At 43.3% G+C, this 144179-nt stretch overlaps 2 protein-coding genes and 1 long non-coding RNA gene across 4 annotated transcripts; 2 read left to right on the top strand and 1 right to left on the bottom strand.

Moving 5' to 3' along the window:
* Window positions 1-36410: 36410 nt before the first annotated feature.
* On the top strand, window positions 36411-68999 carry COPB2 (coat protein complex I subunit beta 2). The gene is made up of 22 exons (XM_045791873.2): window positions 36411-36527; window positions 43538-43675; window positions 47896-47982; window positions 48364-48490; window positions 49582-49730; window positions 51287-51433; window positions 52472-52571; window positions 53207-53349; window positions 53581-53780; window positions 55614-55724; window positions 57420-57508; window positions 57591-57697; window positions 58788-58931; window positions 59776-59906; window positions 60109-60316; window positions 64397-64507; window positions 65488-65702; window positions 67116-67208; window positions 67301-67481; window positions 67644-67712; window positions 67864-67935; window positions 68181-68999. Exons 1-22 carry the CDS (start codon window positions 36525-36527, stop codon window positions 68274-68276), a joined length of 2721 nt encoding a protein of 906 aa, XP_045647829.1. The 5' UTR covers window positions 36411-36524; the 3' UTR covers window positions 68277-68999.
* Window positions 68966-92864, bottom strand: MRPS22 (mitochondrial ribosomal protein S22). Of its 2 annotated transcripts, none has more exons than XM_045791874.2 (8): window positions 92655-92864; window positions 78119-78282; window positions 76882-77046; window positions 74859-75002; window positions 74462-74545; window positions 73083-73228; window positions 70090-70198; window positions 68966-69101 (listed from the first exon to the last, which is right to left on the bottom strand). In XM_045791874.2, exons 1-8 carry the CDS (start codon window positions 92830-92832, stop codon window positions 69006-69008), a joined length of 1086 nt encoding a protein of 361 aa, XP_045647830.1. In that variant the 5' UTR covers window positions 92833-92864; the 3' UTR covers window positions 68966-69005. The 2 variants fall into 2 exon arrangements, with proteins under 2 accessions (XP_045647830.1, XP_045647831.1); XM_045791875.2 differs by lacking the exon at window positions 92655-92864 and adding an exon at window positions 78381-78638.
* A 56-nt stretch (window positions 92865-92920) lies between these two features.
* LOC123788493 (uncharacterized) lies at window positions 92921-104315 on the top strand. Its single transcript, XR_006778514.2, has 3 exons — window positions 92921-93019; window positions 95030-95310; window positions 103797-104315. It is a non-coding gene; the product is annotated as an uncharacterized LOC123788493 (long non-coding RNA).
* Window positions 104316-144179: the final 39864 nt, after the last annotated feature.

Here is a 144179-nt window from a genome sequence, read left to right as displayed (position 1 = left end):
GCTTCACATGACATTTTCCCTGTGTGCAGGTCAGTGTCCCTTTTTGTAAAGACACTAGTCATATTGGACTGGGGGCCGCCCTACTCCAGTATGACCTCATCTTAACTAATTACATCTGTGGTGACCCTATTTCCAAATAAAGTCACATTCTGAAGTCCTGGAAGTTAGGACTTCAACAAGTAAATTTGGTGGAGGGGAGGGGGGACAAAATTCAACCCATAACAACACCCATAGATTGGTATAAACCAATTGTCTTCTTCCCATCTTGTGAACATGCATTTAGAAGTGGGCGTACAGTATAGGAACAGCCAATGAGATGAGGGGAAGCCTTTCAGGATCTTGCAGGAAAGGCTTCCTGGTTCCTAAAGAAAGATCACAAAAATAGGCTTCTTCCTTGCAGTGTTGCCAAGTCTGAGTGTGACATCTAGGACTGCTGCGTTCATAATACCCCCATCCTGAAGGGAAGCCAACACGCAGAAGCATGCAGGACACAATCACAGAGCAGCCAAGCGCCCCTGATGAACTGTTCCCAGAGGCACCCACCTGTGGAATTCTTGTCATGTGAACTAATACATTTTCTTATGTCTTAAATCCATTTTAGTCAGGATTTTCTGATATCTGCTGCTGAGAGCATCCCAACTGATAGCAACTACGATGGCACTACCAAGTGTTTCTAGCGTAGGTGCTGTTCGAAGTGCATTCACCTGCCAGCTTCGAAACGATGCAAATTGTGATGACATATTTATTTGGGGAGATTTGTATTATTTCAAGTTTGATGCATAAAGTGAAACCAATTAATATATTTTATGACAACATTTTAAATTATGCTCGAATTTGCAAAAAAAAAAAAAAAGTACAACGTTTCTCAAACTTGAGCAGGCATCAGAATCACCTAGAGGGCTTATTAAAACAGCTCACTGGGCCTTACTCCAGAGTCCTTGATTCAGAAGATCTGATGTGAAGTTGGGGAATTGGCATTTCTAACCAGTTCTCGGATACTGCTGGTCAGGGTGCCACACTCTGAGAGCTACTGGTCTAGTAAAATAAACCCTGTTGGGGCACCTGGGTGGTTCAGTCAGTTAAGCATCTGTCTTCGGCTCAGGTCGTGATCCCGGGGTCCTGGGATCAAGTCCCACTTCGGGCTCTATGCTCAGTGGGGAGGCTGCTTCTCCCTCTGCCTGCTGCTCCCCCCGTTTGTGCTCTCTTTCATGCGTGCTCTCTCTGTCAAATAAATAAAAATCTTTAATAAAAAAAATAAAATAAACTTCATTGCATGCCAAAGAGTCTGGGCTATGTGGTCCTTTCTCATGCATGAGGTCCTAAAGCCAGCTGTAAGAATAGTCACCATTTCTGGAGCACCCACCATGTACAGCGCACTGCCCTGGATGTTTCACATTCCTTTATCCTTTCTCCCCACGACTCCTCCAGGTACTTTTATTGATCTCATTCAGATGAGAGAGTAAGACACAGAAGCTAAGTCATTTGTCTGAAGGAGAAGGACTGGGGTTTGAACCCAGGCCTGTGTGACTACATGGTTTTTTAACAATGTATGTGCCCATCAGAGACAAAGTACTGGTCTACCTACAGCTCAGAGCTGAGGCAGCAGGCCAGTCTGGAAGTTACTGTGCAGCATGGCTTGAAGACACGGGACTTGTCCGGGTGGGATCAATCACCCTCAGCCCAGGGAAGTTAATGGCTCTTGTTTGGCTCGTTTCTCCAAGGCTGCTCAGCACCCTACTTGGAGGATCCTCTCGGAGGCCAAGGTCACAAGCTCGATGGTGCCATTCTGCCCTTTCCTCTCCACGCGGTAGGTGCTGCAGAGCCATGGGTGGCTGTGCTGAGCCTGTGCAACCAGGGACACGCCCAACTATTCTGAGCTTGCCTCACCCTTCACTGCCACAGGAGTAAGGGCTGGCACCTCATTTTTCACTGCAGTGAGCAGGCGCTGGAAGCTACTGATGAGTCTGCTGTGCTGGGGAAGAGAGGAGGCCAGCACCTCTGATTTAGAACACTCAGGGCCCCTGTTTGGAGAAATGATTTTCCTCCAAGAAAGGACAGTGCCTCCACCCACCTCACAACGCTTCGCTGGGTAGGGGGTTGAGCAGGAAGGGAAATAGGAACCACTCTGAATTTACCATCCTTCTCCTCTAGACTCTAGACTGACTCTTCCCAAAGACCTCCTTTCCACTCTCATCTGGACCAGAGGCCCAGGCCCAGCGCCCAGAAGATCTGTTTCCTTAGACTTTCATAAGCAACTGCTTCTTGAGTTCTGCCATTTCTTCATTCCTGGGCTAGAATCTTAGAGTGAAGCAGTTGAAATTGGAGCCCAGAGCAATCGTCTGGCCCAAGCCCTTCAATTTGAAGAAGATGCCCAGAGAAGGAAGGTGACTTGCCCAAGTCACATAGGATGTCAGTGGCCAAGGTGTGCTGAAGAAAGACCCAACTAAAGGCTGGTGCTGTGGCAAAGCTGGCCGGAAGACACATTTTGACCCAGCTTAGACACATTTTGTGCTTACATTTCTTATAGAAAAGAAGCAGAGAAAAGTGGCAAGACACATATCAATGAGGGGCAAAGGGGGAGAAACCAACAGGGAAGGAAATTAATCTTCAAAGAGCTATACTTCTATTCTGGGTGTAAGACAACTTACCTGTAACTCTAACTAACCTGTAACCTTCCTTAGGAGTAGACTTTAAATCCCTTTTTATGGGCGAGGAAACTGAGGCCAAGAGAGGTTAAATGACTTGCCCAGTGGCACACATCTTAGCAGAGCCAAGATGAGAAGCCAAGGCTCTGTATAATGCCCTTGATGTTCATGCTTTCTCTCTAATCCCCCCAGCCCAGGGTCCCACAAGGTCAGGTCAAGGTTGCAGCACCCACCTCCTAGAATGTACACCACCCTGGGGATCTCTGCAAGTCAAGTCACCTCTATAACACCACTAGATTATTTTTCTCAGAACACCTCTGTTTAAAGATGCCAGAACACTATGTAAGTGAAATTACATACTTATGTGTCTGCCTTCTTTCACTTACCACGTCTTTGGGGACTCATCCATGTTCTGCATGTTCATTCCTCTTTTTTATTGCTGCATATTATTGCACTATGTGGACATACCATAGTTTTTCATCCACTCACCAGCTGATAGGCATTTGGATTGCTGCTAGTTTGAAGCTATTATGACTAAAACTCAATGAACATTCACATGCAAACCTCTGTGGGAACATATGCTTTCATTTCTCTTAGGTAAATACTTAGGAGTAGAATTTCCAGGAATTCTATTAAATGTATATTTAACTGTATAAGAAATTGCCAAACTGTTTTCCGAAGTAACCTTCCTGTTTTGCGTTTACACCAGCAGTGTATGAAAGTTGTTGTTACTCCATATCCTCACCAACCAACTCTAGGTACTGTCTCTTTAATTTTAGTCATCTAGTGGGGGTGTGGTCGCATCTCATTGTGTTTTTGACTGACGATGTTGAGCATCATTTCATGCGCTTATTTGCCATCTGCACATGTTCTTTACTGAAGTGTCTGTTCAAGTCTTTTGCCCATTTTTTAAAAGATTACCTTTTCCCTATTTTTTAAAAGATCACCTTCCTTCTCTGGGCATTTGTTTATTTGAGAGATAGCTAGCTAGCTAGCTAGCTAGCATGGGTGGGGGGGAGGGGCAGAGGGAGAGAATCTCAAGCAGATTCCCCGCTGAGCGCAGAGCCTGAGAAGGTGCTGATCCCACGACCCTGATATCATGACCTGAGCAGAAACCAAGAACTGACTGAGCCACCCAGGTGCCCCTCTTTTGCCCATTTTTTAATTGGGTTGTTTATCTTCACATTATTGAGTCATAAGAAATCTGCCATGTGTTACTGTACATGATACAGTCCTTTGTTAGATATGTGTTTTACAAACATTTTCTAACAGTCAGGGGCTTGCTGTTTCACTTTCTTAATGGTGGCTTTTGAAGACACTGTCTTTTGATGAAGTCCAATTTAATACTTTTTCTTTCATGACTCATGCTTTTTGTGTCCTATTTAAGAAATTTTTGCCTGACTCAAGATCACTAACGTTTTATTCTATATTTTATTCTAGAAGTTTTTTAGCTGGCTCTTAAATTTAAGTCTATGATCTAATTTTTTTCATGTAGTGTCACATAACAGCCAAGGATCATGTTTTTGCATAAAGATACCCAATTGTCAGCCCTCCTATTATTGAGGCTTCTGTATTTAAAAAAGGAAGCAGCAGCAGCTAGGTCAAACCAGAATTTTAAAATATTGTCAGATATTTTAAATGTTCACATTGAATAAGCTAATGCTCCTAACCCAAAAGTTTTGAAGATAACAATGGTTGTATATAAAATCTCGTTTGCTCAAATGGTCTTGAGGTCCCTGAAGACAGACCCCATTCCCATCTCTCCCCCAGTCCTGCTTCCGTCACCCAACTTCTAGCTCCTGGGGCCTGAGCTATCATCTTCACATTCCCTGCACACCCCAGGAGAACTGGATGGCCCGCAGGGGCTCACAAGAGGGTCCTTAGTACGTAATACAACAACAACTGATGGTGGTGGGTCTACACTCTCCACTGCTGGTGGTGATACCCATATCCATATTATATGGCACGTACAAATGGAACCCTTGATTCTCGAAACAAATAACACGTTCCTATCCCCATTTTACAGTTGTGGAAACTGAAGCCCAGAAGTGTTGTGTTCCTTAGCCAAGGTCACTGATCAAACAGACTAGATATGCAGAGACCAGAGCTCTACTCCCCATTCCAACCATCTCTCCACAGATCCGGGTTTGATACTTGATCCTGCTAATGTGAGTTCCTGAACCCCTGGTCATGTGATCATTTTAGCGGGATGGAACTGATTTTTGTCATTTTAATGGGAATAAAAGGGGGGGGTTCTTTTAACTAGAGGATATAAAACGAGATTATAGGAGTAGTTTTTCTTCAGGGTTTATTTTGAAAAATTTCAAGCATACAGAATACTGAAAGAGGAACACTGTTCTATTATACACCTACATTTGACAACTGTTAACATTTTGCTACATTTGCTTTACTCTATGGACTTTTTTTCAGAATTATTTGAAGTAAGTTACAGATATCAAGACACTTCACTCCAAATTCTTCAGCATGTATATCCTAAGAACAAGAATGTTCTCCTACAAAATGATAATACCATTATCACACCTAAGAAAATTAATAATTTCCTGGTGTCTAATACCCAGTCCAAATTCAAATTTCAAGTGTCTCCAAATGACTTGCACAAAAATCAGGACCCATCAGAGACTGACACATTGTATTAGGTTGTTATGTCTCTTTAGCTTCTTTTAATCTACAAAACCTCACCTCTTTTGTGTTACGACACCGACTTTGTAGAGTTCAGGCCAGCTTGCTGGTAGGACACCCACGTTCTGGATATGTCTTGATGTTTAGCAACGATATCCTTCATTTATTCCTCTCTCTCTAGAGGAAACCGTGTTCTACTTAACTGTCCTGGCACCTTTTAACAAGCCTCATTTGCATTCATTACTGCGGGAAGGAGAAATAAGTTGTACGTACACTTTTTTAAAAAGCTGTGGGTGACCACACTGGCTGAAAAGTGAGATGCTTTACTTTTACAGCAGTAATAATAACCTACAGATTTACCTTCCCAAACTAAACCTGACTGCCTGCGTGGGTGTTGGTGGCAAAGAGGTGACAGAGAAGGCCACCCCTCCACGGCACGTGGCAGAAATGGGAAGACAGCCTGGCCTCCTGCCCCTCCCGCAGCCTCCCAGTGACTGGCTGAGCCCCAGGAGTCAGAGGGCGGGGGAGCATGTGGTTATGGGAATTTCACGGTAAACAAAGACTGAGAAGTGTGGACAGACAGCCTGGTGCCTTGGCAGAGAGCAGGACAGGCATCCAGGAGACCAGGCTTCTAAGCCCAACCACCCCTACCGGCGCTTTGCCTCCTTGGGCCTTATCCCCCAGGGTCCAATGGGGAATATGCCCGGGTGGTCTCTATAGTTACCACCTATGACCTCACGGAAAGGCCATTGGCCAAAACTAGAACAAATTGATAAACGAACAAACAAATATTGGATTATTGTCCATAAAATAAAATAAATATCCATAATTCCATACTGATAAGCATTTTAATTGCATAAATAAATAAATGGGGGAGAAGGGACAGCTCTTCCTTGCAAAAAAATTCAAATAAGTAAATGCAAAAGAAATGAGAAAGATAAAAAAAAAATCACCACGAGGCAAACACTACAGTGATAATTATTATGGGGAAATCTACCAATGGATGCTCAAGTTAGTGTGGGAAAGTTTGAGGAGAAAGAGAGTATTTGCATAGTCTCAAAATATCTCCCTCAAGACATTTATTACTTTTAAAGGGAGAAATGGCAATTTTACAGTGGAGAAACTCAGCAGACACCACTTCAACCAAGTGATCACGGTTAATTATCAGCAGTAAAAAGACATATTGACATCATGTGCCCTCTGATATATCTGCTGAGAAGGTCACATCCCTCTGGATTCCTGCAAAAATCCATAACCTCAATCTAGTCGTGAAAAACATCCAGCTGACCGGTTATACTGCATTGTGGCGAGTCACCGAAGACAAGGAAAGACTGAGGAACTGTCACAGATTGGAGGAGACTATGGTGACATAGCAAGTAAGCGCAACGTGAGAGCCTCATCCGTGGAAGGACTGGTGACACTCAAGTTAGCCCCAGGGTTTAGTTAATGCTAATTCGTAGCACAGAGATTAACATTAAGAGTACCGATGTTAACTTCATGGTTTCGTAGTTTCCGTCCCTGCCCTGTGGAAGGTGTTAACATTAAAATTCAGGATAAGCTGAGAGATGGGTGCTTTATTTTTCTTTTTTGCAACTTTTCTTTAAGTCAAAATTCATTTCAAAATAAAAAGTAAAAAAAATAAAAAATAGAGCTGTATATATAAATGAAGTAGAAGTTCCCCTAGCCGCAGTGATCTCGGGGACACACTTAGGAGTCCCTGACTTCAACATTTTCCTCTTTAGTTGTCAAGACGTCTGAAATCCCACCGTTCAAGATGCATTACTTTCAATGAAGATTTTATGTTCCCACAGGTCCAAAGAGTCATGCAATAGTATTTATGGAGCACTTCCCATGTTCAGGCACCTCCTAGGTACTAGGGATAAGCAGTGAATAAAACGGACCAGACTTCTGTCCCCCTGGAGCTTGTATTCAGCCATTAGCATCTTAATATGAATTAGTTGGGTTGCTCTATTTCCTACAGCGGCCACAAATCAGGGACTAAGGAGGAATGAATCTGAATGAGTAACAGAGGGGAGGCTTGGCTTAGAGCATGGAGCAGGAGACACTTGGGGAAGGTCGGGCCTACATAGGAGCTTCTAGAAGGTCCAAGGCCTGAACATGGCACCGAGACAAACAGGATAGGGCACCAGGAGGCGAAAGAGCCCCTACATTGCGTGTGAAGGCCGGCTCAGAACTAAACGCAGGTGGGGTCTGAATTGAACCTGAAATGATCACAGGAAGCAACACCTGCGGAGCCCTGTCTGCGCGACGGGTACTGCTCTCATCGATCCCTACGTGGTGACTCCTCCGTCCCTCACAGCAGCCCTATCAGGTAAGGCGCTATTATCATCTCCCTTACAGATAAAGAAACTGAGGCATTGAGAGGGTTTGGGTTTTGTTTTTTTTTTTTTAAGATTTATTTCTTTATTTAGAGAGAGAAAGCATAAGCGGGAGGGGCAGAGGGAGACAGAATCTCAAGCAGACTCCGGGCACGGAGTACAGAGCCGGACCCAGGGCTCAATCTCATGACCCTGAGATCAGGACCTGAGCTGAAACCAAGAGCCGGACACTTAATTGACTGAGCCACCCAGGCACCCCAAGGAGGCAGTGAGGGTGTAAGATGCTTGCCCAAGTTTGCGTAGCTGGTCTGTGCTAGAGCGGGGCCGTGGACCAGGGCAGCCAGCCTCCTGAGTCTGTGCACCTAATACCCACACTCTCGAGCTTCTCCCAGACCTGAGGGAGAGCAGCTTGGCACGGGGGAGGAAGGAGAGGGCCACAGAGCCGGGACCAAGGCCATCTCTGGGTCTAAAGAAGCAAAGGCAAACCCTGAATCTCGCTTTGTATGAGTGCCTACCATGAGTTAGGCATGACAGCCCGTGCTTTCCATGTCTTAGCCACATGAAATTTCTACTTCTGAGGCACTGTCATTCCCTTTTAAAGATGTGGAAGCTGAGACTTGGAGAGGATAAGTATTTTGCCCAAGGTCACATCATTCTAATAATTGAGAAGCCAGGATTGAGCTGATTTGTGGAAAGCTTTAGACTTGGCTACTGTCAGTCTCACCGATGGTTTAGCACTAAATAAGATCTCCCCCACCCTCCCACTCTTTCTTCCCCCTTCATTTCCCTTTCTCTCACACACTAAAGTTAATTATTTAATACCCATAATACATATCTTGAGTATGGCATTTTGCAGCACTGAGCTTTAAACAGTGCATGTTTAAATACTTTTAATCCAATGACTATTTCAAGGTAATTAATCTCCACAGGATGAGAGAATGCTCGGGTTTCCCAGCACATCATAATACATCTGAATCAGCTGAGGCAATGATTTGCACAGTCTGCAGTAGGTGGAGAAAGAAAGATTCACTTAGGCTTTTACAGCTGACTCCCTGGTGGGAACTAGCAAAAAACGCTGCCCTGAGAAGAATCGAGGCACCAAGGCACCGCCTAGTGGCTGAAAGTATTTATGCAAGGAGAGACTCCGGCAAGCCCCTGAAGGGTTTTTTGGAAGGGGTGCCCTGCAAATGTGTGTTGTGTGTGCACGACATACACACACACACACACACACACACACACACACACACACATATGCTTTTATGTATCGAATACACACCACTTTTTTTATGGATCAGAGTAGGGTAAGAATAAGAATGGATGACAGTTATGGGGACATACGCACACGCCCCTGCCTGGACCCTGTGACCCTTCTATGAGGTGTTGAAATGCCTGTGGAAGGATTAGTTTAAGGCCACAGAGCTCCATGGAGTTAATAGACCTTCAGTGATTTCCAACCCATGACATGACGTTAGTAGTAGTAATAGCTGCCATCAACCGAAGGTTTATGGCTGTGGCCACGGGTATATAAGGTATGTTATATGCCAGAGAGATTGATTTAATCCTCTTGTCAGTCCTAGGAGAACTATCATCATCCCATATTGCAGAAAAGAAAACCAAGGCTCAAAACTGAAGCAACTTAGAGAACAGAACAGGGGTGGGGGTCAGGGGTGGGGGAAATAGGTGACGGGGATTAAGGAGGGCACTAGTGATAAGCACCGTATTATACGCCTGAAACTCATATGACACTGCGTGTTAACTAACTGGAATGTAAACGAAAACTTAAAAAGCATCCCCCCCCAAAACCCTAAAGCAACTTGCCCAAGTTCACACACAGCTTGCCAAAGCTAGGCTACTGACTCTTGAACCCATATTATTAGCCTTCATATGACACTCCTTTGTGTCCCATAGCACGCTGTGGTGAGCTTGGGCTAGCAGCATCGAATCAGCCAGTGCTTATTACGTGTGCACTTGTGCATGGTACGGCGCTGGTACTGTTGCAGGACCACACACACACACACACACACACACACACACACACACAAAACCTGTGCTCCAGAATGAAACCATTTCATTGGATAAGGTAATGCATAAAGGCTTAAAAAGTGAAGTAAAAGCAAAAAAACCTATTTAAGCTGATAGAACAACTTTAGAAGATAAGACATTAAGATAATACTTGTTTCATTGCCAACTACTAGTATTGACAAGAATTGCCACGGGGGAGGTCAGTTCCTGAGATATATGAGGTGGGTTTTGAAAGCTGGATTGGATTTAGGTGGGCTGGAAGGGCAGGTAGTGTTTCCCCAGGAGGAGGCTACCCCAGAGGAGCATGAAACATGGAAAAGTAGCCACAAACACTGGGCTGGGAACCTAGAGCCCAAAGACTCAGTCACTGGCTGGCTGGACACGCTTGCACAAGCTACCCTTCCCTCTTTGCAACCCAGTCTCTTCATTTGTAAATTTAGGGTGCTGGACCCTCTAAGAACCTCACTGGTCTAAAATGCTGTCATTCCCTAAGTCTGGAAATGTGCACAGATTCAGTCCCTAAAGGACTGCGGAGTGCTGGGAGTTTTATCGGTGGCGGAACAGCTGAGCTGTCACTGCACCTGCTTATCACCCAGAAGAAGAGGCCAGTCTTCCCACCTACACTCGGAAACATGCCAAGGGCTCCCCTTCATGGTCAATGACAGCACACCCTCTGGGGTGGTCTGGAGAACCAAAAGCATACAGCACCATTACCCAGGGGGTGGTTATGGCATTTCATAAAAAGATGTTTTTATGGCATCACAACTTGGTACATTACACACATCACTGTGCAATAGAAGGAATACAGCACAATCTGGATAGAAGCCCCCCCGCCCTGACAAGTAGAGCCGATTGGTTACTTTCCCATGAATGGTCTGCAGTTCTCAAAGTACCCAGGCCACCTTCTACTTCCATGCCTTTGAACATGGTGCTGTTTGTGCTCAGAACAAACACACACTCCTACTCATCCACACACTTCTGTGCATATATACCATTATTCACTATATCCGCTGTCATTTATTCAATCCTTATCAATGGGTATAAATCCCAAGTCACAGCTCAGGGGTTAAGAAATGTAACCTTCATTTTTTTTATTTTAATGTTTTTTTATTATATTAAGTTAGTCACCATACAGTACATCCCTGGTTTCTGATGTAAAGTTCCATGATTCATTAGTTGCGTATAACACCCAGTGCACCATGCAATACGTGCCCTCCTTACTACCCATCACCAGTCTATCCCATTCCCCCGTAACCTTTTTTTTTTTTAATTCAAAATAGATTCTAGTCTGAGCCCCTATTCTGCTAAACGAATAGCCAGTTTGGAGGGTCTATCCAGCCTCTTGATTGCATCTGATGTGGTGGCAGAATGAGGGGGATGTATGTAATACTTTTGATATTGCCTGTCCATGCTGGCTGAAAGGTCCCTCCACCTGTCTGTCCAGGAAAGGGACATGGGTTCCTTTCACTCTTAAGTTGCACAAGTCTATTTGGCACTTCTGTGGTCTTTCTCCCAGGGATGCCTCTTCAAGTTCAGGAGAGGAAGGACCTTTTTCTATAGGACTCAGAAGTAGCTGTGAATTACCTCCCAACCCCTCCCTTTCCCTAGGAATCCTTCCCAATTTTAGAAGCTGGGAGCTTTTGGGTGTCTTCATAGCACAAGAGCTCAGTCCAATCACAAGAAGACACCAGACAGGCTGCTAATGAGAAACATTCAGCAAAACAACTGCTCTTTGGGAATGCCAAGGTTGGGAAAGACAAGGAAAGACTGAGTAACAATTGGGGCTGGTCACAGAACATGGAGAAATGACAACTAAATGCAATGTAGGGTCCTGAATAGGACCCTGTTACAACAAAAAAGGGAACATTAATGGAAAAATTTGTGGAAGTTTGCAGTCTTGAATTTGGTTAATGATATTGTACCAACATGAATTCCCTAGTTCTGATATTATACTATGTTTATATATGATGTTAACAATTGGGAGCGTATATGTGAAGGATACATGGAAGTTCTGTACTATTTTGCAATTTTTTCTGTAAGTCTAAAAGTAGTTCAAAATACAAAGTTCAGTAAAAAAAAACTACTTGTTTACACTTCTAGAACAGTAGTTCACAATAGAAGTTGTTTTATAAATAATAAAAGACATCATTTCAACAAAGTATTGATATTTTTAATTGAATTTTTAATTATGAGATAATTGTAAATTAACATGCAGTTGTAAGAAAAAATACAGAGATGTCACTTTAACAGTTTTCCTAATGGAAACATCTTGAAAAACTGTACTGTAATATCACAACTAGGATATTAGCATCGATACAGTCAAGATACAGGACTTTACCGTACCCAAGCATTCCTGATGCCGCCCTTTTAGCCACACTTACTTCCCTCTCACACTTGGCATCCTTAACCCCTGGCAACTACTGGTCTGTTCTCCATTTCCATGATCTTGTCATTTCATCCGTGAAGTCATATAATATATAATCTTTTGGAATTGGCTTTTTTCTCTCACCATCATTCTCTGGAGATTCATCCAGGTTGTGACATGTATTGATCGTTGATCCTTTTTCACTGTTGAATAGTATTCCACAGTGTGTATGTGCCACAGATTGTTTTGCCATTCACCTGATGAAGGACAGCTGGATTGTTTCCAGTTTGGGCTATTACAAATAATGCTGCTATAAACGTTTGTGTGCAGGTTTTTGTGTGAGCATAAGTTTCATTCTCTAGAATAGAAGCCTAGTACAATGGCTAAGTTGTATAGTAGATGCATGTTTCATTTTTTTAAGAAAGTGCTAAACCATCATCCTGAGTGATCTTTCCATTTTATGTTCCCACCAGCAATGTAAGAGTGGTCTATCTGCTCTGCATTCTCATCAGCATTTCGGCCATTCTGATTAGTGCATGGTGATCTCAAGTGGTTTTAAATTGCATTTCCCTAATGGCTAATGATGAACGTCTTTCTGTGTGTTTATTTGCCTTCTCTATATTTTCTTTGGTGAAATCTCCATGTTGTTTGCCCATTTAATAATTGAGTTATTTGTGGGGTGCCTGGGTGGCTCGGTCGGTGGAGCGTCTTCCCTCAGCTCGGGTCAGGATTCCGGGGTCCTGGGATGCAGCCCTGCGTCGGGCTCCCTGCTCGGTGGGCAGTCTGCTTCTCCCTCTGTTTCCCCCAGCTTGTGTTTTCTCTCTCTCTCTCTCAAATAAATAAATATATATTTTTAAGATTTTATTTATTTATTCGACAGAGATAGAGACAGCCAGCGAGAAAGGCAACACAAGCAGGGGGAGTGGGAGAGGAAGAAGCAGGCTCATAGCGGAGGAGCCTGATGTGGGGCTCAATCCCATAACGCCGGGATCACGCCCTGAGCCGAAGGCAGACGCTTAACGACTGTGCCACCCAGGCGCCCCTCTCAAATCAATAAATATTTTAAAAAATGAGCGGGTTTGTTTGTTTTACTGTTGAGTTTTGAGCATTCTTTGTATATTCTAGTTACTAGTCCTTTGTCAGATATGTGGTATGTGAATATTTCTCCCAGTCTGTAGCTTGTCTTTTTATCCTCTTCACCGGGTCTTTCACAGAGCACAAGTTTTCAGTTTCAATGAAGTCCAATTTGTCAATTGTTTCCCCTTTACGGATTGTGCTTTCGGTTTGAGTCTAAGAACTCTACCTACCTCTAGATCTGAAGGTTTTCTCCTGTTCTTTCTGTAAAAGCTCTACAACTTTATGTTTTACTTTTAAGTCCGTTATACGCTTTGACTTTATTTTTGTAGAAAGAATGAGACTTAGAGTGAGGTTCTCTTCTTTTCTCCCATAAAATACCCAACTGCTCCAGTATCATTTGTTGAAAAGGCTGCATTTCTTCCATTGAATTATTTTTTCACTTTTGTGAAAATCAGACATATTTGCGTGCATCCATTTCTGGGTTCCCTATTCTGTTCAGTGATCTATGTGGATATCCCTCTTCCAGTACCACATAGTCTTGATTACTATAGCTATATAGCAAGTGTCACTGTGTAATTATCTTACGTATGGGTGAATTATATGTGCCATAATATATAATTGTAATGAGGATTTTTGTGTCTCTAAGTTCGTGAGGGGTATTAGTCTGTAGGGTGGGATTTTTGGTATTGTTTTTGTCTAGTTTTGGTATTAGGGTAACACTAGCTTTATAAAGTGAAGTGGAAAGTCTTCTCTTCTTTTTCCTAGAAGAGATTGTGTAGAATTAATGTTAATTCCTCTTTAAACACTTGGTAGAATTCTCCAGTGAAACCATTTGGGCCTGGTGAGTTCTTTTCTCGGAGTTTTAAAATTGTGAACTCAATTTCCTTAATGGTCATAAAACTATTCAAACTATTTCATATTAGTTGTGAGTTGTGATAATTTGTGTTTCTTTTAGAAATTGATCCATTTCATATTTATGCAGAGTTGTTTGTATTATTCCTTTATGATCCTTTTGATTTTGAAAAGTCTGTAATAATAGCCTTTGTTCATTTCCAGTATTGGTAATTTGTGTCCCCTCTCTTTTCTGTCAGTCTTACTAGAGATTTGTCTAGTTTATTGATCTTTTCAAAGGATTAGCTCTTTATTTTATTAATTTTTCTTCGTTATTTTTCTGTTTTAAGTTCACCAATTTCTGTTCTTACGGAACAGATTTTTTTTAACCCTTCTGCTGGTTTTGGATTTATATTGCTCTTCATTTTCTAGGTTCTTGAGGTGAGAGCTTATATTATTGATTTTAGACCTTTCCCCTTTGCTAATGTAGATATTTGGTGCCATACATTTCCTTGTCAGCAATGCTTCCAAAATTTTGATTACATTTTACTTTTATTTTTCATTCCATTCAATGCATTTCTTTTCCCTTGAAACTTCCTCCGTGACTCATTGATTATTTAGATGTGTACTGTTCAGTTTTCAACTGTTTGGAGATTTTCCCATTATCTTTCAGTTACTGATTTCTAGTTTGATTCAATTGTCAGAGAACACACTGTATTATTTCAAATTCTTTTACATTTTTAAAAATGTATTCTATGGCCCAAGATATAGTTTATCTTGGTACATATTCCGTGGGCATTTGGAAAGAATGTGTATTCTCGAATTGTTTGGCAGCATGGTCTGTATATGTTGATTATATCCTGTTTGTTGATGGTGGTGCTGAATTCAGAGCTCTGCTATGTCCTTGAGAAAGGAGTGTTGAAGTCTCCAACTATAATTGTGGATTTGTCTTATTCTCCTTTTAGTTGTATCACTTTTTGTTTCACATATTTGTGGCTCTATTGTTTGGTGCACACCTATTTAGTGTTCTTTTTGGTGGCTCGATCTTGTTATCATTATATAATGTCTCTCTGTCTGGATATTTTCTTTGCTCTGAAGTCTATTTTATCTGAAATAATTCAACTACCTCTGCTTTCTTTTAAGTAATGTGTGTGTAATATATCTATTCCATCCTTTTACTTTCAATCTGCCTGTATCATAGTTGAAATGAGTTTCTTGTAGATAACATATAGTTGGGTCAGTTTTTAATCCACTCTGCCAAATCCTTGTCTTTTATTTAGTGTACTTAGGTCAATTATATTTAATGAAATTATTGCTCTGTCAAAATTTAAGTTAGCAATTTTATTTTTTGTTTTCTGTTTGTTCTGCTTTTCACTTTTCTGTTTCTTTTTCCCTGCCTTCCTGTGGGTTACTTGACCCTTTTAAAGAATTCCATTTTGGGGGTGCCTGCTGGCTCAGTCAGTAGAGCATGCAACTCTTGATCTCAGAGTCGTGAGTTCAAACCCCACACTGGGCATACAGCTTACTTTGGGGGAAAAAAAAAGAATTCCAATTTGATTTAGCCATAATGTATTTTTTCATTTCCAAATTGTAGAATTTTATTTCTTTTCTTCAGAGTTCCATTGGCCAATACCCCCTGTATAACGTTGAATAGAGTGCAAATTAAATATACTAATCTTGTTCCTAAACATCCAGTCTTCACCATTAAGTGTGAAGTTGGTTATGGGTTTTTCATAGGTGCCCTTTAGTAGGTCTCAGAAATTTTTGTTTACTAAAAGCCTGTTTAGGTTTTTATCACAAATAGGTTTTGGATTTGACAAATACTTTTCTGGGTCTATAGAAATGATATTTTTGTTTTTTATTCTATTGTGTATTGCATTGATTGATGTTAAATGTTAAACACTGCATTTATGAAATCATCCCACTTGGTCATAGTCTGATCATTTTTATATGTTGCTCAATTCAGTTTGCTAGTATATTTTGAGGATTTCTGTATCTATATTCATTAGTTATATTGGTCCATAATGTTCTTTACTTGTGATAATTTTTTTCAAAGTGTCAGTGAAATTTTGATATTAATTTCTCATTGGGTATTTGGTAAGATTTACCAGTTAAACCATTTGGCCCAGGATTTATCTTTGTGGAAAGATTTTTTTTATATATTATTGAAGTATAGTGGACACACAATGTTACATTAGTTTCAGGTGTACAAAATAGTGATTTGACAGCTCTATGCATTATGGTATGCTCACCACAAGTGTAGCTACCATCTCTCACCATACAACACTATTGCAATATCATTGACTATATTCCCTATGCTGTACCTTTCATTCTAGTGACATGTGCATTTCATACCGGAAGGTTGTACCTCCCACTACCCTTCACCCATTTTGCCTGGCCCTCACTTCCCTTCCCTCTGAAAACCATCAATTTACTTTCTGTATTTAAGCATCTGTTCATTTTTTGTTGTTGTTGTTTTTGTTCATTTGTTTTGTTTTTTAGATTCCACATTTGAGTGAAATGATATGGTGTTTTTCTTTCTCTGTCTGACTTACTTCACTTAACACAATACCCTTTAGATCCATCCATGTCATCACAAATGGCAAGACTATGTTCTTTTTATAGCTGAGTGATATTTTGGTGAACACTTGGGTTGCTTTCATATCTTGGCTATTATAAATAATACTGCAATAAACATAAGGCTGCATATATATTTTCATTTTCTTGGGTAAATACCCACTAGTGGATTACTGGATCATGTGGTATTTCTATTTTTAATGTTTTGAGGAACCTCCATGCTGTTTTCCTTAGTGGTTGCATCAACTTACATTTCTACCAACAGTACACAAGGGTTCCTTTTTCTCCACATCCTCACCAACATTTGTTATATCTTGTCTTTATGATAATAGCCATTCTGACAGGTGTGAGGTGATAACTCATGGTGACTTTGATTTGTATTTCCCTGATGATTTGTGATGTCGAGCATTTTTTCACATGTCTGTTGACCATCTGTATGTCTCTCAAAAAATGTCTATTCAGGTCCTCTACAAATTTTTAATCAGATTATTTGTTCCTTTGGTGTTGAATTGTGTGAGTTCTTTAAGGATTTTGGATATTAACCTTTTATCAGATATATCATTTACAAATAACTTCTCCCATTGAGTAGGTTGCTTTTTCATCTTGTTGATGGTTTCCTTTGATGTACAAAAGTTTTTGTGGGTTTTTTTTTTCTTGTAATTTTGGTGTAGTCTCAATTGTTTATTTTTGCTCTTGTTTCCCTTGTGTAAGGAGACATAGCTGGAAAAATGTTGCTATGGTTGATGTCAAAGAGATTACTGCCTATGTTTTCTTCTAGGAGTTTTATGTTTTCACATTTAGGTCTTTAATCCATTTGAGCTTCTTTTTGTGCATGGTATTAAAAAAATGGTCCACTTTCATTCTTTTTCATGTAGCTGTCCAGTTTTCCCAGAACCATTTATTGAAGAGACTGTCTTTTCCCCCATTGTATATTCCCACCTTCTTTGTCATAGAATAATCGACAAAATAAGCTTGACTCTCTATTCTGTTCCACCAATCTGTGTCTACTTTTGGGCAAGTTTCGTACTATTTTGATTACTCTAACTTTGTAGTAGATCAAAGAGGTGTGACACTTTCAGGTTTGTTCTTCTTTCTCAAGATTGCTATGGCTTCCATTATATTTTTGAGTACATCTCCTTGTATAGCTTTTTTAGTGGTTAATCTAGGTGTTACAGTATAAATGCATAACGTCATGATCTACTAATATCACTTTACCAGTTCATGTGAAGTGGAGAAACTTTATTTACCTTCACATATTTTTACCCTCTCCCACCTATGATATAATTGTCTTAAATATTTCCCCATATACATTTAGAACTGTATCAGACACTGGTATAATTTTTGCTTTAATTATCAAGCATGATATAGAAAACATATGAGAAAAGTCTATTGTATTTACCCATATTTTTGCTTGCCAAGCTTTTTTTTTCCTTTCCTGATGTTTCACATTTCCTTCTTTTATTATTTCCTTTTTTTGTGAGAAATTCCTTTAGCCATTCTTTTAGAGTAGGTCTGCTGGTGATAAGTTTTCTTAATATTCCTTCATCTGAGAATGTCTTGATTTCTCTCTTTAATCCTGAATGTTATTTTTGCTGAATATAGGATTCTGGGTTGATAGTTCTTTCTTTCAGTATATGAAAAATGTCCTACTTTCACTGCTTCCATTTCTGATGAGAAATCTGTCATTCAAATGGTCTTTCCCCACAAGTGTCATTTCTCTCTTACTATTTTCAAGATTTTTTTCTTTGTCTTTAATTTTCCAAAGTTTGACTATGATGTACTCTTGGAAAGGGTTTCTTTGGGTCTATCATGTTGGGCGTGCTCTTAGTATCTTGAATTTTTTTTTATGGTTTATGTCTTTCAGCAAATTTGGGAAGTTTCCAGCCATTACTTCCTTGAATACTTTATCAGCCTCATTCTGTTTTTCCTCTCCTTCCAGGACTCTGATGATGTGACGTTCTTCTTTTGTTTCTTTGCTGAGAATTTCTTCTTACTTTTCATTTGTTTCAAGCATGTTCATAATTGTTCATGAAGCATTTTTATCATGGCTGCTTTGAACTCTTTGTCACATAATTCTAACATTTCGAGCATCTTGGTGTTGACATCTATTGTCTTTTTCCACTCACCTTGAAATGTATGGTGAGTGATTTTCAATTGAAATCTGGACATTTGGGGTATTACATTTGACTCTTGATCTTATTTGAACCTTCTGTTTTAGCTGACTTCCTCTGATACTACTCTAGTGGCTGGGGGTCAGAAGGGAGAATGGAATCTCATTACTGCCAGATACCAGTGGAAACCCAGATTCTCCGCTTGGCCTCCACTGATATCTGAGAGCAGGGTGGGGGAAGCTCCTTGTTACTGTTAGGTGGAGGTAGAAGTTCTAGTTTGTCACTAGGCCTCCACTGATATCTCTGTAGCCGGGAGGGGTAGGAGTGTCTCATTGGTGTTCCCCACATGACCTCCAATAACATCATGAGGGTGGAAGAGAGGGTGGCGTCCTTTATGGCTAACTCTCCACTAGGCCTCCTCTGTTACCACCCCAGTGGGTCATTACTGACATCATTACTGACAGATTGGGGTAGAAGTCCAGGCTCCCATATAGTCTCTGCTGACACTGTGGAGGGGTGGACCTCCTTATCAACCAGTGAGGATAAAGTTTCCAGCTCTCTACTGACCTTCTCTGACACCACTGCAACAAGAGGGTTGAGACATGTCATTGCAGCTTGATGAAGGTGGAAGTCGAGGCTCACTACTTAGTCTTTACTGACATGAGTGGGGGTGGAGAAGCAGGGTTTTTTTTTTTTTCTGTAGTGTTTGGCTAGACTGAAGAGGTTATCATCTAAAAATTTTCTGCCTTTCTAGGCTGCCCCTTTCCTGGTCTATTGGCTAGTGAGAACAGGTTTTGGGGGGACTTTTGTTGTTTTTTGTGCCCATTGCGGTTTCCAGGTTGCTGTCTCTTCAGCTCCAAGCCTGGGATATACAGTGCAAAAAGAAGCTCACCATGGTGTCATTATTTCGGTCCTGGGGTCCCTGGCTGGTCTGTTATATTTAGGAAGAGGAAGAGGGAAAAGTACATCTACTTCATTTTCCTGGAAGTGGAAATCAAATACTAATATTTATAAATTTTAAAATATCTTGAATTCTCTAGTCTATGTCCTGAGTCCTTTCTTTTCTCACCCCTACCTACTCAGTATCTAGAAGAAACTCCTTGTATATCTGTTTTCACCAGTATATCTCATCCCTAGGGTAGGGACCATAAAATAGTTGACTGTGAATAAGGTATTGGTGGGGGGAGGAAAGTTGTAGCATGAAGGGTAAGAAATATGAGATACAAAAAAATGGGTTAATATTTTTTAAAAGTTATCCTCACTTATGTTTATAACTCTTGTAGCAATCCATGAATTAGACGCTATTATCATTTTACATTAAAAAGACTGAGGTTGCTAGAGGTGGTGAACTTCCCCAAGTTAAGACATGGAGAGATGGAGTCGGCTATGTCTGTCCCTTTCTTAGGAAAGCAAAGCAGCAGACATCTACTTACCTATCACTTCTGCGATAACATGCTATAGGGCCATTCCTCAGGGCAGGAAAAATTGGGAAAGCTTCTTGGTGTTTAAAGTGGATGGCAATAAGAAGATTGAGGTAGCTGTTGGGCCCACCCATTATGTGTGTCATAATCCATGACCGTTAACCAGGAGCTTCCTCCCCATAGAGGCCAACACAAATCTCTAGGCAATCTACTTCATTTTTAAAAGGCATGTTCAATATGCTTCCATATTTGGAAACTTGAAAAATGAACAAGTTTAAAGAAGATTAAACAGAATCTACTTGTGGAAGATGTAATGTTCAATGTATGGGGTGAAAGAATATTTTATATTTAACCAAAGGAGGTATACATGAATTGAAACAGGTTAAAAAGCATGATATCAGGAAGTGAACACCATGGGCACTATTAAGAGATACTATCTGTATCAGTCGAGGTTCTTTAGAGAAATAGAACCAATAGGATTATTGGTTAATTAATAAAAGAGATTTATTATGGGGAATTGGCTCACTTGATTATGGAGGCTGAGAAGTCCCATGATTTGCCATCTGCAAGCCAGAGACCCAAGAAAGCCAGTGGTGTAATTTAATCCAAGTCCAAAGGCCTAAGAACCAGGGGAGCTGATGGTGTAAGTCCCAGCCTGAGGGAGGAGGAGATGAATGTCTCTGCTCAAGCAGTCAGGCAGAGAGCAAATTTTCTTTTCCTCCACTTTTTTGTTCTGTGCAGACCCTCAACAGATTGGATGATGCCTGCCCATGCAAGGAAGGGAAATCTGTTTTACTCAGTCCAGTTCAAATGCTAGTCTTATCTGGAAACACTCTTATCTGGAGACACCCCAGAAATATTTTTTAGCCAAATAGCTGGGCATCTGTGATCTCATCTAATTGACAAATAAAATTAATCATCACACTACCCAACACCCTGAAAGTTATGGGAATGCTAATGGCCACATACAGAGATGAGCTGACCATCCTCTTCGGCAGCTTCAATTCATCTATGGAAAAAGTCCGGTGTGTTCTCTGGATCTGTCTAGAGTCAAGTTGCACGGTGTCCGTAGTTTGGTGACAGTGTTATCTTTTCCTAAAGTGCAAGGAAGATCCATAAGGGTAGGGAAAAAGGGAGATAAGTACTGCCAACTACAGTCAGAGCCAGCTGACTTGTTTGGGCATGTTTTCCTTCGGGGTCACTTGGCATACAGAGTAGTCAAGCTCAGGTAATTTGAGGAAAAGATCTTCCACTCCACATGATTGCTAATTGCCCAAGGAGCAAAGCACAGTAGAAATAACAGGGAGATATGAAACTCTAAATGTTGGTGATAACTGTTTTTAACCTTTCCTAAAGGAACATTAAGGAGGCTTTAATACTCTGGTAGGGGGAACACAAATGTGTGAAAAACGAAACAGCAGTTGCTGACAGAGTCACTTTCCACCTGAAGGAGCTGTGCCAGAATCAATTTCTAATAGGAGGGAAGGGTAATGAGAGTGCATTGTGGATTACAGCCACATTCCACATCACATCCTACATCTCTAAAAGCTTCTCCGGACAGATTGTAAATTACACTGACCTTAAAGAAAATGTTCACACTAAGGTTTTGGTTTTTATGAACATTCCACCCGGACGGTCTGACCTGGCTTTGGATAAAATAAGAAATGAGCCAGGGAACCAACTGAACCACGTAGAGCCAAGGGTCAGGCCTGGTTTTATGATTGACTCCAGCTGTTTTCTTGACACCCATACATCTAGAGAGAAAGAAGTATTATTTCCGTAAATGGTTACCTAACTCAGGGACAATTTGGAATGGTTACTTGCTCTCCCAAACTTGCTTTGGCTATTGTTAAAATCAATGTGATATTTGGGTCTTTTCTTCAGGTTTCAAAATTACTCTTGAGCCCATCATACCATCTTTTGTTTGTGGGCGGGCTATTGGACACCATACTAAGCAGGGCTCTTGGTTGAAAATAACAGACACCAATTCTAGCATGTATCAGAAGCACACGGGCCGCGGAAGAAGGCCTAACCCACCGCAGAATCTGTTTGCTGGACACAGTACCATGGCCTCTGCCGGCCCCATGGGCATTAGGCCTCTGCATCTTCTCCATGGGCTCTGCTGCACTGGTCGTGCCCTCTATGCTATCGGACTTCACCATGAATTATCACCAGCTGAGCAGCCTCTCAAGATTCAGCATAGACAGGAGCAATTTTCAAGTTGTACTGAGGCCACGTGGCCATGCTTGAGCTCAAGCTGCCAGAGGAGGGGGAATTCCTTCAAATAGGAAGGTTATACAGACATTGAGAACAACAATGCCCGCTGTACATGAGTTAGAAAAAAGATGAAAGTTGGGGCGCCTGGGTGGCACAGCGGTTAATCGTCTGCCTTCGGCTCAGGGCGTGATCCCGGTGTTCTGGGATCGAGCCCCACATCAGGCTCCTCCGCTATGAGCCTGCTTCTTCCTCTCGCACTCCCCCTGCTTGTGTTCCCTCTCTCGCTGGCTGTCTCTGTCTCTGTCAAATAAATAAATAAAATCTTAAAAAAAAAGAAAAAAGATGAAAGTACTCCCATGTGATAGCCAAATTAAAACTATATATATATATACACACACATATACACATTAATATATAGTATATCATATAATACCATAAATGTGAATAAGTATTTTTTTGGAAAATCAATCAACAAATATTTATATATAGTAGGTTTGGATGTCCCAACGAAGATCTTATATTCAACTTTTCAGTAATAGAAGACCAGCTGGAAATCTTTTTTTTCAAGTTTTCACTCCTTTTTATTGAAGTATAATTATAATACAACATTATATTAGTTCAGGTGTACAACACAATGATTTGATATTTGTATATATTGTGAAATGATCACCACAGTAAGCCTAGTTAGCATTAAGTTCCATACGTAGTTACAGAATTTTTTTTCTTGTGATGAGAACTTTTAAGATCTACTTTCTTAGCAACTTTCAAATATACAAGACAGTATTATTCACTATAGGCACGATGATGCACATTACATCCCCAGGACGCACTTATTGTATAATTGTAAGTTTGTGCCTTTTGATCCCCTTCACCAATTCTACCCTCCACCGCATTCCCTGCCTCTGGCAACCACTAGCCTGTTCTCTATCTATGAGGTTGAGTTTTTTGGTTTTTGTTTTTTTTAAGATTCAACCTGTAAGTGAGATCACATGGTATTTGTCTTTCTCTGCCTCACTACTTTCACTTAGCATAATGCTCTCAAGGTACGTCCATGCATCCATGACATTGTAAATGGCAAGATTTTATTTTTTATGGCTGAATAATATTCCATTGTACACACACCACCACCACCACCACAATCTCTTTCACCATGCATATATTGTTGGACACTTGGGTTGTTCCCATATCTTGGCTGTTGTAAATAATGCTGCAATGAAATGGGGATGCATACATCTTTTTGAGTCTTTTCATTTTCTTTGGTAAATACTCACCAGTGGAATTGCTGGATCATATGGTAGATGTATTTTTAATTTTTTGCGGAACGTTCATACTGTTTTCTATAGGGCTGCACCAAACTACATTCCCATCAATAATGCACATGGGTTTCTTTTTCTCCACATCCTCACCGACACCTGATGTTAGTGTACTAATAGCCTTTCTAAGAGGTGTGAGGTGCCATCTCATTATAGTTTCGATTTGTGATGATTAGTGATGCTCAGCATCTCTTCATGCACCTGTTGGTCATCTGCATGTCATCTTTGGAAAAATGGTTATTCACATCCTCTGCCCATTTTTTAACTGGATTGGGGGTTTTTTGTTTGTTGTTTTCATTTTGCTATGAAGTCGTATGGCTTGTTTATATTATTTTGGATATTAACCTCTTATCAGATATATGATTTGCAAATATTTTATCTCATTTGGTAGGTTAACTTTTCAGTTTTTTGATGTTTTCCTTTGCTGCGCAGAAACTTTTTAGTATGATATAGTCCACCTGTTTATATTTGCTTTTGTTGCCTTTGCTTTGGGGGTCAAATCAAAAAATTATCACCAAGACCAATGTCAAAAAGTTACAGCCTGTTTTCTTTTTTTTTTTTAATTTTTTTATTATGTTATGTTAGTCACCATACAGTACTTCATTAGTTTTTGATGTAGTGTTCTGTGATTCATTGTTTGCGTATAACACCAGCCTATGTTTTCTTCTAGAAATTTCATGGTTCCAGGTCTTACGTTCAAGTCTTGAATCCATTTTGAGTTACTTTTTGTGTGTGGTGTAAGATAGTGGTCCAGTTTCATTCTTTCACATGCAGCTATTGAGTTTGCTAAACAGAATTTTTAAAAGAGATTGACCTTTTTCCATTGTATGTTCTTGGCTCCTTTTTCATAAATTAATGTGTGGTTTTGTTCCATTGATCTATGGGTCTGTTTTTATACCAATACCATACTATTTTGATTGCTATAGCTTTGTAATATACTTTAAAATTAAGAAATGTGATGTCTCAGCTTTGTTCTTCTTTCTCAGTAGTGCTTTGGTTCGTCAGGGTCTTTTGTAGCTCCATGAAAATTTTAAGATTATTTCTTCTATTTCTGTGAAAAATGCCACTGGAATTTTGGTAGGGATTGCATTGAACCTGTAGTTTGTTTTGGGTAGTATGGACATTTTGACAATATCGATTCTTCTAAACCATGAACACAGAATATCTTTCCATTTATTTGTGTCTTCTTCAAGTTCTTTCGCCAATGTCTTATAGTGTCAGTGTGCGGGTCTTCTACCTTTTTTTTTTTTTAAGATTTTATTTATTTATTTAACAGAGATAGAGATAGACAGCGAGAGAGGGAACATAAGCAGGGGGAGTGGGAGAGGAAGAAGCAGGCTCATAGCAGAGGAGCCTGATGTGGGGCTCGATCCCATAACGCCAGGATCACACCCTGAGCCGAAGGCAGACTCTTAATGACTGCACACCCAGGCGCCCCCCGGGTCTTCTACCTTCTTGATTAAATTTATCCCTAGGTATTTTATTCTTTTTGATGCAATCGTAATGGGATTGTTTTCTTAATTTCTCTTTTGATAATTTGTTATAAGTATATAGAAATGCAACAGATTTCTGTGTACTGATTTTATTATATCCTTAGAAATCTTTACATGGGATTTGCAGAGTCCACTGACAAGCCCCAGTGATTTGTACCATTTTTCCTGCCCTACACAGCTCAACCCATCTTCCACCCCACTTTTTCTCAGCCCTTTTATTCAATATTTGCTTCTGAGCTAGGTGCTAGAGAGGGATACAATATGGGCAGAAGGGAAGATAGTATTTACTGAGTGCTCACTTATTATTAAGTGTTCTAAGAACCTAATCAACTTAACATTATCCTTACACAGGGAGGAATCCTTACAGTACCCACCTGGTTTGAGGTCCAGCTCTACCACATATTGTGTGACCTTAAGCAAGTTATTTAACCTTTGTGTCCACTAGATTTTTCATCTATAAAATGGAGATGCCCTCAGAGTTATTGGATGAAAAGCACCAAACTCTGTGACAGTTGGTCAACTGTGAAATAATCTGGCTCATTCTTAAGTGTCTCCTCCTCCAAGAAGGTTTTTAATCTCTTAAGGCCAAGGGTATGCCACCTCCTCCTTTTGTCTTGAGTGCTCCTTTTGCCTTTGGTTTTCACCCTATTCGTGGAGCTCAATACAGGCAGTGAAGATTATTGGACAGCAGGGATCTTCACTGTATCCATAGCAGCACCTAATAACCCAACGCAGCCATTTTTCCCTTTGCTCACTGCTTCCTGGGTTAGTTCTAGATAACAGATGGATCGCGTTTAGAGGCATGGGATAGGAAAATTACCTAGACTCCCGTTCACTGAGGGAACAGTTCTCATTGTGGGAGATATAGAGGAACTGAGGTGTTTTGAAGGAATAGCAGATTCACTTCTAGTTTGTGTTCATTCCAGGAGAAAGAGAGGTACTGCTGATATTATTTAAGCTATCTTTATTTCTGAGCTCAAAGAGCTGAATTTGCATAAATTTAAGTGTATGATGCAATTCCACTATGCAGTCACAGGCTGAGGAACTTACCCCATCTTAGCTCACTGGTGAATCTCACTCAGGGTAGTACCGTACACCCTAGGTTTTCAGTGAATTGCAAATGAGATCATTAGGGGATGAGACAAGGGGAACATATCTGATCTGTGGAAAATGTTCTAATGCTGCATTAAGACATGAAGAACCCTATTCACAGTAATCTTGACTGTTGGAAGATGTGGCTACATTTCGGGTGTTTTTGCCTACTTTCCTAATGCTGAAAGCAAAATTTATGTTCCGCCTTATCCAGGCAATGTGCCTGGTAACAACGTGCGGTTTGCATTTCCCTTTGGTGTCCCATGGATGCTCTATTACCACTGCCATTGGTCCCAACTTCTTATGAGAACATGGCCTTCCATGACCAGGGTTCAGAGGGAGGGGCTCTGTGTGAGTGCTGCTGACACCTGCGGAGTGATCATCAGATTGTGTCATTCACTCTTCACTTGTTTGACCATGTGGCTCTAGGCCCCTGAAACCTGTAGCGAGGCGCCTGCTCCTTTTGCTGCAAATGGAATTTAGAGTACATCCAAACTTTCTGCTTTTTTTAAGCAGGCAAAATAATTTTATAAAGTCCCTTTGAAGAGTAATCACCCTGGATATGTGTGTGAGGACAGTGTTTTTAGTGTATTATCATAATAAGCTCAAGCACCTTTAGGATAGGGATGGTGTCTTTTTTATCTAGCTCTAGAACTCTTCATGGTTTCTGGCATAGAAGCGGTCATCAGAAAATGTTTGTTGAATTTAATTGCAATGTCTACATCATAGACACGGGGCTTGGGTTTTTCACATGGATTCTGTGAAGTGTTGTAGTTGCATGAAAACATACATGTGTATATACATGTTTTGCCCTTGAGGGAAGAGCCTGCTCTAATCTGGGAATACTGGTGAGTGCTGTGAACTTTTCCCTCATATTTTGATCCAGGTCAGGGAGGTGGCAGTCGTGGGGAGAATGGAGGGAGAGTTTGAGACAGATGATTCAACAGAGGCTGTGGGAGATTCAAAGCTGAGAGATGCTGAAAGAAAATAGGCATATGGAGAAATGTGGGGGAAATTCTTGCCAAGTATGTCAAAATATTACCCTGCTATATCACCCATAGATTAGGTCAATTTTCAGGGGCACTGGGAATGGCTCTGTCTCACCTCTTTTAAAAATGTAGCTTTGGGGGGCACCTGGGCAGCTCGGTTGGTTGAGCATCTGACTCTTGATTTCCACTCAGGTCATGATCTCAGGGTCGTTGAGATCGAGCCCTGCATTGGGCTCTGTGCTGAGCAGGGAGCCTGCTTTGGATTCTGTCTCTCCTCTCCCTCTGCCCCAGTCCCCCCTGCCCCACCGCTTGCACCCGTGCTCTCTCTGTAAAAAAATAAAAATAAAAATGTAGCTTTGGTGTTACTGTCATACAGGTTTCAGGCAATAGTGAATAGGTTATTCAGATCAACACTCTTGCTGAAAACACGAACAAAAAATACTGCTCAAATGGATTTAAACAAACACTACTACTTTAAAATAACCAAAGACCTGAAAACACAATAAAGAATTTTCAGGTCAATATCTGGATGCTACCAAATGGTAAGAAGACTACTGGATGATCAAAACCCCTAACAGTGTCTGTGAACACTGCTGTGGCCGCTACGGGTTGGCTGGATACCAGGTAAGACCTGGGGTCCTCAGAAACTGGTGAGTATTATTGGACAACTTCCCCAAATTAATTACATGCAGATTAAGGATAAACCAGACCTCAATCTGCCTCCCCTGCCCCTCAACCTCAGGGGGCTGCTGAAAAGCTTGCCTTGGTAATTAGTAAGGCAGGAGAATTAAAAAGAAAAGGAACAAAAAGTCTTCGAGACGTTGTGGCCACAGACCACCCTCTTGTGGGTTTGTACTGTGTGTACACTTAGCCTGGGTGAGCTGGAAACTTTTAAGCCATGAATTTGGTGTGAAGAGATCTCAATTGTTATTGCTCCCAGGTGCTTGGCAAGACCAAAATAAAGGCTGTAAAGGTAGAAGAGAGGCACACCCAAACTAGGTTTTGGAGTACCCCATAAATAATGTAAGGACAGTGACCAGTCTATTCTCCAAAGATAATCAAGCATCAAGGGAATAAGAACCAGCAAAACAAGAGAGAAGAAAGCGGCCCATACAGACTTCAGCTATTAGACCCAGGTTTAAAAACAACATGCCTATATGTTTGTGGAAATAAATGACAACGTTGAAAATAACTAAAAGGAGGCTATAAAAAGTTATACCCCATTTCTGAAAAAGAACCAAACTAAAAATAAAAAAAAAGATAGTAGTTGAAATAAAAACTCGATAATCATATTTGTGACAGTGACAATATAAGGGGGAAATGATGAACTGGAAGGTGGGGCAGAAGACCTTATACAGAATGCAGTACTGAGAGAATGAAAAAGAAATACACAAGAGTACGTAGGAGGTTTGGAGAATACAGTACAAAGTTCTGACGCTGCCACGCCAGGAAGAGATGAAAGAGAAACTAGCGTAGAGATTAAGAATTTCTCAGAACTGATGAGAGACACCTATTCACAGATTTAAGAGACTCACTGGATTCTACGCAGAATAGAATGAAACCCATGCCTAGACAACTCATAATGAAACTGCAGAAAACTAAGACATAAAGAAAATCTAGGAAAGCAACCAGAGAAAAAAGTTATCTTCATATCTTCAAAGGAGCTACTGATAATGGACTTTTAACAGCATATCAGAAAACGGTAGACTGATCCAGCTTTGATGTGCTCAAAGAAAATTAGTGCTAACCTGGAATTCTGCATATAACCGCCATTCAAAAATGAATTTGATCCCTTCTCTTAGTCTATGGTCCCCTCAAAAATTCTGGAGAGAGGTGTGAAAAACCAGTGTTGGTTGATTGCACTTTAAAGTGATGGACTAGGAGAGAAGTTCATCAGACCAGTATTGGAGAACGTTACAGAACAAGGTCTGTACTGGCACAGAGTTGGTGGGAAAGGGGGATGGGGTACCTGAGAGGTTGAAAGTGGCTGTCAAAGACCAACCAAACCTGCCTTATAATTGCCCTACCATGAATATAGCTTGTTGGTGGAAATCACCCGCTTCCTCCTTTCAGTGATTCTTCATTTATTGGTGCATCAAGGACCCGTTCCTTATCCTTACCTTATAGACAGGACGGATACTTAAAATATCTGCCAGTACTAAAAAGCACCAACACTCTTCAAACAGAGAAGATTCCCAGTAGCAGACCAGATGCTGGCTGTTGCACAAGACCAGGGTCCTGGGGCCCCTTGCATAAGTTGTTACCCCTTTAGTGGCTAGAATGTGGAGAAGCCCAGGGGAGGGACCTGATCAGCTAGGGTGGTGGAGACATTCAAAGTAGCGGCTATCTAGCAAGTGGTATTTTAACACATGTGTTGGCAGTACTAATACATACCAGCTGAATACAAACTCTGCTTACAGCCCTTCCACTGGGCTACCTTAAGCAGCTCTCATCCTTCCTCCTTCTTGATCCCTGCCTCAACCTTACCCTCTTGCATGTTTGTTTTTAAAGATGTTGTTTTGAGAGAGAGCACTAGCGGGGGAGGGACGGAGGGACAAACAGACTCCCCTCTGAACAGGGAGCCCGATGCAGGGTTCAATCCTGGTATTATGACCTGAGCTGAAGTCAGACACTTAACTGACTGAGCCAGCCAGCCAGCCCCCACCCCACCCCTGCACTTTTAAATCTTCCAACACAGCTGCTTCCCTGTCTAGTTCTACCAGGAATACACCTTAACAAAAAATCCATAGGATAATTTCCTTTCACAAAACCTGGTTCATACTTCCCCTGGAACACTCAGGGATTGCACATTCTCTTTTGGCAAACTGTTCATTCCTGATAAGACTATATCATTTTGTTGTACTTTAAATAGGCTTTATAAAATGAAAATACAGGTTTATGCAGAAAATAAGAGGTATTTCTTTGCTTTATAGTCAGATTCAAAATAGGCTTCCCTCAAATGACAAGCCCCTTTGCTATATATTTGCATAAAAATTTTATTACACAGTATGTTTATAATAGAAAAAAGTTAGAAGATACAAATAAAACCACCTGTAATATATGTGTGTGTGTAAATAAAATGTATATATGACCCAGGTAGCTAACATTCACTTTATATAAAAACTTTTTCAAGATAAAGTTATATCTGCATTATTTGTCAATGTAAGATATGCCAAGGTATAGCCATATTTAGCAAAAGAAACAATTTCTTCTTCCAAGCGACAGTACCTTTATTTGGATTTTAGTGGTGGATCAAGCACAATCAACGTAAAGTTGTTTTGACATCAAATGAAAAGTCCTGTAGTAGTGCAGCTCAATATGATTTGGACTATCATCTTCAGGTACAGAAGCATATTAGGAGCTCAGAGCCCAAGGACTTCATTTTTTAAACCTTGGGCTTGAACGACATTTGAATTCAAATTCAGTAATGCCCTTAGATCAACTTGAGCTGACAAATTCTTTAGAAGAAAGTGGAATAAGGCAATTTGATGGACATTATACTGTGCAGTGCCTTGTCACTCCAGATATTTCACTTTTACATTAAATTTCTTTTTCAATTAATTTCAAGGTAACTGCTACACGCCAGATATCCAGGCTATTTGTCACTATTATCCATTTATTTATACGCAGCACTGTTATTTACAAGGACATAATTCTTAAGGAAACATAATTGCTCTAAACCTATCAACTTGCTTATGTAAAACTTTGTAATATCTTTTCTCTGGAAAGAAAGTTAAGCATTGGTTGTTAGAAAATGTTCACCAAGGACGTCTGCATACCATGCACACTTGGGCCTCCGCTCCTGATCCTCTCACATCCTTGCCCAAAGCCCTAGGACCCCAGGTTTGTACAGTATTGTTCAAAGGATAATGAACCCTCACCCCAAATTTGCTGATCAAAGGTGGCTTCCAGAGAAAAAGAGTGATGCGTGTTGTGAAATATGTAGGGAAGAACTACTGCATTGACACATGAAGTAAAAACACAGGTCTACTCACACATCCTGCATCCCTTTGCCCTCTTTATTTGACAAGAATACAAACTCACACTCAAAAGTTGAAAGAAGCTTGGCATAGGAAGGGATTTCAGGGTTCATTTTGTCCAACACTACTTCGCAGGTAATGTAACTGAGACTGGGAAAGGTCACCCCACAAGACAACCCTGAGACAGAGAAGTCTCCAGAGCCTGTTGGTCAAGACTTAACATTGGTGGTCTTAGCACTCTGCATGTGAAGAGTGGGGTATAGAATGTCCTGGCGTATAGAACACTATGGAGGTCACTAAACAACAAATTCCCCAAATTCTATTACTATACTCACAGTGTCTAGCAATTCCAGTCTATGCAGTCACCTCCTTCATTTCATTCAAAGCTCATTTTAAACTCTGCCTCCTCTAAAAATTTTTATTAAACATGAAGTTAATGCATTCTTTTAAAAGGTAATATTTATACCCACACCAAAAACAAGGACTAAAATTTAGGTTTTTATGCTTTCAGGTAGACAAAAGTGAACATTCCTTCATCCCCAAGCCCACATCACATGGAGTAAATTTGTTTTAACAACTTTTAAATTCTTAGAAGGTAATCAGATGAAATGCACAGCACGTTGTGGTTAATTGATGCTTTTGCAATCAAAACTTTTGCCTCTGGTGTCGGGCATCCACAAGCTTCATTCTTGGAAGACAGCTCAGTGGTTCTTCGACTCAATTTAGTCTGCCGATGGTTGGTATGTGATTATGTGGTCAAAACTCTTCTTATTCACTTCATGCAGAGATCCAGCTGATAACCTTAACATTTCCTTTAACAGGGAAAGTAACTGACATGCAATGATGAATCAGTAATGGAGCATGAAGATTACCCTACTTAACATTCTTCAATGGTTCCCTAGAGCCTTCTTGATAAAGTCCAGACTCCTTAAACTGGCAATCATGGACCTTCAAGATCTGAGCTTCATCTATCTTTCTAGTCCCATTTCTCAATTCCCCCCCTTCTTACTATCTGGCTCAGACATGCTAAACCACTTTTAGTTATCTGGAAAAGTTAAACTCTCTCTTCCCTCCACTTAAAATGCTCCGCATATACCCTCTTGACATTTGTCTGGCTAGTTCTTACTGCCACTGCAAGGTCTGTTTACTTGCATATGGCCATTTGGAGTGTTCTTATGAAGTAATGTCAACTACACCTACAGAAAGAATCAATTCACTTTCAGTGAGACATCAACATTTGCCTTTTCATACTACTCTGTTGGTGAAATAGATTATACTCACTACTTAGACCTCCTTACCATCCAGTCATGTCTTAATCCCTTGCAAAGCTGCTTCCCTTAGCATTACTTAGGCAGGCAAAATAATTTTATAAAGTCCCTTTGAAGAATAATCACCCTGGTTATGTGTGTGAGGACAGTGTTTTTAATATATTATTATACTAAGCTCAAGCACCTTTAGGATAGGGATGGTGTCTTTTTTATCTAGCTCTAGAACTCTTCATGATTTCTGTCATATAAGAAGTCATCAGGAAATAATGCCTTTTTTGAAGACTACTAGTGTCCTCATAATCATTTAATTCATTGGCAATAGTTTTTTTTCCCCCAAATACCAAACCTCCTTAAGTTTTCTAAAGCCATCTAGACTGCTGGCCACCCTATTATGTCCTCCCTCTCCTTTCCTTTTGTGGCATACAGTTTTCCTAGATGTCTTATTCTGTTTCTTCTCCGTGTCATTTACTGGCTCCACTTCTTTAATTAAAGGTGTTCCTCCAGGTTCCTTAGATTTGAAACATTCAAAAGTATTAGGATGTCTCCCAACCCTTTAACTCATAACAAATGCCAATCATTTGTGTGTCTTGTTGACTCTAGCTTCTTAGTGAGAAAGGAAGAAATATCAGTCCAGTAAAAAGAGCGTTTGTTTTGGAGATAAACTTGGATTCATATCTCAAGTCTGTCACTCATTCTTGAGCAGTGTGGAATGGAGAATATTACTCAACCAATGGACCTCAGTATCTCATCTAGGAGTTGGAGAAAATAATGTCTACCATTTAGTATTACTGTCTGAATCACAGTGAGCAAAGTGCATATTCCAATACTGGGTACACAGTGGGGACTCAATAAAATGTATTCATAATTACTGTTATTTTCACACTTCTCTTGTGTGGTATTTCACTGTCCCAATCCATTTCTTTTTACACATGAACAAAAGGTAAATCTTACAGAGTGCAGATATGAACAGGTTTCTTTTCTGGCCAAATTGCTTATTGAATCAAAGCCCAATTCCTCCCTATTTAAGAATCTTCAGGTTCTAGCTCCATCCTTCCTCTCCAGTCTTCTCCCTCAATGCCCTTCTAAACAAATACCAAGCAAACTGGACTTTTTGGTGGTTCTCAAACATACCACATACTCTTTACCTCAAAGTCCTGCTCAAATTATGCCTCACTTATGAAACTGATACCCCTGGCTAGATATTTTATTCTCGGAGTACTTGATTGGTACTTCTCCTGGTACTCATATTTGGTATATTGTTTCATTATTTGTACATAACTGACCTCCCTCTGAAGAGAGAAACTAGGTTATTATTCATGTGCCTACCCACCACTTTGCTAAGTAATCTCACACATACACATACACGTGTGTGCACAGAGGTAGAGGGAAGGAGGAGAAAGAAAAAGAGAGAGGTTTATTTTTTTTTAAATACCAACTAGACTTTTCCTCAAGGAATTATTTTCACTTCAACTTTTTATGAAGGGGTGGGAATAGAATGGGGAGAGCATGGTGTATACGGAGTACTGATAGAGGCATTGCTAGCTGAACTTCCATTTGGAATTCTCCTGGCAGCAGAAAAAAACAGGGTTGAAACAGTCATTCTAGAAATTGACCAGGTAAGACTTTAAGATTTGTTGATCAATTGCAATCAACCTCTTGGGAAAACCTTTACCAATTTGCTAAGCTTGTCCATATCTCTTTTTTTCCTCAGAGCTATATTCCTAACCTTCCAGTCTCCTCTAAACCACAGAGTAAACAAAAGATTTTAAACCCACAGTTGAAAACATAGGAATATACCCATATATTTAATGTTATGTATTAGTTCATATGTGAGAATCTTATTTATTTTTTTAAAAGATTTTATTTATTTGACAGAGAGACAGCCAGCGAGAGAGGGAACACAAGCAGGGGGAGTGGGAGAGGAAGAAGCAGGCTCCCAGTGGAGCAGGGAGCCCGATTCGGGGCTCGATTCCAGGACCTGAGATCACGCCCTGAGCCGAAGGCAGATGCTTTAACGACTGAGTCACCCAGGCGCCCTGAGAATCTTATTTCTTTAAAATGGAATTTTTTTTCAACCAAATCCAAAACTAAATTTTTATAGGTCTAATTTTCAGGCAGCACCTAGTATAGTGCTTTGGATATGGTACAAATTCAGTATGTAATGGCTGAAAGAAAAATGAATTTATAGTATACAACTGCAGGACTTAATGTTGGTTAACTGCAGTGGAAAAAATGAGAAAAGATAAAGTCAAAGTGAGTGTGACATTTGAGGGCTCAGCTCTCCTCAATACCAGCTAAATAAATCCTTGAGTGCCCAGTGGTACATAAGGATTTAAGTATCCCCAACTGAGTGCCTTGAGAATAGAGATGATGTCATTTTATTTTGTATTACTTGGTAATGTGCCAAGTCTGAAGATACGTTCTCAACTGCAAGGGGATCCAGGAATCAGAAACATTGGAAGCTCCACTATTTAAGTCAATTAGATAGAGCTTGCATTTGTAACTCTTGTGATCCTCAATCACTCCACAGAGTAAGCAAAGTATTCAATTATTAGTCTCAATTTACATTTCATAAGATAAAACTGCTGGCTTTAAAATTCAGTTCCAGACCTGCTGTTCTTTCTACTATTAAATATTACAGAAACACAGAATAGTAGAAATGGAAGGATCTTTAGAAATTATTCAACCCAATTTTTAAAAAAGATTTTTATTTATTTGACAGGAAGAGAACAGAGCAGGAGGGAAAGGGAGAAGCAGGGTCCCCGCTGGGCAGAGAGCCCAAAGTGCAGCTTGATCCCAGGACCCTGGGATCCTGACCTGGGCGGAAGGCAGACGCTTAACTAAGCCACCCACGCGCCCCAACCTAACTTTTTTTAATAGGAACTCTGAGGCCCACAAAAAGATCACATTAGCCCCAAATTTCCCACTAAAAGCCCAATTACCTGATGCAGAGTCCATGTCTCCCTGTGAATAACACTTTCTACACACAGAGACCCCATTTTAGATTTTCTGAAAAGAGGTCTAAAAAAGCCAAGGCTTCTCTCAAGCCAGAGGTACTCGTTCATATGTAACAAGTTTTTTTTTGGCCCACGGGCTTTAAAACCAAACAAAATAAAAAGCAGGAGTGTAGGACGATGGTGGTAGGCAAATGTTCTTGCAGTCTTTTCCAACCCCTGTGGCTCAGGTCCTCATTCCAGAGTTCAACTACCTTAAGGTACCTGCTGTAGTAGAAAGAGCACGGGACTTCGAGGACATAGGAATCTGGGATGAAATCCCGACTCCAGCACTTACTATGCGGCTTTGACCAAGGAACTTCTTTGAGTCTGTTTCCTCATTAGTAAAATGGAGATAATTCAGATTTGATGTGAGGATTTGAGAGGAAAATACTTCCGGCACACAGCCGAAGATGGATAAATGTTAAATAAATGAATAAAACAGTGGATGCTCAGTAAAGAGTGATCGTGCATGGTGGGGTAGTCCCCATCTCCTGAGGGCTCCAGACTGAAGGCTCTCAGCCTCCTTCCAACCTCGCAGGCCTGAAGCTCGGCCCCGAGTCCGGCCATTTCTTCCCAGCCTCCCTCGGCGCTCGGTCCAGGCCTCGCAGAGAACTCGCCGGGCCTCATTCTCTAGCCCATCCGAGTACTGAGGCCTTGGAGCCTTGCTTCACCCTCTCTCCCCAACCCTCCCTTCAGAGTCGGAAGGAAGCCAAGGGAGCTCCTCAAGCCACAACTCCACTGAGGGGGAGCTCCCCCTGCTGTTAGCGTCCAAGGGTACTAAGCATCTCGTTTTTCTCATATAGGTATATATTTTTTTCTATCTTTGTTGCCTAGCTCTCGTCTTCTTTCAAGAGCCCCAGAGCATTTCGCTCGGCGGTAAAAACCACACACGCCCCCTTCCCAAGCGGCCCCACGGCGACTCCAAACAGTTTAGAAGGCCGCGTTGCCTAGGAAACTAGGGAGTGAGTTGGAAACGTCACCCCTGCGTCGCGTTTGCGCAGGCGCTAGGATCCTGGTTTCCACTATCGCGAGAATCGCCTCCCGGAAGTTCCACGTCAGTCAGTCGGCTGGTCAGCGGGTCGGTGGGTCTTTCAGGGACTGCGTCTCCGGTGGCAAGTGAGGGCTCCCGGGCTCGGACCAACGGAGCGATGGTAGGTCCAGACCCTGCAGGAAGGAGCGGGGCCTCTTAGTCTGAGGCCAGTTCTTGGGTTTTTGGACTGGGGGCTGCGGTAAGCAGCGGCCTGTGCTCCCGCTGCGGCCGCCGCCTCAGGCCTTGTGGGGTCCTGGTCCAGTTTGAGTTTTGTGAGGGAGGCGGCGGTGGGGTCCGGGAATCTCAGGTGGTGTGGAGAGGCAGTGCCGGGGCTTTGCCAAACCTACCTCATTCTGCCCTGAAACGGTGGCAGCTGATCTTAACTCATGCTATAGTGGTGTGTGCTAACCACATACTACGGTCTTACGCAGAAAAGCACTCCTTCTGAAATTAGGTACAGTGTATATGTCAAAAGTGGAATGTCAAATGCTTTGGGATCCCACTTTAAGTTTCTAGGGGTCAAGGAAGGGTTAGGACGTTGCTTCTAAAACTGTTTGACGTGTTTTTCTGCATTTGCAAATATAAGTGGCTGGTAAGAATGGCAGTCACGACAGACAGCACTCTTTTATTGTCAGTCTCACCCCCCCAAAATACTCTAAAGTACTTTGGCTCAGGAGTGTTATAAGAAGAAGAAAAAAATACAATAGTATGAGAATATCCTTTCTGAAAAAATGGAAGAAAGTATTTTATATTTAAACGTTTTCCTGCCCGCTCTTCTTTTTACTTGTTATGAAGCATAAGTTCAAAGATTTTGGAGCTTGAAGACCTTAGGGATTAATAAGTCCAAGTTCTGTATCTTGTAGTTTAAAACTTTTAAGTTTGTACAAGGCTGATTGAGGCAGAGTTGGAATTACAACGGAGGTTGAATCCTTGGGGAAACAGGTGAAAGTTATGGATCCTTCTAGAAAAATGGTAGAGGACACAGTGTTGCAAAAACTTCAGTAGGTTCACTCATAGACACCACATCTCCCCAGGTTAAGAGCTCCTCAACAAGATCTCGCTCAGGGCTTTTAATTATTCTGCCTCATGTTACTAGTGATCTGTTATGGTCTGGAGTCTGCTTTGCTTTCAGTAATGGACATTTTATAATGAAATATCCTTCGTTCTTTAATGCATTTAAATTTTTTTGTGTAAGATACAAAACGTGAATTTATTATTCAGTTGTTTACCGTGGAGTGTTTACTATGTGCCCATGCACTTTGCCAAACATTTGCCTCCTTCTCACAACAGCTGGGAGAATGAGTTATAAATAATGTTCACGGAGTGGTTATAATAGGCCAGACACTATTCTAACTGCTTAACATTGAATTTAACTCTCATAACACTAACATTCCCTCTTTTACTTTTGTCAGACCTCAGAGAAGTTGAGTAAACTTGTCCAACATTGCATATTTGAAATGAGTGGTGGAAATGCAATTTGTATTCAGCATAATTCTCTAGACCTTGATTATACCATCTGTCCTTAAACCCCCATATCCAAATATATAGGATGCTGTGGAGATAAAGATATGAGTAAGCAATGACTCCACCCTAAGGAGCATCTACTCTATAAAGCAAAAAGAGACATGTATACAGATGTTAAAGTTTAAAATTAACTTTTTTAAGATTCCTTAGGAAAGGATAGTTCTGGCTAGCGTAATCCAAAAGATGATATTGGTGTCAGTAGCATTTAAGCGGAGTCTTAAATGCTTTTGGAAAATGGAGACATTTAGAATTAAGGGTATAGTATAAATATCTTTGTATTTCAGAATATCTAATTCAAAGTAATCACTTAAATGTTGGGAGAAATATAGCAAAAGATCTCGGCTGTGCTTTTTAAACTGGGATTTGTGAATTGGGGGTATTTGGAGGTAAACCAGGGTTGCTTAGTCCCCCAGCCCACATTTCCAGAGCATCGCTTTTAGTCAGTAATCATTAAACATCCATATGGTAAAATATACACAATTTGTAAGTGATGGATTTCCTCATTTGCTAGAGGAAGAGTATGAGATGTGCTGGCTTATGTGAAAGCTCCCACTGTGGTTCCTGGCACACAAAACACACTTCATGTTTGTTCACTCTAAAGAGACCAGTAAAAGGAGTTGATATTTGTCGTGCTCATTAATGAGACAAAATTAAGAAAAGGATGAAGTAAAGGGTCCTGCTTCCCTGAATGGCCAAGGAATGTGAGATGGTAGTTTGAAAGTAGAAAGCTTGAGATGGAGAGGAAGGCATGGCAGTGGAAACGTTTTGTTTTTTTGTTTTTTGGTTTTTTTGGTGATTGTAGAGAAGAGCCAAAGAACTCTGATCTTTTCAAGTAAAAAGATCCAGGTTATTGCTCAAAGTGGGGGAGGCATGTATAGAAGTAATAGCAAGGTTGAAAGTAGTAGATGAATAAAAAGCCTTGTGAGGTGTTTGCTTTGTCTCAGGAGATTATCTCTGCTGAAATTATCTAGTGATCTTCATTTTGTGTTGAAAAGTAACCTTACTTTTCTATTCCATTCATGATCATCGTGGAAGATCACAAAAATAAAGATTCAGTGGTAACTTGCCGAGTAAACTTTTAGGTTGTGTTTAAAATCTCTTGAAGGGGAAACATTTTAAATCAGTCTTCCCCAATCTGTGTCCAAGAGAGAATTAAGACTACTGACCTAAGGCATCATTGTTTATAATGAATTAACTTTTCTCTTGGAATGATATCCTTGGGAGAATTGAGAAAATACTTATCCACATCATTTTCTTGTCTATTTAGATGAATCCAGGTTGGAAAAAAAAAAACGATTTTAAACTATAAGCATTTTCTGACTCAAGAGTATTTTAATTTTTGTTTAAAATTGTTCTAATTAAGTTAGAATTAGGTACTTGTATTAAATTACTAGGTAACTCACAGTCAGGTTCCCAATTAAGTTACATTAGGTTCCTGTAGCTGAAATCCATTAAAATGCTATAAACATTCCTGTCTGTCTCCAAAGGCCTTCATGGACCTGGATGTAACCCGTATTGATCACACATCACATTCACCTACCATTTACTAATATTATTGCCAAAATACTTTTCTCTGAAGAAATCAATTTTTTTATTGAGGTATAATTGACATAATGTTATTTAAATTTCATGTGTACAACATGATGTTGTAGTATTTGTATATGTTATGAAATGATCACAAGAGTGAGTCTAGTTAATATCTATCACCATACATGGTTACAGTAATTTTTTTGGTGATAACTTTTAAGATCTATCCTTAGCAACTTTCAAATATGCAACACAATATTGTTAACTATACATTATATCCCAGTGACTTAATTATTTTATTACTGGAAGTTTTCTCTTTGACCTCTTTTCATCCATTTTGCCCACCCCTATCCTCTGCTTCTGGCAACCACCAGTCTGTTTCTGCATATAAGAGCTTGAGCTGTTTTGTTTGTTTTGTTTTAAGATTCTACATATAAGTGAGGTCATATAGTATATGTCTTTCTCCAACTTATTTCACAGCATAATACCCTCAAGGTCCATTCATGTTGTACAAATAGCAAGGTTTCATTCTTTTTTATGTCTGAATAATATGCTTGTTTGTGTGTGTTTGTGTGTGTGTATCTTTATTTTCGTGATCTTCCACGATGATCATGAATGGAATAAAAAACTAAGGTTACTTTTCAACACAAAATGAAGATCACTAGATAATTTCAGCAGAGATAATTTCCTGAGACAAAGCAAACACCTCACAAGGCTTTTATTCATCTACTTCCAATGTATATATAATAATATATATATACAAATAATATGTATTATTACATATATACATACATAATGTATGTACAATGAAATAGGTATAATATGCATATATTATATACATTTTCTTTATCCATTAATCTATCAGTGGACACTTAGGTTGTTCTGATGTCTTGGCTATTGTAACTAATGCTGCAGTAAACATGGAGATGCAGATATCTTTTCAAGATGATGTTTTGTTTTTTTCTTTGGATAATTACCCAGAAGTGGAATTGCTAGGTCACATGGCCAGTTCTATTTTTAATTTTGAGGGGAACCTCCATTCTGTTTTCCACACTAGTTGCACCAGTTTATATTCCAAATAATAGTGCACATGGGTTTCCTTTTCTCCACATCTTCACTGACATTTGTTATTTCTTGTCTTTTTGATAATACCCATTCTGATTGGTGTAAGGTGATGTCTCATTGTGGTTTTGATTTGTGATGATTAGTGACATTGAACATATTTCATGTACCTGTTGGTCATCTGTAGTCTTCTTTGGGAAAATGTCTATTCAGAACCTCTGCCTATTTTTAACTTGAATTAACTTTTTGCTGTTGAGTTGTATGGGTTCTTTATATATTTTATTAATCCCTTATCCAGATATACGTTTTGCAGATATTTTCTCCCATTCAGTAGGTTGCCTTTTTATTTTGTTGATAGTTTCCTCTGTTCTGCAGAAGCTTTTTATTTGATGTAGACCCACTTGGTTTTTTGCTTTTATTGCCTTTGCTTTTGGTGTCAAATCCAAAAAATCATCAAGACCAGTGTCAAGGAGCTTACTGCCTATGTTTTCTTCTAGGAGTTTTATGGTTTCAGGTTTTACGTTCAAGTCTTTAATCCATTTTGAATTAATTTTTGTAAAATTAACTATGGTATAAGATAGCAGTCCAGTTTCGTTCTCTGTCTCTCTCTTTTTTTTTTAAGCGCGGGAGAGGGGTCGCAGAGAGGGGCAGAAGGAAAGAGAGAATCTTAAGCAGGCTCCACACCCCGCACAGAACCCAATGCGGGGCTCAGTCTCACAACTCTGAGATCATGACATGAGCTGAAATCAAGAGTCAAGACACTTAACCGACTGAGCCACCCAGGCGCCTCTCTGTTTCGTTCATTTGCATATCATTGTCCAGTTTCCTCAAGACCATTTATTGAAGAGACCATCCTTTCCCCATTGTATATTCTTGGATCCTTTTTTGTAGGCTAATTGACCATATATGCATGGGTTTATTTCTGGGTTCTCTGTTCTGTCCCATTGATCTTTGTGTTTTTATGCCAATACCATACTGTTTTGATTGGTATTATAGTTTAGGATTACTAAGACTTCATGAGTAATACTTCTTCAGAATATTTTCTAATAAGACACTAGTGACATGGGCACAACATTGTGATTTAGTAGATATTTTCTATTTACTTATGAGATATTCTATAAACCAGGGATTCTCAAAGTGTGATCTGCAGTCTCCTAGGAGACCCCCATACTGTTCCAGGAAGTTCACTGGGTTGATAATTTGCACTGTTGCTATAAAAGTAATGGAAGGTAAAACTGAACTGCTGGTGTGATGTCACCAAATTTTACTAATAGTATATTCTTTGTTACCACACAGTTTTGTTTTTTTTTTTAAATCCAGTTTCACTCAAGAATGTCATTGATGGAGCAGGAAAAAATATTAGTTTTATTACATCTTGATACTTGAGCTTACATCTTTTAAATATTCTGTGTAATGACATGAGAAGTATGTACAAGATACTTCTGTTGCATACTGTTAAGTTGCAAGCTTACTTGAAACAGTGACTGACATACTATGTTTGTTCAGACTTGATTATTTGGTAGACATTTTCTAAAAACTGAAAGAAGTTAGCTGTCCCTGACAGTATTTGTTCCTGATGATAAAACTGGTGCTTTCAAGTGAAAATTAGAATTTTAGAAAACTTCTATCATTGAACTGGATAGATTTCTAATAGTTGAAGACTTATCCATTGAGGTAGATGGTGATGAATGTGACTTTTTGTTACTATATAATAAAGTGTGTCAAAATTTGGAAGACCTGCATGATTCAGTGAACCAGAATTTTCCAAATGACCAATGCATGATGCTACAAAAGATGTATGGGTGAGAGATCCATTCAAAATATATAATAGGCCAAGAGATTTTATGTAACAAAGTATAAAAAGTTCATTTATGTGGTTCCAGATTTCACATTGCAACTAACCTTTAAGAAACTACCACTTGTGAAGTTTTGGTGTGTATGAAAGAGGAATATTCACAACTATTTAAAAAAAGTTATTAGGGCAGCTGGGTGGCTCAGTTGGTTAAATGTCTGCTTTCAGCTCGGGTCATGATCCCTGGGTGCTGGGATCAAGTCCTGCATTGGGCTCCTTGCTCAGCAGGGAGTCTGCTTTTCCCTCTGCCTGCCACTCCCCCTGCTTATGTGTTCTCTCTCTCTCACACACACACAAATAAATAAACTTAAAAAAATCTTTAAAAAAATATTTCGTTCTTTCCAACTACATATTTTTGTGAGGCCAAGTTTTTTTTCATATACATCAGCTAGAACAACATATTGCAACATATTGAAGGCCAAAGCAGATATGAGAAACCAGCTGTCACCTATTAGAATGTTAAAGAGTTTTGCAAAAATGTGAAACAGTAGCACTCTTCTCACTAAATTTCTTTTGAAAATATAGTTATTTTTCATAAAAATATGTTATTTAAGTCAACATGTAATGGGCTTATTTTTGTTGTTTGAAAATGAATTAAAACATAAATATTTTTTTTTTTTAAAGATTTTATTTATTTATTCGACAGAGATAGAGACAGCCAGCGAGAGAGGGAACACAAGCAGGGGGAGTGGGAGAGGAAGAAGCAGGCTCATAGCGGAGGAGCCTGATGTGGGGCTCGATCCCATAACGCCGGGATCACGCCCTGAGCCGAAGGCAGACGCTTAATCGCTGTGCCACCCAGGCGCCCCAAAACATAAATATTTTTAAGTTGTTTCAGTTTTAATGTTTCACATGGTAAATATCAATAGATATAACCTACATAAGCAAAAGCTTTTAGGACATTTTTTTTAAGAGTGGAAAGGGGTCCTGAGACCAAAACGTTTGACAACCACTACTGTAAATTAAAAAAATTTAAATACTCATATGTTAGTATGAGTGAAGGAGTAGGTGCTTTAGACTTGAGACTGAGTCTACAGTTTAGCAAAGTGAAAACTGAATTGTTTTGAAGGCCTGTTAATGCACTGTTTTTAGTTAGGATCTCAAACATGTTTTATTTGGCATAGCAATTTAATATTTTGAGGATTTTTTATGTTGTTTCTCCTTAGCCTCTGCGACTTGATATAAAGAGAAAGCTAACTGCTCGATCGGATCGAGTTAAGAGTGTGGATTTGCATCCTACAGAGCCATGGATGTTGGCAAGTCTTTACAATGGCAGTGTGTGCGTTTGGAATCATGAAACACAGGTAGGAATTTTTAAGGACTTTTTAGAAACAGTGTGTTAGACTGTGTTTATAACGCAAGAAAAAACAGAGTCCAGTAGGTATGCAGACTGCTTTCTCAAATAAATAAGTACAAAGTATTTTCAGGAAAGAGGAACTAACATTTATGGGGTTATAGCTCGTGGGAGAAAATGTTTGGGTCTTGTTATATACAATACTTCAATGTTAAATTCTGATGTAGGTTAGTATTATCTTTTTTTTGAAATGAAGGAAACTGCCACCAATATAAGGTCACTTGCTGTAGATAAAGTATTGAATAGTACTTAATTTTCTATTCAGTGAATATTCTAATCTTAAGAATGGGATTTTTAATTTTATTTATTTTTCCCCAAATAATTGATACAATGACATGCAGATAACTTTCAATCAACCGTACAAATTGTAGAGTAGGTCAGAGAAATATTTGTAGTCCGCTTTTGATTACACATATGAGACTATGCATCGTGGAGATTATCTGCCTTAAATGCTTGTTTTGTTCTTTTTCATCTGAGTGAATTATTTATCCTTCAAATTGGTTTATCTCATATTTTCCAACCTTTCTTGATGGTTCTTAATCTTTTTCCTTCAAAATACAGAACATATAGTCAGCACTATCCCATACAGTTATGTGTCTACTTATACAATCATTATCTTCAACATCCAAGGTTAAGTTCTTAACGTCCAGACAAAATTGAGGTTGAGTAATTTAAGATGGCAAAAATAGGCTTAGGGAACCAGGGTCAGGAATAAACCTAAAAACACCCTTACAGTCTTATGTCACTGTAATGGCACAGAGTGACTGCACACTAAACCAGGACTCCATCAGTGACATTTTATAAACATTAACACTTTGTTCTGTGTTTTATGCCAGTGCTGATAACATTGTCTGACACATAGTAAGTATTCAATAATTATTTTTTGAGCTAATGAATAATAAATATTCCATTTATCACTGTTTCACTGTATTGGGATTTCTAACCTCTGCAATTTCAAATCTTTAGTATGCATGCTAACTGCTTTTTTTGATCTACTTTTGCTTTCACGGGTTTAATATCTTTGTGATTTTATGCTTAACAGATATGTTGCTGCCTCCCCCAACCCCCACCACACAACCTAATTCTTCCTGGGGATCCCTTCTGTCAACTCCATTTAGCCATTTCTCAGCTCTGGCATTTCACTGTAGTATGTTCTAAATCCCAGCTGTACTTCCTTTACCTTTCTCTGGGTTTTACTGTAACGTAACTCTATTTAGTTCATCCACTTTGCCCCCGTTTCCCTTTTGTGCCCTTCTGTGCCCCATGGCAGGGCCGCCTGCTTCCACTTTCAAAATTCATCTTGTTGGTAACTTCTAATTTCCTTCTTTCCTTCAAGAATGGAGGTCCTGGGATGGACAGGGATTATCCTAGTCTTATTTCCCACTGTTACTCCCAGGTGCATATCTGACAGTCAGGCTTACAGTAGATACTGAGTAAGTCTTTGTTGAATGGTTGGTCTGTTTTTGGTTCTCCTTCTTTTATCACCAACAGAAGTTACTTGCCACTCATGTATATTAAAAGCAAAATTCTTGAAAGAGGCAAAAAGTTTTTGGAAGTAAATTCAAATGTACTTGAATTTGAAATTAGTCTTTAAGGGATGAGTACAATGGTTAAAAATCAGTATATTAGAATTTGAAGCCATCCTGCTAATTAAGTGATGTGGGCAAGCCTTTTAACGGTGTTAAGGCTCAGTTTACTTATCTAGAATGAGGATGATATTGTTGCCTTCCCTATATCACAGGATTGTCAAAAGGATTAAATCAAACTAGATAATATTGTGAGATCTGTACGGTCCCATACAAGTGTCAGTCATTATTTTCCTAACTTACATTAAGTGTATATTAGGTGTGTAGCATTTCCTCCTCTGTAGATTGTTTAGCTTCTAGAATGTGGAGACCATCTCTTGTGTCATTTGTATCAGCCACAGCACTTAACATGAACCTGAACCGTGATTATTCTGCTGCTGCTTTGTTTGTACTGCTCAGCAGATCCCTGGATTTGTTGGCTCCTTAGGAGCTTTTGTGGATTTGTCATCTTACAGATTGTATGTTCTGTCTGCTCTCAGTGTCTGTACTGTAGTCAACTGGTAGTTGTACAGGTTGGAGCTGATGTCCCCATTTATTGTCTTTGTGTAAAGAATCTGTGAAGTCTGGCTTCAGAAGCCAGAGTAGGCTCAACAGTTCTTATGAATCAGTCTCTATTCTTTTTTTTCTTTTATAACTTTTTTTTAGTAGACATATACTATAACATTAATTTCAGGTGTACTCATTTCTGTTCTTTTTATTTAGTGCACATGGTTAATCAGTAAGATTTTCATTTCTCTTGGTACAGAAAGATTGCAAAATGATAGTTTGATTCTCAGAATTTTAAAAAAATGAGGCATCAAAGTGGGAAGACAAAGAGATGCATTCATCCCTGTTCTTTCTAGGAGGGTTTTTTAGTTTTCTGCGTTTATCCTGTGTATATTATTCCATTTTGAGTAGCTCGAAGAGACATCTTAATCACTGTATTCTCATGCTTCACTAAAGAGAGGTAAATAGCATTTGTATGGAAACATATTGCTGAAGTGTTCAAAAGACTTGTATCTTGTTTATGAGTTTATTTTGTGAGTTGATAGATTTAATTTTAAAAAGAAAAACCTAAGAGCCAGTTCATTCAACAAATAGTTATTACACACTGGTTGTTTGCCAGCCACTGTTCTAGGCTCTGGGAATACAGTGGTGAACAAGATGCTTGCCCTCGGGGAGCTTAGTAGGAAAGATTGACATTAAACTCATAATTACGAAGGTGCTATGTTATGAAAGGGGAGTATAAGGTTCTGTGGGTGGGTTTTCAGGCAGAGGGAACAGGAGGAGCAAAGGTAAGGCTGGGAGTAGCCAAAGGTGAGGCTAGGGAGATGGGGAAGGGCAGGCCAGAGCACAGAAGATTTGGAATTCCATCCTGTGGACATTTGCTTTCTTTTATCCTTTGTAAGTATTTTAATTTTGAAACTGTTAAAAGATGATTGGTCTGTCTTTTTCATTTTATTGTTGAGCTTTTGTGTTTTAGCCTGAGAATATTTTTATTTATTTATTTATTTTTAAAAATCTAAATATTTAATTCAAGAAGGTGGAAGTGAGAAAGCACCAGAGAAAATACAAAGATTCAGAATAAATGAATAACAAAGAGAGAACACAAGTCAGTGAAATGAAGAACAACAAAGCGATGGAGGGGAAAAAAACAAAACCACAAATTAGCTCTTTGGCACCCGTATCCTGGTTTCTAAATACCATTTTCTAGTAATGAATAAGGGTCCCTTAGAGTAATGAGTGATCACAGGCCTGGACAGGGAAAACAAAGCATCATCTTCAGAAAATAGGACAAGAGCATGTCAAAATGGACATATGAACCAACTTAAGAGAGTTCCCAATTGCCAAAGTTGGAGCAATTTGAGCAGGAAAATAAATAATGATAATATTGGATTCAACCCCAAAAATCAGTGTCTATAAGTCCATACTGAAATAAGTGACTAAATAAATGAGGAAAAAGAGACAACTCCATTAACATAAGAATTCCAGTTGATAAATTTAGAAAGAATTAGGGAAATAGAAAATCATCATTGGAATACCACATTAATAATTGTTGCAGACAAGATCTGCTGATAAGTCCTAGAATTAGTGTGAAAGACTTTAAAAAGAAACAGGATATTTGAATAACTTCAAAGCATCTCCCCCCAACCATTTATTTATTCATTACTATATTGATATTAAGATATTTCCAAAATTATTTGACACTACTCTCTCCATGAAGAGGAAATTACTTCACCTCCCCTTGGTGGGCTTAATTTGATAATTCACTTAAGAAAAAGTGAGCAATAGTAACTTTAGCATAGAGAAACCTGGCAAACAATGTGTCTTCACATGATCTCTACATTAACCAAGTGATCATGGTCAACACCACCTGTAGTAAAACATATTGATATTATGTACTCTGTGATATGATATAATGAGAAAGGTAGTTCCTCTCTATTTTGTTCTTCCCCAAAGTCCATAACCTCAGTTCAATCGTGAGAAGCCTGAGAATATTTTTAAATTAGGAGTGATCTAAATCATTGGATGTTTTAAATAACACAATAGATTTTTCAGTTATTTTCTCATAACTTAACGTGTATATTCTTATTAAATTTTAAAGACATTGGTGAAAACATTTGAAGTGTGTGATCTTCCTGTTCGAGCTGCAAAGTTTGTTGCAAGAAAGAATTGGGTTGTGACAGGAGCGGTAAGTAATTATATGAATTTCTAATCCCTTCAATTTTTTAATTGGTTAGTGATTATGTGAATGATTTTGATTCTTGATTTGTTAATTAGCATAGTGTTTTGAAGCATGGACTTTATACCTTGAGCCTATACTACACTTTTTTTTTTTAAGATTTATTTATTTATTTTTAGAGAAAGCAGTGGGGGCAGAGGAGAGGGAGAGAGGCAGACTCCCTGCTGAGCGCGGAGGCCAATGTGGGGCTCCATCCCAGGACCCTGAGGTCATGACCTGAGCCGAAATCAAAAGTTGGAAACTTAACAGACTGAACCACCCAGGCGCCCCTACACTATTTGCACAGTTTACTTTATAACAATAATGATGATTTCTAAATCTCCATTTCAGGATGACATGCAGATTAGAGTGTTCAATTATAACACTCTGGAGAGAGTTCATATGTTTGAAGCACACTCAGACTACATTCGCTGTATTGCTGTTCATCCAACCCAGCCTTTCATCCTGACTAGCAGCGGTAAGAGAGGACTCCTTTTGGTCACATGCATCTCTTTGAGTAATTCATTTTCATTCAGTGAGACATGCAATTCTTTCACTGCTGTTACATGTAGAGTTCTAATTCCAAGCAGCCTTTCAACTGTTTGAATCCATTACCATGCTATCAATGCTGTTTGCTTTCGTATTTAATGAAATATCAGCTCTACTTAGAATTTGTATAACAATTGCTCCAATTCCTGTCGGGGAAGGCCTGAAGGTCTAGATGATTAAACATCTGCTGAACAGAAAGCTAATTTACATGCTGGTGGGTGAGTTTTTGCCAGATTGCTACATAACCTAGTCAGTTTTATCTTTATATTCAGGCTAGTTTGCTCCTTGGTATTATATCTAAAACGGTGGCCTTTTGGAGGGTAATTAAAACAAGTTGCACTGATTTGGTAATAGCGCTTTGAAACATTTTTAAGTTAAAATTGAGAAGTAATTCAAAGCTTGTTTTCATCATTATAAGAGGAATGCTTATTCCCTAGGGTCACTGCCATAATTATTCAGTCATACGTAGATTCTGATCAAACTTGTGTTACTCTTCTTTCTGTAAAGCCCACTGAGTCTTTCTTAAAATTTTTCATGAAATTATATTTGCTAGTAGTAATTTCTCTATCTTATCTCCACTCTTCTGTAAAGAGTTAAGTTTATTCTTAGGATAAATAAGGATTTTGAAAAATCTGTTCAGTTTTTTTTTTTTTTTAACAATTCTTTTTTTTTTTTTTTTTTTTAAGATTTTATTTATTTATTTGACAGAGAGAGAGACAGCCAGTGAGAGAGGGAATGCAAGCAGGGGGAGTGGGAGAGGAAGAAGCAGGCTCTCAGCAGAGGAGCCCGATGTGGGGCTCGATCCCAGAACGCCAGGATCATGCCCTGAGCCGAAGGCAGACGCTTAACGCCTGAGCCACCCAGGCGCCCCAAATCTGTTCAGTTTTGATTCTCTTTCTTTAAGTCATGGAATGTATGATTTCTCTTGATTTGCTGCCTCAAAAGGCACGAAGACTGTATCTTAGTTCTGAATGGAAGAAATATAAATGGCAACTAACTTGAGACTTTCTTTTGGCCTAGATGACATGCTTATTAAGCTCTGGGACTGGGATAAAAAATGGTCCTGCTCACAAGTGTTTGAAGGACACACCCATTATGTTATGCAGATTGTGATCAATCCTAAAGATAACAATCAGTTTGCCAGTGCATCTTTGGACAGGACCATTAAGGTAGGGTGTCCACTATTTGTATCCATTATGATGGTAAAATATAGTTGTTTTAGAAAGTATTTTACTACTGGCTGCCCAGAAAGTTATTCCTGCTTAGAAGTTTCTCTTAAAAGCCCATATTGAAATCAAAATAGGACTTCTCACTTTGATCCAAAGGGACATATTCTGTTTACAAAAATATTGTGGCAACTTGGTGCTCTTAATGGGAGGAATTGTTTTCCATGTCAAAGCAATATATTATAAGACTTTTAAACTACTGGAAACCCAGAATAAGAAAGATGCCATTATGTCTTCTTACTTCTGTTTCCTCTGCTTTGTGTATTTCCTCTATTTCTTATTTCCTTTTAGTGTATTCATTGTTGACATCTGATTATTAATCTGTTTTATATTAAAAATTCCTCTTCCTCCATTCTCTTTTTCTTTCTGCATTTCTCTGTACTGCTGCCAGGTATCTTTGTAAAACATGGATTTCACCTTTCCGTTCCCAATCTAAGGATAAAGTTCCACTACCTTACTGTTGAACACGAGGGTCACTAGCCACAGCTAATATTATGAGATATCTCCTGTAACCCTGGTCTACCCACCATTCTCTATAGTGATGCCGTGAATGTCACAGAACCTTATTCAACTGTTACCTCTCCTTGCAATACTCTTTATTCTCCCTTTTTTTCCCTCTGGAGAACTACTCATTTTTCAAGGCTTAGCACAGTTATTTACTCTGAGAGGCTGTCTTCAGATATCCATTTCACCCCTAGACAGAGCCAATCATGCTCATCCCATTCCTTCCATTCCTTTTTGTCTCTGTTATGGCCTTCATTTTGAATGATAACTAATGTGTCTCCAGAAATCTTTATCCCCCAAAATGTTGATTTTTGGCTAAGGAACTGGGTGTCATCCCCACTCCCTCAAACAGACACTTAATAGCAAGCAACAGGGTGCCCTGCTTGTACTAATGCTAATAACTAATGAGTGTAGTCATATTGCTTTTTCCATTACAATATTTAAAATGTCTCTATGTGCATAGATTTGAAATGTTACATTGCTTTAACTTTCGGTTACATGTGTATGCTTACATCTATATAAAATTTTTATTAGTTTCCTTTAATTTATATAAAATATTACATGTTACTTGTCTGATAATTTAGTATTAAATGATATCTGTCTAAATATCTTAGGGTTTTGGCCTTACTTTTTTTCCCTTTTGCTGGATTGTCCTTGCTTTTGACTTAGGTTGGAAACTTTGAAATTGGTTTTGAACTTTCTTCACTAAAAGGTATATCTTGAGTACATACATTGTCTTATCTTTGGCTCTAGTGAAGTTCGTTGTATACAATCAGTGGTAAACATTTGTTTATGCATCTCTGTACTTCCCAGGGGGCCTCTTCTGTAGGAGGCACTTAATAATTATTTGTAAAGAACAGATATAAATGGCTGAAAAAAATGTACATTCTTTAGTTTTCTTCTCCTGGGCTTTGGCACTTTATATTATATGTCAGAAGTGTGGTGGAGCTGCTTTCTGAAAAGTAAGGCCCCTTATTGACTGTTGCTCTCTAAAGGTGTGGCAGTTGGGTTCTTCCTCACCAAACTTCACTCTGGAGGGACATGAGAAAGGCGTGAATTGCATCGATTACTACAGTGGTGGCGACAAACCATACCTTATTTCAGGTGCAGATGACCGTCTTGTTAAAATATGGGACTATCAGGTACAGTTTTTTCATAATCTTACTCTGCCATATGTTAGACATGGATTTCACTGTTTCTTACAGGACAGTTAAAACTTGGGTTATTTTTTTTTTTTTAAGATTTTATTTATTTATTTGACAGAGATAGAGACAGCCAGCGAGAGAGGGAACACAAGCAGGGGGAATGGGAGAGGAAGAAGCAGGCTCATAGCGCAGGAGCCTGATGTGGGGCTCGATCCCAGAACGCCGGGGTCACGCCCTGAGCTGAAGGCAGACGCTTAACTGCTGTGCCACCCAGGCGCCCCAAAACTTGGGTTATTGAACTCTGTTCAGCGCATAATAACTTAAGGCTTCAGTATTTGTCTCTAAACAGTAGTCCCAGGGTTCTCCATAAAAATGAAAAAAAAAAAACCTATCGAGATTTTAAAATAAAATGCCATCATGTTTATTTTTCGCTCAATAATAGAAATTAGAAATTTAAACATTTTGACGACCTCACTGGTAGACTTCTGTTTATATTTGAAAACTAGAAGATAAATGAATAATATCATGACATAGCCATGGTACAGACATTTTGCCACAAATACTTTGTAAACCTAGTTATGACTTCTTGTTACTCTGCTTTTTGTCTTTCGGGACAGCTTGAGTTTCTGTTTTCTGTTTCTCACATCATAATTTCCATAAGCAGTTAATAAAATGAGGCCTAGAAAACGAGTGTTACTTAGAACCTTATTCAGATTCGTGTTTAGGTACAGGATAAAATTATTAAAGATATTATCTTAGAAGTTTGGGGGAGAAAATATTCATATGAAAACCAGATCTTTTGAGGTGTGTGTGTTCTTCTTTAAATGTAGTGGTTACAATTAATTACGTTTCCCTCTGTTGTCAAAGAATTAGAGAAAATATGCACATAGGATAATTGTGTTTCAAAAATTTCTGTATCAAAAATTATTTAGATTGTCATAACCACTATCATTTATGTTATCTCTGCACTGGAAAAATTAAGGATGAGTTACTTGTTTTTCACTAAAAAAAATATTTTCTGTGTCTTGATTACAGAATAAAACCTGTGTACAGACACTGGAGGGACATGCCCAAAATGTGTCTTGTGCCAGTTTTCATCCAGAGTTGCCAATCATCATCACAGGTTCAGAAGATGGTAAGTTTGAAATGTATGTTTATTCCTGTGTTTGTAATTACTAAGTGGACATTTAAGCCAGGTAGTGCCCTGCATTGTAATTGGAAGTTTCTGAGAATTTTGCTGTTTTTTTTAGAGTAGAATACTTGAGCTGTAAGAGAGTGAAGGGGCATTGTTATCTTCGTCATCATCATCATCCTAATGTGTTTTGACTATTACTTAAATAAGAGGACACCCAGAAGTCCTAGAGAAAAACGTGAAAAAGCCTGTCAGTGCTTTGGAGTCTGAAAACCTGGGGTCACATTCAGGCGCTGCCACTTGCATTTGTGGTTTGGGCAGATTATGAAATGGGAACAGACATATTCACCTCATAGGATTATAGTGAAAAAGAAAAGATCATGTGTATAAAGCATCTACGGGTACACAGTAGGCACTGTGCTGAGGAAACTCATTATTTTACATGGAAATTACATTTCTTGGTTTCTCACAATTTTGTGTTATTTGTTGCTTTATAAAATCACCTATAGACTATAGATCAAAAAATTAAGCTGCCAGGAAGCTAATAAAAAAAAAGACTTCCCTGTGGCCCGTTCACCTGACACAGTTCATTGTTAGATGTTCAAATTAAAAGGGAGTATTCACATTGTTCTTTTTAGGAACTGTGCGTATTTGGCATTCAAGCACGTACCGCCTTGAGAGCACTTTGAATTATGGAATGGAGAGGGTGTGGTGTGTGGCCAGTCTGAGAGGGTCCAACAGTGTGGCTTTGGGCTATGACGAAGGGAGCATCATTGTTAAGGTAATCTCTCATTACACTCTCTGAGTAAATGAACAGAGTGGAAGCACTTTTCCTTGTGTTTTAGTACAGTCATCTTCTAAGTCACCGGCTTTATTAAACTGACTCTTCTTTCACTAAGCACTGGAGATTTAAAGTGGAAGAAAGGACCTGTCTGTTAAATGAAAATAGAAAATGTTTGTTTTGTGGTTTTGTTTCCTTTTTATTGCTAAAAGCCATTTGTCATTCTTCCAGCTTGGTCGGGAGGAACCTGCCATGTCCATGGATGCCAATGGAAAGATAATTTGGGCCAAGCATTCAGAAGTCCAGCAGGCCAACCTAAAAGCAATGGGAGATGCTGAAATTAAAGATGGAGAAAGACTGCCACTAGCCGTCAAGGATATGGGCAGTTGTGAAATATACCCCCAGACTATCCAGCACAATCCTAACGGGCGGTAAGCCATCACCAGAATCTCTCCTGAGCTTCTGTGTATGTTAGAACAGAGTTTGCATATCCACAGCGTATACCACTCTTACTCTCTGGTGGACATTCCTCATGAGCTTCTGCCCTGGTCTCACAATCCTCAACACAGCTGCAGGCAGCATGCCGGTTGATTGAGTTCGCATGCAGAGTGATAGCTATTTGCCTTTCTGGCTTTGTCCCACCACACAGTTTTGAACCATTAAATAGTTCTGTATTTATTCATTTTAATTGTACTGAGTTTGTGTTCTTGTGCTCCTTTGAGGGCAGGTATCATGGCTTATCCTGAGACTCAGTAGGTGCTCTAAATACTTGCTAACTTAGGAAGAAAAGCTGACTCTTAAGTATGTGTCCTTTGAAAAAATTGAGGGATTGGTTATAATTCTGCTGCTTATCTGTAATTTGAGCCATCATTTTTGTTTAAGATTTAGAAAGCACCAAGCATCTTGAGTTTCAAGCATGAGTTTAAACCTGTGCACCTTTAAAAGTTATTTTACAGTAGATCTGGGCATCTTGTAATTCTTTGCTGAGTATTGAAAAAGACAAGCTGTGTAAATCAAGTATGCTAACTTGGTCAGTAAATGGTATCCATAGTTACTTGTAATATAATTTTCTTAGGAAGATTAAGAATGCATTATATATTTTTTTCCTTTAATATCATAAAACTTTTTTTTGCTCTAAGTTTTGCATTTTACCATTGGCAATCTAATAGCAGCCAATATAGTATCTTTTTTTAAGATTTTAATTATTTATTTGCCAGAGAGAGAGAGCACAAGCAGAGGGAGAGACAGAGGCAGAGGGAGAATCAGGATCCTTGCTGAGCAAGGAGCACAAAGCAGGACTCAGTCCCAGGACCCTGGGATCATGACCTGAGCTGAAGGCAGACGTTTAACCAGCTGAGCCACCCAGGCGTCCCAGTATTTTAAAGAAAGTTGTTTTATATCTGTTGAGAAAATTTTACTTGACTATGCAGCATTCTATTTTTAGTAATTTAAATGTTAAAATATTCTGTTTATTTTGATAAACTTAACAGTCATTAAAAACGAGTGTTTCTATTCTTTTCAGTGATCCACTTAAAAATTAAGATAGTCTTGCAACAAAGTAGCACTTTTTTTTTCCAAGATTTTTATTTATTTATTTGACAGAGTGAGAGAGCACAAGCAAGGGGAGCTGCAAAGGGAGAGGGAAAAATAGGCTCCCCACTGAGCAGGGAGCTTGATCGGGGGCTCAGTCCCTGGACTCCAAAGTAGCACTTTCTTATGGTGTAAATGTGATTAGCAAAGTGCTAGGCATCTTGGTGCTTAACAAATAGCAGTCGAGGGGCTCGTGGGTAGCTCAGTCAGTTAAGTGTCTTGACTCTTGATTTTGGCTCAGGTCATGATCTCAGGGTTACGAGACTGAGCCCCATGTTGGGCTCCACACTGGGTGTGGAGTCTGCTTAAAATTCTCCCTCTGCCTCTTCCCCTCTTAAAAAAATTAGTTGAATTATTAGAGTCCTGGCCCCTATACATCTCCAGCCATTCTTCCTGCCCCAAGTCTCCTTTGTTTATAAGAGAAGGTCATTGCAGTAAGATTTTCAGCAAAACCCCATCTTCATCATATGATTTTGTATTTGTTGGGTAGAATATTTATGTCTAGCTCTGTATTTGAAGAAATGTGTAACTTTAAAAGATACTAGATTCAGTTATAACAGTCAACTGAAGTAGCATTTGTTATTAGAAGTATTTTATTATGAAGACGAAGCATTGTTTCATGACTTCTCCATGTCATTGATCCTACTTCTCTCCCTGGCTTGCATAATTTCCAGGTTTGTTGTGGTGTGTGGTGATGGTGAGTATATCATCTACACAGCCATGGCATTGAGAAACAAGAGCTTTGGGTCTGCCCAGGAGTTTGCATGGGCCCATGATTCTTCAGAGTAAGTTTTGGTTTATGCTATCCAGCTGGCCCTGCTTGCAGATGGGTAATCTGTGTGCAGCTGTATGAAACATGTTCCAAAGGCTCAGTGTTGGCTGTGCTTCTCCATGTTAAGGACAGTTCTCACTAGCACTGCCCTTTCTGTATTCAGTATTCAGCAAACTCACTCAGGCTCATCCAATAATCCCATTAAACTGGGGGCCCAGCACCCATTTACTTGATAGACCCTGTGGCAGGGCCTGGTGCTTATGGGCTCAAGACAAAGTAGGCTCTCCCAGTGACCTGGTGTCCTGAGGTGCTGCTAGGTCCTGAGCTAGTTGGGAGAGAATGCGGTCTGATGTCATCTTGATGAAAACTTCACTGAATCTTTTTTTAAAACTCATTTTCTGTAATGTTACCCAACCCCCATTCTTAAATTCATCTAAATTTAGAGTATTCATAAAATACTCTCATTAAATATAGGAAAAATCATTTAATTCTGAATTATCATACTAGATGCTAATTATTTATAATTCTTTATAATTATTTATACTAGATACTAGTTACCGAGTGCTTCCTTCTTGGTTCCTTTTTGATGCATGTAATAAATATCAGGGCTTTGGTTTCTTCTGACCACACAGCTGTACATCTTTAGTTTTCTTAGTTTTGTTTCTTCCATATTTTGTATTGCCCCTGCCCTCGACAGTGAGTAACCTGAGCCTCAGTTTTGCATATAAGGTACATGTTTTTGAATTTTTTAACAGTAAGATATACTGAGAGATAAGAATTTGTTTGGATCTTTTCATAAATTTCCTAAGTAAATTCATACATCCACAGTTCCAAATATTAAAACGTACTTTTATATCATCTTTAAAAAAATTATAGTTCATGGATTGCCTTACCTCTCTTAACACACCTCTCTGTTTTGATAATTTGCTTTTTTTTTTTAAGCTTTATCCAGCTAAGACCTTATTCAGCATCTTTCATATTTTGATAGGAATGCTCTTTAGATCACTTTCATAAATACTCTTGATTATCCAGCAACAGCCACAGCCCCTCTTTTCAAGAGGCCTAAATATACACAATGTTCTAAATTGTTGCCAAAAATGGCTGAGCCACTTATAAAAATTTTTATTTTTAAGTCATATTTATTGAGTTGTAATTTATACAAAATTAAATGCACTATTTTAAATGTATATTTCAGTGAATTTAGGCAAATGTATACAGTCTATAACCACCAGCACGATCAAGACATAGAACATTTCTATCATCCCCAGAAAATCCCTTTGTTTTCCCTTAACAGTCATTTCCGTGGCCCCAGACAAACACTGATTTGCTTTTTGTCACCATGTGGATTAGATTTGTCTTCAGAGTTTAATATAAATGGAGTCCTGCCGTATCCACTCTTGTGTCCGGTTCTTTTGCTTGCATAATGTTTCTGAGATTCATCCATGTTGTTGTGTGAATCAGTAATTGGTCCCCTGTTTTGCAGAGTAGTGTTCCATTGCACAAATATACCATAGTTGGTTTAATCACTCACCTTTTGAGGGATGGTGGGTCTTTCTCAGGTTCTAAAATAGTTTGTAAACCCTAATAACGTGTATAATAGTGTAGAACCCATAATTCATTACTCAAATATATTTGAAAATATTTCTAACATTTGATGGAAGTATGGATTGGTATATAATATGCCATGTTTTCCTTCCTTTCCCCCCAGATATGCAATAAGAGAGAGCAACAGTGTTGTAAAGATATTTAAGAACTTTAAGGAAAAAAAGTCATTTAAACCAGATTTTGGAGCTGAAAGTGAGTGCTATTTATTTATGACAATTTTAGAAACTTGCAATGGCTCAGAAACATCTAAACCAAAATCTTTTTTTCTTTTTAGGTATCTACGGAGGCTTCTTATTGGGAGTCAGATCTGTAAATGGCTTAGCTTTCTATGACTGGGACAATACAGAACTCATACGCAGAATTGAAATTCAGCCCAAACATGTGAGTTTTCCCTCCATTGTTACTTTTGGAACATGCACCTTTGTGAGGAGCTCTGGGTCCCTGAGGCAAAGAAATGTCCTTGTATCCAGCTGTCCTGGTTCCATTGTGTTGGACACAGTACCATTTACTTCAGGATTGCTTAGAAAATCAGAATTGTGGTATATGAATGAGGCAGTAGACACTGGGTGTTTTGAAAAGCATCAAAAGTTATACAAATGCCAAGTGCTATTCATATTTTAAATGGTGTTTGACAAAAGTATAAAGAGCATGCTTTGAAGACAGGAAGTCGGGGAGCTCTGGACTTGGAAAGGCCTAGGAGCTCCCATACCATTCGGAAAGCCTTTTCATACTCTACCTGATGATGGCTATTTAAACTTCAGGTAAATGTCTCCAGTGACAGAGTTTTCTGCCTTTGGAACTACCTGCTTCTTTGACAGCTTTCATTGTCACAAAATTCTTTGGAGACAAATCCACCTCCCTAGGGTCCCGGTGGTGTCTTTTACAGCGTGCGCACTGGGCACTAGCACCCCAACGGGGCAAAGGTTGGTTACTGAGGGTGAAGAAAATTCACTTTATCTGTAAAGCATATTTATAAGTATATATACGTTATGTCTATATGTACACCATATGTGTATGTGTTACATATGTGTGTGTATATATATAGTATCTGTGGTATTAAAATTTTATAGGGGAGGTGAGGAAAAAAATGTCTAAAAAGGTTCCTGGGTGTTTGGGTGGAGGTGATAATGTAAAAAAAAAAAAAAAAAAAAAAAAAAAGGCCGAAAAACACTTTTCCAGAGCAGTAGGGAATAGGCTGCTGCTCCTAAGTTACAGCACGTGCAGTGTTTCCTGACAGCTTTCCTTCCTGTCTCCCTGGGTCTTTCCATTTCTAGGCTAAATAGTGGGCACTGCCCTGTCCACCCTCCAAATACATATATATCTGTATATACACACTATGCACTACGTAAAATTGTTAAATGCATACTGATTATCCTAGTAGAAGAAGACAGATCTTGTTAGAAACAAAGTGTATGCAGTTCATCATACCACTCAGAAATCCAGAACTTTGCATTTTGTTTGTATGTTGTAGATTTTCTGGTCTGATTCTGGAGAGCTGGTCTGTATTGCCACCGAGGAGTCATTTTTTATACTCAAGTATCTGTCGGAAAAAGTCTTGGCCGCACAGGAAACACATGAGGGAGTTACTGAAGACGGCATTGAAGATGCCTTTGAGGTAATTGACCAACACGCTTCCGCTTTGTTTTTAAATGATTTATATCTGTATAACGGAACTTCACTGATTTTAATATTTTATTAAGTTAGGTTTGGGGAAAGTAAACATTTAAGGAATTGCAGTGAAATGTGAAAATTAAAGTCTTGACTGAAAGATCAGTTTGAAAGTATGTATGTTTAAAAGAAATTTGTACTTTGATTTTGGGAAATCTTAGATTCACTTTGATATCTTTCAGTAAGGAAATTAGAAGGTGTTTTGGTCTTAAGACAGTTTACCCAGAGTGATTTAAATGAGCTCTCAAATGGTAAAGTTAAATCATCTGTTGTGGAGATGGTCCTGGAAGATTATATGAAATACTTCCTTTTCTATCTTCATGTGTGTGAGTTTAGATCACCACTTTTTAGATCACAGCTTTTTTTTTTTTTAAAGATTTTATTTATTTATTTGACAGAGAGAGAGACAGCCAGCGAGAGAGGGAACACAAGCAGGGGGAGTGGGAGAGGAAGAAGCAGGCTCATAGCGGAGGAGCCTGATGTGGGGCTCGATCCCGTAACGCCGGGATCACGCCCTGAGCCGAAGGCAGACGCTTAACTGCTGTGCCACCCAGGCGCCCCTAGATCACAGCTTTGATGCAGCAGTAAGAGTCTACATTCTAAATATACTCAGCCAGGAATCTGTTTTTAGATGGAGAAAGAAGAAATTCCAGGGAAATATTTTCTTTCTTGAAGTAGGATTTTACTTTGTGTTCCTTATTCTACCTTATCAGCCCCAGTCGTATTGTTTTTGTTATTGACAGGATTTCTAATACTCAATAAGGTAATAATAGACTATTTTCTCTCTGCAGGTTCTTGGTGAGATTCAGGAAATTGTGAAAACAGGGCTGTGGGTAGGCGATTGCTTCATTTACACAAGTTCTGTGAACAGATTAAATTATTATGTTGGAGGAGAAATAGTCACCATTGCCCACTTGGATAGGTAACTCAGTATTGCTTTGCTTTTGTCTCAGGCATCCTAAATTTAGAATTAACACTTTTTAAACAAAACTTATTGCTGGCTTATAGCAGTGATAGGCTTGATTTTTCAGTGTATAGTTTCAGTAGGTTGGCTGTAGGTTTTGTGTGTGTGTTTACCTACTGATTTGGGCCTACTCCTAAATTAGTTTCTATTTCTGTTATAGGACAATGTATCTCCTGGGCTATATTCCTAAAGACAACAGGCTTTATCTGGGGGATAAAGAACTGAACATCGTTAGCTATTCTCTGCTGGTTTCAGTGCTGGAATACCAGACAGCTGTCATGAGAAGGGACTTCAGCATGGCTGATAAGGTTCTTCCTACCATTCCAAAAGAACAGAGGACCAGAGTTGCACACTTTCTAGAAAAGCAGGTAAGAGATTTTTGGGTTTTTTTGTTTGTTTTCTTTTTGGTTTTTTTTTTTTTTTTTTTTTTTTAACCAATTTAAAGAGAGTATTGGTATGGGTTTGAAAACGATGTCTTTATTGCCACTTAATGGCAATGGAATTTTTTCTATAAACTTAAGTCATTTATTAGACTCTTCCTTCTCATTAATGCCCATAGTACCTTTATTTCCTTAAGATTTTATTTATTTATTTGAGGGGCGCCTGGGTGGCACAGCGGTTAAGCGTCTGCCTTCGGCTCAGGGCGTGATCCCGGCGTTATGGGATCGAGCCCCACATCAGGCTCCTCTGCTATGAGCCTGCTTCTTCCTCTCCCACTCCCCTTGCTTGTGTTCCCTCTCTCGCTGGCTGTCTCTATCTCTGTCAAATAAATAAATAAAATCTTTAAAAAAAAAAAAAAAGATTTTATTTATTTATTTGAAAGAGAGAGTGTGCACATATAGGGAGGGAGAGGGAGGAGAGAGAGAATCCTAAGCAGACTCCACACTTAGTCGGAGCCTGATGTGGGGCTCAATCCCACAACCCTGAGACCATGATCTGAGCCAAAACCAAGAGCCAGATGCTCAACTGACTCAGCTACCCAAAGTGCTGCAACTCAGTACCTTCTTTAAATGTTTGAAGCAATCATCAGCCTTCTCTTTCTGTAGAATTCCTTTCCATTGTCAGTATTTTCATTTCTCTCCTGCATTTTCCTTCTCTATGCTAGCAGGCCTTTTTTTCTTTTTTTTATTACGGTAAAATATACATAATATAAATAATATATATACATTATATATATACATTATATACATAATATAAAATCACCACTAGTGATATGCCTTTTTCTGAATGGAGTGTTATAAAATGAAATTTGTATGTGCACAAAGTGTAAAGTTCTGCAAAGCTTAAGAAAAACGACTGCACTCCCTTACCTCTCTTGTACTTACTTCCTAGATGTAATCACTTTTATTCTTTTGGTTGATTCTCTTGGTATTTATTTCTACATCTCTAACATATTGCTGTTTCTTAGCTTTAGGCATCTCTTGTGACTTACCACTGTATAGAGGTGACGGTTTACCTTTATTTCTCCCCTACTTCTACAGCATACGTGCTACTTTCCTGTCCTCATCCTCCCAGTATAGTTATATTATGATTTTGATTAAATCAGTTTTCAGTGTTGACATTTTTATGGCTGTGTAAACACTGCTTACAGCTGAGCCATGTAGTATGTTACAGCTTTCCCTTCCTGCAGTTGTTCATTTTCCTTGTAGTTAATAATTGTCCTTTTTTCCTTTGCTTATTTTTCTGTGTACGTATGATTAATTCTCCCTATATTCTGGTGGCTCTCCAGATTTCCTTGAAATCTCTCAGTATGTTTAGTCTGCTTCTGTACTGTTTGTGCTCTCCTGGATATCCCCCCTCACCCTCACGTTGGGGCTTCCCTTTGCCTCTGAGTTGGATCCATTGTTTCCTACGTCCCCTATCTTCTTTCCTACTTTACTCCCTCATTTTGCTGGAGCATGGAGTTTTCTGAGAGAAGGGTTATTAATAGTAAAATTTTTTGTAACCTTGATTATCTGAAATTGCCGTCATTCTACTCTAAAACATCCTTCCTTGGCCATTTAACAGATACAGAATTCTAGGTTGGAGGTAATTTTCTCCCAAAATTTTGAAGGCATTGTTCCATTGCCTTCTAGCTTCTAGTTATTGTTGAAATGCAAAGCCATTTATATTCCTCATTCTTGATACCTGATCTGTTTTTTCTCTCTGGAAGCTTTGTGGACCTTGTCCCTCTTGTACTAAAATTGATGATGGTGGGCCTGGGTAGGGGTCAGTTACTCATTTTGTTGGGTATTAGATGAACTCTCTTAATTGGACACTCATGTCCTTCGTTTCTGAGAGAGTTTCTTGAATCATTTCTCTGATGGTTTCCTTCTTTCGTTTTCTATATTCTGTCTTTGTGGAACTATTGATCAAATGTTAGGCCTCCTGCACTAGTCTCTTTTTGTTATTTGTACTTTTAAAATCGTACTCTTGTGTTTGGATGAAAGTTTATTTCTCTCAGAATCCGAATGATAGGTTTTGTTGTTGTTTGGGAGTTTTTTCCCTTCATGGTATGCTTCCTTCAAGTTGCTGTTAATTGTTCATTTTGATCACGTTCTTTCCTGTTAGAGATTTTCTTCATGCATCTGATGATCCTTGGGCCCTCATTTAAGAGTGGAGGTCTAATAAGAGGCAGATCCAAAGATCTGCATTTGTGGATGGTCTTGTTGGGTATGGACTTTATAACATGGATGTGGCTGGGCCATTTGATTGGGGATTCTCCGTGTCCATATGTTCATCTCACGAATTTAATGAGCACTTAACATTGCACCAGGCACTGTGCTAGCTGGCATATGGCCCGCAGGGAGTTGACATCGTAGTGTTACCTCTTGGGCTGTTTAGAGTTTCTACCCCAAGGGGTAAAACTAGGCTTAAATCAGCATCATTCTGGGGGTTGAGTAGAAAACAGCTTGGTGTCTCAGTATCTAGTATTTCATTTAGTTTCAATCTCTATTCTTATAATTTCCTATTTTCCTTTGGAAAGGTGTGTAGGGTATCTCTCAGACTGGAGACCTCCTAGTTTACCCTCTTCAAGCAATAAACTTCCTGTCTGCTGTGTGTCCCGAGGTGTGCGGGGAGAGGAGTGGGAGACCTGGAGTATCTGTTTCTTTCCAGCTTGTTACATAGACTTTCAGGCAATTTTGTTTACTTTAGCACTGCCTTCCATGAGGCGCCATTGGGGATTCTTATGTGTAAATGAAGTTGTTTCTATGCTGTCCTCACTCCTGATTTAGGATTAGTGTTTTAACTGTTTATATGTCTCTACCAGTTTTCCAGCTTCCAAAATTTTGTTATAGAGGTCTCCTCTGCCTTTCTGTGTCCTTGGGAATTTATGCCCTAAAAAAAGGGTCCCTTTTATGTCATTTCAGTGGGAATTGGGGGGAAACAAAAGTGTATTTAGTCCACCTAATTTCATCTGCTTTGCCCTTGCCTATGTCTGACACGTTCCATAGATCTTACATCCTCTGTTCTTAGATTTTTATTATTTACACCAGTGGTATGAGAGGAAAGGAGTAATGCAGATTATTCAGAATGCCTTGTTTACATTGTACTCATGGATGAATTTGAGAATGGGCACCTTGTATAGTCTGGGAAGTTAAAACATTTTAAACATTAATGATACAGCCTTCCTGAAGGATCCAGCTGGACAGAACTTGGAAAGCTGTCCAGTTCCTCCATCTTGGCTACCCCATAACTGAGCATTCTCCCTCATTCCAGTGAAGTCTCTTGAAGTCTGAGCTTTGTCTAACGCACCACATCCATAGAGCTGATGAACTTGCCCATAGTGCAGACTCCCATCAGTACCCTGTAATTTGATAATTACAACGGCTGGTTTAAAAGCCTGTTTTGATGGCCCAGTGGAACATGGAAGACAGTTTTAGATTTTCTGCCCTCCGGAATGCTTGCTGATGAATAAACTGGACATAAGACCAACAGTAAAGTCTGGGTAATGGTTCCCTATCCGTGTCAGGACTTGCAAGCAAAATGTTTGCTAACTGACCCTCAGATCAGGGAAAATTGGAAAGAAGCTTTTACATTTGACTTGCTTTTCTTTGAGGGACTGGACTAGATGATCTCTAAGCCCAGCTTAGTGAGTAGATTATGAACAGCTAGGTCTACGCCACTGTGCCTTTCATTTTTTGAAATGGCTCTCGTGCACTCAGCTTTCCAAAATCGTTTTCTTTTTGACATTGGTTTGCTTTTGCATTTCTGATTTTTACTAGTTTTACATGAGTGTGTCTAGCATCAGTCACCTCCTACTGCTTAGAAAGCAGTATTGTGGGACTGAATTTTGTCACTGGTTGCTTCTTACCAATTAATTTAATGACTCCTTAATTTTTCTGTCTTTTCATTAAAGAGTATTTTGTTATCTATTACTTTGGTTTAGGCAGTGGGGTTTCTTTGTGTGCTTACTGTATATAAACACATACGGACTACACACACACGGTTACATCTATTCTGTTTAGGGCTTTAAGCAGCAAGCTCTTACAGTATCCACAGATCCAGAGCATCGCTTTGAACTTGCTCTTCAGCTTGGAGAACTGAACATTGCATACCAATTAGCAGTAGAAGCAGAGGTATGTACTAAGTCATGATTTTTCATAACTGATACAAAGTTTAGAAGATACTTCTTTGTGTTTAGTGTAAGTTTCTTATTAAAGTTTTCTGAAATGCATATTAGTAACTCTCTTTGGTGAGATTATTGCCTCTCTTTGATCATTTAAAAATGCATTTTGTTAGTCTTTATGTAAATTAAATGGTTTATATTGGAGATACATTCTTAGTATTTTGATTTGTTTAAGAAAAAGTGTTTTCAGTAGCTTAGATGAGATCTGTTTTGTATGAGAAGGTGTAAGATAATAGATGTAGTGGTCTGGGAACTCTAGGAGTAGACAGAGCAGTAATTTGCCAGTATGCCTAACTAGTGAGAAAATTGTTGGTTTTAAAGAAAGATTTTAATATTTTGACACAATTCAGTGACATTTTAATGAATTGTTTTATATTGAGGGTCCCCAGCTATGGTTTAAGTCTAGCATTTATTGATAATTCTGTGCTAAATAAATTTCAGCTTTGTTAAGATCATCCAAATGTGTAGCATTTTAATTTCTGAGAAGCTACAAATGACAGATAATGTTATTGTTAAATATTTAGGATATAAAAAACAATTTTCTGCTCTTTCGAAAAATGGTATTAAATCACATAAAAATATCTGCAATCTAATTACCTTAAAACTCCAATTAGATAGTATTACTTTTAGTTTTACTGTGTAATTACAAAATAAAAATATAATGGGTTGATGATTATTCATGCATCATTAAAATTGATTTGTGATTGAATTAATTTTGTATATGTGAATAACTTCCATTTTCTCATTACACATTTTGTCATTCCATTCTTATTTTGATTGATAGAACCAACTTAATAGGCACAGCTCGGTATATGTATGAAATATCTCCCATTGTCGGCACGGTAATACTCAGGTTAACAGAAGAGTGTTGATGTTGAAAATTCAGATGTTTATTTCCATAGATGTTTTAACTTGGAAACTTTCTTACAGTCAGAACAAAAGTGGAAACAACTTGCCGAACTTGCCATCAGTAAATGTCAGTTTGGCCTTGCCCAGGAGTGCCTGCACCACGCACAGGATTATGGGGGTCTGTTGCTCTTGGCCACTGCCTCCGGAAATGCTAGTATGGTGAACAAACTAGCAGAGGGTGCGGAGAGAGACGGCAAGAATAACGTGGCATTCATGAGCTACTTTTTACAGGGCAAGTAAGTATCCAAGGTCTAAGAGAGGTGGGCATAGTAATTTAAAACACTGATTTCTACACCGACTTTGAGGGTGGTTTTGAGAGGAAGAATGAACCTGGAAAGAGAAAGGACAGAGTTCTGGCCTAGGCCCTGGCTAGTGGGGGCAGTCAGAGGACAGTGCTCCCTTGGTGGCATTCCCCTTCAGCAAGGGATGTTCTTCACACGTGGTCTAAATGAGCAAAGTGAGCTGTTCTGAGAGGGTTGGACTAAGAGAAATGTTAAACCCCTTTCTCAAAAGCCCTGCCTCTCCCTGGCTGAGCCATTTTATTTTACCACAGCAGGAAGCTGTTGTGCTGCTCCCATAGTACCCAAATGGCAGGTAGTTTTACCCAAATTAGGTAATTCTGACCTATCCCTGGCAAGGAAAAATGGGGCTGAGGATGTCAGGTACTTCTAGAATTGAGTCTAATTGTAGAGCATAAAAATACACTTCTGAAAGTCTAGCAGTTAGTGCAAACCAAATCATCTCAACATTAATTGACCATATGAAATAAAACACAAAAGTGTTTAATAATCTTCCCCTAGTGACTTTTTTAAACCTCACACTTTATCATAAAAACTTAGTGTACCCCAGTGTGTATCTGTAATATATGTATTTATAAACTTGTATACTTGTAGGAATAGGTCCATAATCTAAAAGCCAAAAAATGTCCTGAAAATAGTCTCCTATAACTAAAGATTAGCAAAACCTGAACTCAGAAGTACTTTCACTAGTTGCTTTTATGCCACTAGTTTTTATCACATTTAGTATTCATGTGTTATTGCAGAATATTAATGTTTATGACTTTTATTTGATGCCGAGGATGTTAGGTAATGTGTAGTGTATGTACTATATTTATATTGCCTTTCTAAAACCCAAAACCCTGTTTTTTTTTCCCCCCAAAGAACCTGTGAATTCTAAAACACATTATCTACTTTATCAAACTTAGAAAAAAAAAAAACCTGAAGTTTAGAAAACAGACACTAGGACATTTTCTGGCTGGGCATCACTGGATTGTCCAGCACAGCCCCCGTTGGAGACACTGCCCTCAATGATCCCACTTGTGAAACGGAGTTTCTGGTCCTGTATCTCCTTAAAGCCTTTAAAATGTGCTTGTCTAAACTGCCTTAGCTGGTCTTGAAAACCCCCCCTTAGTCTTAGGAGTTGTTAAAACAAGTTATCAGGACATTGAAAATGGTCACAAACCTGTGCTACCCTTCATGCTCATGGAGTCCATTGATTATGTAAACACACGGGTGATGACAAGTAAATGGCTCAGTGACAGAAATGAAGTGTATGTATGGAAGTTGGGGAAAGAATACTGACTTTGCAACACTAAATCTACATTTGTCTATTCTCGGCAATTGATCGTGCCTCTCCTTTTTAATGTTTAGGCTTGATGCTTGCCTGGAACTCTTGATTAGAACTGGCCGACTGCCAGAAGCTGCCTTCCTGGCCCGGACTTACTTACCCAGTCAGGTTTCAAGGTACAGACTTTTAGTTTTAGGAACAAACGTTGCAGATAAAAACTAGAGCACACTCACTCAGTCTCCCTTTGGCTCCATGATCTCTACAATAGGGTGGTGAAACTCTGGAGAGAAAATCTTTCAAAAGTTAATCAGAAAGCAGCAGAATCCCTTGCTGATCCAACAGAGTATGAAAACCTTTTTCCTGGATTAAAAGAAGCCTTTGTTGTGGAAGAATGGGTGAAGGAGACACATGCTGATCTGTGGCCAGCCAAGCAATACCCACTTGTCACGGTGAGTCGCCAGGCATCCAGACCTCACTTATTGTGACTAGAGGGCAGAAGTGCATTCATACTTTACATTATTGTTGGATTAAGAGCTAACATCTGGGATTTGAGTCAAGTTCATAGGTGAATTGTGACTTCAGAATATTTTATCATTGCTTTATTCTGATAGCCAAATGAAGAAAGAAATGTTATGGAAGAGGCAAAAGGCTTTCAGCCCTCAAGATCTGCACCTCAGCAGGTCAGTAGAGTATTGCATGAGATCATCTGGTTAAGATTTGTTCATTTTCAGTACCATCTCCCACTTCCTAATCCTGAACAGCCTTCCCTTCGGGGGAAATTACCTGAACAAATTCCTTCATCTTTATCTGTGTCTCCACTTGGGCTTTCAGGAACTTGATGGGAAACCTGCTTCTCCTACTCCAGTTATTGTGGCCTCCCACACAGCCAACAAAGAAGAAAAGGTACAGAAATCATACCCATCTTCCTGTGGGAACCCCAGCAGGCTCACTCATTCCTCCCCATGAATTGTTCCAGGATGGGCAGGCCTCTGCATTTCAAGTGATGTCATCACTTTCAGAGCAGGGGCTTTGAAATGAGAAAATGCCCCCTTTGATTACTGCTTTGGTTCTCTTTGAATCATGAATCAGAGGTAACTTCAGAAGGTTATCAGAGATAACAAAGTGCTCTATAACTCTTTTCTTTGTAGAGTTTATTCGAACTGGAAGTCGATCTGGATAATTTGGAATTAGAAGATATTGACACAACAGACATCAACCTGGATGAAGACATTTTGGATGATTGAGTATGTTTCTTGAGAACCCAACTACACAGATCATTATTACGGACAGGTATTGACTGCCACCCTGACCACAGTGCTTTGGACTCCGAGAAACTCCTAGATTTTTATATGAAAAGGCTGTGTGTGGCCCACTGGGAGCACAGTGCTCGTCTCATCTTAGGAGTGGCTTATGCGCAGCATCTAAATCACTGTTTCCTTGTTAAGTAAACCAAATGTGGGCTTTGATTTTTTTCATACTGTCATTAGACCGTATCTCATAAAATCTTTGGAATTAATGAAAATACTTGAAAGTTTGCTTTCTAAATAATGAAAATAAGCTTCTAGTTTTAGAAGGCTGAACCAAACTACACGTCATCTAGGGATCATTCTCTTAACCCTTCTTGATCACGTTCCCTCCCCCCCCCCCCCCCAGGTTTATATACTTGGGTTTTTATGCCTCACCCTGATTTTGTCTAATAGTTACCTGCTTCTCAAATCAGAATCTGAAACCCAGCTCTTCTGACCTTGTTAAGCTGGGCTGTTTAAACTACTTGTTTGGTAATACAGAAAGATACAATTACTTTTTCTGATCTTTTACACTGCACCTGTCTGATTAGAGAAATTTATAACCAGGCACTCAGCATCCCCTTGTAGCCTCCCATCAGTACTTTTAATTTTGACATTCTTAAACAAACATTAACAGAGAAAGCAAGTTATAATTTAATAAAATGAAATTTATTTTAAAAACTGTTTTCAGGAAGCTGCAGAATGGCTCATGAATGTTTCTTGGTAAGCTTGTAGTGTTAATTCTATATATGCTCCCTTCTGTGCTTCTGTTTTTGCAAAGACCTGTTTAAAGTTAAAAAAGGAAACTCTTTTAAGCAATAGAACATAACATTTACTATTTATAAGTTTTCCATTTCTGCATTAGCAAAGTCCCAGTTTAAAAACTCTTCCAAGGTTCACAATTTTTTTTTCTGATTATAAAACAATAAGCATACTGTATGGACCAAAAAATAGTATCTCACACAGTTCAAGCCACAGTAATTCTAAACACCAGAAGAATCCTAAGCCTATTTATTTCCAGAAAAAAATTAAAACCTGACACAGCACCTCCTGCTAGATCAAAATGAAAATCATTAGGTTTCAAGGTAAATTTGGAGGATGAGAGTCAAAAAAAACATTTTTCACTTTAAAGAGTATTTTCCCCAAACGCATTTTGCTTTATCTGGCCTATCACAGAATACCAGAATTAGTACCATAGTTTCTCTCTACTCCAAGGGGGTCATCACCGGTTATTTGCTTTGTAGTATGCATAAAATAAGACTGGGAGAGAAGCCAGACCAACAAAACCATGTCTGTTCTGAGCATTAGAAGATATGAAAATATACAATGACAGAGAAAACCGTATACACCCATGGTTTTGAGAGGATGCAGTTCCAAAATGATAGTGCGACTAAGGCCGAGTAATATACAAGCACCACCGTCTCCCCTTCTGGACAGGAATGTGACCACACTCCAGGACCGGAAGGTACACTGAGAACATGTGCTTTACCTCGTCCTCCACCCTGCCCTGCTGGTGACTTGATCACCTCAAAGAACAAGGGGGCTGTTGCCCTACTATCTGAACTACTTGGACTCCTGCTGCAGCTCCCCCAGCCCCATCCCATCTGTTTCTGTTATCAGATGAAGAAATATGGGGCTCTAGTTACTATTTCAAGATCACAAATTTTCTGTATACATGAATCTGTTTAGTTACCATTACATATGACCCACTTCAGAATTCTTCCCAACTCAGTTATCACCATACAACGGCCAGTGTGGGGAGTCCCTTTACCTTAACTAAATGTAATCCCTCAGCAGCCTGCTCCTTGGCCTCCTGAGCGGACTGGCCATCTGGATGGAGGATGTGATACAGCTGGATCAAGCTGGTGGCATCATCAACTCTAGAGTAAAAGGAGTTACTGCTGTCAGTGGGTTTTCTTCATTTGCTTCATAGTCCTATAAAAATGTGTGCCAACTTAAAACTAAATTACAGCTTTCCTTGGACCAGACATTTTTTTAAGCCTTTAGTTTTATATTTTCAAAGGCATTTTCAGAAAATTGGCTAATTTAAGCTTCATATCCACTCTGAAGTAGGCAGGGCAGGAATCAGTACAGGCAGTGCCTGTTTACTGCCCAGTTTACGAAAGTGAATATATTCTAAACGTGACTGTATTCTTTTTGGAAACAGAGTACCACTTCTCACAGAAATCGCATTCTTAATGGTAGATGGCTGCCAGGCCAGCCCACTTCACCGGCAGATACCAATGTAATCCAATGCAGAGGGCAGGAATATTACCTGCATCCCACGTAAGCTGGAACCTGGTGGTCTGGGGATGCTCAAAGCCTTGCCTTCCAGTTCACTAGCAGTGACCTCTCCTTCATTAAGACTCTGAATTAGTGAATAAATGCCTCCACAAGAGGCCTCGGAGGAGTCCAAGGAAAGACTCCCAGGCCACCAGTCTGTCTATAGTAACCCATTAGTTAAAAATGAGCATCCTAGTGAAACAAATATGAAATCTGCTCCTGTGTTAGAAGGAACGTCAGGCTCTACTTTAGCAATCTAGAGTTCAGTTCTTCTGCTGTGTACTTGCCTTTTTAGAAACCTCTAAATAACTTTTATCAGCATAAAAACCTCCTCGGCCTTCCCCAAACCAATCAATCACAATCTCTCACATAGTCAACACTTGCCCACCATTTGCCACCTCAAAGCTGAGGTGGTAAATATCCTTTATAAAATGCTTGTGCTTTTGAGGTTGTGCTCTATACTGAGTTACTGGCTTCCAGCTGGGGGGTGGAGGGGTGAAGACATCCTAATTCAGTGTTTCCCCAGCTATCTCACTAATTTTCCCTGTTTCCGTATTACACCTGGGCTGGGCGATAAAAAGTGGAGTGACAGTGGGAGTAAAGAATTTCTCAAGCCATGGTGACCTTAGGGAAATGCTCTAGCTTATCCCAAGGCCCATCCACTCTCAAGGCCATCTTCTAGGAGAACTGAGAAACCAGGGCTGTTCATATAGTAAAGTTTTTCAGGGAAAAATACTGAAACATGTTCATAACAAGCACATTACGTGTGCTTGTTATAATCTAACAAAGTCTAATACACATGGCAACAAAATTCCCCAAATAAAAAAAAAATAATAAAATTCCCTTTGGAGCTTAGGCATGTGGTCCTGTAAAGAGCTTAACTGGGCTTCTATATTTAGATTCCTGTTTAGGGCTTCATTACATTCATGCGAAAGTATCTTACTTTATGCCTGCATCCTACTGAACAAGTTAGGTTAACATCCAGCCCATATCTGAAAATAAGAGCAAATAAATGTACATGTTCAAAAAGATTTTAAAAGACTCTCAATTAAAAACCAGCAATGGGACTTGAGTCTGAAATGTGCAGAATCCCAGTTGCGCCTTGGGTTCCATTCAGTGAGGACGTGCACCCTCTACTGTCTAGTCTGGGATTTGCAGCACCCTGCCCTAGTCAGAAATCCCACAGGAATGGTTTTACTTAATGCAGGGCAAGAAAAATTAAGTACTCAAAACGCCCTCCCAGTATACAAGCAAACTATTTCAGATGTAAAACTTACATGTAGTAATATTACTATATTAGTACACTTTGATAAAGAACTTTAAGTTCAGTTACAAATCTCTTACTCTGTTGACAAAAATGTTACATGTCCTTACAATAAAATTATTTCAGAATGAGTCCATCTAAAAAACTTTATAAGAAAATTCATTCACAGGAGATGTCACTGCTAAAACACCTGAAAATAGGTTCCTTTTTTGAGGATCCTTGACTATCAACCAGCCCCCTACTTATGTGGGATAAAGGTATATATCTGCCCTCTCAATTGGACTATACTACACTTGCTGGTGGCGGGCCTCAAGACATGTGCCATTAGGAATGCTGCTTCTATGAGAAATGGTGCTCTGTTTCCAAATATGGAATGTATTTCTCAGATAATGCCTGTGGAACCTTCTATTTCCAAATGTCTTCGGACCTTTGTGTGAATGGCTTAGATCACATAAAATGGAGGATATGCGAAGTCACAGCTCCTTATAATCTGAAGGTGGCAGTAATCACTAAACCCTCTTGTAGTTCAGACTTCTGAGTCAGTCAAGGACTTTTTGCAGAAAGTTGACTTTCTTACTACAGCCACAATGGTTTCTTTTCTTTGTCATTTTGGCATTTCTAATCCAACTGATAGATACTCAAAAACAATTTTCTTTTTAGTTTCATCACCTGCTGTACACTGTTGTTTTAGCTAGAAACCTGGGAGCACACCCGTTAAAATACAATAAACATTCCTTGTTTCGTGCAACTTTGGAAAAAAAATTTTTCAGTGCCTTAGAAATCTTGCAAAAGCAAGGGATATCAAAAGCAACAGTATTTTCGTAAGTTAAATGATGACTTTTACTGAAAAGCCCTAGTTCCACCGAAAAACGAGCACCTGCCAGAGCTTATGTCTTTACATTTCCCATCTAATCCCCTTTGAGTGTCTGGAAAGTTCACGGATACCCAGGAACACTGGCGAGACCCAGGATAAGTCAGTATGCAAGGTATATAATACAGATCCACAGCCACTTACTCTTTCAAAGACTGTAGCCCTATTTAAATAGCACAGAAGCAAAGACTGAGAGAAGTGGGTTATGCTGGAAGAACCCATAAATAAATGAGTTAAGTGAAAGGTATTTATCACTGGATAATCCACTGTCATCACTGAGGAAAAAATAGCTTAAATACAGATATACTATAATAGTAAGAATTTCTCTTACTAAGATCGTACTTACAAATCTCTCTGAATCTGGTCAATCAGTAAACCATCAATCTTTTTCTTATTTACAAAATACCAAGCCATTCCACCAAAGTGTCTTGTTGAACGTAAAAGGTCATACTTTCCATGTTTATCTATGTCTTCATAGGTCTGATGATGAATCTATTCACATAAAACAATTTTTTTCAGAAACATGAAAAAGCATTACTGGATACACGTTTACTTGCATGAGTGTTGCCCAAGAAAGGACCAGTAACGGGGTCTGTTTATACCCGCCTCTACTCTCATTAACCAGTAGGTACGGTTTAGATCCGCCCGCACTGTAGAAGTGTGTGGCAGCCCGGAACAAGTCTGCCACACATTTACAGCCGTATCAGTTACTTTCAGCAGCCAAGCACTATTTATGAAGCACCTGTTACATATACGTAGACCACTAGAAATAATGGACCACCCTTACCTTGGTCACTAGGGGATTAAAAAATCAAGAATATTTTTTCATCACTCCTTCGTTTTTCCTCTATCCCATCAACTACCCCATTCCGCCTTATTAACTAATGTTCCTTCAGTTCTTCCAGATTGATGTTGCAAACTGAGGATTGTGACAAAGGAATTCCTGTGTTCAAAAGGCTTTCAAAGGCCTGCTGACTGAAGTCAGAGCCTAGCATCTGAGGTCACCCGTGACATGGCCCCATTTACTCTTCTAGTTTAACCTTGAACACCTCCCATACATAGACAAGCAAGCCAGATGACTGGCCATTTGCAAGCACACTTTGTTTCCTGCCTGTTGTTTACACTGTTCCCTCTCCCTACCTGAAACACCTCTTCTCACCCAAGTTCACATTGTTCCCTGCCATTCTAAAACCCTGTTCAAGGCCCCTATGAAACCTTTCCTGAAAGCACTCTGTAATCTTCTCTTAGCACCTGACATCTCAAACCCAAGGTGATAATTATCTGCATACTTGTCTAGCACCCTTCCCCACAATCATTTCTGGATTGCAAGCTTTGACACAGCTGCCCTATCCTAGTTCATGTCGTCACCTATACTATCTACGCTACTATCTTCTATGTAGAAAGCACTACATGATTACTTATTAAATTGAACTGAAAGACACATTTTGGCAAATTTTAGTAAGTGACTCCGTTCTTGTATGATAAAATGAAGAGAAGCAGCTCTGCCATCACGTTTGGGTCCTTCACGCTACCACTTACTAGCTGTGCAACTCGCAGCAGCTAAGGAACTCTCCAAGCTTAAATTCTCCCACCGTAACTCAAAGGCTACTCTGAGGACAAAATATTTGACATACATCAGGTACTTAATAGATGTTCAGGTATTTCTCTTCCCCGTGTAAAAATCTTACTCAGAACCATACTTTAGAAACTATAAAATATACTCACTTTGATATAATCAGCAGAATCTGGCTCAAACTGGGCAACGCAGAGATTGAGGACATCGACATGCCGGTCCTGGCTGTACATGGTCTAAAACCGCACAGCACAGTTGGAATTAGATGAGAAAAACATGAAAGTTCAACACCTGTCCTGATGCCATGACAGATGTACTCACCCACTTCTGTGCCCAGTAAGTGGGAGGCAGAAATAATACAGGCTTCGTAACTGTCACACTTCGATTCAAATCCCAACTAAGCCAATTGCAAGATAGAGAACACTGGAGGAGTCGTCATCAGGAACATTCATCTGTGTTTATCAAAGCAGAATGCCCTGCAGCACCAGAGCCAACTTGTTCCACAAAGATACCATAACCACTGACTCTAGGAAACCAAAGTCACCTTACCTTAAGATTTTCTTCCTTGAAAATTATTGGTGTTAAAACTCTACGGCCTTCTTTTGGGAAATAAATTTGTATCATCCTGTCCCGTTCTTCCCAGGAGGCTTTGCGTAGCCTGCCACTGGGTTCTCTGACAACAATAAAACGCTCCTATAATAGAAAACATAATCAAGGATGGGCTTGTGAAGACATAGTTCTAGTTCCAGTGTTCCACTAAGCACCATTATAAGAATTATTTGCAATCAAAACATAAAATGCAACTGGGAGATGCAAAATGCAGTCATATATGATTTCGATGATAATTCTAAACCTCAAAGACTTGGCAAGACTTGATCCTTCACTAATCACCGCTGTGCCTCTGACAATCAGAAATCTAAAATGAAAGTTTTTACCAAGTGCCAACTACGGTCCTAAAGTGGGTTTAATACATAAAATAGTTCAACTAAAAGCTGGTCAGAAATTCATCTAAATCCATTTCAGAGGAAAGAAGTGCTATGAGACCTTTCAAACCGCTTCACTTCCCCATCCCAAAGTCTCACTGAAGCAGACTTTACTACTTTGTGATCTCCTTCTAAAGTCCCTGGGATAAAAGGAACAAACCCAGGAATGTGAAGTATTAATTCTGCACCACTATAATTCCTCAAACTGGCATGAGACATACATGGGTCAGAGACTGTCCACCTGCCTCTGGTCTCTTCACTCTTCCAACTACCAAATCGCAGGCCATGAGATCACTTCCTCTGAATTCCACCTACGGTTTGTGCCATTCAACTGGCAGTTTATCATGTACAAGATTCTTGACACTGCTCAGATACTGTCAGCTGAAAAGGGGCAGGAACTGTGGATTATAATTCTTTGCCATACCCAGTGACTTACACAGAATTTGGCACATAGCAGGTAATTGATACACATTTGATTAATGTTTAACTTAACCAGATGGTACTAACTTTCTACTTTTCAGAGGTGTAAGAGTCTCTGAATGTGTTCTGAGGATAATATAATTAAAACTTTCATTAAGTATTGCAAATAGAAAAAAATAACAGATGTCTAAATAACACAATTATTCCTCAAAAGGACTGTGGCAATTTGAATTCTAAGTTCCTTTCTTCCTTTCAGGTTATAAAATGCTCCCATAAACACCCTTCAAAGCACTGCAAACATGGAGTAAAGCACCCCAGAGCAAAAAATTTAATTAAAACGAAACTCTGTGATACCTATTTATCATGTCAGATGTACAGGTCGTTGATACACAGACATGAACATTGTTCAAATCATGTCTTCTGACCATAATCATAGATGATAAAAAGATTAATGTGGGGTGGCCCTTCTCCCAACCACAGTGTTATATAGTACTCTGCATTCTGCGGGCTGAATTATAAATCGCTTGTTTCACTCTTGACTCAAACACAAAACTGATACAGTTTACAAGTACCAGAGTGTTCTTTTGGAACTGGCCATCAAGGGAAGAGGAGCTAGAGAATAAAAACCACAACAGAAGCAGCAAGTGGTGTCTGAAAATTATCTGCAGAAACCTGTCATTCTTGCTGCAAATTCTGAAAAGTGAAAATCCTTTGGGAAGTCTGGGTTTTTTTGGCATCCTCAAGAATTTACAGGAAAGAAACCATTTTCTCAGAATGTTTCAGCTAAGGGAGTTAGTCTAACTTGGACAGAAAGAATCCCCTTCTCCCACTGCCTTGAAGATTTCTGCCTATTTGTGGTTTGGGGGTGGCTTTGTCTGTAAACTCCTAGTTCTGTCCTGCAGCACACCTGTCTCTCTCTCTGCAGTCAGTCTGGAATAAAGTGTGCCCATAACCTGTAGGGAAATGGTAACATGATGATGTGGGGCTGATCTGCATTTCTCTTCTTCCTTTTGCTGGGCTGGATCTTCCAGAAGGTCTCACCCAGTCACAGGAATTCTGGTTTGGAAGATTCAGAGACAGCTGGGTCACAATAATATTGACCCTCATCCCTCAGACCCATCTCCACATATTTCAAATAAAGATCATTTTGCAATGAGACATATACTCACCCGGTGTGGTATGCTATACGATATATCAGTAAATACATATTTGGCTGTTTCTGTTCCTTCCAAAATCTTATCTTCAGCTAACACATCATTTATTGGTGCTCGTTCTTCCAGAACCGGTGGCATTTTTAATCGTATTTTAGCTGCCTCAATTGCTTTTCTTGTAGCCTAATGAAATAAAATATTTCTTAAGGAAAGCCAGAAGGATCATCTGACAAAAGCAGATTACTGATTAAAAAAAAAAAAATGCCAAGAACTACAAAGAGAAGCAGCTCTAGCCCCGAATCAGTGTGTGAAAAGGCTCCTGGGCCCTGGCCTTTTGCCAGTGATGTGGTGTGGCTGAGAGCACCACCTACAGGCTCAGCCATTCTCAACGCAGCAAAGGAACGCTCCGAGCCCGAGCCGGGCCGCAACAGCTGCTTGAAATGGAATAAAGGATTTCCTGTATTGTGTGTGTATTACGCACCATATATTGTTCAAATACTCTGACTGTATTTGGCTCATTTAATGCCCACAACTGCCTCAGGAGCTAGGTGACACTGTTATTTCATAGAAGAGAAAATAGAGGCACACACGTGTGAAGTAAATTGCTAAAAAGTTGCAGCACTGGGATTTGAACCCTGGCAACTCCAGAGCCCATGCTCTTAACCACTGACCACACTGCTCCATGCCATACTGTGAGCAGTGATTACCTCTGAGAAGTGAAAATGGTACTCTTCCTCCTCATGTGATATACTATTGGATATCTGAATGTTTTGCTATGACTGTAACTTACTTTTGAATTAGAAAAAGGAGCGATAATGCTTTACATATTCATACTTCAGAGCATTTTGCACAAAGCACTCATCCCCATGACTCCAGGAGGACCCTGGTGCCTAGAGTAGTGTGTGGTTCAGCAGGATCTCATAACCCCACCAGAGCATCATCCTCAACGCAACAGAAGTTTCTCAGAAAGGAAACTAAACCAGGCAGGACAAAGGAAGGCTACTCAGGCAGGTCTGGGAGCAGAGCAGTCTCTGCTTGGAAACCTAGGCCTGACCCAATGCCCCGGTCCGCCTAATTTCGGCCATGCTCCCTGCTTCTCTCCGCCTGCCTGCTCCCATTTCTCTCCTCAGTCTGCGTCTGGAACGCCCCCTCATGAGTGCCTACGGAGGAGCAGCTATTGGTATCTGGAGGGGCTCTGAATCTTGTCTCACCCTTTAAAGAAAGGTATCCTCCCAGTATTTCCACATTCACGTACCTCCTCCAGCTGTGCCTGGGTCATTAGCTTACAGGTTGGTGGCTTCAGTTCTTGTACAGATGGCTTAAAAACCTTTTGCAAATTCAAGCCTGTCATCTTGATGAGTATGTTTTGGACTTCCTCATCCATAAATGTAGGTGTCTTGTTCTCTGAGCTACCAGATTCTGTTAAAATGGATTTTAGTAAATAAGATGGTAAAAATGACAAGCCAACAAGACCTCTAAACAGAAAAGTTAACAGAAACGATTAATAAAATGTCTACCTCAATATGCATAATGTTAATACCTATGAAATCCATTCATTCATTCCTTGATAAAATTTACTGAGCATTTACGCGATCAGGAGAATATTGCCAAAATGGCATTCAAAATCTAGTGGAGAAAGAAACAAAAAAGTAATTAAGGGGCACCTGGGTGGCTCAGTCAGTTCAGCGTTTGCCTTTGGCTCGGGTCATAATCTCGGGGTGCTGGGATTGAGCCCCACATCTGGGTCCCTGCTCAGCAGGGAGCCTGCTTCTCTGTCTCTCTGTCCCTCTCCCCACTCGTTCTCTCTCTCTCAAATAAAATCTTTAAAAAAAATAAAAAAGTAAAATAAAAAAGTAAAAAATTAAAATAAAAAAAGTATGGTGCAATCTCAGGGTCATGAGATCAAGCCCTGCACAGGGCTCCACGAAGAGTCTGCTTGAGACTCTCTCCCTCTCCCTGTGCCCCTCCTGCTCTTGCTCTTTCTCTCTCTAAAATAAATTAAAAAAAATAAGCTATCAAGTCATGAAAAGACATGGAGGAATGTTAAAAGTATATTAATAAGTGAAAAAAGCCAATCTGAAAGAAGTTATATGCTGTATAATTCTAACTATATGACATTTCATAAAAGGCAAAACTATGGAAGCAGTAGAAAGACCCATGGTTGCCAGGAGTTAAGAAAAGTGGACAAATACCTGAGCACAGAGAATTTATTCTGTATGATATTACAATGGTGGATACGTGTTATCATACATTTGTTAAAACTCATAGAGTGATGAGCACTGACTGTTATACGCAACTAATGAATCACTGAACACGACATCAAAACCTAACGATGGAGTAGTATATGTTGGCTACCTGAACATAATAAAAAAAAGACCTCATAGAATGTACAACACCAGGAGTGAACTCTAATGTAAACTATGGACTTTGGGTGATAATGAGATGTTAATGTATATTCATCAATTACAACAAATGTTTGACTCTGATACAGGATACTGATGGGGACACAAGCTGAGAATGGGGCTAAAGCGGTGGTAATATGGGAACTCTGTACTTTTACTCAATTTTGCTGTAACCTAACACTGCTCAAAAAATAGTCTATTTTTAAAATTAAAAAAAGGTAATTAATGTGGGGCTCCTGGCTGGCTCAGTCAGTACAGCATGTGACTCTTGATCTTGAGGTTGTAAGTTTGAGCCCCATGTTGGGTGTGGAGATTACTTAAAAATAAAATCTTAAAAATAAATAAGGGGTGCATGGGTGGCTCAGTCGGTTAAGTGTCTGACTTTGTTTCAGCTCAGGTCATGATCTCATGCGTCATGGGATCAAGCCCCCCCTCCCCCACAACGGGCTCCGATCTTGGCAGGGAGTCTGCTTGAGGACTGTCTCCCTCTGCCCCCACCCTACTTGCACGTGCACGTGAGCATGTGCACGCACTCTCTCAAATAAATAAATCTTTAAAATAAATAAATAATGTATTACTACTACTAATAATAATTTACAGAGCTGTTTCCTAGATGCCAGGCATTACATACATTTTCAGGAATGTTTACAACACCCCACAAAATAGATACTGATATCTCAATTTTATAAATGAGGATACTGGAGCCTACCTAAAGACCAACTAGCTGTTAAGTGACAGAGTCAGGATTTAAACCAAAGTTTGTTTCTAGAGATCAGATCAACTCTAGTCTATCCTGGTGCTTCCCAGTGCAAGGGCTACACACATACTCTTGGAGCACAAAAGGCCAAGCAGCAGGATCAAGAAGGCTTCCCATGGGGCCCAAACAGGACAGAGGAGAAAAGGATGGAAATTCCAGGCTAAGGGGATGCAACTAGGAAATACAGGCTTGGATCACCGGATGTGAGACTGAAAAGGCCATGCGGTATCATGGAAGAGCCTTGGACAGGTGAGGAGACCCAGATACCACCTATACAGTTTGCCCATCCCTTTGCCTAACTTCCTCTATTTCCATTTCCATTAGGAAAAGAAATAGGGGGAAAAAGTACCATTTTTCCCAGCTCCTCGGCTAGTCCTATAAATGCTGGTGACCCTAAAAATTCTGAACTATACCCTTCTCTTCTCCCTTCTTACATTCTTGCTGGAGGATATCCTAGCAACCTATAATTTTAATTTACTTCTATGTGCTAGAGACTCTAAAATCTGAATCTTCAGTCGAGATCCTTCCATCCACCTACCCCATGATCTCACATGCACTTCAGTATTGCCAAAGCAGAACACATCAATTTTCTCCTGTCTCAAACCTGCTGTTCCTATTGTTCCTTATCGTAGTAGCATCCAACAGGTCATGTGGGCCAGAAACCTTATAGTCATTCCTGACTTCTCCTTTACCCTCCACATCTAGCCAACAGCAGCTGTTACCAGTAACAGCAATGATAACAAGTAACGTTTGTTAGATATTTACTATATGCCAGTACTTACTGACCTAAGTATTTTACATATTTAACACATTTAATCCTTACAACAACCCCAGAAATAGGATTATCCCCATTTTACAAAGAAAGGACACTATCACACAACATACTGTCTATTATACCTCATAAATCTCTCTTTAATCCTCCATTTCCCACTGCCACTACTCTGATCAAGGCCATCCTCATCTCTTGCCCTAACCTCCTAACCAGTCTCCCTGACTGTATTCTGACGCCACTATAGACCATTCTCCATAGAACAGCCAGAGTAATCACTTTAAAATGTAGTCAAAACAATAGAAAAGATTAACAAAACTAAGAGATGGTTCTTTGAAAAGATAACAAAACTGACAAATCTTTGGCTAGACTAAGCAAGGAAAAGAGAAGACCCAAATCAACAAAATTATAAATGAAAAAGGAGACATTACAACTCACACCATAGAAATACAAAGGATTCTAGGAGGGCAATGCGAATAATTATATGGCAACAAACTGGACAGCCTATAAAAATGGGAAATTTCTTAAAAACATGCAACCTACCAAGACTGAGGAAGAAACAGAAAATCTTAACACACCAATTACTACTAAGGAGAGTCAAGCAGCAACAATAAATCTCCCAACAAAGAAAAGCCCAGCAGCAGATGGCTTCACAGGTGAATTTTACCAAACATTTGAAGAAGAATTAATGCCAATCCTTCTTAAACTCCTCCAAAAAACTGGACAGGAGAGAACACTCCCAAACTCACTTACTAGACCAGCATTATCCTGATACCAAAGCCAGACTCTACAACCATACCACCCTGAATGCACCCAATCTAGTCCCTTACCAAAGCTAGAAAAGGACACTACCAGAAAACTATAGGGGCCAATATCCCTGATAACTACAGATGTAAAAATTCTCAATAAAATACTTGCAAACTAAATCCAGCAGCACATTAAAAAGATCATTCACCTTGATCAAGTGGAATTTATCCCTGGGATGCAAGGATAGTTTGACATACACAAATCAATGTGATACATCACAATTAACTGACAGAAAAAATTCATATATATAATCATTTCAACAATGCAGAAGAAGCATTTGACAAAGTTCAACTCCTGATAAAAGCTCTTAACAAATTAGGTATGGAAGGAACATACCTCAACATAATATATGCCAAACCCACAGCTACCATAAAAGACTAAAAGCCTTTCCTCTAAGCTCAGGAATGACACAAGGTTGTCTCCTATTCAACATAATGCTGCAAGTCCTAGCCAATCAATTAGGCAAGAAAAAGTAAAAGGTACCAGAATTGGAAAGAAGTAAACTTGTCTCTGATTAGTTGCAGACCACAGGATTTTGTATGTAAAAACCCTAAAACCTCCATCAAAAAACCATTAGATCTAATTAATATATTTAGTAAAGTTGCAGGATACAAAATTAACATTTAAAAATTGGTAGCATTTCTATACTAACAAATTATGTGAAAAAGAAAGCAAGCAATCCCACTGACGATAGCATCAAAAACAATAAAATGCTTAGGGATAAATTTAGCCAAAGAGGTGAAAGATCCCTATACTGAAAACTAAAAGACACTGACGAAAGAGATCAAAGAAGAGGAATGAAGGGAGGATGGTGGAGTGGGAAGATCCTGAGCTCACCTCGTCCCATGGCACACCGAGGCAACAACTACATGTATGGCCACTATGAAAAAAAACTGAAGATGGCTGAACAGATTTTCCACAGCTAGTCGCAGAATGAAGACCATATCAAAAAGGGTAGGATGGGTGGAAACATATTCAGGAACCAAACCCCTGACTCAACTAACCAAAAACAAGAAGGACATCACAAGCGCAGAGGAGCAAGAAGATCGGACCCCAAGACTAGACTCCCTTCCCCCAGCCCTGGGACCCACACTGGGAAAAGGAGTCCCCAAAAGGTCTGGCTTTGAAAATGAGTGGGGCTGACTTTAAACTCTGGGAGAGCTGGAGGTTAAAAAACTGAGACGCTGTCCATAAAGACCCCGCATGCTAAATAACTCACCCCAGACACAGCACAAAAGCAGCAGTTTGAAAAGTGCCTGGGGCATATGTTAAAGAGATTTCCTGACTCATCTGAGGACATTTGCCAGAGAAAGAGGAATCTGCAGGAAACTTCCTCAGGAATGAAAGTGATGGTGGGCACCATTTTTCTTGCCCTCCCCAAGCCCAGATAGCCAGACACTCTCAGGAGCCACGCTCTCCGTCTACCCTACTAGCGCCGCGTGCCTTTCCTCCGTGTTGCCCTGTGGATCCGTCCCACCCAACGCACCTGCCTTGGCAAGCACCGGGCCAAAGCAACTCCTGCCGTGGGGAGAGGGGGGAGATAACCCCCCACACCATCATGCACTCGATTCCCGCAGCCAGGTCTCTTACCTGCCTGCACAGGGAGCAAACCCTGCCCTCTTCGGTGGGCCCACAGCCGTCTCAGCAGCTAACTGCAGACAGCCAGGCGAGCCACCAGCAAGCCCACAGCAGCTGCAGCCAGGCGTCTCGACAGTACAGACGGCAAATGCTGCCCGGCGCGCCTGCAGTAAACAAAGCCGGACACTAAGCCCGCTGAGCTAAGGGCCAGTCGCACCCGCCAGCACGCCCACGGCAACTGTGGCTCAGCCACAGCACGACAGAGCACACAGACCGCACAGGAGCACCTGGTCTGGTGACGGGGGGACTGTGCTACAGGCCACCACCGGGCCTCTTCTACACAAGGACACCAGTTCCGGAACCAGGAGACATACCCGTCTAACACAGAGAAACAAACAAAGTCAGAACAAAATGAGGAGACTGAAGAATAAGTCCACAATGAAAGACGAGACAAAATCACAGAAAAAGGGCTAAACAAAATAAAGATAAAGAATATGCTTAATAAAAAGATCAAAGTAACAATTATAAAGATACTCAACTGGACGTAAGAACAGATGAATTTACAACTTCGACAAAGAGATAGAAAATATAAAAAATAACCACTCAGAGCTGAAGAATACAGTAACTGAGAGGACAAATATGCCAGAGGGAATCAAGAGCGGATCACAGAATGCAGAAGAATGGACCAGTGATCTGCAACACAGGATAACGGAAACCAACCAAGCTGAACAGCAAGAAGTAAGCACAGGTTAAGGGACCTCTATAACATCATCGAGCACAAGAACATTGTATTATAGGATCCCAGAAGAAAAAGAGAGAGATAAGGGAGGAGAAAACTTATTTAAAGAAATAATAGCTGAACATTTCCCTAGTCTGGGAAGACCTCAAGGTTCAGGAAACACAAAAATCTACAAACAAGATGAACCCAAAAATTGTCCACACTGACACATAATACTTAACACGACAGAATTTAAGATAAAGGGAGAATATTAAAAGTAGCAAGAGGAAAGCAAACAGTTACATACAAGGGAAACCCCATAATGCTATCACCTGATTTTTCAGCAAAACGTTTGCAGGTCAGAAAGAATGGCAGGACATATTCAAAGTACTGAAAGAAAAAAACTTACAACCGAGAATACTCTTGGGGCACCTGCGTGGCTCAGACTGTTCAGATATGCCTTTGGCTCAGGTCATGATCTCAGGGTCCTGGGATTGAGCACCCGTGTTGGGCTCCCTGCTCAGCAGGGAGTCTGGTTCTTCCTCTCCCATGCCCCTCCCCAGCTTCTGCTTGCTAGCTCACGTGCTCTCTCAAATAAATAAAATCTTAAAAGAAAAAAAGAATATACTGCAAGATTATCATTCATTCAGAACTAGAGAGAGAAAGAGTTACCCAGGTGAACAATAATTAAAGGAGTTCATCACCACTAAATTATCCTTACAAGAAATGTTAAAGGGAATTCTTTAAGTGAAAAAAAAAAAAAAAGACGATAACTACAAGTCAGAAAATTGTGAAAGGAAAACCTTTCACTGGTAAGAGCAAACACATAGTAATGGTAGTAGGTTAATCACTTTATAAAGCCAGTAAGGAAGTTAAAACACAAAATCAATAAAATCAATTATATCTACAAAAATTAGGGGACATACAAAGTAAATATATATAAAACATGACATCCTATATATAAACCATGGAAAAAAGGAAGTGAGAACTTAGAACTTCTAGAATGTGTTCAAACTTAACCACCAAGTTACTGGGGCCGCCATACACATAGGGTGCTGTGTATGAAGCCCATGGGAACCACAGGTCAAACACCTAAGATACACAAAAAGTAAAGAGAAAGAAAGCCAAACATGGCACTAACGAAAGCCACCAAACAAGTTAAGAGAGCAAGAGAAGAAGAAAGTAACAGAGAAGAACTACAAAACCCACCGGAGGGGCGCCTGGGTGGCACAGCGGTTAAGCGTCTGCCTTCGGCTCAGGGCGTGATCCCAGTGTTATGGGATCGAGCCCCACATCAGGCTCCTCCACTGTGAGCCTGCTTCTTCCTCTCCCACTCCCCCTGCTTGTGTTTCCTCTCTCGCTGGCTGTCTCTATCTCTGTCGAATAAATAAATAAATAAAAATCTTTAAAAAAAAAAAAAAAACCCACCAGAAAACAATGATGCAATAGCAGTAAGTACAACACCTATCAATAATTACTTCAGATGTAAATGGACCAAATGCTCCAAACAAAAGATATAAGGTGGCTGAATGGATTAAAAAACAAAACCAAGACCCATCTATGTGCTGCCTACAAGAGACTCACTGCAGAACTAAAGACATCAGACACTCAAAGTGAAATGATGGGAAAGATATTCCATGCAAATGGAAGGAAAAAAAAAAAAAAAAGCCAGAGTAGCAGTACTTCCATCAGACAAAACAGACTTTAAAAGACTGTTCCATCAGACTGTAGGGGCATCTGGGTACTCAGTCAGTTGAGTGTCTGACTCTTGGTTTTGGCTCAGGTGGTGCTCTCACAGTCGTGGGATCAAGGCCTGCATCAGGCTTCCTGCTCAGTGAGGAGTCTGCTTCAGATTCTCTCTCCCTCTGCCCCTCCCACTGCTCATGCTCCCCCCCTCTCAAATAAATAAAATCTTAAAAAAAATAAAAAATAAATAAAGCTAAGGCTGTAGGGGCGCCTGGGTGGCACAGCGGTTAAGCGTCTGCCTTTGGCTCAGGGCGTGATCCTGGCGTTCTGGGATCGAGCCCCACATCAGGCTCCTCCGCTATGAGCCTGCTTCTTCCTCTCCCACTCCCCCTGCCTGTGTTCCCTCTCTCGCTGGCTGTCTCTATCTCTGTCAAATAAATAAATAAAATCTTTAAAAAAAAAAAAAAAAAACTAAGGCTGTAGCCAGAAACAAAGAACGACATTACATGATGATAAAAGGACCAATCCAACAAGAAGATATAACAACTGTAAATCTCTACGCACCCAATGGTGAGGCACCTAAATACATAAAGCTGATATTAGCAGACATAAAGGGAGAAACTGACAGCAATACAATAATAGCAGGGCCCTTTAATACCCCTCTTAAATGAATGGATGGACCATCCAGGCAGAAAATCAATAAAGAAACAGTGTCTCTTTGAATGACACATTAGACCAGATAAACTTAGTAGATATACATACAGACATTCCATCCAAAAACAACAGAACACACATTATTTTCAAGTGCACATGAAACAATCTCCAGGACAGATCACATGTTAGACCACAAAACAAGTCTCAAATTTAAGAAGACTGAATCATATCATGCACCTTTCCCAACCATAACAGAATAAAACTAGAAATCAATTACAAGGGGGAAAAATGGAAAAAACACAAACACATGGAGGCTAAGCAACATGTTACTAAACAACCAATGGGTCAACAAAGAAATCAAAAAGGAAATAAAAAAATATTTGAAGACAAATGAAAATGGTAACACAACAGCCCCAAATCTTTGGAGCACAGCAAAAAGCAGTTCTAAAAGGGAAATTTATAGCGATACAGGCTTACCAAAGAAACAAGAAAAATCTCAAACAATCTAACCATACATCTGAAGGAACTAGATAAAGAACAAAGCCCAACATTAAAAGAAATAAATAATAAAGTTTAGAGCAGAAAAAAATGAAACAGAGAATAAAAAAACAACAGAAAAGAACATTGAAACCAAGACCTGGTTTGCTGAAAAGATAAAATTGATAAACCTATAGCCAGACGCATCAAGAAAAAAAGAGAACTCAAATAAAATCAGAAATGAAAGAGGAGAGGTAACAACCAACACCACAGAAATATAAAGGATTATAAGAGACTACTATAAGAAATTGTATGACAATGTAGAAGAAATGGATAAATTCCCAGAAACATACAGTCTTCCAAAACTGAAGCAGAAAGAAAGAAAAAATCTGAATAGACCCCTTACTAGTAATAAAGTTAAATCAGTAATAAAGTTAAATCAGTAATAAAGTTAAATCAGTAATAATAATAATAATAGACTCCCAACAAACAAAAGACTAGATGGATTCACAAGTAAATTCCACCAAACATGTAAAGAAGAGCTAATATGTAGTCTTCTCAAACTATTCCAAAAAAAACCAGAAGAGGAAGAAAAGATTCCAAATACATTCTGTGAAGCCTGTATTACCCTGATACCAAAACCAGAAAGACAAGAAAGACAAGAAAGACAAGAAAGAAAGAAAGAAAGAGCAACCACAGGCCAGTATCCCTGATGAACCCACATTCACATGGTCAATTAATCTAAGACAAAGGAGGCAAGAATATACCATGGAGAAAATACAGCCTATTTTTTTTTAAAGGTTTTATTTATTTATTTGACAGAGAGAGAGACAGCCAGCGAGAGAGGGAACACAAGTAGGGGGAGTGGGAGAGGAAGAAGCAGGCTCCCAGTGAGGAGCCTGATGCGGGGCTCAATCCCAGAACGCCAGGATCATGCCCTGAGCCAAAGGCGGACGCTTATCGACTGAGCCACCCAGGTGCCCCAAAAAACAGCCTCTTTAATAAATGGTGCCAGGAAAACTGGACACCTACATGCAAAAGAATGAAAGTGGGCCAACTTTCTTACTCGATAAACAAAAATAAACTCAAAATGGATTAAAGACCTAAAGGTGAATATGAAACCATAAAACTCCCAGAAAAGAAAAATAGGCAGTAATTCCTCTGACATCAGCCATGGCAACGTTTGTCTAGATATATCTCCTCAAGAAAGGAAAACAAAAGCAAACATAAACCACTGGAACTACATGAAAATAAAAAGCTTTGCACAGCAAAGAAAACAAACAAAAAAGGCAACGTACTAAATGGGAGAAGATATTTGCAAATGACATATCAGATGAGGGATTAAGTATCCAAAATACAGAGAGAACTTAATAGAACTCAATGCTGAAAAAAGTCTCATTAAAAATGGGTCAAAAACCTAAACAGACATTCTTCCAAAGAAGACATACAGATGGCCAACAGACACATAAGATGGTCAATATCACTAATCATCAGACAAATGCAAATCAAAACCACACTGAGATAACACCTTTCACCTGTCAGAATGGCAAGACTCAAAAAGAAACAAGTGTTAGCAAGGATGTGGAGGAAAAGGAACTCAAGTGCACTGCTAGTGGGAATGTAAATTGGTGCAGTCACTGTGAAAACCAGTATGGAGGTTCCTCAAAAAACTAAAAACAGAAATACCATATAACTCAGTAATTCCACTATATTGGGTATTTACCCCCCCAAAACAAACACTAATTCGAAAAGATATATTCACCCATGCTTGTTGCAGCATTATTTACAATAGCCAAGACACAAAAGCAACGAAGTGCCCATTGATAGATGAATGAATAAAGAAGACATGGTGTGTATGTATGTATATAGATAGATAGATAAATATGTATATATGTATATGCACCACGGAATATTATTCAGCCATAAAAAAGGAATGAGAGTTTGCCATTTGCAACATGATTGGACCTTGAGGGTATCATGCTAAGTAAAATAAGTCAGACAGAGAAAGACAAATGCCATATGTTTTCACTATATGTAGAATCTAAAAATCAAAACAAATGAATTAAAAAAGAAAAAGCAGAACCAGAGCCATGAATACAGAGAACAAACTGACGGTTGCCAGAGGGAAGATGGGTGCATGGGCAAAATGGGCAAAGGTGAGTGGGAGATACAGACTTCCAGTGATGGAAAGAATTAGTCACAGGTATAAAGGGTACAGCATAGGGAATATACTCAATGGAACTGTCATAGCATTGTATGGTGACAGATGGTAGCTACACTTGTGGGCATAGCATAAAGTATAGAATTACTGAATTACTGTGCATACACCTGAAACTAATGTAACATTGTGTTAACTATATTTCAATAAAAAAAGAGAGATAGCAATTTGGACAATGTAGATGGACCTACGGTGTAATATGCTGAGTGAAATAAGACAGAAAAAGACAAATACCATATGATTACACTTATATGTGGAATCTAAAAAACAAAACAAATAAACAAATTAAAAAAATAGGCTCATAAATAATGAGCACAAACTGGTGGCTGCCAGAGGGGAGTGGGTTGGGGGATGGGTTAAACAGGTAAAAGGGATACTGAGGTACAAACTTCCAGGTATAAATAGGTCATGGAGATGAAAAGTACAGCCTATAGGAAATATAGTCGATATTATATGGTGACAAACGGTGACTACACTTATCATTGTAAACTCTGAGCAGTGTAAGGAATTGTCAAATCACTATGTTGTACACCTGAAACTAATATAACATTGTATGTCAACTATACTTCAATGAAAAAAAAAAACTAACGAAGACACAAATAAATGGAAAGGACTCAATAAACGTTCATGGATTGGATGAAATATTATTGTTAAATGTCCATACTATCCAAAGTCATCTGCAGATTCAATGTAATCCCTATCAAGATTCCAATGGCATTTTTTACAGAAATAGAAAAAAACAGTACTAAAATATGTATGGAACCACAAAAGACCTCAAACAGCCAAAGCAATTCTGAGAAAGAACAAAGTGAGGGGCACATGGGTGGCTCAGTCAGCTGAACAGCTGACTCGGTTTCAGCTCAGGTCATGAGATAGAGCTCCGCGTTGGCCTTTGCGCCCAGCAGGAAATCTGCTGGAGATTCTCTCTCCCTCTCCTTCTACTTCCCCCCCTCCCCTGATACGCACTCTCACTCTCTCTCTCAAATAATCTTTAAAAAAAAAAGAACAAAGTGAGAGGCATCATACTTCCTGATTTTAAGCTATATTATAAAGTCATAGTAATGAAAACAGTATGGTACTGGCAAAGAAATAAACACACAGACAAATCTAACAGAATTGAGAGACCAGAAATAAACTTTTGCATATATGTTCAACTAATATTTGACAAGGAAGTCAATACTCAATGGAGAAAAGAGTCTTTTCAATAAATGGTGCTGGGAAATTTACACGTTCACATATAAAAGAATAAAACCAGAACCTTATATTACACCACTCACAAAAATTAACTCAAAATGAATTAAACAGTTAAATGTAAGACCAGAAACAATAAAACTCCCAGAAGAAAACATAGGGTTTGAAAAAGCTCCTTGACATGAGTCCTGGCAGTGATTTTTTGGGTAGGACAATCAAAGCACAAACAATAAAGGCAAAACTAAACAAGTGGGACTACATCAAACTAAAACACTTTTGCAGAGCAAAAGAAACATTCAACAAAATGAAAAAGCAACCTATGGAATGAGAAAAAATATTTGCAAAACATGTATCTATAAAGGGTTAATATCCAAAATATATAAAGACTCACACAACTCAACAGCAAAAAACCAAATAATCCAATTTAAAAATCGGCAAAGCACCTGAATAGGCATTTGTCCGAAGAAGATACACTAATGATGAAGCGGTACATCAAGATGTGCTCAACATCACCAATCATTAGGGAAATGGAAGTCAAAACCACAATGAGGTATCACCTCATGCCTGCTAGAACGGCTAGCATCCAAAAGACATGAGATAATAAATGCTGGTGATGTGTGTACTGTTGGTGGGATTATAAACTGGTACACCCACTGTGGAAAACAGTATGGAGGTTCCTCAAAAAACTAAATCTAGAACTACCATATAATCCAGCAATCCTACTTCTGGGAATATACCTGAAAGAAATCAAAACACTGTCAATGAGATATCTGCACACCCATGTTCACAGCAGCATTATTTATAACAGCCAAGATACAACTAAGTGCCCATCACTGGATAATAAAGGTGTGTGTGTGTGTGTGTGTGTGTGTGTGTGTGTGTGTGTGATGGAATATTATTCAGCCATAAAAAAGGAGGAAATCATGCCATTTGGGACAACATGGACAGACCATGAGGGCATTATGTTAAGTGAAATAAATCAAGCAGAGAAAGGTAAATATTGTATGATTCAACGATATGTGGAATCTTAAAACAAACAAGAACTCACAGAAAAAGAGATCAGACTTGTGGTCTTATGGTTACCAGAGGAGGGGGCAGGAGGAGAGGCAATTGGATGAAGGTGGTCAAAAGGTACAAACTTCCAGGTAAGAGATAAAGAACTAGGAATATAATATACTACATGATGAATACAGTTAACACTGCTGAATGGCATGTATGAAGGTTGTTAAGAAAGTAAATCCTAAGAGTTCTTATCACAGCGAAATTTTTTTTCTTTGTATTTACATTAAAGAGGTAAACTAAATTTACTGTGGTAATAATTTCATGATATATGAAGTCAAATCATTGTGCTGCACACCTTAAACTTATTCAGTGCTGTATGTTAATTATATATCAAAAAAGCTGAAAAATTTTAAGTGTAATCAAGATTCATGCTTAAAACTCACCAATGGCTTCCAACTTCATTTAGAAAAGAAACTAAGGTAGTCTGCTTACTTCACTGTGTCCCCCACTAAACAATGTGCTCCCCCAAAGGCCAGAACCAGGTCTTCTACTTCTTGTACTCATCCCTGGCACCCAGGTCAGTTACAGTGCCTGGCAGACCATATGCGCTCAGCACTACTCTCTCCTCAATCTCACCCATTACCCCAGCTTGAGTTACCATTTTTACCCGATGTTTCTCACTTTAGCTACGACTGCGTACCCGCACTCGAATTTCAAAAGCACCTCAAATTTAATGCGTGCAAACAGACGTTTACTTCTCTCTCCCTTCCAATCTCATCGTATCTACTGCCTTTTCTTCCCTCATCTCCCCTCCTCCACGCCCCGCCAAAAAACAAAACAAAACAAAACAAAACAAAACAAAAACCTGTTCCTACAATTAATCTTCTCTGTCTTGGGACTACTCTTCTCCACTCAACGCTCAAGCCGGAAACCTGAGAAGCAACACTGATTTCTCCTTTTACACTTAAAGCCAAAGCCATAACCAAGCTTATCAATCCTACCTCGAATATGCATTTCCAAACTACCTGTGTTCAGTCTCATTTCTGGACTTTGCTTATGCTGTTTCCTCTGCTTGAAATGTTTCCTGTTTTCTCCCTAGTATGGTTAGCCAGATCTCAGCTCTGGTCCTATTTTCCAGGAACCCTTCCCTGACATTCCCACCAAGTCTGAGTGCCACTTTTATGTGTGTTCCCCTATCACGACCTGGGTCACACTGTACTGCCAATTCCCCTCTGGGCCATGAGTTCCTCAAAGACAAACCCGTTCAGTTGGCCGTATCCCCCAAACGTAGCACTGTGCTTTGCAAGGAACCGAGTTCAAGCACTGTCGGTTGAGTCAACGAATGACAAAGGCGGGCAATGACAGAAGGCGTAGGTACAAGGTACAGAAGGGAGCCGGCTAGCCTAGGGCGCACTGCTAGAGGAGAAGGGGACGAGGGTGCGGGGATGGGATCCGCGTGGTTCTCGGCAGCCAGGAGCAGGCTCTACGTCTCCCAGGAGAATATGCCAGCGGACGTCTGGCAGGTCACTTACCCGCCTCAGAGGCAAGCCGACGGCATGGGAGGCCCGCACCGCAGGGCCCGGGCAGTGGCTGGAGCAGGGCGCCGAGCTGGAGCCGACTTCGGGCCCGGAAACAGACCCGCTCCGTGCTCCGAGAACCTGTTAGGAGGCTCCACTGCGAAACACATGCTCTGAGGGTCGCCATGATCATCCGGGGCCATCGGCGCCGGAAGCGGCTCTGAGCGATTTCGAGTCTCGCGAGGTACGCACGGGATTCTGGGAAATGTAGTCTGGTTGAGGGAGGAAGGAGGCAGGGCTACGCAACTTTTCAATTTTCTTGTAAACCTTTTCTTCACACGTGGGAGATGTTCGTGTCCTCTGCATGCATAGAGCCAAAGGTAAAACTTACACCAACTCTAAATTCTCTTTTTCCTGGACCTTTCCTTCATTTCCTTAGCTCTAACAAATTTCCATTTCCTGCCCAAACTTTTTCTCCCAGCCCCAGGTTTAAATCCAACTGCCCATTCGACTTATCCATTCAAACTTATCACACACCCTCCCGCACGCCAAATGTAACTCCTGATTCCAAGGTCTGACTGCCACCACCACCTTCATCCCCACCCACTCATACACCTCATTCTGTCTCAGAAACTTACTCCTTTATTTCATAGCCCTTTTCTCAATTTATGATTATTTTGCTTCTTTTTCTCATCCCATGAAGAGGATTGCTCTACATATTTTATTGTACTGTCACCTAACCTGGTCCATCTCTATGCACAGCAACCACTGGTTGAATAAATGACTAAGTGAATGATTTAATGATCCTGTTATTTTCTTACCAGCTGTCCAGGATGTGTAGGTCTTTCTCTTCCCTGTAGTTTGGTGCCTATGCTAAGAACTCATCCCAAGGCCTAGCTAAAGAAGGATGTTAACACTTGTTTGAATTAGTTGGACAGGCAGACTCATTTTCTAACGTTTCCTGTTTTCCACTACTGCCCCTTAAGAGCTGTTTCTGAACACACTCCCTGTTTGGGTGGAGAAGGAGAGAGCCCTCATCGTGGTACTGCATTCAGGCATGGCTGCTGCCCTGTGCTTCCCAACACTTCCTCTCACACCTACATGATAGCAGGTGTCAGGGAGTGGTAGTGAGATGCATGCAAGTGTCTCCCTTTCTCTAAAGATTGTCACCTACTTCTTTCCCATAGGCACTGCTATGGGTAGGCCTCACTGACTATGTTTTTCATATTAACATCCCCCTGGATAATACTGTTTGGACAACGAGTGGACACCCAATGCAGGAGGAATGAATCCATTGGCTGCTGTATTAGTCCCCTGTAGCCACTGTAACAAATTAGAACAATCTGGTGCCTTAAAACAACATAAATTTATTCTATCACAGTCTTGGATACCAGTAATTTGAAATCAGTATCACTGCCAAAAGCAGAGTATCAGCAGAGCTGCACTCCCTTCAGAGGCTCTAGGGGAGAATCTGCTCCTTGTCTCTTCCAGCTTCTGGTAACTGCAAGCATTACTTGGTTTATGGCTGCATCACTCCCAGCTTTGCCTCCATTGTCACATAACCTCTTCTGTCTGTGCCCAATCTCCCTTTGCCTCACTCTGATAAAGATATGTATGATTCCATTCGGAACCTGCCCTTATAATCCAGGATAATCTCCCCATCTTAAAATCCTTAACTTAATCACTTCTGTAAAGACTTTCTATATAAGGTAACAGTCACAAGTTCTAGGAGTTAGATAGATATCTTTGGGGAAGGAAGGACATTTTTCAGCTCACCCCAGCTGTCCAAGCACCAAACAGGTTTTCTCTTAATATTCAAATTAAGAAACACAAAAACCATAGTTGATGGCAGAACCTTGAAATTAATTACTAAAGTTAGGTTTGGAGCTCCCTTTCCCAGCAATATACTCCCTGATGAGTAAGCAGAGAAAGCCAGTCCACAGAGAAAGGCAGGAAGATGGAACAGAAGCAGAGATGGCAGACTATGTGCTTTGAGAAAGTGAGAGATGGGGAAAGGTGCTATCTTGGCCAGAGATCCTCCCCTGTTCCTTTCACCAATCTCCCTTACGTGGGGTTTTTACTGAAATGTATCAACCAAGATTCCTGGTTCTAGCTGTAATCTTGGACAGATGCTCACATCTTTCAGAGTCTCAGTTCCTCACCTACAAAATGGATACATAATGAGAGCCCTTACCTTGCAGACTTTGAGGATAAAGGACTTTCAGGATTTGATGCCTGGTATTTCATAAATGGGGTGGGTGCAGGACGGTTGGGTGGCAGGTACTTGTGCCTTTCTGAAGATCGTCAGAGGGAAAGTTTTAGGGAGTTACATGTTCATCAGTTAAGATTACCTGGTTATAAGTGACAGAGATTTTTCCTGCCTAAAACAGGGATGGAAGCGATGAGAAAGATGAATATCCCACAGAGTTCAAGGGAAAACTGAACAGCCAAGCCACAGGAAGGCCTTGAAGGATGGAAACTCCAGGGTTCCCAGATAGTTCTAGAGGAAGATGGAAAACTTTTTGCCTGGAAGCCTGTGAAAGTCGACGTTGGAGCAGAAACACCGTGAGCAATGATGAGGATGCTGAAAGATGTGACAAAGCACAGCCACTGTCCCTGTCACTTGGAGTGCAGTCTTTTCATCAGTCCTGCTGGTCTTCATGGCAAATTGGTAAGGCAGACAGGACAGGCATCCATACGAGCATCTTCTATATGTGTAAGTTGAGGCTCCAAAGTTAAGGGTGTTGCCCAAGGTCATCCAATTTATTCAAGGCAAAGACAAGGCTACACTTGGGGTCCCTGGCAGCTATTATGGTAGAAAAGCTGTTTCACATGTGTTTCATGGGGTAAGGAAAAACACTGAGACTTCCAGAAATGATACAGACCGTCTTCTGACCCCAGAAGGTGGCCCAAAAAGAGCAGACAAGAAGACTGTCCTCCACCATGAGACAATGGGGTGGATGAGTCACTTCCTCCAATCCTGGAGTTAATCCATTTATCTCCAATTTTCCACATGACACTCTGTCTTTTTATTCCTGACAGCACCCACCAAACTATAATTCTACCCCAAGCTGAACACTCAAAAGAGAAAATGATTGCCAGAGGCCAAGCCTACATCTGTCTGTGATGACAGGCAGACTCTCTGTCCTATAGCACAGGGACGTAAGTGTCAAAGGCACTTAGCCCAGCTCCTTCCTGCTATCCCCGATGCCCCCACAATGACGGAGGCCCAGAGCAATCACCCTATGTCACAGCCTTCATGGATATGATCTATAATAGCTGACACTTGGCTCCCTTGCTCCCGAGAGCTGGCTGCTGTCAGATTTGGTATGTGGAACATTTTGTCGGAGGGACATGCTGGCCTGGGTTGAAAGTAATTCCCATCAGCTCAGAACCGGGTGGTCTGTCACAAGATTATTTTTCAGTTCGATCTGGACTCCGGAAGTCCTTTGGACAGAGAGCTGGTATTTTCAAAGGTTAATAAGCCTGTCAGAAATTTCTTTCATGAGAAAATGGGATGCATCTGATTGCCCTGACTTGCGTGCAGTCCCCAGATCAGGGGCCTGAGCATAATTTCACTTTAGACTCAGGACTGCAGCGTCCTGAAGATTCCTGGGGCCTGGACTGGGAGAGGCTGGCAGTGGGTTGCCGTGGTTGCTGCTAACGGGAAGCCAGCACCAAAAGAGCAGAATATAAATTCTTAGGGTGTTCTCAGCATGTGTGCCTCTGTATATGTGTGTGGCTTCAGGGGACATATATGGGTGCATGTGTGTATGCATTGGTGGCCATTTTGTATGCACGTGAATGTATGTGTTCAAATACGTATGTACACGAACGTAAATCCATGTGTGCATGCACACACACATATATGTAAAGTGTGTGTGTGTGTATGGTCTTGTTTGTGTACAGGTGAATACGCATGTGTTCACATGTGTATACTGGCCTGGGAATGGGGGCAGTTTCATGGTAAGAGCTTGGGGATCAGGTAAGATATGAGTTAAAATTCTAGCTCCACAACTCATTAGCTGTCTGAGCCCTTGCTACTCCCCACCTCCATTTCCTCCTCTCAAAAATGACATGATAGCAGCTTCCACAGAGGACAAGAGTGAGGGTGAACAGACATGAATTTCTGGGGCTCTGGGTGACAGTCAGTGCCCAGCCAGTGAGAGAGAGCATTACTACCGTTACTGCCAACATCAGCCTCGTTCTGGTCTCATCTCATCTTGTTCCATGGCTGTGCAGGATTTCTCCTGTCCCCTTTAAGACCCATCCAGGGCGACAAACATTTCAAATGGAAATGAACTGACCCGAACTAGCAGTCCAGAGACATGAGTGGCCAGACCGATTCCCCTCCGGCCCTGGGACTTTGGCTACCTCAGTACATCACAATCTCCCCATCAGCTACATGACCCCAGTAAGCAGCCTTGCTCGATGAGTTTTCTTTCTATGCTGGTATGTCTTGTGAAGATGAAGTAATCCAAAGGTGGCTGGCCACCTTCTGCATCCGCAGCTGATTTTTTAAAAACAAATAAACAAGTAAACAAACAGGCTTACTCGGGTATAATTGGCATACACTAAATGGCACATATTTAAAGCATATAATTTGATAAGTTTTGACCTGTGTACATACCATGTAATCATCACCATATCAAGGTTACAAACATGCCCATCACCCCCAAAGTTTCCTCATGCCCCTTGGGAATCCCTTCCTTCCACTCCATCTGTGTGACTTCCTTCCCCCAGGCAACCACTGAGCTCCTCCCCTACACATGAGCTTGCATTTTCTAGAGTTTGATAAAAAGGCATCCTAAGTACGTACTCTTTCTGTCCGGCTTCTTCCACTCAGCATAATTATTTTAGGGTTCACCCATGTTGTCATGTGTATCAATAGCCTGTACCTTTTTATTGCTGAGTAATATTCCATTATATTGATGTACCAAAATTTGTTATCCAGTCACCTGCTGAGGGACTTTGGGGTTGTTTCCAGTCCCTGGCTATTAAGAAATAAAACTCCAATTACCATTTATGTACAAGTCTTTGGACATACGTTTCCATTTCTCTTGGGAAAATGTTTAGGAGTGGGATGGTTGAATCATATGAAAGGTGCATTGAACTTTTCAAGAAACTTCCAAAGTGTTTTCCCAAGTCGTTGAACCATTTTAAATCTCCTCTAGCAGCTTTGAGAGTGTTGCTTCCTCAGTACCCTTGGTGCTGGTCAGTCTTTTTAATTTTTGCCCTTCTAATACATGTGTTGGGGTATCTCACTGTGGTTTTTAGTTTTCATTGGCCTAACGACTAATGATATTGAACATCTTTCCATGTGCTTATTTGCCATTCGTGGATCTTCTCTGTCGAGCTCTGTATTCAAATCTTTTGCCTATTTTTTAAAGTTAGGTTGTTTTCTTATTGAATTTCAAGAATTCTTATATATTCTGGATAAAAGACCTATATTAAAAATATGTTCGCAAATACTTTCTCCCGGTTTGTGGCTTCCCTTTATTCTTTTAACAACATCTTTAAGAGAGAACTTTCTAATTTTGATGAAGTTCAGTTTATCAATGTGTTCTTTCATGTGCCGTGCTTTGCCTAACCCAAGGTAACGAAGCTTTTTCCTGTGTTCTCTTTTAGAAGGCTCATAGATTTACACTGCACATTTAGATGTATGGTACATTTTGAGTTATTTTTTTAATATAGTGTGAGGTATGAAGTATATTTTTGCATATGTATGCCAATTGTTCCAGAATCATTTCCTGAAAAGACTACCCTTTCTGCGCAGAATTGCCTTTGCCCTTTGCACCTTTTAAAAAAATCAGCCGTCCATATCTGTGTGGGTGTACTTTTGAAGTCTCTATTCTATTTCAATGACCTTTATTTTTTAAAGATTTTATTTATTTGAGAAAGAGAGCACAAGTGGGTGGGAGGGGCAGAGAGAGAGGGAGAAGTAGGCTCTCTGCTGAGCAGGGAGCCTGATACAGGGCTTGATGCCAGGACCCTGAGCTCATGACCTTAGCTGAAGGCAGACGCTTAACCGACTGAGCCGCCCAGATGCCCCATGCAGTGACCTATTTTTATATGTTTATGCCAATACTACACTGTTCTTTTATTACTGTGGTGTTATAATAAATCTTGAAATTGGGTGGTGTTAGTTCTCCAATTTTGTTCTCCTTTCCTTTTCTTTTTTTTTCCCCAAAGTTGTTTTGGCTATTTTATGTCCTTTGCATTTCCATATAAATTTTAGAATCTGGTTTTCAGTTTCTACAAAAATCCTGCTGGAGGGGCACCTGGGTGGCTCAGTCGGTTAATCATCTGACTCTTGGTTTCGGCTCAGGTCACGATCTCAGGGTGGGGGTTGGGGACCCACCCACAGACTGTTGGGCTCCCCATTCAGCAGGGATTCTTTCCCTCTAGTCCTCCCTGCACTGGCGTGTGCGTGCGCTCTCTCTCTCTCTCTCTAATAAATGAATCTTAAAAAAAAAATCCTGCTGGAGTTTTGATGAAAAGTATATCAAATCCCAGAACAAATCGAAGATCTCCAACTAAATCAAATGGATTCTCTCCAAATAAATCCATTTGGAAAGAATTGGTATCTTAACAATCCTGAGTCTTCTAACCCATTAACGATGCTTATCTTTCCATTTATTTAGGGCTTCTTTAGCTTCTCTAAGCAATGTTTGGTAGTTGTCAATGTACAGATCATATCTTTGGTCAGATTTATCCCTAAGTGTTTCACACGTTTGATGCTATTGTAAATGTTATTTTAGTTTCAGTGTATGATTTTTGCTAGTCTAGAGATACAATCAATTTTTGTGTATTGCTCTTGTATCCTGCAAACTTGCTAAACTCACTTTTTAGTTCTAGTAGCTTCTTTGTAGAGTCCATCAGGTGTTTTACATAACAATCAGGTTGTCTGTGAATAAAGATAGCTTTTACTTCTTCAATCTGGATGACTTCCCCTCCCCCCCCCCCCCCCCCCGACTCCGCGCCCGTCCCGACTTTTTCTTGCCTAATCATACTTGCTAGAACCTCCAGTACAACGTTGGAGAGCAGTGGTGAGAAGACATCCTTGTCTTGTTCCTGATCTTAGAGGAGAGGCATTCAGTCACATTCACATTAAGTGTAATGCTGTTTTTTCATAGCTGTCCTTTGTCAGGTTGCAGAAATTCATTTTATTCCTAGTTTGCTGACAGTTTCTCTCAGGGATGGATGTCTAATTTTCATCAAATGCTTTCTTAGAATCTGTTGAGATGACGATAAGGTTTTTCTTTTATAGTGTGTTAATATGGGGAATTACACTGATTGCTTTTCATATGTTAAACCAACCCCACATTCCTGGAATAAACCTCATTTGATAAGGATGTCCCTTTTTTTTTTTAAGATTTTATTTATTTGACAGAGAGAGAGACAGCCAGCGAGAGAGGGAACACAAGCAGGGGGAGTGAGAGAGGAAGAAGCAGGCTCCCAGCAGAGGAGCCCAATGCAGGGCTCGATCCCAGAACGCCGGGATCACGCCCTGAGCCGAAGGCAGATGCTCAACAACTGAGCCACCCAGGCACCCCAGGATGTCCCTTTTTTTAATACATATCGTTGGGCTGATTTGATAACATTTTTAGAATTTTTATTCTATTTTCATGAAGGACTGATCTGTAGTTACTTTTCCTGTAGTCTTTGTCTGGTTTTAGTATCAGGTATTGCTGGCTACAGTCAGCTGGGATATCTTTCATCCTCTGCAATTTTCGGAAAGAGTTTGTGTAGAACTGGTATTGCTTCTCCCATAAGTGTTTGGAAGAATTCACCCATCAAGCCATCTGAGCCTTGAGTTTTCACTGTGGGAAGGTTAACTAAAGTCCAGTTTCTTTAGTAGATATAGGGCTCTTCCAGTACCTTTTTATTTTATTTTTTAAGTGAGCTCTGGTAGTCTGTGTCTTTGAAGGAATTTGTTCATTTCATCTAAGCTGTCAAATTCATTGGCATAACATTGTTTATAGTATTAACTAATTAGCCTTTAAAACCTTAGATTCTATCAAGATATCACTTCTCTTATTCCTGATATTAATAATTTGTGTATTTTTCTTTCTGATGAGTCTAGCTAGAGGTTTATCAATTCTGTTGATCATCTCAAAGAACCAGTTTTTGTTTTCATATTTTTCTCAGTTCTTGTGTTTTCTATTGATTTCTTATTTTTTTTTAAGACTTTATTTACTTGACAGAGAGAGATACAGCAAGAAAGGGAACACAAGCAGGCAGAGTGGGAGAGGGAGAAGCAGGCTTCCCGCCGGGCAGGGAGCCCGATCCGGCTCCATTCCCGACCCCGGGATCATGACCTGAGCCACCCAGGCGCCCTCTATTGATTTCTTTTTTAATTTTTATTATTTATTCCCTTTGTTCGCTTATTTTTCTAGTTTCTTAAGGTGGAAGCAGAGGTCATTATTTTGGGATCTTTTTTTTCTCCAATGTAGGTGTTTCATTCTATAAATTTCCCCTTAAGAATTGCTTTAGCAGCAGCCCACAGATTTTTATATGTTGTGCTTTTATTTTCATTCGGATCAAATACTTTTACATTTTCTTTGTTATTCCTTTTTTTAACCCATGGATTATTTAGTTTCTCCATATTTGAGGATTTTCTAGATATATTTGTTATAAATCTCTAATTTAATTCCATTGCAGTCAGAGAACATATGTCGTATGACTTGAAGCTTTCTAAATTGACAGACTTGTGTTGTGGCCCAAAGTACAGTCAAACTTAGTAAATGCTCGGTGTGCACCTGGCTATCTTCCTGTTATTGATTTCTAGCTTAATTCCACTGTGATCTGAGGGCTGACACTGTATGATTTCTGTTCTTTTAAATTCGCCAAGGTGTGTTTTATGACCCAGAACATCGTCTATCTTGGTGAACGTTCCATGCGAGCTTGAGAAGAACATATATCCTGATGTTGTGGGATGAAGTGGTTGATAGATGTCAAATGATATCCAGTTGATTGATGGTACTAATGAGTTCAACTGTCTCCTTACTGATTTTCTGCCTGATAAGTCTGTCCATTTCTGATAGAGGGCTGCTGAATTCTTCAACTATAATTGTGGATTCATCTAGTCCTCCTTGGAGTTCCAAGAGGTTTTGCTTCACATATTTGATGTGCTTGGTAGGTACATACACATAAGGGTTGTTACGTCTTCCTGGAGAATTGACCCCTTTGTCATTGTGTAATGCCCCTCTCTATCCCTGATAACATCCCCTGCTCTGAAGTCTGCTCTGGCTGAATATAGTGACTCTCTTTCTTTTGATTAATGACAGCATGGTACATTTTTCTCCATCCATTTATTTTTAATATACATGTGTCTTCCGATGCTCAGAGAGTCTTTCCTCAGCCATGTCTAGACTACCAATGAGCCCATCAAAGGCATTCTTCATTTCCCCGATACCAAATTTTTACATCTTTTGTCTGAAAAAAAAAATCTTTATTTCACCTTCGTTTTTTGAAAGATATTTTTTGCTAGGTATAAAATCTTAAATTGTCAATTTTTTCTTTTAGTACTTTAAAGATGTGGCTCCAATGTATTCTTGATTACATTTTAATGACGAGAAATCTGTGGTACTCCTTTTTGTTGCTGTTGGTCCTCTGGACATGTCTTTTTTTCTCTGGCAGCTAAGATTTTTCTCATTATCCTCGGTTTTGAATACTTTGATTACGATGTGCCTTGGAGTAGCTTTATTCGTGTGTCTTGTGCTTTAGATCTGTTGAGCTTCTTGGATCAGCAGGTATAGAGTTTTCAGTGAATGTGGAAAATTTTTGTCCATTACTTCTACAAATGTTTTTCTGTGCTTCAGGGACTCCAATTACATATATATAAGGTCACTTAAAGTTGTCCTTTAGTTTACTGATCCTCTATTCTTTTTAAAAAATCTTTTTTCTGTGTGTGCTTCATTATGAATAATTTCTATTGCTATGGCTTCAAGTTCACTAATCTTTTCTTCTGCTGAGTCTAATCTGCTTTTAATCTAACCCAGTGTACTTTTTTTTTTTTTTAAAGATTTCATTTATTTATTTGACAGAGATAGAGACAGCCAGCGAGAGAGGGAACACAAGCAGGGGGAGTGGGAGAGGAAGAAGCAGGCTCATAGCTGAGGAGCCTGATGTGGGGCTCGATCCCATAACGCCGGGATCCTGCCCTGAGCCAAAGGCAGACGCTTAACGACTGTGCCACCCAGGCGCCCCTAACCCAGTGTACTTTTAATCTCAGACATCGTAGTCTTCATCTCCAGAAGTTTGATTTAGGCCTTTTTTTCTGTCTTCAATGTCTCTACTTAATTTTCTGAATAGATGAAATACAGTTATAATCACTGTCAATGTCCTTTTCTTCTAATTCTAATATTTGTGTCAGTTCTGGGTCAGTTTAGATTGATTATTCTTGTTATTAATCATGTTTTCATGCTTCTTCTTATGCCCATTAATTTGTTTGATTGCCACACTTTGTGAATTTTACTTTGTTGGGTCCCAAATATTTCAGTATTCCTATACAGATTCTTGTGCCTTGGTTTGGGATCCAATTAAGTGAATTGAAAACATCTGATCTTTCTGAATATTCTTTTATGATTTGTTAGGTGGGTCTAGAAGAGTGTTCCACATAGGGCTAATTATTTCACATGACTCAGACAAGACCTTTCCAAATATTCTACCCAATGTCCCATAATTTGTGAACTTTTCTTGCTGGTCAGAACAGTCACTATTTCCAGCCCTTTGAGTGCACTGTTCTCTATTCCTTTCTGATGTTTCCCCTGCCCCTGTTTCAGGTAGTATCTTCATACACACGCTCTGACCAGTACTCTGCTGAACACTTGAAGGGAACTCCTTATGGATCTTCAGAGTTGTGCGTGTAGCCCTCTGCATCTTTGGTACTATATTTGGCAAACTCTGGCCACTGTGGTCTCCCTGGACTCTCAGCTCCACCCCCTGAACTCAGGGAGTTTTCTGGGCTCTAGCTGGGTTCCCCTTCCTCTACACTATAGCCTGGAGAACTTCTCACGTCAATAAGAGTGAAAATTGTAGGACTCACCTCATTTGTTTCCCATCTCAGGGATCACTGTCCTTCATCACCTGGTGTCTAGTATTTTGAAAACCATTATTTTATATATTTTGTATTTTTTTGTTTATTTCTTTCAGGTAAATCTAGTCCCTATTCCTCTGTCTTGAATGGAAGTGGAGTCCTCCTCAAAGGAGTCTGAAGGACACAGACATCTATATGATACCATTAGGGAGTGATTCAAGATTGCAGAACATGAATTTTATGAACCCAGACTGTCAAGGGATGTTTTTCTTCTGATTTAAAAAACTACAATTCATGAAGACTCACAAAGTAATACAAACTATAAGGCAACTCAAAAAAAAAAAAAAAAAAGCAATGAAATCCCTGGAAACCGGAAATGTCACTGAGTATCCAGGATGGAGGGACCTGTGTCTAGAGAATTTCCTCTAGTGCACAATCAGTGTGGGCTGGAGGATGTGAGGCAGGCTGCAGAGAGGGGAGCCCCCAGACTAAGGCAGGGTCCCATGACATGCTGTCATAGTATCCCAGTCCTGCCTTCAGAGTGCTTATGAAGACTGTCATCAAATACTTGTTCATTTACTTGGTTATTATCTATTTATCTTCCAGACTACAGGCTCTGTGAGGGCAGGGTCTTTTGGCACTGTGTCTTTACTATTTGTCACAGTGCCTGACACATAATAGGAGCTCAACAAATATCCATTAAATAGATGAACATATAAGCACATGAATAACTATAAGCAGGACGAGAAGAGTCCAGCCTCCAGGCAGAGATGAGAGGAGCCCACCCTAATCAGAGCCAGAGAATGGCAGTGATGGTGACCTTGAGGGCAGACAGGGGCCATGATTCATGCTGGACTCCTGCAGTGACAGTGACAGGGTTCATTATATCTTTGTGGAATACGTGATGTTGATGATGGTGACAATAGTGATGCCCATTTTTATATAAGCCATGAAGAGAAAATGGATCTGAATTTGGTAGAAAACTTACTACTGTTTTATGGGGTTTCCTTGTTGCAAATGTTTTTCTTCCACCACAGCAGAGGCTGCTCTAAGACAATGATGATTAGAGCAAGGGGTCCTCCCAGGAAACCAGGGACCTAAGGGCTTTAGGGTGTGAATCCCAGTTCTGTTTTGTACAGGCAGGGTGAATTTGTATGCCTTACTCCACTTCTTCAAGACTCGGTTTCTCTTCTATAAAATGGGGTTGATAATCCCTGCTACTATGGGGCTTAGTGAGAATACTCAAAAGCTTCTAAGCAGCCTCAGGCACAGAGCAGGTACTCAGCGAGTGACGCTTATTACTTCCGGAAGACATTTTATATTTGCCCCTGAAATGACTTGACAGGAGAAGAGCGCAGATAATCATCCAGGAGGCAAGTGAGAAGCAGGGGCAGGGGGAAACAGGTGGTTGTGGGCTAAGGGCACTGGAGGGGGACATGAGGAGCCACTGCTGGAAGCAGCTCTGACTTGGCCCAGCGAGGAACCAAGTTCTTCTAGGGCCACCTACTCTCTCTAAGCCCAGTCTCTTTCTCCCGCCAGGCAGAGCTGGTGGGAGGATTAACAAGGTGAGCCGACCACTTAATGTGCAGAAGTTCCTGGCCCAGGTTCTAGCGCTTAGGAGGTACTCTGGGCTCCTGCACGGAGCCCCTCTCCACATGAGGGCACGCATGTTCTTCCTGGATGCCACTAGATGGCGCTGTGGGACCGCCGTTGGGACCCAGACCCTGGTGCATCTGGTCCTCCCCAGCACAAAGCCCTGGGGTGCCTTTCCCCTCCCCCGCCAACCCCTCCGTGGTCGGCATCTCTGGAAAGGCAGAGCGTGTCCTCCCCTTTCATGCAGCTTTTTGGTTCCTTCTTCACCGGCCCCGGCCCCGCTGACAGCCAAAGAGGCAGGGGATATCATAGGATGCAGGGACAGTGGGGAGCAGAAGGCAGACAATAGGGGGAGAGAGAGTGACCTTGCTGCAGAGACCCCATCTACATCCTAAAAGCCAACAGCCCACATCCAGGCATACAAACTCCTCTTTCTAATTCTGGAATTGATGATAAAGCTCTGCAAACCCTGTCTTTGAGGAGACTTGCTTTTCTAAAAGGGTTTAACAGAGTCAGAAAGCCTAGACCCCTTCCCATCTGGTACTTAGGAACCCCACTTTTGCCTGCAGGCCTTTACTGTGGAATTTTCAATGTGGGTAGAGGAGAGAGCATGAGTCAGGAAACGTCAGACCTGGAAGCAAGCCCAGCTTTCACAAACAGGGGGATTTAGAATCAGAGTCTGCAGGTAACTTCTCTGAGGCTTATCTGCAAAGCGGGGCAAGTGACCCCTGCTTTGTAGGGTTCCATAAGGAATACGTGAGTGTATCTTGTGAATATGCTTTGTCTGTTGGAAAGTTCTAGGCACCTGTGAGATGTGATTATCACAAAAAGATAACAAACTTGGACAGCCTTGGGACATCTACAAAATGGCGGATGTGGGCAGGGCCAGGGAACCTAGAGGAGGGTGGAAGGGAGAGACAGACCTTGAGCCAGGCCAACAGGATTATGGGTGGAGGGGGAGTGGGTTCACAGGAGCACGGGGGCTGGAAAGCGTGAGGTCAGGGGAGCCTGGGGCACAAGCTGGAAGGAGAGGACAGAGGCAGATGGGGGAGGAGGACTTAAGTGGCTGGCTGCTGGATCTGAACCCAGTACCACAGCCATCAGGGAACTGCTACCCACCAGGGGCAGCCCTGGGAGAGATCCCTCTGACAGCATTGGGAATGGCACAGTGAGAAGCCAGCCTGGAGGCTGTCGTAATCCGTGTGCATTTTAGCCTGTTGCTGTTTGGTTTTTTTTTTTTTAAGATGTTTAAACAGCAACTATTTAATTACTTCTCACAATTTTGTGAGTTAGGCATTCAAGTAGGGCTCATCTGGGTGATCCTTCTATTCTGTATGGCATCAGTGGAGATTCCTTGTGGTATTCAGCTGGCGCATAAGCTGGGTCTCATGGATACAAGACGACTTCACTTACATGCTGGCACCCTGGAGGGGATGGCCAGGCAGCTGGGCTTAGCTGTTGATCAACACACGTACATGTAGCCTTGTCATTGTGGCGATTCACCTGTTCTTAACCGTGAGTCTGGAAGGCTACTTTTTCTCTAACTTGTCCTGACTGTTGAAATGGGCTTGAGAGTGGAGGCTCTCTTGTCCTTTCTGTCTAAGGATGACAGGACCGTCTAGCTCATGGTGCATGTGCACGCGTGCATGTGCGCACGCGCACACACACACACACACACACACACACACACAATGTGTTCCCATCTGCACTGATACCACAAACTGTGTTTCTGAGGCTTCAGCGCCCCCCTCCACTTCCCAGCAAGGCAAGGAGACCAGCCGAGGCCCGTCTGAGCTGTCTCAAGGAGAGAAGCTGGTTACGGCACCCAGGGCAGCACGAACCCCCAACACACACACCCACAGATACACTTAAGGAATGGAATGCATGGGGGCCAGGACCACCTCTGCTCTGAAGGAAAGCTGCGTAAACCACATGGCAACATGGTGTGCTGACGGGACTGAACCCCTCTGCCACACACCAGAAGAGAGGGTGCTGCGGCTGGAGGCCCCTCCCATGCAGCGTGGCATCTCCCCCAAAGGTGACCTGATCACCAAGCCTTGGGACTGTCGGCCAGGAGACTTTGGCTGGCCAGAGGAATGGGGCAGGGGCTCTTCCGTTAGGGAAAAAAGCAGGACCCCAGATTGCTTCCTTTTCTCTGCCCGTGGCCGATAATCTTTCTGCAATATCAGTGGACACAGTTCGCATCATTGCTGGTGGTTTTGAATGTTAACGCTGCACCCCAGCGACAGAAAGCCCACAGAAGGAGGAGGAGAGCAAGACATGAGGAGGCACTGACCGGTCCTAAAGATGTATGTGGGGACCACTTCTTCGGAGGAAAAGTTCAAATCTTAGTTTACTTCCGTGCCTCCTGAAACTGCCTCCTTCAGAGAAAAGGCAGAGGACGAAGGCAGAATCGGGGAGGACTTGGTTTGTTGGGCTCTGGCTTGGTGAGATTTATATTCTGGAATCTGGGAGCCACTCCCCATATCACATAATTTTCCCCTCACTGTGGTGGCCCAGCAAGACCTTTGAAGCAGAGCCAGCCCTGTTCTGTGCTCCCTGGACAGCCCCCAGAATGCCTTAGGTTCAATGATTCCATCTGTAATATGGGAACAAGAGTACATGAAGGCATTTCATGGGGTTGATGTGAGGATGAATGGATCCATGTAAAGGAATTTGGAAAATAGCCACGCACCATTTAGCGAAGGTGGTATTTTCCCCCCAATGGAAAAAAGCAGCAGTATCTTCTCAGTACATAGAAGTAAAACCTCAGTTCCCAGAGCCAAGTGAGTCCAAGAAATGAAGCCAAAAGCAAACCTGGAAGGCTGTAGCTGGAATTCTCAGCGACACGGCCTTTGAAGTTACGGCTCTCCCTCCCTCCGAGGGCTCCGGCAGCTCCCCCGGCTGGGCCTGATGAAAGGGAAGACAGGCTCTGTTGTGGTCTGACACATGCCCCAGATGTCAGGTTGCAACTCCGTGCAGCAATTAGCTCTCAGAGGTGGAAGCTGTGTGGAGTGGAAAGGGCCCGGGCTTGGGATCGGGGTGCAGTGCCGGTGCCGGCCACACCCCACATAATTTCTCTGTGCCTCTGTTCCTTTCCAGGTAAAATGGGGACACCAGTCCAGGCCTCCTCTTAGGGTTGCCAAATTTAGCAAAATGAAAACACAGGATGCCCAGATCGATTTGATTTTCAGATAATCAACAAATAATCTTTTCCTGCAAGTATATTCTAGGCAGTACTTGGGACATACTTCTATTAAACATTATTTGATGTTTATCTGAAATTCAAATTTAACCGGGCATCTTGTGTTTTATCCGGCAACTCTACTCCCTCAGACTTTATGAGGGGTCATCTGGGTGAAAGGGTTTCAAAACTGTCCACACTTTGAAAATGCACACTGGGAGATACTCTAGAAAGATGGTAGACAGTAACCTTAGCAACCAAAATGGTCCTTCACTTTAAACCACCGAATGCCCCCCCTCTAGTGGAATCTCTTCATCTCTCAAGGGCTCCCCTGCTCTTCCAAACCGCCCCCCTGCCCCGCCTCCTCTCACACGTGCCCCCCCTCCCCCAACCCACCTACCTCCAGACTCTGGAGGCTGCTGAAGTCATTCTCTGCTCTGGGTGCTGCCCTCCGTGGTTCATGTGGCTAAGGTTTGTTGTGGCTCTGCCTTCAAGGAGCATGAGCATAGTGGGAGGGTCCTGAGTCCACTCAACAGCCCTGGCTGGAGTGTGTGCCTGCTGCAGAAGCACAGCCCGCAGACAAGCTGCTCCCAGTCTCTGAGCCTTGGGCTCCTCATCTGTATAATGGCCATGATGCCGACCCTGGATGTAAGACAGGAAAACAGCACAATGCCCGTAAAGTACCTAATAGGCTGCCAGGCATACAGGGGGCCCTGAGTAAGTGCACCTGCTAGTTACCACGACCATCTGTTGGGCCCGTCCTCCACCAGGCCAGGCTGGCCCGCTGGCCGTCACCCATGCACTCTGTGGGGAAGGCACTCCCTCACTGCTGCCTCTCCGTGTTCCCACACTCTCAGGACTCCAGGCTACTGGCCTCTATAGCTTCTGGCTCCCTAGTGCCCTTCTGTCTGCCCTCCCCAAGCCTTCCTGGATGGGAAATGACAGTCAATGTCACTGTTCCCCAAACGCAGCTGAGAAACAAACAGCCCGCACTGCAGCGGTGCCCCAGTCACAGCACTGGCATATGCCCTCTCCCCAGCTGAGACCTTCCGGAAATCCAGCCACCGCGGGAAGTGTGGCAGGTCCCCCCAACCTGCCTGCTGTCTTCCTTTTGGGATCCCAAGTGGCTTTCAGGACAAAGTGTATTTGGGAGTGGGGGTGGGTAGGGAACAATAAGAAGGAGGAGGACTCTAAGGTCTTTTTTTTCTTTCAGCCCAAGTAGCAGCTGGGGGTGGGAGACGGCTGGGGCTTGGGTCCCACTGGGAAACACAGGTTAAGACTCCAAAGCCTCTGCCTGCCTCCCCTTGGAGCTATGGGCCCCATTTCTCCTCTTGTCAGAAGGAGAGGCTAACATATATGCAGATCTCCCCCCTCAAAAGAATTATTCATTCATCCAACACAGGGTCTGCAAGCGGACTGGGGGACACAGACACATCCCTGCTTTTGTGAGGCTCCCAGGCAAGAGAAACAGGGGACTGAAATGAAGCAGCTACAATGCGGGCAGACACAGCAAAGTCAGAGGAAAGCTCCGATCACTTGGGATAGCATGGGGCGGGGGGCAGGCTCCCAAGGGTGTGCAGACAAATAGGGTGTGAAGAACGTAACATGTACGCACGCATCAGTTGATGAGTGTTTGAAAAATGGTCATCTCAACTGTTGGCAACGATGTGAAACAACAGGAATGTTCACACCCTGCCAGTGGGAGGCTGATTTAATGCAACTACTCAAAACACAATGTCCATCCTCTGTGACCCCGAGGAGAAATTCCACTCCCAGGTATACGCTCTGGAGAAGCGCACACACGTGCGCACCAGGAGAGCGGCAGGCGCGCATGCCCAGCGGCCCCGCTCCGCACAGCCCCAGCGAAGCAGCCCAGGGCTGGCGGTGCTAGCGTGCAGGACAGCACAGGGTGGCGTGTTCACACGACAAAATGCTGCACAGCGATGAAAACGCACAGCAGGCGATTACGCTCAGCGGCAGGACGCAGCCTGTTCAGACTCGAGAGCGTGTACGTGTGAGTCCATGTCTACCAAATTTTAGAACGAGCAAAACAAAACCATGTTGCTTTAGGGATGTGTGCATGGGTGTTACAACTCTAAAAATCAAAGTCCTGACTGTCACCAAGTCACAATGGTGGTCTTCTCCCTGGGCGAGCTTCGCCACTGGGGTGATTTTGCCCCCCACCAAGAGAGATTTGACAGCGTCTGGAGAAGAATTTGATTGTCGCAAATATGGTGGGTAGGAGTGTGCTACTGGCCAGGACGCTGTTGAATACCCACAAGGCACAAGACAGCCCCCCACACACTGCCCTGAGAATTATCCTGCCCCAAGTGTCCCAGCGCTGCTCCTAAGACACCCTAGTCCAAGGGATAAGGGGTGGCTGCTCACACAGGGTTTCTCAGATCCTGGCGATGTACAAGGGTGGTCACTTTGTATATATCCTATAAACTCTACATGAATGTTTTAGACACTCCAAAAACTAGTATAGAGTGTGCGGTTGGGTGTTTGGGGGGTCAGCAGGGAGGCTGCTTCCGCCACCCGCACCTGCACCCCAGATTCTCCTGCCAGGGTCAGAGCCTCTGTTTTGTTTCACCAGATTGTGTGCTCTGTCCGCTGGGATCCCCTCAAGCAAGAGGCGGCACATTCGAATTAGGAGAATTTGAAGGGGGTTTAACCAACGGATGGCTCAGTGTGGGCAGGTGTAGGGCGCTTTGGGACAATGCAGACTCAGAAACGGTGGGAAGATGGGAGGGGTACCAGAACCCAGAAGGGAGAGCCATCCAGACAGGGTTGCCTTGAGGGGGTTATGTCCTTCAGTCCAGGGGCATGGGCGGCTTGCAGCAACACCCTGTCCTCTGCCCTCGGATCTCCTGCTGGTGCCTGCTGCTGGTGATTCTGACGGGAAGATCACAGGGCACCATCCACACAGTCCACTCCAGTCAGCCTCTCGGACACAGAGCAGGAAGGAGGGTGGGGGAGCAAACAGAGATACCCAGCACAGGCGGCTGTGAAGGGGGTATAATCCGAAGGGGGCTCCACGTGGGGGCTCTCTCTGGTGATGGGTCCCTGCCTCATATCTGAGGGTCTTGTCAAGACTCTGCCTCATGTCTGAGTGATATCCCTGCAGTCAACTTTATTGAGGTATAAAGCCACTCAGTAAAATACATCCATATTAAGTCTGTGTTTTGACGAGTCTTGACAATGTATATAAGCCATGTAAGCACCCCACGATCAAGGTGGAGAACATTCTCACCTCTCTGAAGGACTCCAGGCCCCTTCCTAGTCGAGACTCCCTTCCACCTCAGGCTCTAAGCAACCACCGGTCTGTTTCCCATCATTATACATTCCACTTGGCTTTTCTAGAGATTCATATACATGGAAAAATAGAATAGGCACTCTTTTGTGCCTGATTTCTTTCCCTCTGCAGGATTTTGATGTTTATCCATGCTACTGTGCTCACCAGGTGTTCGCTGACGTCGACGCTGAGTTAATATCCCATTGCACTAATATGTCAAAATGTATTTGTTCCTTCACTCGCTGATGGGCTTTGAGGTTGTTTTAGGCTTTTGCTATTATGAATAAAGCTTCTCTGAGGATTTGCATACAAGTCTTTGTGGAGATATCTGTTTTCCTTTGTCTCAGGGCAACACCTGTGGGTGGCGTCGCTGGACCATTGTGCGGGTGTTGCTCCCCTCTAGAAGGACCTGATGCACTGTTTTCTAAAGTGGCTCTATGTTTTCTCAGCCCACCAGCAAAGCAGCAGCGCTCTGGTTACCCCACACCCTCACCAGCACTTGGTATTGTCAGTCTCTTTAACTTCAGCCATCCTAGTGGGGGTGCAGTGATATCTCACTGTGATTTAATCTGAATTTCTGACAAATGACACTCAGCGCTCTTCCACGTGCCTGGCTGGCCATTCAGATGTCTTCTTTTGTGAAGTAGCTATTCAAATCCTTTGCCCTTTTTTAGTTGTTAGTATCCTTTTTATTGAATATAGTATCTGCCAGTCTGTGGCTTGCCTTTCTGCTCCTGTCTTTTATTATGTTCAGTTAGCCAACATATAGTACATCATTAGTTTTTGATGTAGTGTTCACCGATCCATTAGTTGTGTATAACACAACTTTCTTTCTGTTTAACAACACATTTGCAAGGTCAGAAGTTTATGATTTCTCATTAAGTCCCTCTTAAACTCAACTATTCTGCTTCTCCCCTCTGCTTAAAACAGACACACACAAGGTGCTGCACTGGGGGCCCCTGGCTGGCCCCCCCCGCCCCAGTCCTCCTGGGTGCCAGGTCTCAGACCATGGTGCTCCTCATGGGCATCTCCTCACTGAGTCCTCGCAACCACCTGGACCTGGAGTCTTTCTCCCCACTGCACAGGTGGGGACGCAGGTATGAACAGGTGTCTCCATCAGGAGAGGGAAAGCATCTTCTCGGCAGAGCCCATTTCACAGAAGCACTGTTAACCATGAATTATAGAACTGAAAAGAGGTAGTGACACCAGGAATATGTGAAGAATTCTTACACCTCAATACTAAGATAGCAATCCAGTTCTTTTAAATAGGCAAATGGTTTCAATAGACACTTTCAGAAAATATAGGATGAGAGTGGCCTAGTGTCCTGAGACATCCGGGCTGTCTGAGCCAGGGAACCAGAAAAGCAGAGTCCAGGAAGCTATGCAATCTTGCTTCTCTCCTAGACACAGTGCCTCTTCTTCACCTGAAGTCTTCCCAAGGCCAGGACTTTAAGATCCCAGATGGTTCACCTCCCAAGCTGATTTGCAGCTTTCTTCTGAAACCAGCCTCTTTGTTGTAATGACCATAAGCCAGCCACCACTCACTTTACCTCTGAGTCCCTTTTTCTCAGAAGTTTGCAGAGAATGGGGCCGCACCCCAGACTCAAGGGTGTCAGGAAGAGTGATGAGATGGAGAATATGGGTCGCTCTTCCCTGGCCCTGCCAACCCCCCCCCCCCCCCCGCCATCTCCAGGCAGATCCAGGCTGGGCCCTATGACCCTGCCACTCCCCCCAAATCGCTCTAATCCTCCTCTTCTTATCTTCCCCTGGGTGTACAACTGCCGAGCTGGGGTTCTCCACACGTGGAATTCCTCCATGCCAGCCTCCCACTGGGAAGCCCTTGTACCCCCAAGTTCTCAGTCCCCCTGACCATCACCTTTCCTCTGTGATGAGGTTATGTCCAGTCTGATCTCTGGGCAGTGATACAGTGGGGGATTAGGGGCTCCAACTTTGGGCTCACGCAGCCATGGGTTCAAATCCTAACTGTGCCACAAGCTAGCTGGGTGAAGTTGGTCACGGCACTCAGTCTCTGTGCTTCATTGTGTTCTCTGTCAAACTGAGAGGCACTAGTATGCCCACCCCCAAGGCCTGGTAGGAGGACTGCATGAGGCTTAGCATGACAGCTCTGGCATGATGCCAGGCGTATGGCGGGTGCTCAAGGAAGGTTCCTGTTGTAGAGTTAGCTTCAGATTTGGGGCTTCCAGGATCTCCTCTGGTCCTCCGCCCACCTCCAGGGAACAAGCACCATCTGTTTTTTTTCTACCTAGCTCCTGTAGGGATGACCCTCCCCATCCAGCCCTGCCAGACTCTGATTCCCTGGTCTAGCCCAAGTGGCTGTGCTCTGGCTTTGGACATGAGTAGTCACTAATCCACCTCAGATACCTTGGGTTCAGGGCTCGTCCAGGTGCCCAACTGGTCAGCAGCACATGAACAGCAGCTCCCCACCCCCAAACCCATGACTAGTGGGGCTGTCAGCCTGCAGTCCCAGCTGGCTCCCTCAACATTCTGCTCCAGCATCCATGGGCAGCGGGACGTCTGCCTTTTCTGCTTTGATCAGGACGGGGGGGTACTCAGTGGTTGGTTTGGGACCATCTCTGTGATGCATTTTGACAGCCTTGGCCAAGCAAGCATATGCTTTAAATCCTCACGAGAAAGGGTCTTTTTAAGTGGAGAGGGCGCCCACAGCAGCCTTCAAAGGGCTCTCTGGACAAATTAGGGTGTATGAAGAAGACCCCTGGCTCTGGATCACCCTGGTGCCCCATATGCAAGTTCAATGTGGCTCAAAGGAGAAGACTCTTGACCTGTCCTTCAATCTGAATGGTGACAGTGGAGTCCAGTCACAGCCTAGCTCTGTCTCCCCTCCACAGAGTTCAACATCCTGAACCATTTCTCCAGGTTTCCCAGGCCTGGCCTCCTGACAGTCCCTCTGCCCTGGCCCCCTTGGCTCTCTATTGTAAACTGCCTCAAGCAGAAGCTACATTCCTTCTAATGGCTGCAGAAGGAGGTAGATAATTTGTACCTGACGCACCTGGAAAAACTTAATGAGACTTCAGTTCGGTACTTCTGAAAGATCAATGATATCCCGCCATGAGGACTTACAAAGTAGACAGCACATTCCAAACAAAAAGATTTCTGCCTTTTACTCGTCTTTTGTGACTAGCCTCCCTGTTCCAGTCAATAGGAACACGTCATCTCAATGCAACTGCCACCACAGGGTCACAGCTCTCTGGCTGACAGCAGGGTCAGCCTTTCCCCCGAAGGTGCTCACAGTCAGGCTGAGCCTCCAGGAAGGCAGGGAAGGAACCTTCCCTGGAGCTGGCGTGTCCTTCTGTGTTTAATTTTCCCATAAGTCAGCTCTGATTAAGGGGGACGGCCTCATGTTTCGTGTATTCAGAGTCGAGTTCTGAGAGCACCTTGCGAGGGCGGGGGAGGCCCCCTGGCTGGCGGGTGGGGGCGGAGGGGTAGCTGCTCACCAGGTCACCCCCAGCACACATGTCTGCTACCTATCAGAGCTCATTGTGGGAATGATCTGCCGGACGCTGAGATCATCTGACAGTCTCCTCCTAATGAGACCCAGGGCTGCCTCCAAGCTTGCGTGGGGAGGCCGGATCGAGAAGAACCCCAACCCCCTGGAGAAACGTCTCTCAGGGAAGAAAGATATTCCCTTCTAAGCCTGCTGTGCTGTGTGAAATGGGCGAGCCCAGAACTTGAGAGAAGCAGATAACTTCATGTGCACTCACCACCTAGCACAGCTGCCGTCAGGTCTCTTCAGGTGAACACAGGAACTTCCAGTATGCACTCATGCCACCGGCTTCTCTGTCACTGGTTCACTGCTGATGGCTTCGCGCAGGTGCAGGAGGAGGCACCGTTCTGTTCTCACCACCAAGAACTTGCAGCCCTCCGAGGGAGACATGACCGATGCCCACTGGACAAGGAGGGTCAGTGTGCCCCAGAGCAAAGGGAGAGCTCTGTGCGCAGGAGTACACGTCCAACAGCATACCTCAGATGAGGCATTCCCCCGCTGAGGATGCTCTAGTGTGTCCCGTATCACCTGGGAAAAATGCCCAGACTCCTCTCCAAGCACTCTCATCCCTGCCCAGCCAGGCTCCAGCCAGGGCGATTTTCTTTTGTTCTTCAAATGCTACGGACAACCCCCAAGCCTGGCCCTTGCTGTTCCTATGCCTGGAATTCCCTTCCCCCAGATCATCAGGCGGCTGGAGCATCTCACACTGAAGTTTCAACCCAACCACCTTCCCCTCAGAGAGCCCTTACCAAACCACCCAGGACACACGGGGCTCTCTCTCCAGGCACTCCTGGTGGCACCCACTTGTTACCATGACCTTACCACAGTGTCCTTCTTGTTGACTGATCGACTGAGACTCTCCCATGCTTCCCACTGGAATGTAGCTCCATGAGAGCAGGGACCTCGTCAGTCTTGTTCTCCAGTGTCTCCCAGAATGTGAGGACCTTTGAGGAGTCTGGCGGAGGAGACTCATTGAGTATTTTTAAATAGGTGGTGGGAGAAGGAAGAAGGCATCCCACACCAGCAGCCACGGTGGGGCGCACTAATGACACCCCCACTGCTAGCACGCAGAGTGGGCCTCAGCTCCCCTATGGGTAAAACAACAGCACTGCAGTGAGGACGAACTGTGCCCTGCTCAGTGCAGAGCAAGTGTGCCACGTGGTAAGCACCCCAGCACATGCAGCTCCATCCCTATCACCACCATCATCATCACCTACAGGGCAGCTCAGCAGTGATCCACCCTAATCCTCTTTTTGTCTCCTCTTAGCTTTTGCCTCAGGAGGCTTCCTGCCCTGGCTCTGCTCCTTGCCTGGCCTTACTTGAACCACCGGCAAACATTGTTGGCTTTCTGGCCTAAACACATCACAACCTTTCTAAGAGACCCTCGATTATCTGATAACAGATGTCTTGATCTAGGGCAGGTGGGTGTAGAACCTAGTCTGGGGTGTGGGTGTATGAGCCCCCTACCCTGGTCAGGAAGTCTTCCTACCAGAAAAGAGAGGCCTATGAGCTAAATTTGAATATACTTGTATGAGAAAGTGATGTCTGGAGTTACGGCAGCTGTATTGTGACTGTGAGGCAACATGCATGGGGGCCAAAATGCTGATGTGCTAAGGATAGGAAAATAACTGGAAAGAGCCTTGGTACTTGATGACATCTTAAAGCCACTGCACTAACTCTGCAGCCACTTTTCTTCAGTCTTCCTGTTAAGTATCTGTCTTTTCTAAGTCCCCCTTAGTTCAGTTGCTACTTGCAGCCAAAAGCTAAGATAGTAAATGTGGTTTCAGGCTACAAAGCTTAGATCTGTCACTCCTTCTGGCAATGTGCACTCCAGCTGGCCAGGACCCCTCCCTGTGGGATACCAACTAAGCTGGGCTGCTGGAGAGCACATCCTCACCCTCGCTTCTCTCCCCCACAAAAGGGATGCACACTGGAGCATACACAGGAACTGGGATGGAAGAGGAAGGGAGTACAGCAAGAACTTTCCCATTTGAAGGGAGGAAGAAGTGGGGTATAACGGTCTTCAAAGACCTCTGGTTCTGGGTATTTCAAATAATAAATGATAATAGTACTTAAGATGATAAATGGTACATTATCTGAGAAAGAGAAAAGATTTCTCACATGTGAGATACTGTGCCCTCAGCATAAAGTTACGGCCAAACCTGACATTCATCTTGTTTTCACGATCAAAAATTTCATACACTGGACTAAGCCCCAAACTAAAACTTCCTTTCCTTTTTTTTTAAATTTTATTTTATTATGCTATGTTAATCACCATACAGTATTTTCTATAAATTATCTCCTCTATCAGGATAGTGGAGGGAAGCAGACGGCCACTGAGTTTAACGATGAAAGGAATCCCAGTCCCTTTCAGGTAAATATTCCGTCTTTCTCCTGCTTTCCTCTTTTTCTTACCAAAACAGCATCTAAGAGTAGGGGAAGCTTATGTGGCCCTTTTTTGGTGGGGGAGGGGTCTCAGGAAAGTGAGAGACAAGCTTTGGAATTGTTCCCTCAACTCCTGACGTCCTCTGATGGTGCTCGGGGCTGAGAACTCGTGGGCTTTCCTTCAGCATGGCCTGTGCCCACTGGGATCCCCCACCTCAGCACCCAGTCCCATCCTCAGTGATACTGCACGCCCTGTGTCTCAGCCTCCCCCATCCTGGTCTCTACTCTGGGTCCCCCAGCCGTTCTGCTCCCTTCTTCCTATATCTCCCAGTGGGAACTTGTGGACAATTCGAGATTCCTCTAGAGAAAGACCAAAGAAGACCGTCCGCTATTCCCAGAGTTCCCTGTCCAGCCACTGCTGACTGTCCTCTGGGCAGTGGCACCATGTTGGAGGCAGGACTTCTCTAACAGGGATTAAAATGTTCCGTCTACCTCCACGCAAACCATAAATAAGCCCTGAAACCGGAAATACCCCCAGACTTCTCTGCATCTTCTCATACCACATCTTTCTTGGGTTTCATGGTGGGGAGGGCTTGTAGGGGAAGCTGGAAGACACACTCAGGACCACTTCCCCTGCCTTTTTTCTCTTTCCTTCTTCCTTCCAAGACTGAGAGAGGTTTTCCTCTCCCTTGGAGCATGACAGACTCCTCTGGGCATCTCCTCCGTCCCTGCCCTAGGGAGCACCGTCTTCTAGGCCCCTGCCCTAGAACACAAACGCCATGGCTTTGCCTGCATGGGTAGGTGGGATTTCAGAGCAAAAAGCCAGCTTATTCACTTTAGAACGTATGTTCAGAGGCATTTTAAAATAGTATGCCGGTTATATTCACATTTGCACTCTGCGAGGACCTGCTCAGTTGCAGCTCTTTGACTAGGATTTATTTCCACACGCGAGGCCACTGATAGCTCCCCACCACTGCGTTTGTTCAGCAGATGACAATGGCTCATTGCCTCCCTTCCCTCTCCGTTTTGGCCAGCCAGCCTTCTGCTGGGCCTCCGGGCTGTGGTGTTTCCACGACGTTGGAGCACCCAGGTTGGGTCCAGCCATCGTGCACACAGGCCAGGGTGGGGCTGCCCTGGGGGTACGATCAACATGGCTGGACTAGATAAGCAAGGCTTCCTGGAGGAGGTAGGCCTGGAACTCAGCCTCTACAAGTGGATACGAACCAGATGGAGGAAAGGAAGGGGAAGACCAGCTCAATGACTCAGAGGCAGGATGAGCTTCGTGAGAACATGCACTTGCCCTGGGGTCTCCCTAGTGAACCCTTACTTGACCTTCGAGACTCAGACACAAAGCTCTCCAAAGTTCTGTCAACATTGTTGACACATACTCTGTGCCAACAGTGGGAAACACAAGGGTCCTCCTTGATCAGAGGCACTGCCCCCCCACCATCTTAGACCTGGCAGCCCCCCAGGAGGACTCTCAGCTTCAGTCACTGGAAATCAGACCCAACCTTGTCCTGATTCATGTTTCCACATTCAGCAGTCTGCTGCATGGACTTGCCAAGCCTCTTAACCTCTCTGGGCCAGTTTCCTTATTCATAATGCACCCCTTGCAAGGGTATAAGGATTGCATACATTCATGCACATAACACATTTAGCATATAAGACATGCTCAGCTAATGGCAGCTATTACTCTATTTCTTTACACCTCATCATTAAGCAGGTCCTACTTTTGTGGGAAGCTCATCTTTTTTCCCTGTGGGTCTATATGAGTCTGTGCCAGGCTCCTGGAAGCCATGGCCAAGTAGGTCATAAAGGAGTGTGTCTGCCTCACAGAGGCCTTGTGCATCCCAGGGCTCCAGGCTCTGCACCCCTATTAGGGCTCCCCAGGCTCACTCTGCTCTGGTCCCCTGCGATGTACAGCAGAGAGCCCTGGGAACACAAGGCCCCCTCTCATCTCCTGGAAACCTCTTCTGTCCTAAGTTCCTTCCCACTCTTCTCTGTCTTGTCTTCCATCCCTGCCCACCAACACACTCAAATGCACACATAGGCTCACACACACAGTCACATGCACATGTGGTCTCATACACATGCACAGATACACATGGCCACAGGCTCACCCCTGCAAAGAACGACCCTCCAGAACTCACTGAGGTCTGATCATGCTACAATGCCTAACACAGAGTGAAAAGCTAGGTTTAAATGGCACTGGGAGAGGAGAGGCCAGTCCCCTCACCTGATGAGATGGGCCCAAGCCAGTGGCAGCCCAGAGGAGGGCAGTGACCATGTGTGAGGTGGCCTGCAGACAGAAGAGCACAGGCACTAGGGACGCCGGCTCCTCAGTCATACAGATGCGACATTCAGATGGCTGCCATCGCTTCCTAGCTGGGTGACCTCTGGCCAGTTCCTTAACCTCCCGGAGTTTCCACTGTCTCATCAGAGAAACGAAGACACTAGGACCCACCTCTTGGAGGGGTTGGGAAGTTAACCCAGAAGCACTGAGTAAGCAGGACAGCTTTTTATTATCATGGTCAGGCGCTTGGAGACCAGGACATAAACGGAGGCCAGAGGAGCCCAGGCGGGCTGTGCACGGGTTGGGGGGGATGCCGCACTGGCCTCGCAGGGGGTCAGGCAGTTGGTGGAAACAGCGTGGGCATGGGGAATGGAACTTACACATACGCAGTCCTGGTTGGCAGAGGGTCCGTCCCGCAGGTTGGAGGGCATTCAGAGGACACCCTGAGCCCTAATAGGGTGAATCCTATTTGAAATCCACTTAGCCCAAACTCCGCTGGAACTAGTTTGAGAACCTCGGTAACAGTGAGCGTCCTCAGGCATGTTTCAACGAGCAGCAATCTGCCGGCAAGGCAGTTCAGGCCCAGGCCCCGGGACCCAGCCCTACCGAAAGGCCCAACACTGCCCAAATCACAGTGGAATACAGAACAACAGGCTCTTTGGAATCAACAAACCCAGTTTTGATCCCAGCTCCCTGATAACAGGCCACAAGACCTCAGACAAGACAATCCACCTTCTCTGTGGGATGGGCAAACAGCAGGTGCTCAATGATGGTTGTCAGCAACTGCGACTCGGGTACCGGCCCACCTCCCAGTTCTGTTTCCTGCCCGAGCTTACACCCCCTCTCTCAGGATCCAGGCCCACGTGGTCACTGTCCATGATGTTCCTCCCCTCCATGTGAATGCTAACGTTCCTCTCCTCTCTGGAAGAATTCAAAGGGCCCTGGAAACTTGTTTATTAGGAAAAGCTGTGGGAGTCTGTCCTGCTTGGTGGAGGCGCTGACCTCTCCCATCCTTCCTGCATATTTCTCCCCAGCGACATCTTTTCATGTTCCCTGGCTCACTTGGGTGAGTCACAGATCTGTAAATCCCGACCACAGAAAGCTTGGCAAAGTATGTTAGGTGTTTATTGGAAAGGGAAGGAGGCAAATGATCAAAACACTGGCTGTGGCTCTGGTCTCTGAGATTTGCAAGAGTGAGTTTTAAAATCTATGTTTGAAGCATCTGAACAGATTCATGGAGCACTCTTTTTTTTTTTTTTTTTTAAACCACAATGAAAATAAGATTGTATATACTCCTCGGTTGCAGCCAAATCCCTAGGCTGCCTTTGTAGGGTACCAGACAACCGAATAAAAACTGAGAAATACAAACCAGTGTTCAGCTTCCCTACTGATACAGGACCCTGTGTGGACACAGCCCTGCCAATGTAAACACAACCTGTAGTTTTCTTATACACCCACGTTGATTCCTGCCTGCCTCTGTGCCTTTGTACACGCTGTTCCCACTGTCTGCAACTCTGTTCCACTCACTTCAGGGAGCATTTGCTGTTACTCTATGCCAGGCCCTGGGCTAGGCACTAGGACACAGAGATGAGTCAGACATAGTTTCCAACCTCCAGAATTAGTGAGGCAAAGAGGCGAAGAGAGGAGGAGGCCCAGCTGGGTCTTGAAGGATGAGGAGAAGTTCTCCAAACTGACAAAGAAGGGAAGACCCTTCCCATGTGAGCACATCTACCCATCTTTGAAGACCCAGCTTCTGTTTCCTCCTCTGGGAATAGCCCCACCTTGTCGAGCTGGTGATCCCGTCTCTGTCCACACTGCACCAGGTACCCTCCCTCCCTTCCCCACCCCCATCTCAAGACTCATTTCCTGGGTTACGTATCTGCCTGGTGGTCTAGGCTGGGTGTTTCTGACAGTGGACATGACTTCCTCTCTGCGTCTCCAGTGCCAGCTCTGGACTGCTGCACGGTGGCTTCAGCGGGGGCCGAGCTTCCCCGGCAGCAGCAGGCAGGGACCGAAGCAACCCCAGGGCACGAGGAGAATGCTGACTGCTGCTCTGTCAGGGAACCCACACCTGAACCCCACCTGCCAGCCCCTGTTGCTCCAAGCATCTGAGCCCTGGAGGGGTCTGGGTGGGATTAACCCCTGGATCCCAGCCTCATTCCAGCATCCTGGTTTGGTGGTGGTAGTGGGGGGGGCCTATTCAATCAAGGAAGAAATATGCTTTGAAATGAAAACGCTTCTCTTTCTGATCTGCCTGGCTCTTGGTTCTCCTGCCTTCTTAGTATGCATGAATTCAGCCCCCATTTCAAGACTTCCCCTCAGCATCTTCTCCAGGCTGACGGGGCTGGAGCGGGCTCCCTCTCCACACCCCCCTCCAGGCCTCTCCCAAGACAAATTGCTTACATCTGTCAAGGCTTTTCTGATTAATAGAGGAATACGCCATGGGGTGTCATCAGGGGTTCAGAGGCTTTTGATCAAAGGGGGAGGGGGGCCAGGCCACACATCCCTGTTGGTTCATTTATCAGGTCAGTTCGGCACCTTTCCTCCTGAGTGCCCCTGGCAAAGGCGCACCCAACAGCCCACCATCAGCTCCCATGCCCCCACCCCCCAGGGAGGGGAGCAGGGAGGAAATGCCAGTAAGGGGACAGTGGGGAGCCAGGAGCAAAGATCCAGGAAGAGGAGCAAGTTCAGGAGCCTGGCCAGACACAGGTCCTCGAGGCAAGAGGCCTCAAGTGCTTTTCATTTCTGGCCAGCCGCTGGGATGAGCATCTCCCAGGCAATTCCTCAAGGTAGGAATACAAGGAGGGAGTGAGGGAAGAAAGAAGGGAAGGAGGGAGGGAGGGAGGATAGGAAGAGCTGGTGAATGAATGAGTACATCAGAGAGAATGGGGGAGGGAGAGGGTCTCAGAAAAAACAAATAACGGAGAGAAGCAATGGTTGAATTAATGAGTCCCTAAGTATCTGAATGGGCGAAGGAATTAATGCTTCACAATAGTCATTACAAAAGCTGTATTTTATAGCACGGATTCATCTTGCATTCTTTCTTCCACTCAGCGTAGGTTGGTGTTGACAGGGCACAGCTCTCAGCTCAGAGGAGCAACACTAAGGGAACTTTGAGGGAATTCGGCCTCAGCCCCATGCCAGCCCCTCCCTGTTCATGTTGCTAATGGCCCCTGTGAGCTGGGCGAGCTCAGATGAGGCCTGGGGTGGCTGGGCCCTGGCGCAGGGCAGGGCCAGCACAGGAACCCCGCCCACCCCCCAGCCCAGGCCTCCTCCTGCACAGCCAGGTCCCCGAGGAGCAGCTGGTGTCCATCTTAGCTTTGCGTGTCCTCAGGCCATGAGGTCACTGCCCACTGTGCTCCCCGAAGCTCCCCTCTGCCAGGGACACTGCAGTGGGAACTCCAGAGAGCCATGTAGGGTAAGGCTTCAGTTGGTCTTGGAGGCTGCTAAATTAGGCTCTGAGGATTTAGATTAGCCTAATTTAATGACACGGATGGCTGGCTGGATTGAAGTTCCTTGCTACGATTTTTTTCTTTCAACTCGCTCAACAATTATTTCCCTCAAGTTGGTTGCAGATGCAGCCTGCCCAGGAATTATAATCCGTTCCTTACTGAGCAGCACGGAGACCAGGGAGATGCTGGCCATGTCTACACGCACACCACCCAGGCAGGGGGGATGGAGGGTGGGAAGGGCCATGGCTGTGTCTGTGTCACATGTCCTAACTTGGAAGAGAGGGCACAGAGTGTCTTGCTCGGCTGGGCTGGGCTGGGCGGGCTGGCTGTCCTGGGAGGCTGGCAGGCAAAAGACTCCATGAAGACATAGCTGGCTGGTTCCTGACGGGTGACTGTCTCTACCCCCCGCTCTCAGCCCAGAGGGAGCATCCCCACACAGGCACGCAACACACACAGGCACGCAGTCACAGAAGATACATATGGACACATCCGGGATTAGACACACATGGACACGCAGAGACATATGTCAGTACACGTACCTAGAGAGGACATATGGACCAAACCACAGGACACTTACAGACACCCCAAGCCCACCTACTCTAATTCCCCACTGTCCTAAGTCTGGTCAGGGAGGCCCACGGGTGAGCAGGTCAGGGCATCACCACATCTCGGGGCTGTGACAGAGGGGGCTGTGCAGTCCTAAGAAGACTGGGAGCATCTCCAAGGTCCTCCCAGGGTGGGGGGGACACCTGAGGTGAGGGATGAGGTGAAAATAGCAGGAAGGACAAACCCAAGAAAATTGGGGAGAAGCAATGTTCAGAGAAGGGTAGTTCATGCAGTGTGGCTGGACCATGAGGAGTGGCTGGGAGCATCTGAAGAAGTCAGATCATTGATGCTGCTGTGATTCATATTAAGAACGCCTCCCCCGCCCCCCAGAGCAGGGCGCCATTTTGAAACTTCCCAATGCTAGCCCACTGCATTGGCTGTGGTTGCTGACCCTCCCCACCGGCGCCGGTCTCCAGTCCCTTCAGAAACTGGCCCTTCAGAATCCAGGAGGAGTCCCCACTATTGTGGGGGGACCACTGCCTGGCACCTTGCCAGGGCCCAGAGCCTGGCTTGGGACCGGGTTTTGGAGCTGCCATCCTGATGCGCCCTGCCAGATACCAGGGCTGTGCCAGGTGCGAGGCCCCACGCTACGGGCAGTTCTTCGACAGACCAGTCACGCATGCACCGACTGAGAAAAGCCAGATCACTCCCTGACAGCCATTTCCCAGGGATTTCTCCCCACACTCTTCCCATTTTCCATCCTCCCCCTGGCTAACTCTTACTTGCCCTTCCAGGCCAAGATCAAGTGTCGCCTCTTCCAAAAAGCCTTTCTGAGCCCTCATCCCTGTGGCCCCAGCAGAGATTGACAAACGTCTTCAGTGCTTCTCTCTATCCTGCCTTAGCAAGCAAGAGGATGGCTGTCTGCTAACTTAGAGATCTCCCCAGACACCCTGAGAGCGCTTCCACTCTGTGGGCCCCGCCTCCCCACAGAGCCTATGTATTAGCAATCTCCTGCTGCGTAACAAACTCTCCTGACAACCAGTGACTCAAAACAGCAACAGTTTCTTATTGTGTCCAGCACTGCCACAGGTCAGGAACTTACCACAGCACGGACATAGTACCCACAGCATGTGGGGCCTTAGCTAGAGTCTAGAGCCATCTGAAGGACCATGCACAATGGCTGGTGGTTGATGCTGCGTGCTGGCCAAGCACTAGCTGGGCCCCTCCACGCGGCCCAGGCTTCCTCTGGGTGGCTGGGTGGCTGGGTGCTCAGGGCCAGCATCCAAGAGGAGACAGAGAGTCAGACCAACAAACACAAGAGGAATCTGTATCGTTCTATGACCTAAAATTGTAAGTCATAGAGCATGACTTCCACTGCACTCTGTTGATCAAGGTAGCCACACACACCCTTCCAGACTGAAAGGGAATGAACATAGGTACTCACTTCTCAGTGGAAAGAGTGACAGTCACACTGTAAGAAAAGCACGTAGCGTGGAATAAATACGATGTGCGGCTATCCTTGGACAAGACGGTCTGCCAGTTACCAGCAGCTACTCAATGAAGGGCTGGTGAATGAATGAATGAATGAATGGCTCTTGTTCTACTGTCCATCTCTCCTCTGTCCTCACACAATTCTTCTCAGTTAAGACTCCAACCAACTCCAATAAGCACAAGTGGCAAGTCACTTGGACTCCTTGCCTGCCCACTCCCACCTGGAATTCCTTTCTGGCGGCCCCTCTTGTTCTGGAGGCCAAGGGGTCCTGAATCCCTTCCAGCTCCAGAGCTCCCTGAATTGCCCTGGAATTTCAGCGGTGCTCTCTGTGGTTTCGGGGACAAGGACTGGCAAACAGAACTAGAAAGGCTGCTGGTGCTGGCCGGGGGAGAGAATTTCCCTTGCTGATCCGCAGACACGTTTTCAGGAAGCAGATCGATGGAACTAAAACACCAGGGGCATTACTTTACAAAAGTTTCAAGGTTTAAATAATGCTGTTCAATTATTTAATATTTTTAGAAGAAAAAATACTATTTGTATTAGCTGATTACATTTTTGAGCTCCAATTTTTGAACAATTTCTATGTGCTTCCATAGTGTTTTCTTTTTTTTTTTTTTTAGGATTGAATTTATTTATTTGACAGAGGGGGAGAGAGAGGAGGAGAGAAGGAGCGCACAAGCAGGAGGAGTGGCAGGTAGAGGGAGAGGGAGAAGCAGGCTCCCCGCTGGGCAAGGGCTCCATCCCAGGACCCTGGGATCATGACCTGAGCAGAAGGCAGGAGCTTAACCGACTGAGCCCCCCAGGCGCCCCCACAGTGTTTCCTATTAAGAGCAGAATGCACTGAGGTCTTAAATAGCCAGGCTCTGTGCTAAGTGCTTTGTAAACAAACAAACAAAACAACAAAGTATGAACACTCACATTCTCCCTCCACTTGCCATGTTATGCTGCAGCTCAGCTAATCACTAGGGAAAGAACAGAAAAGCCCTTTGGTGAGTGAGGAGTTTTGCAGCAGGTGCAGGAGAATTGAGGGAAAAGGAGACTGACTTTGGGAATCACTCTGGAGAGTTATAGAACGGCTCTCCTATAAGGTTCTTCAAGGCATGCATGAAGACTGACAAACTTTTTAAGTTACTTCTGGCTCTCGAACTGGGCTTTCTTGAATGTGACTCTGCACGGTCTGAGCCAGAGAGACACTGGAACTTCTAGCATTATATCTCGATCTTCACAACAAAAAAACGGAAGTTCTCATCATCTCCTTTAAACAGCTGAGTAAAATAAGACGCTGAGAGTCTAAACAATATGCCTAAGGCACAGCACTGAGAAGTGGCTCAGCCAGGACTAGAATCCACGTCTCTCTGCTCTGGAGACTGACCTCATAGCCACTATGTCGTCCTACCTCTTGTTTTGTTTGAAAGATTTTATTTATTTGTTTGAAAGAGAGTGAGACAGAAAGAGAGAGCACAAATAGGGAGAGAGGGAAAGGGAGAAGCAGGCTCCCCACTGAGCAGGGAGCCCGATGTCGAGCTTGATCCCAGGACACTGAGATCATGACCTGAGCTGAAGGAAGATGCTTAACTGACTGAGCCACCCAGGCGGCCCTGTCATACGGCCTCTTAATCTTTGCCGGTGATTGGAAGAGCATGGGCAGTTCACCAGAAAGGGATTCCGGTATGATTTTCCAGGTGGGAGTGGGTGGCAAGAAATTCAAGACAGATTTTTTTTCTCCTCTCCAGATGAGACCTGGGACTCTGCTTTTCCTTCTCAGCAGGAACATCCTAGATTAAAACTTTCAAAGAACATATACCCCAAATAATCAAATTTTTAAAAAGGGAAAGAACTAAATAGATAATTTCCCCCCTAAAAAAGATATATGAATGGCCAAGAGGTACATGAAAAGGTGCTCAATACCACTAATAATTAGGAAAATGATCGTCCCTGTGAGAATGGCTGCCAAGAAAAAGACAAGATACAAGGGTTAGCAAGAACCCTCATGCACTACTGGTGGGAGTGCAAACTGGTGTAGCCACTACGGAAAACAGGATGGCGGTTCCTCAAAAATTTACAAATGGAACTACCAATATGATCCAGCAATTCCACTCCTGGAAACATAGCCAAAGGAAATGGAATCGCTATGTCGAAGAGATACCCGCACCCCACGCTCGCGGCAGCATTATTGACAACAGCTAAGCTACGGAAACCACTAGTGTCCGAGGACAAGTGGCTAGTGAAGCTGAGGTAGATACATACAATGGAATATTTTTCAGCCACAAACAAGAAGGAAATCCTACCATTTGCAAAAACAGAATGGACTTTGAGGGCATTATGCTCAGTGAAATAAGAAAAAGATAAATACTGTATGATCTCACATATGGAATCTTAAAAAAAGAAAAATCAAAGTCATAGAAAAGGAGATCAGACTTAGAAGGAGGCAGGAGCGCTGGGCGGGGCATTGCAGGGAAGTGGGCACAAGGGAAAAGCTTCTAGTTAGAAGATAAGTAAGTTAGAAGATAAGTTGTGGTAATGCACAACAAGACGACTATAGATGACTGTATGCTGTATGGTATATCAGAGAGTTGTTAAGAGTTCTCATCACAAAGAAAAAAGAATTTTTTTCTTTTACTTCTTTTTTTTGTATCTATATGAGATGACGAACATTAAATTTATTGTAATAATTTCACAATCTACGTAAGTCAACTCATTATGCTGTACACCTTAAATTTATACGGGGCTATATGTCAATTACATCTCAGTAATGGGAAAGGAAAAAAGAACACACACCCTCCTCCACTCCATTCAAGCTAGACCCCCGCCTGCAACAATTATGCTTAAAAAGGTCTCCTCCGTTACTCATGCTGTGCTTTCTCCCTGTGTGTCCTTACCTCTGTCTCACCAATCTAGCTCCTACCCCACTTTTAATAAAGGCCCAACTCAGGGGCAACTCATCCGTGGAGTCAACTATGAGCTCTCCAGCCTGCGGCGCATGGAAACACACGTTGGTCTTGTTACCTTCACCTGGGCTGTAACTCTTTGCACACAGTCTCCACACTTGCTCTCTCCCTCTCCCTCCCTCCCCAGAGTGGCAGGCCCAAGCCCAAGCACCTCGTACGTGTCCACTCAGAACTTTGGATCAAAATGGGCACTGGAAGTAATCTGAGCCTTACAGGGAGCTCTTTAGAAACTCAGATCTAATAAAACAAATGTCATGATTTCAAATTCAATCTCAGTTGTTCAGATGTACTCAGCTCTTCCTTCCGTGTTTATTCTGTTCAACGGAAGTCTGGGGAATGTGTAAAATGAACTGGGCACATCTCCAGCAGACCCCAAGCTCGTCCATCAGAGCTTGTGTCCTCTTCCAGAGCCACACCCCTTCTCAATAAGTCACCACACACACACACACACACACACACACACACACACACACACACACACACACCCCTGCTGGTTCTAAGTCATGTTCCTCAAGGTCCCATTCTCAGCAGCAATCCCCCAATTCCAGCCTTACACACACAGGCCTCCCTCACCTCCCTTCATTCCTTGCCTTGAGTGCTTCGGGAAGTTACTGAGCCTCTCTGAGCGTAGCTCGCTGCACCTTACAACAGGGGTGGTAAGAATGCCTGACGAACAGTAAAGCCTAGTTCAAGAGTTGTGGCGTGAATGAGTGATCCAAAAACACGTACTCTGTAGGGTTGTTTTGAGAACTAGGGGAAGCACGATGATGTCTATGTGGAGTAGACAGTAAGCACTCAACACATAGTAGCTACTATCATCAAGTAGATGGAAGGACCGAAGCCCTGCACTGGTGAGTTTCCTTGCCACCGATGGCCAAAAGCTCTTACTCTTTTTACATAACCACATCTCTGTCTCATCTAAGCAGTATTAAGAAACAGTAACAAACAAAACGCAAAACCAAAATAACCAGCACCAAGTAACTCCGTAACTGTCCCGTGACCACGCACATGCCAGGCATAGCTGAGCGGGCCAGTCCAGCCACCACGGAGAGAGAAGTCTCGACGAGATCCAGCAAAGGAAACCTGAGACTGCCCCTGGGAGCGGGGGGGGGAGTCAGACTCCAGCGTGGAGACCGAGGCAGCCAGGGTGAGCGGGGGGCAGCGTGGGGCCCATGTGCACATCTGCACAGCGCCAGAGCCGGAGGCACCGCTCTGGCCGTGAGTCTGTGGTGGGTGGAGAGGAGGCTCGGGAAAGAGCATGAACAGGGATCACATGAACAGAGGAGAGCCATGGAGAGCTCAGATTTCCACCCAGCAGAGCCTCACTGTCAACACTGCCACGTGGAGAGTCGCTGCCCTGGCTCCTCAGTCCTCAGCACCCTGTGGCTCTTCTGGGGGCCAACTCCTCCTCTCCGCCCTGCCCCTGCTGTTCAGGGTGGATTCCCCCAGGCAGCAGACCAAGGGTGGGGGCGGGTCCCAGGCTGCTCCAGCTGTTCATCCGACTGACCCCCGTGTAGACATCGGAGTAGCTTCCAGGGCAGGGCGCGCCACAGCAAGGCAAGCACTCAAAAGACAGAAGAGGCAGCAGGACCTTTCGGAGTGCGCTCTGCTGAGGCCCACAGTCTCCTACGTGGAGGCTCTGTCCACTCATTCCCCAAGCCAGTGGCCTGTCTGGGGGGCAAGCCGTTCGGACCCTCAGTTCCAGAGGAGGTTGGTAACCATGGGGAATTGTGGCTTGGATTTGGTGGACCCACCCCAGCCTGGAGCTTGGGACCCTGCTGGGCGTCCTGCACCACGTGGAAGGTTTCCCCGGCCTGCCCAGCTTTCTCTCTGGACTTCAAACCAGACCTGAACTCAGACTGCTTCTGGCCTGAAGGCTCTGCTCCTCCACACCTACGCAACGTGCAGCGCTTTCCATGGCAACATGGATTTTGTTTGGCTTTGCAGAAGGGATGAAAGGAAGCCCAAGTACAGGTCTGCTCCTTCCTGGGCCCTCCCCAAGCAACAGGCAAAGTCTGCTCAGCCGGCTGCAGGAAGGAGCCACCCCAACCCACCCAGGTGCACACTCCTCCCTCCAGGAGAGTGAGCTGGAGCACCCCCCTCCCCCCACACTGGGGCAGCAAGTCTTCTGGGTCAGTTCAGCGTGGTGCTTCTGAGGGTCCCTGAGCCCGCCCCTCCCTTGGGCCCTGTGGGAGCAGAGAAGGCTGGGGCTGCCCCTGCCCTTCACTGGAGGGTCTGGAGAGGCACCAACCCCCGGAATGTTCACGTCTCTATATTGTTATGGCTGGTTGGTTGGTTATTTTTTCCAACTATACGGGCAGAGCTAAATCTACAGAAAACCATACAGACAGAAAATTGCCAAGAGGAGCAATCAATATTATAGGATTTTCCTTCCAGTCTTTTTTCCCTTCATTCATTTTTGTCTTTCCAAATAACTGAGATGCTAAACTATTTATCATTCTGTCATTCTGTGCTCACCTTCCCCTGCCTCCACCTTTGGCTTAAACTTAAATCAGGAGGATTTCTCTTGTTCCATCAAACTCTCTTCGTAAACACCATTTTTAAAGGCCGCGTGGTCTTCCTTTCCTGGACTGAACCAGGGTTTATATGAGTATTCCCTTGGTTTGTTTGATTTGTGGTATTGCAAAAGTAATGACACAAAAAGCTTTGCCTGTATTTCAAAAGACTTCCCTGGGACAGATTCCTAGAAATGGCCCTGTGAGGTAAAGTGTAGGAACATTTTTAGGGTTCTTGGTCTCTGTTACCCAATCTTCTCTGGGAGGCCTGAACCAGTTTACACTTGATAAACGGAGAATTCACCACCGTGTGCTCCGTGCCAGTGGGAGAGGAGCCCTCAACCACAGACCTTGCTGTTCCGAATCCGGTTATCTTGCCACCACTATCAATTCTGGGGTTTCTAAGCACCAAACATTCCCCCGTCTACCCCGCCCCTCAAAGGCCATCTTCCCCACCAAAAAAAAAAAGGAAAAATTTAAACATCTTTGGAAAGAGCTCTGGGCCCAGAAGATTAGAAGGGCAGGTCTCAGAATCTCTGCTACCGGTGAACTGGGTGAACACAGGTCTTCCCCGGGCAGGTGGGCCCTAGAACTGGATACAAAGTCCCCCAGCCTGGGGCAGAGGCTGGAGGGATAGGAGGCAGGGATCTGGACGAGGGTGTCAGATGGCCTCAGCTCCTATCCCAACTTTCCCACTAGCCAACAGCATGTTCTTGGGAACTTATTTAACCGTCCCAATCCTAGAATCTGTAAAATGGGAATGAAGGAAATTAAATTACCTCTATCAAGTGATGATGAGGATTAAATAGAATTATATGTTGCAACACCGGAAAAAGGTTGCCTGACACCAAGTCAATAGTACACAAGAGGTCTGACGGATGGATCACTTTTGCTTCCTGTAGAGCGCAAACGCCAACACGATCAGAGGAGGTCCTCGGAGGCTGACACAGCCTGCAAGGAGAGACAGCAGATGCTCCCGGCCCACGGGGGTGCGAGTCATCCGGCCGTTCATGGCCCTACCCTGTCTCTGTCTGGCCCAGGTGGTGACCAGCACTGGCTCATCTGACATCTGACCCCCAGCTCTGGCCATGCAGCGCCCCTCAGGCAGGCAGCTCCGAAACATGACACGAAGCTTCCCCAGGAGGCGAGGTGAAGGCCGCTTCACCAGGTGGTTATCAAAGCCCCGGGCTGCACGGAGGCTTGGGAACATAATCTCCGGAAAGAGATTGTCTGAACTCACTCGCTGGGGGAACAAGGACACTGCACTCCGATAAGCCTGAGTAGCAGCCAAGAGAAACTGTACCTGCGGGCCTCACTGACTCAGCATGCAGACATTTCCTCCGGGGCTCTGGTGAGCCAGGAGCCCGATCCTTGGCTCCAGGTGGCGGAGGCTGGCAGTGAGATCAGGACAGAATCCTCTCTCTGGGCTGAGGATGGAGAGAAGAGGCCATGATCAGAAATGTGCCCTGTGACCCGGGGCGAGCCACTGGGCCAAGCCAGAACTGCCCAGGATGAATGGGTGGTTGGCTCAGGGGACATCTAGGCTCTCAGGAGGAAGGGGTCACGGCTCTAGTCAACAGGTGTCCTCAGCGCCCCCAGTTAGCCCCACGGTGAGAGGAACCATTGATTCCAGGGCAGGATGTCATCCTAGAGGAGACTGCGTGGGAGAGCCCAGCAGCATTTCATAGATGTCAACCAGAAACCGAGGTTGAGAGTGGTCCGAAAATGTGCCTAGAAACGACAGAGTGAATTAGGGGCCAAGCAGTACGTGAACATAAACTCCATCTCATTCTTCTGGGAAGGGCTCAGACGCTTCACCAGCCTGTCACAAAAGAGGCGAAGAATCCCCGAGCCAGTTACTGACGCGCTGAACAGAGTCACCTACGGAAACCAATGACGCTATGAAATGACGCTATGTAACAGGAATGAAGCAACCGCAGTGGGGAGCGTCAGTCGGAGCTGCTAGAAGGTAGTTCCCTTTCCCTGATGGCTTGAAATTCAACATTCAGGCAATGGTCGTAATGTCCACATTCTGTTACCTATCCGGCACCCACTCCCTCTCTTTCTCTTTCAAAACAGAACCCTAATTCCGTTCAGATATTGATCCCCCTCGGGCCGGCCTCAGGGAGGCACAATAATCACCCCAAGCCCATGGTCTCAAACCACAGACCGAGGTGCCCCAAGGTGCGTCAGTGAATTCACTGTAGCACCAAGTGATATTTTGGTTTTTCAAGAGAAACACAGTGACATCTGTCAGAGTCACAAAAACTACTAGCAAGGGTACTTCGTGGTTTTAACATTAATGACCCCATATCTTTGTAAAGTCAGGTTTTCAGTGTTGCTATCATAAAAATCAAGTATTGCACAAAAATCAATGGAAGTAGGAAAAAAAGAATGGTGGGGTCCAGTCTACCTCCCACTCTGGAGAAGTTGTGTAGTGCCCAACAGACACACACATCCCTTTGATAAATGACTATAGTTAATTAAGGATACTATAAAAAGAAGATTTTTTTTCAATTTATGTGCATTATTTTTTAATTACTACTAATTTTGTGCCTAATTAGTTTGTACCTAAATACTTAATAAGGAGAACTGTTAGATATTTCTTTTGGCCTAGGATGCCCTGAAAATTTCTGAGGCCCTAAGGGTGCTGTCACCGAGGCAGTTTGGAAACCTCTGGCCTAAGCTAGTAAGAACAAGGAACTTCCCTGATCCCTGTCCATGGTCCAGAGTGTGCCACTGTCCCTGTGAGACTGAGGATAGGGACAAATGTGCCATGGTTGGTCGATTCTCTCTCCTGCTGGCTGACAACAGAGTGGCACACAGAGCCAAGGGCCACTGGTGGCCACCTTGACCTCAGGGAACCACCCCTAGCATGGCACCCACACTAAGGACAATGGAGCAGAGGGACAGGGAGACCCGGGTCCCTGCAGCCATCAGTGAGCGGCTGGATCTGTGCACCCTGCCTCTGGGATGCCTTGTAGTGTGAAACAAGTCATTTCCTTATTGACTTAAGTAGTCTGAGTCATACATTCTGTCACTTGCAGCCCAAAGCATTCTAAGTTATAAACCAACTCGCGGTGATTCGGGCTGTTAGGAAGAGCTGGGGGGATGGGAGGAGCCAGCAGGAAGTCCGCCCTCAAGGAGGTGGGCAGGGGAGTCAGCAGGAGGCCATCTGGCTGGGGTCTATACAAAGCTCTCCCAGGACAGGGCCAGGAGGACTGGCTCTTCCCAGGGCGAGGGTGAAGGTGGTGGTCAGCACAGGAGTGTGCCAGGAGGACACTCCCCTGATGACACATCGCCCAGGCCATCAGCTCTGCACTTAGCCCATTGCACCAGAGCTCACTGTCCCCATGTGTCCCCTTCACTCACATGAGCTCCCTGTGGGCAAGAACTGAGCTCCCAAGGACCCATCTAGTTCGGCTCAGACACACTTAGTCTCATCAGTAACACCGAATCAACCAAATTCAAAGGACAATAAGAACAGATGGAGAACAGGGTGAGGAGAGAGAGAGGGCTTCCAGAGGAGGGCCCGACATGGGTACAAGCAGAGCTATTTACTGACATAGCAAGGGTCGTGGGCCTGGCTGCTGCTGGCGCTGGGCATCACCCCTTCCCCGGGGAGCTCACAGCCCAGGTGGGCAGGCAGGCTTCGTGAAGGCTATACACGTGACTCCAAATCATGGGGAGAGCAGAGGATGCTCTGAAGCGGAAGAAGAGGGAGTCCTGCTGTAGACTGGTGGTCAGGGAAGGCATCCTGGAGGAGGTGACACCCAAGCTGACACGTGAAGGACAGTGAAGGACACGGAGGAGCCCGCTAGGCAGAGTGAGGGAAGAGCACTGCCGGCAGAGGGAAAAGTGAGCAAAGGCCCCGGGGGGCACCCACTCAGCACCTGGAGGAACGGAAAAAGCCAAAGCCAGAGCTGTAAGAGGTAAGGGCACATGTGCATACACGCACACACACGTACACACACAAAGGCTAAATTTGAATTTCAGAGAGCAACAAATACTTCTTTAGTATGAATATGTCCCAAATCCATCATGAGACATACCTCTACTGAAAAAGTACTCATGGTTCCTCTGAAGTCCAAATTTAACTGGACATACTCTGTTTTACCCAGGAACCCTCTTCCAGGCTCACTAGAGCAGAATGAACTAGATGGAAATGGCCTGAGAGAGATCAAAGGTGGGCCCCCGGGCAGGTCCTGCAGGGCCTGACAAGGGACGGCTGTTATTCTAAGCACAACGGGAAGCCAGAGATCAGCTTTAAGCAGAGCTGAGGCATCCGCAGAACCAGCAGGACACGGGCATGGACTCCGGACCCAGAGGAGCTGGGGTCTGGTCCCGGCTCTTCCACGGATAGCTGTTCAGTCTCAAGTGAGCTATTACACACTCATGCTTCAGTTTCCTTCTCCATAGAACAGGCATGAGGAAAGGGATAATGCCACCCTCCCCGGATTACTGCCTGAAAAGCACCTAGAAGACCATCCAATCAGCCTCTCCTATTGCTAGCACTGCTTTTTAACAGACCAGCCTGGCTGCTGTCTGAAATGGTGGAGCAGGGAGGCAGGAGACCAAGAGACCAGGCAGAGAGACCACTGAGGAGGCCGTTCCAGTCTTCCAGGAGACACGACAGTGACCACGGAGGTGAAGAGAGTGGCCGCAGCACGGCTGGAGCTGCCACGCTCAGGGAGGAGTGAAACCAGCCATCACAGTCCCCAGGCTGCTCAAGTCTTCTCTAGGTAGCAGAAGGCAGCTGCCCTTCCCTTCTGAAGGGGCCGGGTGGAATGCAGCAGCCCCACACAGATGCCGGGCCGGGGGGGGGGGGGGAGAGCGGGTTGGGGGGTCCGAGGCCCTGGCTGAAGGAGAAGGGCGGCCTCTCCTCTCCAGCAGCCTCCACACATCTCCTGTGTGTGGCTCGGCTCTGGGAGCTGCCATCTCCATAGATCAAAATTGGCTCGAAATGCAAATCAAGAAGGAAATTACAACAATGTGAAGCAGACTTGCCTCCTATTTCTGGCACCTTGGTAACTGTAGAAAGTCCTGAAAGATTTAAATGGTTTGTCATTTTGGGAAAATTCCGCCCCCTTCCGAAGTAGGGCAAGCCTGCCAAGCTCCTGCCCAGTCAGTCAGACATTTCAGATGGGTGTTGCTGCCAAAGAGGGTGCAGACGGGAAACCACAACTCACCGCTTACTGCTGAACCTCGGACCCAGGGGTGCTTGGGCCGGGCTGCTAGCCCCAGCCCCCTCTCCCTGCCGGCCAGGGCTCTGCGGCTGGACGCCGGCTGCAGCTGCAGCTGTCAGACGCTGATCTGGGATCCAACAGGGGGCACCAGAGACTGCTCAGGACGGTGAACACCGAGCAGCCGGGAAACCGGTGAGAAGGTTCCAGACCCTGAGTCAGGTCCCAGGAGCAGCAGAGAGGATCACTGTACACTCCCAGTAAGCCCTTTCTCCCATGCTCTCAAGTAACTGAACGAATTCATGCAGGGCACACCTCCATCCCCACATCCATTACAGCATCGCAGCAGCTCCCAAATTGTCTCCTGGCCTCCAGGCTGAGATGGATTAGCAACGTTTGCTATGGACACAGGAGAGAGGGGAGTGTGCCAGGTTTCCCCCATTCATGAACTAGACGCATCTTGGAATACAAATGTTATTAGTGTCCATTAGTTCAAAGAGGCACAGTGGTCCCGGCTGCCTCAGAAAAAGCCAAGCTTGGCATTCAAAGCCCTTCCCAATCTGTACCCCACGTCCCTAGCAAACTTAATTCCCACCTGTAATCCATCGAACCACATGCTTCCGCCAGACCGGCTGCCTCACTGTGGGCCTCCAACATGCCTTCAGGGTTCTCAGCATACCTGTACTCGCCTGACTGACATGCCCTGTCTTCTCCTTTCCACAGTCTACCGGCCCCAGCTCAAGGCCTCTGCCTCCAGGGAGCCCTCCCTGGTCCCCCAGTCCAAGTGGCCTGCCTTCTGCTCAGCTTCTAAAGCACTGGCGTTAAGGCCCAGCAGAATCAATGCCTTGTGTGCACCTGGAGTTTGTCTGCCCATCTACACTATAAGCTCCCTGAAGACAGGATGCTGCCCAGCTCTTCCTTGAGAGGGGAAGTGAAACTTCCACTCTGTTCCAGGCACCATACTGGGAATTTTCATCCATTTCTTTCACTCAAGCCTGACAATAATCTTGTGACATGAATATGACCACTTCCGTTTCATAAATGAGATATATAGGCTCAGAGAGGTTAAGCAACTTGCCCGAGGTCACACAGCTAATAAAGGCCAGGACTAGGATTCAGCCTCTGATCTGAATTCAAATCCAGTCTTCTCTCGCTCTGCTCCAAGACTTCTCCCAGGGAGAACCCCATTTCCATGGAGGACCCTGCAGGGGTCGATGCTGAACCCCGGTGAAGGTGCCTGATGCTTAGCGGGCACTCAAAAACTATCTGTGGTCAGACTGATACAGCTCTCATGACGGAGTGTGACATGTGGAGGCAGTCCCGGGTACGGGATTCGCCCAGCTCCCCACCAACCTCGCATCCCGGATGACTATGGAGTCCACCTGCGGAAGGCTGGCAAGGCCTGGAAGCCACGCAGACCATGAATTTTCTGCCTTTTAATGTTACGCCTGCCCCCCCTCCCTCTACCCCCAAGCTTCAGACTCTGACCATTCCCGACAGTTCAGCCTTGAGTTGCTGAGGCTGCCACACGGACTGCCTTAACCACCCGGAGAAGCCAGAAATGTCCGTCACTTGTGCCCTCAGTTCATCTTTAGAAGAAGAATGACTGAAAGGACCTCCACTGCCCAGGATGATTGTTTTGACAGGTTTTTATTGTGCATAAAATTGCGTCATTGTTTTGTTTAACATTGAAAGGAGTTAAACTGCTATGAACTTAATGCGCCACCCCCCGTAAACCATTAGGTCCCTTCTGTGTTCCTGACTTTATAAGTCTGTTTCCCTCAGAGGAACATCTGTTGTATACTTAAATGACCTTAGTTCAAAGGCACGATCAACAAAAAATTCTTAACTCCGCTAGGAAGCATTTGAGGGTATCCGTTACTCTGCACTGGCCGCAGTATTAGGGGCTTCTCCATTAACAGCTGCGCACATCTGCCCGTGCAGGCAGAGGCCCCTCTTTCTGCACGTCATTAAAGATGCTCAGCCTGCTTTCCAGCCTCACTGCCACTTTGCCCCATGCAAGTGAGTCTCGCCAAAGTCTCCATTTTATGGGCATCGATAGCCAGGATTCTCCTCCAGTATAATTCTTACCCCACGTGCGGAGGGAGTGTGGTGAAGGATGAGCAAGGGCTGTTCTGCTAATCCTTGCAAAGAACATGAATGAGCATTAGGAATCTTGAGCAACTTGACAAATGTAGGAAAAACACATTGTTCTTAGCCAAACACGGAGGAATTTGAGGAGAAAAAGGAGCCTGTGGCAGAGAAAGAATACAAGGAGACACCATCTTGGAGGCCATAAAAATCATATTGGAAACAGAGACGGCAAGACAGCGAGCGGGCTTTCTGGCTTTCACATTGATGAGCTCATCCTGACGTTATCCCCATTTTCCAGAGCAGTCGACAGGCACTGAGTGCTCCTGACTTGACCAGAGGAGGGCCCAGGCACTTCCCTCCGGCCATCCTGGTGCTAGGTGGCCCCTGCTCGGGTTTCAGGGTACCAGGCCAGTCTGTGGAGAGGAGGACAGTGAGGGTATGGATAGTAACGGTGAGGTCTTTAACTTCCTCCAGCTCCTCTGCGGGGGGCTGGGCTCTCCAGGAAGTTAACGGACAGTCTCCTAGTGTTCGGTCACATCATCCAGAAAAATGGGAATTTTCAAGGATGTTCTGGTGTCAGGCCCACCAAACTTCAGGGAAACGCAACACTGAATCTTTCCAGGAGTTTGAGGAGAGGTGGGCTGTCCCAGTGCCGCAAAGCCAGGCTTGCTCAGGGGGCCTCACTGGCCAGTGTGGCTGGGGCAGGGCGACTGGGCCCCAACGCATGTTTCAGGCTCTGTCTGGGGGCCCCATCTCTCAAACGGGTGACTAGGTTATCATAGGCATTCGAATCTTTAGGAGTTGTTGAAACTTTTCTGGAAGTTGGTGGGTTTGTTGGGCCACAATGCAAGGCTGGTTCATGGAACCGTGCCTCCTTGCAGATGAGAAAACCATTGCTAAAAATAAAGGAAAGTTGAGTTTTGCCTTATTTGGAGAGGACTGGACAGCACAGTCTCCCTCTTCCTATGTTATCTTTTAGTGGAAGAACTTTATTCACACACACAAAAAAGTGTTTTTAAAAAGTATAGGTCAAATTCCATTGCCAAGAGTTTCAGAGACTGCTAGAATCTCTTCATTGGGCCAAAACATGGCAGCAGTTACTCTACGGTGCTGCCAGCGTCGACATGGACCCATCCGGGTCTGAGGAATTTCAGGGGTTTTGTTTGGTTTTGGTCATTAAAGTTTTAGTCGAAATGGTATATGACCCAGAGCCCTGTTACTCTCTCATTTGTCCATTCGTTCATGGGTCAGCCAGCGCCGATCAAAGCCTAATTTGCGTCAGCCCCATCATGGGCTTTAAGAATGCAGAGATGAACGAGTCCACATTCCACTCTGAAGGAGCAGAGGCCAAATGACAGGCAGTGCAAGTGGGGGCGGGGGAGACACGGAAGGTCTCCTCACCTGGCCTGGGGTTGGAGAGGGACTGCCTGAGCTGAGTTTCAGAGGCATTCTAAAGGATCAACAGAAAAGGAAGCCAGGAGACAATTCCAGGAGGAGGGGACAGCACTGGAAAGTGGTGCTTGGGGGATGCTGAGCAGTTACTCGGGCCCAGCTGGATGGCAGAGAACGAGGTGGGCTCATCCAGACACAGGGCCAGCGCAAGGCCCACATAAAGGCAGCATCTGACTCTGCCTTGCACAACTCACCGCTTCCCTCACCAACAGGGCCAGGTCTTCATTCAAACTTTTGATATTATATCATGGATTTTTTTGCATTAACTTTGATTCCAAAACAGGCTGCATTAAAATATTACTTATCTTGGGGCACCTGGGTGGCTCAGTCGGTGAAGCGTCTGACTCTTGATCTCAGCTTGGGTCTTAATCTCAGGGTTTTTTTTTTTTTTTTTTTTTAAAGATTTTATTTATTTATTTGACAGAGATAGAGACAGCCAGTGAGAGAGGGAACACAGCCGGGGAGTGGGAGAGGAAGAAGCAGGCTCACAGCAGAGGAGCCTGATGTGGGGCTCGATCCCATAACGCCGGGATCACGCCCTGAGCTGAAGGCAGACGCTTAACCGCTGTGCCACCCAGGCGCCCCAAATCTCAGGGTTTTGAGTTCGAGCCCTGCACTGGGCTCCACGCTGGGCATGGAGCCTACTTAAACAGACAAACAATATTATTTATCTCAATTACCTTATATTTTGCACTGAAGATGAAGGTCTCACTCCTCACGCTAGTCCCAACTCATTCGAGAGGGGAGACGGGAAGTGGGCAAGACAGGGGCCCCAGGAGTGTGTCTGTCAGCTCAGAACTTTGTCTTTCCCCCTGAAGGCAGTAGGGAGCCACGGAGGACGGTTAAGCAGGGAAGTAATGCCATCAAATGTATTTTAGAAAATCTCCCAACAACAGCAGAGTGGAAGGGAGCCAGGAGGCAGAGCGATCAGAAGCAGGAAGAGGGGTGCCTGGGTGGCTCAGTCGTTAAGCATCTGCCTTCGGCTCAGGGCGTGATCCCAGGGTCCTGGGATCGAGCCCTGCATTGGACTCCCTGCTCTCTGCTGGGAAGCCTGCTCCTTCCTCTCCCACTCCCCCTGCTTGTGTTCCCTCTCTTGCTGACTGTCTCTCTCTCTCTGTCAAATAAATAAAATCTTAAAAAAAAAAAAAAAGGCAGGAAGAGGGATGAAGAGTGAGTTTAAGAACCCCAGGTGAGGGCTGATAAGAACTCAAATCAAGTCTAGGGAGATGGGGTCTGAGAGGAGGACCTGGACAGGAGCAACATACACTGCAGAGTCTCTCCAGCACCCTGGCACCCAGCTTCTCTGGGTTCCCTTTAGTAAAGAGTGGGGAGAGCATTCCTGGACCCCCTGCTGGGCAGAGGAAGGCCTGGGGGTTGGAGTTGCCAGGTGACCCGGTTACAACTGCCTGAGGTGGAGCTGAGCCCTGCCATGCCCACCCCAGTGGCTGCAGCTGCCCTGATCCCTGCAGAGTAGGGGCCACTTGCAGGGCTCCAACCCCTTCCTTCCCCCGCCCCATTCTGGCCCAGTAAGGGTGAGGGGACATGGGGCCTGCAGGCAGGACAGGGGCTCCCCCAGGGCAGCTTTCTCAGCTCCATGCATAGGCATGCCGACACACAAGCAGGCAGGTGGGAAGGCAGAGGAGGTCTGGTCCCCATTAGAGGCCATTTGCTCATGGTATCGGGCTAGCGGGGCTGCAGGCTGGTTAACAGGCGTGGCCACAGGCTGCTGGGAAGGAAGCTGCTGCCTTGAAATCGCCTTGATTGGCTCTAATTTCCCTACTCCATGCAGGGGGCCCCGAGGCAGCCTAATGCAGGGTGGCAGCCGTGGCAGCCTGAGACAGGACATCTCTCCCGACTAAGAAAACACAGGGCGTTTCTTCTCTCCAACGGGTTCTTACAGATAATGCAATTTACTGTCGCTGAAGTCTCAGCCGATCAAATTGCACCTCCTCCAAGAAGCTTTCCTGCCCTGTCCTGACCCCTGGGCTCTGCCATCAGGCACATCTGGGTCCCTTCCTTCCCAATCTCTGCCGGCTCTCCCCTACTACGAACCTCTTAGCCTCTCTCAGACTCAGTTTCTTTAGCTGCAGAATGGACAGACAGAGCCTCCAGAACAGACGTGTGGTGACCATGATGAGGTGACAAAGTGATGGGGCACCTTGTTCGGGAAAGCACTTCCAAGAGCAAGCACTGCCTTCACATCCAGCTGGCTGCTCCGCCCCATGTCGCATGTCACCCTCAGCCCACCAGGGCTGATTCTGATGCCCTTCTCTGCAGCTACAGAGGACAAACCTGCACTTCCTCCCCCGCAAGAAGAATCCAGACCTCCAGACCAGGCTTGACGTTCCCACCACCTGTTCTCAAGCCACCCACTGCTGAGGGAAAGCAGAGATAAAACCTGCTGGCCGGAGGGGATCTTGCTGGCGCTGGCACCTGGGCATGCGTGGGGTAGGCCTGGGTTCCCAGGCTTTTGCAGCTGGGGAACATGGGGGCTGATCTTCCCTCCCCACCCTCACTGCCGGCTGCTTCCTTTACCCCTCCCCCCTTCTCTCCCTCTCTCCCTTCTCATCACTGACCTCCCTGGATGGCACCTCACAGCTAGCTGGGCTCCCTACTTCTCTCTCGCGCATTTCTCTGGCGCTTCTTCATCTTCCTTTTCTCTACCAACCCTGACCCCCAAGCTTCTGGCTCTTTCCCTCCTCATTCAGCAATACTTATGAAATAGTCCGTAAACATTTTGTAAGTGCCTGCTATGTACCAAGGGCTATTGCAGGCACTGGGCATGAAAGGGTGGGCAGACATAGGGGTGTTCTAGTGGACATCCTCCTACTCTTTCTGTCTTCCTTTAGGGGTCTTTCTTGGGCTAAGAGGGAAATCGGGGCTGCCTCATAACCACAGAGGGGAGCAGACAAAGCCAGGCCTTTGAAAGACCATCCTTTCCTCCCTCTCACGCCTTGCCCTGGGATGCAGAGGCCCTCCCTGCCCGTCTCCATCCTCCAGCAGCAAGTCCTTCCCCCAGACGTTGGGGAATGAATGGGGAGGAGGGAAGCCCCTTTCTCAGGCAGCTGCATCGTAGGGATAGAAAGCTGAATGGCCAGAGAAGAGCAACGAGGAGCAAGAGGCCAGGTCACCACCAAGGCAGGCCCAGAGAGCACTGCTATACCCCCCACCCCCACCCCCAGCTGCTGGCCTGGCCGGCAGCCCCCGGCCATTTCAAAGGGCTTGATAAATAGCTTGGCGGCCTTGTCTCCCCCGCACGATGCGCAGCCGCACAGGCTGAGAGAGGCAGCCTCCTGGCCAGCAGCACCACCAAGGGTGAGGTGTTCCTCTGCTGGGTCAAGGTGCTCCAGGCTCCTTCCTAGGCCCCCAGAACTAGCCGCCTTCTGGCAGCCAAACAGCTGCGACCCCTGCCTGGCCCTGCGAGGCACATCTGCTCACAGTTAGGAGCCAGTGCCCATCCGGGAAGCACAGAGACACGGCATGCGCTCAGACCCTCACGCGTGTATACCCAGGCACGCCACGCCACCGCCCTCCCCTGCAGAGACAGTCACCCACGTGCATCCACAGGTCCCTGTGCACACCCAGATAAGCACACACACGCCCACCTCATCGAGAACACGTTCACTGCAGGCATTATACAGCCAAGGAGACTGGAGGAGGCAGGAGGAGTGCTTTCAACTGAAAAAATATAGGCTAAGGAGGTTCAGAAACAGCTTTAAAAGAAAAAAAAAAAAGAAGGAGCTAAGCCAACATCTTAGCACTCCTGATGCTATCAGATAGGACTGAGCTAACAACGGGCTCAGCCCTGTTCCTCAGAGAGTTGTTCTCTCCAGAGGGACACTGGTCCTCTTCTCTGGCAGGGCCCAGCCGTGTGGGATGCAGGGGGCAGGCTGGGAAGGTCAGGGCCTGGTCTCTGTCCCCGCTTCCTGTAAGGCATGGGGGCCCCTGAGCATGAGCGGAGTGGACCTGACTTCAGAAGGAGACCCATGGGGGACCATGGACCTGGCCAGGTTTAAGGTGGTTACCCTCTGTGTGAAGCCCCTTAGGTATTAGGGGAAGACGGGCCCTCTCCAGTCCCCTCATTATACAAATACAGAGGCTGGCCCAGGGAGGGGCAGGGCTTGTCAGCAGAGCCCAGCAGGCCAGCAGCAGTTCTGAGGGTAACCCACGCCTCCTCACTGCTCACCCCTTATTTTTCCCTACTAGTCTAACCCCCATTTCAGGCCAGTTTGGCTGAGTCAACAGCATCGGGGGGACAGAGGGAGCACTGCCCCGGGGGCATGCCTAAGCCTACTCTGACCCCTCCATGAACAGAGCTTCTCTAGGCTCCAAACTGATCCCACGGTCTTGGCTGTTGCCCTGTTTTGAGGGGCCAAAGTATTAGAAGACAGCACATGGTCTCTGGGGCGAGACTGCCTGTTTTCAAATCCTAATTCTGCTGCTGGGCAGAGGTGACTCAACTCTGGCTCAGTTTATCCTTCTCTAAAATGGGAGTGCTAATCCCATTTGGCAACGTCCTTGTAAAAGATTCAATAAGATAATG

Source organism: Ursus americanus, chromosome 20 (assembly GCF_024610735.1).
Source record: "Ursus americanus isolate L20-20 chromosome 20, mUrsAme1.1.p, whole genome shotgun sequence".
In the NCBI taxonomy this organism is placed as follows: Eukaryota; Metazoa; Chordata; class Mammalia; order Carnivora; family Ursidae; genus Ursus; species Ursus americanus.
This window is presented reverse-complemented; position numbering and strand designations above follow the sequence as displayed.

What these genes read in the sequence shown, in the direction of transcription:
- MRPS22 (XM_045791874.2), bottom strand. Translation starts at nt 92,832, where the DNA reads ATGATCATGGCGACCCTCAGAGCATGTGTTTCGCAGTGGAGCCTCCTA. An exon ending in CGTATAGCATACCACACCGG is followed by an intron (nt 75,003 to 76,881) that starts GTGAGTATATGT and finishes TTTCTATTATAG; the next exon opens with GAGCGTTTTATTGTTGTCAG. An exon ending in AGGGATTACATTTAGTTAAG is followed by an intron (nt 69,102 to 70,089) that starts GTAAAGGGACTC and finishes AACTTTAAACAG; the next exon opens with GTCTTTGCAAAAACAGAAGC.
- COPB2 (XM_045791873.2), top strand. An exon ending in TTTCATCCTGACTAGCAGCG is followed by an intron (nt 48,491 to 49,581) that starts GTAAGAGAGGAC and finishes CTTTTGGCCTAG; the next exon opens with ATGACATGCTTATTAAGCTC. An exon ending in CAGCACAATCCTAACGGGCG is followed by an intron (nt 53,781 to 55,613) that starts GTAAGCCATCAC and finishes CATAATTTCCAG; the next exon opens with GTTTGTTGTGGTGTGTGGTG.